Source organism: Emydura macquarii, unplaced genomic scaffold (genome assembly GCF_026122565.2).
Source record: "Emydura macquarii macquarii isolate MOO-44397 ecotype Brisbane River unplaced genomic scaffold, CSIRO-AGI_Emac_v2 contig_2422, whole genome shotgun sequence".
Taxonomy (NCBI): Eukaryota; Metazoa; Chordata; order Testudines; family Chelidae; genus Emydura; species Emydura macquarii.
In genome coordinates this window covers 25,120,259-25,264,437 of record NW_027132559.1, presented here as the reverse complement: position 1 = coordinate 25,264,437, position 144,179 = coordinate 25,120,259, and the positions used below count along the sequence as shown (strand labels likewise).

At 40.5% G+C, this 144,179-nt stretch overlaps 1 protein-coding gene and 1 long non-coding RNA gene across 4 annotated transcripts; one reads left to right on the top strand and one right to left on the bottom strand.

Moving 5' to 3' along the window:
* Positions 1-57,588: 57,588 nt before the first annotated feature.
* ETV1 (ETS variant transcription factor 1) lies at positions 57,589-131,823 on the bottom strand. 3 transcript variants are annotated; one of them, XM_067562121.1, is made up of 13 exons: positions 131,754-131,823; positions 131,180-131,313; positions 130,319-130,406; positions 128,485-128,532; positions 118,626-118,679; positions 94,136-94,265; positions 92,286-92,474; positions 87,340-87,587; positions 72,671-72,737; positions 71,926-71,996; positions 67,510-67,679; positions 63,419-63,520; positions 57,589-60,349 (listed from the first exon to the last, which is right to left on the bottom strand). In XM_067562121.1, exons 2-13 carry the CDS (start codon positions 131,222-131,224, stop codon positions 60,128-60,130), a joined length of 1,434 nt encoding a protein of 477 aa, XP_067418222.1. In that variant the 5' UTR covers positions 131,225-131,313; positions 131,754-131,823; the 3' UTR covers positions 57,589-60,127. The 3 variants fall into 3 exon arrangements, with proteins under 3 accessions (XP_067418222.1, XP_067418221.1, XP_067418223.1); XM_067562120.1 differs by lacking the exon at positions 131,754-131,823 and adding an exon at positions 131,450-131,519; XM_067562122.1 differs by lacking the exons at positions 128,485-128,532; positions 130,319-130,406; positions 131,180-131,313; positions 131,754-131,823 and adding an exon at positions 120,368-120,506.
* LOC137162371 (uncharacterized) lies at positions 131,578-142,377 on the top strand. The gene is made up of 3 exons (XR_010922358.1): positions 131,578-131,760; positions 141,837-141,963; positions 142,210-142,377. It is a non-coding gene; the product is annotated as an uncharacterized lncRNA (long non-coding RNA).
* The last annotated feature ends 1,802 nt before the right edge of the window (positions 142,378-144,179 follow it).

Genomic DNA, 144,179 nt, shown 5'->3' with positions numbered 1-144,179 from the left:
TAAAGCTTTTCAGCATTTCATTAGCTATCCTCCAGTCATTTGGTAAAGAGACTGGTTTAAGCAATAGGTTACATGCCACTGTTTGTAGTTCTGCAATTTCATATTTGAGTTTCCTCAGGACTCTTGGGTTAATAATGCCATCTGGTTCTGGTGACTTATTACTATTTAATTCATTTATTTGTTCCAAAACCTCATATTGACACCTCAATTTGGGACAGTTTCTCAGATTCGTCACATAAAAAGAATGACTCAGGTGTGGGAATCTCCCTCACATCCTTTCCAGTGAAGACTGATGCAAAAAATTCATGTAGCTTCTCTGCAATGGCCTTGTCTTCCTTGAGTGTTCTTTTAGCACCTCAGTCATCCAGTGGCCCCATGGATTGTTTTCCTGCTTCTGGTGTACTTAAAAAAATTTTTTTTTTGCTGTTACGTTTTGTGTCTTTTGCTAGTTGCTCTTTACATTCTTTTTTGACCTGCCTGATTATGCTTGACTTGCCAGGTTATGCTCTTTCTATTTTCCTCCACAGGATTTGGCTTCCAATTTTTAAGGAATGCCTTTTTTGCTTCTAAATACAACTTTTATTCTGTTGTTTAGCCATGGTGGCATTTTTTTTTGGGTCCTCTTAATGTTTTTTCATTTTATTTGGGATATACATTTATTTTGAGCTTCTATTATGGGTACTTTTAAAGACTTTCCATGCAGCTTTCAGGCATTTCACACTTGTGATTGTTCTTTTTATTTTCTGTTTGACAAGCTCCTTCATTTTTGTGAAGTTCCCTTTTTGGAAGTTAAATGCTTCTGTAGTGGGCTTCTTTGGTATTTTCCCCCTGACCAGGATGTTAAATTTAATCACATTATGCTCACTATTGCTGAACGGTTCAGTTATATTCACTTCTTGGACTAGATCCTGTGCTCCACTTAGGACTAAATCAAGAATTGCCTCTCCCCTTTTCAGTTCCAGGACTAGCTGCTCCAATAAACAGTCATTAATATGTCTAGAAATTTTATCTCTGCATTCTGTCCTGAGGGAACAAGTTCCCAGTCAATATGAAGTAAGGGAAATCTCTCCTCGTTATTGAGTTTTCTGTTTAAGAACATAAGAACGGCCATACTGGGTCAGACGAATGGCCCATCTAGCACAGTATCCAGTCTTCTAATACTGGCCAATGCCAGGTGCTTCAGAGGTAATGAACAGAACAAGTAATCATCAAGTGTTCCATCCTGTCGGCCCATTCCAAGCTTCTGGCAAACAGCAATCCCTACCCATCCTGGCTAATAGCTATTGATGGACCTAAGCTCCATGAACTTATCTAGTTCTTTTTTGAACCCTGTTATAGTCTTGGCCTTCACAACATCCTCTGGCAAGGAGTTCCACAGGTTGACTGTACGTTGTGTGAAGAAATACTTCCTTTTGTTCATTTTAAACCTGAAGCCTCTCTAATCTCCATGAGCATTTCATAGTCACCATCATTATCCTGGTCAGGTGGTCGGAAGTATATTCCTACTACTATACTCTTATTATTCGCGCATGGAATTTTTATCCATAGAAATTCTATGGTACAGTTTGATTATTTAAGATTTTTGTTATATTTGACTCTATGCTTTCTTTCATATATAGCACCACTCCCCCACCAGCATGACCTACTCTGTCATTCCTACATGTTTTATACCCTAGTATTCCCATTGATTATCATTGTTCCATCAAATTTCCTTGATGCTTATTATATCAATATCCTCATTTAATGCCAGGCACTCAAGTTCACCCATCTTAGTATTTAGATTTCTAGCATTTGTATACAAGCACTTATAAAAATTGTCAATATGTAGTTGTCTACCTTGATGTGATGTAATTGAATGGGACTCTTCCATTAGATTGTTTCTCTTCATCTCCTACTTATACTTTATCAACTTCTATCCTCTCCTCTTTACAAGGATATAAAGAATTCCCATTAATAGATCCTCGCTTAAGGGATGTCTTTGTCAAAACTGTGCTCCTCTGCACCTTTCCCCTAGCCCTGAGTTTAAAAATTGCTCTTCAACCTTTTTAATTTTACATGCCAGCAATACGATTTTGTTTTGGTTTAGGCAGAGCCCATCCTTCCTGTAAAGGCTCCTCCTTTCCCAAAAGGCTTCCCAGTTTGTAATAAACCTAAAACCCTCTTCCCTACACCATCATCTCATATACACATTGCGGCCCTGCAGTTCTCCCTGCCTAACAGACCCTGCACATCGAACTGGAAGCATTTCAGAGAATGCTACCAGGAGGTCCTGCGCTTTAATCTCTTACCTAGCAGCCTAAATTTGTCCTCCAAGACTGGTCTCCTACATTTCCCTATGTCACTGGTACCTACGTGTACCATGACCACCAGCTCCTCTGCAGCACTGCACATAATACTGTCTAGAAGTCTCAAGCAATCTATAACCTTTGCACCCAGCTGGCAATTCATCCTGTGGTTCTCCTGGTCATCACAAACCAAGCTATCTGTATTTCCAGTGATTGACTCCCCCATTATTATTACCTGTCTCTCCCTAATAACTGGGGTCCCCTCCCACAGAAGGATGTCCTCAGTGTGAGAGGATACTGTAAGGTTAGCAAAGTGTTGTCTGGTGCAGGCAGGCAAGATTTGAAGTAGTTTGTGGCTTCAGCAGGGACACCTGCAAGGAAGTGTCACTTTTTGTATTCAGTGAGCTATCCTTTTAAATCTGTGTGTAGTTGGCACCTATGCCTCTTGAGAATGGCGTACCACCTTTGTGGTGGGAACAATGCCATCTTAACAGATGGGCATGAGTGTTGGCATGCTGAGAATCGGTATGTGCATCACGTTTGAGTACTATAGGCCAGCCTCTCATCCAAGAATGTGGAAATGAGAGAGGGTGTGTGCTGAGCTTCTGTGCCAATGGTTAAAGGAATATACCATCATTAATCAAGCTCAAAGACAGATTCACATTTTAAAATAAACTATGTTTTCCAAAGCTATCTAGGACCAACGTTACCTCTGGAGAATGATAATTAGTGTTTCACTGGGAGGAGGAGGAGGATGGGAAGAATAACATTTATAGTTCAGCATGGGAGACACCCACATGTATCAGCAAAGATACTTTTTGGGCCCATCCAATTTCCCTGCTGAATGGCTCATCTAGGTACAAAAGCCAGATCCATGGAAGCCAGCATATAATTTCTGCTGAATAGAACCCTACAGTATTTGGCGTGGAATTTGCTATGGAGCCTTCTGAGGGGCTTCCCCAGCTTGGAACCAACAGAGGCTAATTTTGATTCAGTAGCAAAAAAAAAAAGAAAGAAAATTCCATCTCACCGAGTCCACAGAACTGTATTTTTCAAGCATCGAATTAAGCTTTTATTAGCAATTGTATATGGAAGGTGAGCCATGCTAACAGTTACTTTACATGCACTTTGCATGTAAGTGCATGTAAACTTTTACCAAGGATCTCAAAATCCTTCACAAATATTAAGGCAATCTGGGGCATTTAGATACTGTATGATCTCACTACAACCATTTCCTTAATAAAATGTGAAGATTTAAAACTAGTTGATAGAGGGTTTGATTGTCAATGACCACCAATGGTTTCCTGAGCAAAGGACATATGCCAGTTTCCTTCAAAGCAGACAGCATCCTGCCATCCTGTAATAAGATGTTGAAAATAACCAACAATAATAGGCCCCGTAGACCTTCCCCACCCAACAACTCTGTTGCCTCAGTAAGTATTCAGGCTGAAGCTCAAGAACAAAATATGTTGTTTTACATCACAATTCATCACTCTGTTATCACAAAAACAGATAGTTTGTCCCAAATCTGAACAGTTAATCCTGCTGTTATCAACTTGAAATAGATCTGCTAACTAGGATTTTGTGTATGCTACAGTGGAAGCAAAGAAGCTCTTCTTTGCCCCCCTGTGTAGTCAGAGCATTAGATTTTTAAACCATCTTTATGATAATCATTATTCAGCTGGAGACCTCTGACACTGGCACTCTAGCTGTTTTCATGAAGCCCTGTGAGACTCTGACCCTATAGCAGGGTAGGCAAGATGCTAAAACTTTGATCCCATAATAGTGTAGCCGACTGGCCTTCAATGTAAGAAACCTAGGTTCAAGTCTCTACTGTGCCAAATATTGAATTACCTGCAATGACAAATTCTCTGCTCTGAATCTGAGCAAGAACTTGAAGCTGGGTCTCTCACATGTGAGACCAGTATTTTCCCCACCTGATGAGAGACAGACACACACGTCTCCTGATCCGACTGCATTTAAAAGGTTTTGTTTTCATTCCAATGTGGAACAAAAATAAATTTCTAAAGCTTGAAAGTTTCCATGACACAGAATTGTCATCTCCCCAGTCAGCTCAATTCTTTTACCCTCATTTCATTTGTCCTAGACAATCTGAGAGAAGGAAGTCATGGAGGAGGACACCTAAAGGCCATCCTGTTGATAACAGAAAACAATGAAGTTGTTCAGAGTTATTTAGTGGCAAATGTAATATAAGAGGAAAATTCAGTCTTTGGTGGCCCTTGCACTTCCACTTCTACAGTATGATGGTTTAGTTAAAGAAGAGTAATTTTAAGTAGGTGGTTGTTGGGGTGAAATTCCAAGTCCATAGTGCATGTATCCTAAAGGCCAATCTTAGGTAAAGTGAAACCTCGCTAATTCACACTAATGACTGCAAAGCTCGTTAGAGAGACAAGCTGGGTGAGATAATGTCTTTTATTGAACCAACTTCTGTTGGCAAGAGTGACAAGCTTTCAAACCACACAGAGCTTTTCTTCAGGTTTGGGAAAGGAACTTTCAGCGTCACAACAAAATGCAAGGTGGAACAGATTGTTTAGCATAAGCGGTTAGCACATGTTGTAAGGGACCATTCAATATCCCATTAGCCCATTAACATCTCCACCATTGTAAGAGAAAAAGAGGGGGTTAGTGAGTTACTGATTGTTGTAATAAGCCATAAATCCCTTGTCTCTGTTCAGTCCATGAATTTTGGTGTCTAACAGAGTAATGAAATTACTTGAAAGTGTTGTGCAGATTTCCTGGCCCTTTGAATTTTAGAGAGAGCTAACTATGTGATCTTTTTGTCTTCATTATTTAAAATAAGTTACCTTGAACATCTTTCCTCCTGGAAGGGAAAATAGTGGTGGCTGCCACTGATTTGCTGTGAGATTTTGGACAAGTCACTTAATCTCAATGAGTGAGATTCACAAAATTGTCTAAGTGAGTTTGATACTTAACTTCCTTTTAAAAAAAAAAAAAACCTTTTGAAAATCCCACCAAATATCCCTTAGTTTTCCTGTCTGTAAAATGGAAATAATAATGCCTACCTACTAGAAATGTTGTGAGGTATAATTCATTAGGGGCAAGATTTTCACTACTTCTACCAGGCCTGCACAGGGGATGAAGGGAGAGTAGGAAACACACTCTCCTGCATGGCCTCCCTATATCCCAGGTTTAGGCATATTAGAGAGCAAAAGAAGACTTTCTGCTACATCCCCCTGCAAGCTAGTGGGCAGAGAAGGGCTGGGGAATGGGAGGATCCTTGACTGACTCCACCCCTCCAATGCACAGAAGCCAGAACTGTAAGAGAAAGTAATTTGCACCTGGTAAGAGACAGTAGCAGATTGCTTCCTCTTGGAGTGATTAGGGAAAAGGGAAGGAATTATGACTTTTTTGTGTCACAGTTCCATTCTGCGTAGCTTGTTGGGCAGCATGGCTGGGCGCTATCCCTTATATACGCCATATATGTGCCTATGACATAAACTAGCCTAGAATATTTGTAAAGCGCTTTCAAGATGCTTGGAAGGACAAGCCCAGAGCGAGAAGGTTTAAAAGGATAGAACTCTCTTCTTCCTCGGTCAGGGAAAAGCCAAGAGCTCCTGCTTGTGAGTGAGGAAGAGCCATCTGGAAAAGTGACCAGGGAGGTTATGTGTTAGACAGAAATATGAGTACAGCTCTGGGTGGGGGCTTGAGCCATAGTTTCAATTCTTTTAAAAAGGACCTTTAGACAGGTTGAACATAGCCCTTGTGACTGCTATTGCCTAGCAGAAGGGTTACAGAAGAGAGGCTCTTTTTTAAGTGCAAAGTACTAATGCTGGGAGTTTTATAAGAGCTTTCTCTTTCTTTTCAATGAGGTCTTTTGTTGTTATTGCAAGCATTCGAGTTGAACGCCTGATCCTTACTGTGATGGGGCCTTGGTTCCACACTGGCCAGTAAGGGGTTAATAGAGTGCGCAAAAAGCAGCCTATAAGAAAGGGGCTGTGAGGAGTGGCCAATCAGGGCCAAGCAGGCCTATATAAGGATAGCCACAGGGCAGAGCAGAGTCAATCACTGCATGGAACTCAAGGAGTGAAGACTGTGTCTCTAGCAGGCTGAGAGACCTGGGGCACCTTGGACAGAGCAAGTTGGCAAGTGGAGCTCCTGGCTGGCTGCTGAGACTGAGTACCTGCAGGTCCTGAGAAAAGGCAAAAAAAGGTATTGGAGATACAGCAGCAGTGAGAGGAATTTCAGATGCAGCAGGTTCCCTAGGTGGGATTCAGAGAAGTTGGAAGGCCTGAGTTGCCACCCCCCGCCCCCACTTGCCACTGAGGAAGTGGCTGGACTAAGAGATAATCTCCCCTGGAAGGGGGGAACACAAACAGTGACATGGTCAGAGGGTCAAGCACGAAGATGATGCTGGAGTTGGCTCCTGCGGCTGCGAGAGGGACAGTGCAAGTGGACTGCAGAGGGGTCGTGATGGTGTGCAAACTGTGGATAGCGGGTGCTGGCTTTGAGCTAATCACCAAGATGACCAGCAAGAGGCACCAATCCAGCAGTGACTAATGTGCATCATGACACCTACTTATATAGCTAGCAGATAAATAAGGTCCTTCGTTGTCAGTATATGCCAATTTTCCCTGAAAAATTCCTGGGGTTTTAAAAAAGCCAGTATTTGGGTTTTACTGACTTTCATCTGAATTTTGGCTGTTTCAGGACCCAGGAATCTTTTGAGTGTAGCAGATGAAGTCAGAAGAGGTCTCTGCCCAACAGGAGGCTAGTACTCATGGGTTTCAGCCATCTGCTCCCCTCTTGACCCCAACCCTTCAGCATGGCCCTGTTTGCTTTCTCTGTGCAGTGGGGGGGCAAGACTGGCAGAAACCAAGATCTTCCAACCACTGCAGAGAGCGAAAGACTTCCTCAACTGCCACAGGGTGAGTACCACCTCCCTTCCCCCGCATCCTCTGTGAGTACTGGGCACATCTTCCACTGCGCCGCCCCCCTACAACCCTAGTCCCCATGAGTACCAAACACACACACTCTCCAGCTGCCCTTCATTTTCAACTTATGCCCATGTTCTCCCATTTTTGACTAAAACCCAATAAATTCCAAGGAAATTTAAAAATAAAAACTGAAAACGAAGGGCCTTGCATATAAATAAGGTACCATGTCATGCAGCAATTTGGTCATAGCCAGTTTTTCAGTGTTAGCCAAATTATTCTTTTCATGTCATAGTTACTCTGTATTCCATTTTTCATCAGTGCTGAACATTTCTTTCAGACCATGCAGTCTTCTAAAATGTATTTTTTACAGTTACAGAACCAGTTGAATACTTACCTATGTGAAAAATAGGATTAGCTTCATAGGATTAGCATCAAGATAAACTATCCATATGTTAATTTATAGATTTGTGTTAATTGCTGGTTTTTATTTCTTTCCAGAAAGGTGTAAAGTGTGGTATCATCTGACCTTCAGTGAGCACATGGTCCTGGTGATGCTTTCTTTTTCATACTGTTGTACAACTGCTAAAATTAATTGCCCCCCAGGGCTATCTTACTATGCATGAATAGTCACCCAAATGAATGACAGTGTTTGGGAGAGAAGGAAAGAATAGGATTTTAGATGTGTTCCTGATTGCTGCCGGTTACATGATAACTGACATGGTACCCAATTACAAGATTTCTAATTAAGATTATCAAAGAATCAGCATGTTTTGCCGATCAAGCTTTTTACTTCTGCTTCTGAAAGTTCCCGAAGTAGTCAGAAAGCTGTGCTTTCTAAGTGGAGTTTTCCAGTGTTATTGGGTTGGTGTCCTAAGATAATTCCCAGTAGGGTTCCAGAAACTATTATGCACTCAGAATAATCACCCATGATTTACCCTTTTCTATTTTTTAGAACTGAAATTTCAAGGCTGTAGCTGACTTGGCAAAGGAAATGGTTATACTACTAAAGTGGTAAAACCAAATGCAGTTCAAGTCCATGAAAGTGGTGTTGTGGGGTTCCCTTTTCATTGTGAACCGATAGGATATGGAAATCATGTGCCACATTGAGAAGTAATTTTATTTTCTGATTCCTAGACCTGCAAAATGAAATCTGAGCTCTGAGGGCCCATTCAGGACTGCCAGGGACCTATGTTAACTCTGGCACATGAAGACTTCCCTAACTTGTACTCTTACCAACCCTCCTGTGCCCAAGGCCTTTAATAGGAAGGCATTCCTGGGTGGCAACACTCCAGCCTCTTATTAGCCATGTGCACAGAGGGGCCACGGTTCAGAGATGAATTTCCCTCTGACGATCAAGGTGTGCTCATGCCTTCTCAATCATATTGACCAGTAATAAAGTTTCTGCAGGCCCTATTAGGCTTTCAGTGACACTTTGTGACCTCACTGATGGCAAAGGGATTGCACAAAGATCAACTGATTGGCACTTAGTTTTTAAAACTGACTTCTAATTTTTGGTGTTGCAAATGTTGGGTGTTTAACTGTTTAGATGAGCAAATATAGTAATAGGGACCTAGCTCTAAGCACCCATGTTTAAAAATAGTGGTGTCTTCCTCTTCTACAACTACATCCTGTTAGATTCACTGGCAGGAGGACTACATAATACCAGATATGAATACAGTATATAGTATCAGAATAATATATTACACTTATATGCATGTTAGTTACATTAGGGACAGCATCCTTCTATATGTTTGTACAGACCCTAGCACAATGCATCTCTGCTCTTGAATAGGACCTTTTTTGTGTCACAGTGGTGCAGATAATTAATAGTGCCTTTCAGATCAACTAATTTAGCACTACTTTTTACAACTGAATCACTTCTCCAACTGCAGAATGCAGCCACTTCTTGGGTGGAATGCAGCCACTGTGTAGAACTCAGACAGAATACACAACACTTTGAGAAAGGCAGTGGAGAATACTGTATTGTGTTGAAACAGCAAGGGAATTTACATAGGCAGTGTCATTACCAGAGCTGAAATTTGTTCAGTACACTGGGGTTAAATCCCTACTGCTGTGACAGGACCATGGAGTCTTTAATTGCACAAGTGATCAGGTCTTCAATTTTACAGCTCTTCTAAAAGAAGAGCTCTCCATTTCAGCATCCCAGGATTTTAACTATATTCTGACTTATAATAGAGGATTGTCATACTAAGGTTATTTAACTTAAAAGGTGATGCTAGTAAGCTGCACTAGCTGTTCCCAAACTTCTGATTTTGGTGATCCACCAACTGCATTTTCTTTTTTAGCAACTCACTCAGGATCCAAATTCAGGGAGATGGGGTGGGAATCATAGGCCAGCATCATTGTCGTCCTCCTCCTCACCCTGCCGAGGGGGACCAACCACCCACAGAAGTACCCCGACCCAGCATTCCAACCCTAATACCAGACTGGTGCAGAGGGCAGGCTCCAGGGGAAAGGGGGGCTGGAGAGTGAGCCTGCCCGGCACTCACCCCACAGTGAGGTAGGGCAGGGCCTGGCTCCCCACTCTGTACATTGCAACCTGGTGCACAGAGTTGCAGCACTGCTCAAGTTTGGCCCTGCGTGGCACTGCCACCCCTTGCACCAGGTCACAATGCCCAGAGAAGGGAGTTAGACCTGCCTGAAGGACAGGAGCTATTGCTGCCGAGTGAGTGTGGGACAGGCTTACTCTCCAACACCCCCACACCAGGGCATCCCCTCTACACTAGGCACACAACCCATCTAGAACCTTCCTGCCACCCACTGGTGGGTCAGCTCCACTCAGTATTTTCCCCAGAAAATTGAAATTAGAGGGGATGTTCAAAATTACGGGTGGGGTGAGGGCTGATGGATGAGACCACGAGGGCTAAAGTGGGATGTATGACAGTGTAGTAAAAACTGAAAAATATTTCAAACATTTTATTAGATTTAACTCGTGTTTTAAAATCATCACACAAATTAAAATTGGCTACTCAAGCCTTCTATCAAGAACTACATCTCCATCCTTCTTGGTTTCTTATTGTAATTTTGCACAACTCTAATGAACTTCTCGAATGCAGCGCATTCATCTTTGGTGGCTTCTCAGGGATCTGGAACGTCCAGTCCTTCAGCGGATATACTCATTGGTTCATTCACATAATCAGGCAAAAGGCGACTTCTTGGAGAACACAAGTCTAATCAGTGATTAAAAAGAATTTTCAACTATAGCTGTGACTGAGTAGTAAGAGATGAAGTCCCCCCAGTGCTATACATTCTGGGTATGATTCTGATCTCGCTTTCATCAGTGTAAATCAGAAATAACTCCACTGAGATCAATGAAGTGACACTGCTGTAATACAGGTGTAAGGCTTCTAACAGCATCACATTAGGTTGCTTACAAACTAAATTATAATTTTGATTCTCTATCTTTGTCATATAAATGCTAAATGTAAGGGGTCTATTAGCCCCTTAATGAGACTTAGTGGGTCTTTTTGGTTGGCATCTCTTGGGTAAGCGGGACCCTGAAGCAGACACAGCCCCCAGGGCCAGTGGGGAGAGGACAACTCAAGTCAGCCTGATTGACAGGGCAGGCAGGCCAATGAGGGAGCCAGGAGGGTGGGGGAGCCCCGCCTTCTGTGTGAGCTGGAGATGCCTGCCTGGGCAGAGTGGGCCCAGCTAAGGACAAAGCAGACAGCAGCTGGGAGACCAGAAGAGGAGCACAGAAAGCTGAGCTGATCCACAGCAGCAGAACCAGAGGGGCATCCCAGAGAGCCGAGCGCAGCTGCACTGAGCAGAGTGAAGCAGAAGCTGGGGCTGGAGCTATCTGGAGCTGGGTGCAGAGACCAGAGAAGGAGCCCAGGGAGCTGAGCTGAGCTGGCCCACAGCAGCAGAGCCAGAGAGACATCCCAGAGAGCCGAGCTAAGCAGAGCCAAGCACAGCTGCACGGAGCAGAGCAGGAACTGGAGCCGTCTGGAGCCGGGTGTGATGAGCAGCTGGGGAGAGTGAGGGGGACCCTGGGAGTGTGTGACTACTGCCAGAGCAAGTGTCTGACTTTCTGCATCCCTTCAGCGTAGCCAGGGCCTGGACAGCGGGCCTGTGACATCTGACACGGACTGTGAACCTCCCTTACATCCCAGAAACACTGTTTGTGGTGCCCCTGTGCCAGGGGGCAGTGTTAGGTTAAAGGAAAATACCCTTCTCCTCTTATTTTTTTTATTTAATTTTTTGATTGCTGTTTGTTTAATAAATTGTATTGCTTTGCATTGTATGCAACGATTAGTGGGTCAAGGAAGCGCCCAGTACAGAGTTAGTACCCTGGAGTGGGGACACTGTAGCCCCTGCCTTAAGGGACCCACGGCAAGATTGGGCATTGAGCCCCAAGAATCCTGGGCCCAGCCTTGTCGGGGTTACAGGGACCCCACCACACAGGGGAGTGGAAGGGGAGCTCTCAAGGTCAGGTGGGCCTCTGGGTAAAGAGAGTGGGAGCAGGGACTCAGATCCTTTTGCTAGCCAACTCCACCGGGGTAGTGTATAAGCAAGGAAAGTCCCCCACAATAGCGGGCCTATTCCCCCGCTTACATATATACTAAGGGCAGGTCAACAGTTTTTTAAATCTGACTGGCATGTGAAGAGAGTAATGTACTTTCAATTGTCAGGGTAATAATGCTTTAGTATTTCTTGAGCTCCCAGATAAATATAAAAGTTCCCTCTATCTTAAAGTTCCCTTCCCATATCCTTTGGAAATAGTCACATATTTAGTCTGGTCCAAGATGATTACTAAAGCAATGTTAAGGTGGAGATCAGAATTAAGAGCTAGCTCCTGCTACCTTACTCAGATTAATACCTTAGTCCCAGATTGTGATACCCTTATGTTGAATACACCTTATTCCATGCATGCAGTGGAGCTGTCACTCATCCTGAGTTAGGGTGGCAGGATCAGGCCCTTAATATAGAAAATTTCAGTGTAATGAAATCATTACACCTGAGGCCTGTAATTAGCCAGAAAGTTTTATTTCTCTAAAATATGAGGAAAAGGGAATAATTAAAGTCAGGAAAGCTGCCATTTTGGCACATCTGATGGTGTAGTGCAAGACTGAAAGAGTTGGCTTCCCTATTTGAAAGCATTAGAAACTGGCTACAGCAAGCCAGATTCTTATCCTGTAAGCAGTTCAATGTAGAGGCTCTTATGCCACTCCAATCCTTGTTGCCAGCATAGTAGGGGGGAGAAAAGAGAGCATGACTGAAGGAATAGGGATATGGTTTGTATGCCCCTATGCCTCACTGATTTTTGGCTGCATTGTGGATGCCATGAGCATTTATCCCAGAATAAGAGAGCGCAGCCTTTACCAGTTCTAACTGCAGAAATAATGGCCATGCACAGAACAGCACCAGGTTAGGATGGTGCAAAGGTGATCTTTACAGCTACCTTTGGAGAGCACTCAGTGTGGTATGGCTGTAGCTGAAGATCTTGTGATTGGCCCTCAGTTTGTACTGCCCTGGCTTAACTGCCTGAAAATAGGAGTGTCACAGTATCAGGGTTAACTGTACCTTTGCCCCTACCCCTCTTCTGGCCTTCTTGAGGGAACCCACTTAAACTTTCAGGCATGTTAATCATCACCTTTCTCAGGCAGAGACCTGTGTCTCTCTCCCTCCAGACTGGGGGTTTAGGCTTACAGTCCCTTCCCACCTCACGGGGATTTCCTCAGCAGATCACACTGGGGTCATGCACTTGTGGTTCGCTCTTTCTCCAAGAGCTACGTCAGTGTACACCAGTTATCAACCTGCCTTCACCAAGCAAAGTCCTTGCTTATTCTAAGGGCAAAAGCATCACAGAGAACATATAAAAGTCAATAAACGGTCCTACACACATACTAAAATCAAACTCCTACTTCAACCTAGGACTCTGGTAGGTGTCCATCTTTCAAACCACTCAGGTTTGCTGTCCTGGCTACAAGTTCATGTCAGGTTTTAAATCAAGAACAGGAACCTTCTTAGGATAGTTCAGCTGTTTCTTTATATGGTTTGGACCTTTGATCTCTGGTCTCCTCTAACAGGTAACTCCAGTCCATGGCCCTCTGCACAGAGGCCAAAATTTCAAAGGCTGGGTTTTTAAATAGCGGGTGTTGGGGAATTTACATTAACCCTCCCCCGCCTTCTCTGCCCCAGGGATTCCCCAGAAAACTAATTCAGCAAACCAGGACTCCAAAAACACATTTGACACTTATTATCACAAAAGTCCATGTCTGTCTAGCACATTTCAATATAATAGTCCTTTTAAGACTGCACGCTTCCAAGGTCTCTCATATGTCATAAGACGTTTGTAATACAACAATAGCATGACCTTACCTGATTTCTAACAAGATGTGGGACCCTTCTAATAGTTAGACATGGTCAAGAAATTTTCAACTAAATGGCTTTTTGCCAAAAATGCTGATTCATCCAAACAAAAGCTGTTTGCTAAACAGTGTTGGATTTACCAAAAGCTCCAACTCAAAACATAGAATCATAGACTATTAGAGTTGGAAGGGACCTCAGGAGGTCATCTAGTCCAACCCCCTGCTCAAAGCAGGACTAACCTCAGCTATATCATCCCAGCCAGGGCTTTGTCAAGCCTCAGCTTAAAAACCTCTAAAGGTGGAGATTCCACCACCTCCCTAGGTAACCCATTCCAGTGCTTCACCACCCTCCTAGTGAAAAACGTTTTGCTAATGTCCCACCTAGACCTCCCCAACTGCAACTTGAGACCGTTGCTCCTTGTTCTGTCATCTGCCACCACCGAGAACAGCCTGGCCCCATCCTCCCTGGAACCCCCTTTCAGGTAGTTAAAGGCTGCTATCAAATCCCCCCTCGTTCTTCTCTTTTGCAGACTAAACAAGCCCAGTTTCCTTAGCCTCTCCTCATAAGTCCTGTGCTCCAGCCCCCTAATCATTTTTGTTGCCCTCCGCTGCACTCTCTCCAACTTGTCTACATCCTTTTTGTAGTGGGGGGCCCAAAACTGGACACAATACTCTAAATTTAGCCTTACCAATGCCAAATAGAGGGGAATAATCACTTCCCGTGACCTGCTGGCAATGCTCCTCCTAATGCAGCCCAATATGCTATTAGCCTTCTTGACAACCAGGGCACATTGCTGACTCATATCCAGCTTTTTATCCACTGTTACCCCAGTTTCTTTTCTGCAGAACTGCTGCCTAGCTCATTGGTCCTCAGTCTATAGCTGTGCATGGGATTCTTCCTTCCTAAGTGGAGGACTCTGCACTTTTCTTTGTTGAACCTCATTAGATTTCTTTTGGCCCAATCCTCCAGTTTGTTTAAGTCCTTCTGTATCCTATCCCTACCTTCCAGGGTATCCACCACTCCCACCAGCTTAGTGTCATCCGCAAACTTGCTGAGGGTGCAATCTACCCCATCTTCCAGATCATTAATGAAGATGTTGAACAAAACCGGCCCCAGGACCGACTCCGCTACATGTTTTGGTGTAGTTAAAAAGAAAGTTTTTGAGATCACCATACTGGAAAGTTTTGGGTTTTCTGAGCTGAAACAACTTTGTGTTTCAAAATTTCAAAGATTTTAAAAATGGAGAAAGGTTGACATCAATACAAAACATTTCAAAATTATCTAAATGAACCATTTTGATTGACCTGAAGTGATTTCTCCCCCCTCCCTCCCTTTATTTTCATTTTGCAAAAATTTTCAAGAAGAATTTTTCATCCCAATTCAGGATGGGAAAAACTTTTGAAATGTTGAGAAATCTCACAGGATGGGAAAATTGCTTCCCCCAAAACCCTCATAGTAATATTCCGTATAATAACTGTTAAACTTGCCTCTTGCAATAGCTTCTGTAAAGGAAAATGTGCAAAATTACTACGGGAAATGGCAGTAACCTAGTGGCAATTAACTTAATCATTATTATTATACTTATTTCCAATCTTGACCATCCATTTTATTTAAAAAAAATTACTTTTGCCCTTCAAACCCTCTAGCTGTTGTGACAGTTCTTTCAGGTGTGTTGGGACCTTGTAGTTCGGAGTGTCCTCTGAGACAAAAACATGTTGGATAATTATTTTCTGATACATTGGTTAAAATAGACTAAACTAACTGGTGCGGGAGAGGAAGCGGAACTCTACAATAGTTTGTGTATAACGTTTATTGGTTTGCAAATATAAGTGATATTAGGGATAAAGAAGGATGGAAATTCCTAATAAATCCCACATTCATCTTTTTATTTATCATATTGTTTAGTGCTCAGGACTCCTAGGCCAATCTAACAATATCTCTCACCAACAGAAGTTGGTCCAATAAAATATATTATCTCACCCACCTTGTCTCTCTAACATTTCATCATGTCCTACTACACTCATTCACTTTGTGTGATGCCACATCAAAGGTCAGAGTAAAAATAAATTTCTACCCAAGAACAGTAGATTCTAAAATCAAATATCTGCTCAAAAGAAAAGCAGATAATGAGTGGGTAGGGTAGGCAGAAGTTTTTTATCTAGAGAATTCACTCTTCACAGAGCCCTAATTAAACCAGAAGAAATTGCATGATACGCCTGTGCTGCTAGTGGGCTGATACAAAGTGCTGTAGGGTAGTGGCAGGGAAGGGGGCTTTTTTGTTTGTTTTTCATCCTCTTGCTAATCACCATTGCTAATTTCTGTTTAGGGATGGTTGATCTGGTATGGAGCCTTTCCTTGAAATGTGAACCAGACTCAGACCTCAGCTAGATCCTTTCACTTCTGTTCTGTGGCTCTTTAAATGTATTTTGTGATGGGTCAGAATGACTTTGGACTAGATTGTGCCTTGGACTATGTGACTGTACAAGACAGTAAGGACTCCCCTTTCACCTCTGCATGGCCTGCCTGGACCTTGAGGGGTAAAGCAGGCATTTTATGTATATTTATAGTTCTTTATTTGAATCAATGGTGCCTAAGAGCCCCAGTCATGGACCAGGACCCCATTGTGTTGACAAAAAGATGCGCCCTGCTCCCAGTCTAAGGAGTAGACCTTGCATACCTGCTTACTTCCGCTGCTGGAGACAGTAGGGATGTGGTACTCTGTCTCCATTCCTCCTACTTGCTGTCCAGCATAGTTGAACTGGCATGGGAGTTTATTGTGTTTTGTTGTGGTTCTAGGCCAACAGCAAATTGCTAAACTCCACCCCTGAAAACAACTCTGGAGCAAGTAGGAAGGACTTGTGCCACCAAGGGGTGACTGTGAATCAGAGTGCTTACCATAGCTACGCCTGGGGTGGTGCATCTTATCTGCCACCTTTCCTTAGGACTGTGCCAAACGTCACAATCCAACCCATTATAAACAGATTTAAAAAGGACTCTGTTGAACTGCACGTTTGGGCTTTTATTCCATTTGTTATGTTCGGGCTCTATTACATCGAGGTTTCCTATCTCTTCCTGTTCTCTAAAGGTTATGAAGTTAATTTGTCAAAGTGGTTTTGAACCAGGCAGTGATAATGAATATTTACACGTTATGGCTCTCTCTGAGACAAAACACACGGATTTATTGAGCAATTTTCCAATTAAAGGTGAACTGCAAAGAAAAAAAACCAAAACATTGTTGAACAAATTGAGACATTTACCCACTGTGTAGAGGGCCTGCACAGCTACCCTGCCTATGATAATCCGGGACTATGGGCCTCAGGAAGGCACATCCTTCCTGAGTGGTCCCCCACATTCAGGTATGGCACAGGCTGCCCTGTCCTTGGGGTACTACAGCCAGTGCGCCGTTCCCTCACCGGGCCAGTTCAGAGGGAAGGGAAGCTATGTTGTACCATTGCCTTGACCCCGTCCCGTTTGAGGACCTTCCTCTCTTAAGGACTTAACAAAAGAGCAATCAATCCCTGCACTTCTGCAAAAGCTGGGACTGCAATTGTGCCAGACCCTGGAGAGAAGGTTCTTAGGATAGTCCCCACAAATCCATGCACTCACGTGAACGTAATCCGGGCCTGTGGTTTTTTTTACATTAGAAACTCAGACTTTATCAACCCTATCTTTCCTAAAAGGCCCTGTAGACAATTGGAGAATTAATAGGATCATAACATTACATTATCAAGGAAGTGAATCCTGACTCACAGAATAAGTCAGCCTACTAAAAACTATTTGGTTTCTCTTTGTTACCTATTTGACTATGCTAAGAGCTGATGTGGTTTATTGGCCCTACAAAATCAAGGAATTATGCGATGTATTCTTGAGCACCATCTACTGGCACCTTATTTATTAACTATTAGCATATACACAGAGAGAGAACACTCCTGAATCACCTTTCCTCCTATCATGGACTCTGAGTAATGTCAACTAATTATACATTTTTTCAGGCCCACCGATGGGGGTGGGTGGGGAACGGGATGGCAAAGGTGGCAATTGCCCAGGGGTCTAGCAATTTCAAGGGGGCTCCAGCAATGGGCAGTGGGATGAAAGCTTCCACTCGGGGAGGCTAGCTCCCCATCCTGCTTCTTCTACCCATGGTCCACAATCTGCCCCCGTCCCACTCGCTGAAACATCCCTCCCCACCAGCCCACCTCTCCGCTTGGCTCCCGTTCTCTCTTCCACTCCCCCCTTTCCCTGCTTAGCTCCCCTGCCATCGTTCACTGCATGCATGCATGCATGCATCCCCCCGCTAGCCCTCCACTGCTACTTGCCACGTCCCTCTCCTCCACCTACCCCACTCAGCCCCTCCAGCTGTCACTCACAGCCTGGAGGAAGGGAAAGTGTGGAAGAGAGGAGGGGAACTGAGAAATGGTGGGGGGAAGGATGCGGCAGCAAGTGGGGGGTGGGGGCGGGGCCAGGGTAGACTGTGGGTAGAAGGGGCGGGGTCTCAGGTGAAAGGGGCGGGGCAGGATCATTCTGCCCTGGGGCCCAGAATTCCTGTTGGCAGGCCTGCACTTTTTCATATGAGTAGGCGACATCATGCTACTTCTAGTTTGTTTGGTTCCACTCTGAGTCTCTTCCTTCTGCTCTTTATCCTCAGGAGATTTCTTTGTCACTAGATTTTCTGTCTGAACTATTTATGTATACACAGATATAAAGCATTCCTGCAACACTCTACAAACAATTAAAAGAAAATATACTTTTTTGTTAAATATCCAGCATGCTCCTTGTTGAGTGAGGGCTGAAAACACTCTCATTCCACCTCTGTGGGCCCTCAGTGCAAGCCACTGCTAAAAACAGAGGAAACTTGAAATTCCTGATTTTTCTTTATACTTCATAAAGAAGCAAATAAAAGTGTAAAATCTTGTTTATTCTCCTTTGTAGGTCAATTTTAAGCAACAAACCCTTAAATATGATTTATTTATTTTTATTATCAAGTCTCTGACAATTGATCACGACATGAGCTAAAGTAGAAGTAAAGATCAATTTTCTCACAAAGGCAATCCCAGTGAAGAGAGCCATGCAATTAAAATTCTTTTAAAAACAGGTTTCACCTTTTCCCCTTCCCCCCATTTTCAGTCAGTAAAGACAAAATCCTGATGTCAAATCCACATGTGCTTGTTAGAATAAACCAGTTGTAGGCCCTGGGTAGAAGAACTACATCTAGACCAAACGGGCTTTCTTTCTGTCAGTTGTTAATGAAACCCTTAACTGATGCTATTCAAGATTCATGTACAATCTAAAATGTGCTTAAATCTAGATCCACCTGTCTTCTGAAGCATAGGTGATGGAGCACAGAACAAGGTCATGATTTTAAAAGGCTCATTTTCAGAACAATGAACAATTTGTGCAACTTTTACCACCTGAAAAAAAAAAATGGCTTAACTGAGGTCCATTTCAGTTGCTCAATTTAATCCACTCCTAAAGAGAAGTATATAACTTATTCTCCCCTGTCATTGTCAGCAGGGAGACAATTGCCAACCTGTGTTTTTACTAATATATTTGCTAATGTAAAGATCTGAGCACAAATGTATGCACTCTGAAACCTCACATGGTGTTGGGATGAGCCCTGAAGGAGTTTGAGTCTATGGAGACGAATGTTAAATTGTGACACAGACAACCTAACCTCATGTCTCAGGCTGATCCCATTTACCTCAGGCCAGCACAGTATGAAATCTCACTGTGGAGTTATATTCCAATACATAGTAACAGAAGTTGCTAACATGCTGTGTCAAGCAGAAATCTGAAAAGGCTTGGAAGGATTAGATTTTTATTGGTAATGTCAGTAAACGCTGATTTCACCATACGCACACAAACCGACAAAAAGTATTTCCATGAATAATAATCTAAATGTACAGCTAGGGAGATTAAGGAAAATGCTGCTTGAGTACTTATACAGTTTGATTTGATATTTACTTTTATTTTTTGACATATGATGTTGACTATATGTGTTTTAACTGTTATCCAGCTTTACCTTTTTGAATCTTAATGTGTACTGTCATTAAATAATTGTCTGATCCCCCTCTGCCAGATTCACCCCCCCCCATAATTTCTCGCAACTGTGAAAATTTAAATACATAAAAATTTAAAAATGATTAAAAATAAACATTGATGATATCCCTCAAAATTATAAAAAAATAGAATTCTGCCAGACCTCAATATGAGAGAGAGAGACAAGATGAGTGAGGTAATTACCTTTCATTGAACCAACTTCTGTTGGTGAAAGAGACAAGCTTTTGAGTTCCACAGAGCTCTTTCTAGAAGTTGGTCCAGTAAAAGATATTTCCTCACCTACCTTGTCTCTCTCATTTCCTCAAACCAACAACACTGCAAACCTATATACAAAACGTTACATGCCTGCTTTTCAGCTGTGGACACTTTCAGACTACATCTTCTCACTGCTAGTTTATAGTCCACAATGGAGAAGCAGAAGAATGATGTTTCTTGTACTGGGATGACCCTTGTGCCTCAAAATGCTGCACAACTTCTTCCTTAATAATTCACCTTTTATATAAAAATATTATTAGAAATATTAATACTAAATGAATGGAAATAATGTCACTGTTTAGGGACAGTTAGCAACTTGAGGATGAGTGCAGCACAGGTGTTCCATGATATTTGACATTCTTATGACATATAACATTTGGAAACTATCAGAGATGCTATCATTATCATATAGATTCTTCATTGGAACCCTCTTCTTTCAGCAGTATGCATTAGGTTTTATGCATTAGGTTATAAATATTATAAATATTTATAAATATGCATTAGGTTATATTATTCCAAATAAGGAAGAGTATTGTCGTTATAATTACAGGTAATGAGGTGTGTAAAAGGGGCCAAATTCAGCTGCTGAAATTTACAGCCAACTCCTTAATTCAAGTCAATGGGTCAGCATTAAGTTGGGCTGGGAACCCCTGTGGTCCTGAATGGGCTAGAAAGGATGGTCTAGTAGATGATAGGGAACTGGCATGTGCCTCAAGAGATCAGGGTCCAGTTTCTAACTCTGCCACAAACGTCCTTTTTGACCTTGAGCAAATCACTTAATCTACCCTGTGCTTCATTTGTAAAATGGGAAGCGTACTTCCTTGCTTCACAGAGATATTGTTGAATGAATAAAATATTAATGATTGGAGGTGGAGAAGCACTGTCCCCATGTTCTTACTCACTCCTGTCCACAGCATGTCTCCTCTCTACTGCATTCTCAGCTTTCAACATCCCAGCCCAACTATAGGTGTCCACTCTGCGTTCCCTCAGTTCTAATTGAATGAGGGAAAGATTGGGCCCAAAATAAAATTGCAATCCTGCGGCCATTGAATACAATGGAAATGTTGCCATTGATCTGGGTGAGGACAGCTCGGGCCATAATACATTTAGTCATATATTTCATGAGAAAACCAGGAAGAGAAAACACTTGATCCTTATGATGCATTGATACAGTTTTTTTTTTTTTTCATTTAATTTCCTAAGGTTAATGAGAAGAAAGAAAGGAAGCATCTTTGCTGCTCAGTCATCATAGAACTGAAGCTCCAATTCTGCAGAACTTCTGAGCTTAACATATCTACAGTGTGTTTACAGCTCAGAGGATCAGAAGTCTTTACATTTAAGTGCTTTAAGGTATATCAGACTAGATAAAGGGCTTTACCTGAGACTTAGGATTGTGTCTGAGCCACTTAAAGTCTCAGAGTACAAGTTAAAAAGTGGAAGGCAGGCCAAGCCTGATTGCCACCTTCTACTCTAATTTGTTTCCAAAGGGCATACCCATATAGGTCCATGTGTTTCTGCAGTCTTATCCCATTTGCACACCTGTAGATCTAATCTTTTTAAAATTATTGCTCCTTACTTTGGAAAGTCAAAACCAGTTTTGTTTCAAACATAGCAAAGAACAACATACGTGTGTTTGTGTCAGCTTTCAAATGTCAGCTGCTTTCCCCCCCCACTTCCCCACAGCCGTGTTCAATAGTGTGGTGGGTATTCTGTTTAATCAGGAAAATTGTGTTTTGCACTTAATGTAATATCTTTCATTTGAGGATCTCAGAGCACTTTACAAACATCCATTCTCTTTGCCTCATAACATCCCTGCAACATTTATATGTATTATCATCTCTATTTTACAGATGGGTAAACTGAGGCACAAAGTAACTATCTCAAGATCATTCAACAAGTCGGTGGTTGAGCTAAGAATAGAACCACCTAGTCATACGATATATCTACTAGTAGCATGTAGTCCTCAATGTTATAACCATTCAAGACAGGACAAAAATAAGACACTGGATACCTGTATAAAGTGTGAATCTGTCAGTCTTTTCTTTCCTGATTTCCTCATTTTTGGCAGAAGTTCTTTTTCAGCCTTTTTCATTGTATTGCTTGGAAGAAAGTGTGTTGGAAAGTGAAAATGCAGGAGGATCTATGAAGCTTTTTAAATGGCTTCTAAAAATGTCATAAACCTTTCTTCTAGTTTCTTCTGTAATAGGCACAATATTTAGTAAAGTAGTCAAAGCAACTTCAGGCTTCTGTAAATCTGACTTAAGCTGTTCTAGAATTAATTAAGGGTGGAACGTGAAAGCATTAGAGGCATATGTCTTTACAACTTGGGTTTCTATCATTTGAATTATTCCTTTAAACCGATGAGCATATTCCAAAGCAGGTTTTTTTGTTTGTTTTGGGGGTGTTCTTTCTGGTTTGTTTTTTATTGTTGTTGTTGTTGGGTTTTTTGTTTTTGTTTTGTTTTGATTAAATTGCAGCTAAGACAACATATAGATAAAATACCTGGAACCTGTGGTTCATAATCTGTATTTAATAATTTAGCATAGGGATTTCTATTTGCAAGGCAGAAATAGAAACATTTTCTAACAGAACGTTAGTGCACATTTTAAAAAAAGAGTTATCAGAGGTCGGCAGCTAGGGATTCACTGATCTCTCAATTTATGTCTACTGCATTACCTGTGCTTCTCTGTGCTAGTACCCAGGTTTGCCAGCTGCTCCAGCTATCTTTGGGTAGCTGCATGCACAGCTGCTATTAAATACAGTCAAATTAAAACTATTTTCCAGCCTAAATCGCATGGTCTCCATAACATATCACTCGAATAATACAGAATTCATTAACATATTTTACAGTGCAGTCATGTTAATGAATATTAAATACATTTTAATAAAGTCTTTAAAAATAACATGTTAGATTTAATAGGTAACCGTTGGGAAACCAAAAAGATTTTTCAGTGCTTGAAAACAAGTCATCTGCCTCCTTGTCACTGTGTGAATATGAATATTCTGATGAAACTAGTATAGCTGTTGCTTTCTGTTGATCTCGGTTACTCAGTGTTTTCCAAGCCTGGGAACAGATGGTACACCACCTGACTCTGAACAGTCTAATGTAAGATTCATTGTGCTTCACAGGAAATCAAAGATCAAGCAACATTGCAGAAGGTGAAGCAGCACCTCAGCAACCAGCAACACAGTATGATACAGTCAAGTGGTGGAGCGAGAAAGAGAGGGAGAGAGAGAGCGCAACTAAAAGGAAGAAAGAAGTCAGCAAGGCTTAGCTTTTCTTTTCTTTACAAGGAGCTATTTTTTTTTAGTGAAAGAATCTTGAGGTTCTGAAGGACAAACCTTAACCCTTAGAACATTGGACAGGCTAGCTAGAAATTCCAAACCCAAATGTTTAGGAAGGGAGAGAGGCTTTCGTTCTTGTTTCAATTTAATAAATCCCTTTTTGGAGCTCTAAATGCTTTACAAGTATTAAAAATATATACAAAATTTATAAATAGCCATAAAATATTAACCACAGTTAATATTCACCCCCCCTTCCATTCACTTACTAGCCACAAATTAGGGCCAAAAATTCCCCACCCACACAGTTCACTCCTATCCTAACCAACCTGCTCCTTCAAGGACAGCCTAGGGGATTAGATAAACCTTAAAACTAGGCCAACAAATCCAGGCTCCGTGAAACCAAGGGGGGAAATAAATTCTGTAGCTGAGGGCCCTTCACTTAAAACTCTCCATCGCTAGCTCCTTCTGTTTAAAAGTTGGTGCTTTTATCTTGGAATTTCAGCTGACCTCAATTGTCAAGGTATCAGATGAGGACATACACTGTCACTGAGGTACTGTAACAGGGTGGCTCGTCCTTTAAGGGCTGGAGGGCCTGAGGCTAGCCTGATTACTAAGGAAGCACAACTGGGCCTGGATCAGGTGATTCCTTTATCACAGTGTCAGGAAGCTGCATGGACTGAGAGAAGCTTCTGCAGGGGGAAAAGCCTGACACTGGGAAGATTTGGAGGCCAGGTCCCTGGAAGCAGGAGCCTTCTGTGGGGAAACCTAGACAGGGTTTGAGTTGAGAAATGTGGAGCCTAGAGGCCGAAGTCAGAAGGCTGAGCTAGAGCTGGGAGGATGGGCTGTCAGAAGAAGATCTCTCAGAAGATGATCTCTTAGAAGATCTCTAGTTGTGACAGAAGACACCAGAGCTACATATAGATTTTTTTTTAAAATGTGGGAATGGTCTTTATTTTGGGAAACTGAGGAATGCTAAGAAATATTAAGCTGGCCCCAGGCAAGGGTGGTGCTATCCATGTGAGAAAACCTGTGTACAGCTCTTAAGAGGGGGAAACAGAAGCAGGGTGCTGCAGAGTGACTTCTGGCCTAAAGGGAGGTGGCTCAGTGAGTGAGCACTTTGCCACAAGTAGCTAGAAGGCAAACCATTTAAAGGTTTTATGGTTCAAAACCAAAACCTTAGACATCCGTCAAAAATTTGATGCCAATTCTGATTACAAAGCAAGGGTGCCATGTTCCTGAAATGCCATTTAACAGCCATGCCGTCACGTTTCTACCCCAACTGAAATTTTCAAATGCCCTTAAACTGTAGTATGATGTAAAACGTATTGCACCCAGTCTGGAAGTTACAGGACATGGATAACTGTGACAAGGTCAGCCTCTGAAAGTATCATCCCTATGCTTGCATCACATGAAAGAGGGCAAAGTCGTGCATAGTGTTATGCAGAAAGATAAGTTTTTAATATACACACTCATCCCCTTGTGTAAAAAAGACACCTAGAAGTCTGTAGGCCTGAACTAAAGTGCAGTGAAGTCAATCCATAGCCTCCCTGTGTGTAGTAAGGAGTCCACCAAGGCAGTCCCTGCCATAAAAGTTCCTATGGTTGTTGGTTTGACATGTGTATAAGTTGTGGTAGCACCACATGTCTGGACCCAATAACCACAGTAAAAAGGGACAGGGACCACAAGGCAGGGTGAAAGAATGAGCTATAAACCTAAGAAGGTGAATATCCAGTCAGTGACTTTATCACAGACCATCAAGTAATATACAGAAAAGGTATGAACGATCACAGAGAGATGAACCAAAGATCCAGGATGAGCAGACATGGGTGCACTTATGAAGTTACATAGCTACAGACTTGGGAAATTGTTTAAAGGGGAGAACACAGCTACTTCCAGTTCACGTAGCCACACATTATGTGCAAGGCTCATGCAAGTGGAAATTGCATTAGCCTACTCAGTGGTCACATTAGCACACCACAGAAATCAAAGAGCACAAACCAGAACATGAGAGCACCTAGGCAGAGGAAGTGGAGACGAAAATATAGACAACTGGAACATCAAGAAACACTCTTGGCCAGAGCAGCAAGTCCAAGGCACAGAAACAACTGCTCCTGTGTATCAGATCACTCCTGCACTGAGGAAATGACCACCCTGACCACAGCCCACACATCACAATACAGACACAGGAAACGGATTGTAAAATCCATGGTGCTTAGAAATTACAGTGATGAGAGCAGCATAGAAGAGAATGGAAGCCAGCACAAGCAGTCACAAGAAGAACAGGTGTTGACAGTGAGAAACCTTAGTCCAGCTGTGCCAAATCCCTCTGTCAGACATGCTGTTCATTCCTACCTATATATTTTGCAGATGTTTGTGTCTGCTTTAGTATACACTCTTCTGGCATCTTTATAATACCCACATTTGTGGGAAGAGCACATAGTACCTCTCTGTCACTTAGTGTTGTGCAAAGATTAAGTGCTGTTAATGTGTTTTGTTGTCCTCACTTCACTGCACAGGGGTTAGATTTCGGATACAGCACAATAGTGTAACTGGCCATCTATTTCTGCCAAGTGATGTAACATACGCCAAGGTACTATGTAAATCCAACATTATTTGCAGATGAATCACTTCTGTATGTCACAAGAGTAGCAGAAACAATATTTCTGCTACAAAGAGCAGCAGACTTGAAACTCAGCCTTCAAAATCAATTTGATGTTACCAGTGCACATTATCAAATACTCTGTATGTTTTTCACTCCAGGCATATGCAATCATAGTCTGGGATTTTCAAATAGCACTTAGCAAATCACAACATATATGGGCCCTGTCCTCTGAAATTTTACAGGGTTGAGATAATGGTGTTTGTGTATTCTTATAGCAACTGAAGAATAAAAACTTGAAATTTATCAGAATAGGAGATCAGAGAGACATGAATTTATTCTGACAAAATCCAAAACTTCTGGAACTACAGGTTTCACCTGAACCAAGTTTTGGATCTTCCTTATTTTGGATCATTTCAGATAAAACATTTATTACTTACTTCTGGTGTCTTGGCAATGACTTAGTTTGACTCTAGTAACTGAAGATGGTGTCTCATGAGAGAGGTCATTCTGGGCCCCAGGTTGAGCATTCCAGTTGTTGCATCATTTAGGAAGAAAGGTGGGTGAGGCACAGAGAAAGTTTTACAAAATCTTTTAAGGTTAAAAAAATCAGAAGACAAACTAACCAAGGAAGGTTGTGGGCCAGGAGCCCAGAGGACTGGAAAGAACTCATTAAGAGCATGATTGTCATCTTCACTCATGTTCTTTCTACCATACTCTGCAAAAAACAATAAAAGGGACTACTCATACAGTATGATACTGCTCTATATGCTTAAAAACAGGCCTAACTTAGCCAACATAGGACTACTCATGTGCTTTTAAGGTTAGGCATCCATTTAAGCATCGCTCTGAATCAGCACCAATATGGGCAAAAAGGTGCAGAATCAGGCCTTAAATGAAGAAGCACCCCAGGCCCTGTATAGTCCCCAAAGACATAATTGTGGGGGAATTCTATAAAGAAGACTTTGCAGAAATTACCTCCCTACCAATCAGGCCCTGCTTTACCACTATCCTATCTCTATGAATTCTGATTACTCCAAAGGTGTTGGTTCCAGTTGATGTTGATGGTTTGCCTCTATTGTTTGCCACCATACTGAGTGGTGGCAAAAGGAATTGGGTCTTGATTTTCACATGTCAAAATGAGGATAATATTTCTGTTATCTTCCAGTTAAGTGTTTCTAGTCTCAGCCATCTTTCCCTATTATGTAGCATTCAGTGTTCATACTAATGGATGTATTCTGATGCCAAAGCTACCAGTTCCCACTGAGTTCTTGTCACGTAACCGTGGACCTCTGGTATATTGGGCTGGAGAATGGAAAATAGAGGAAACACCTTGACAAACTCAAATTTCAAAATGATGTGGGGTGGGGAGGTGTTTCAGCATATATTGGTCATGGAGCTTTGTTCAGTTCTGGCCATATATCTGTTCAGAGCTCTGGGAAGGACTTATGAATCAGTATGTACTCTTTTACCAACCTATATTTAAAACCTAGGATATTAAAGGACACTGATAGTTTACAGATTGATTCACAGCTCCTGAACTGTGTTCCTGGAAACAACAGATTTTACAAAACTACCACATAAGCCTGGATTGCTCAATCACTAACCTCAACTTTCAAGTGGAAATTCATTTACTTTCTCCACTTCTGACCAGAAATATATTTATTACCACTGCAAAGCAATTTGCACATATCAGCTTTAAAGTGAGTACAGAGAGGACTGGACTTGCCAGAAAGCAGTTGAGCAATTGTCACAGGCAGGGATAGTTATTCAGTCCAAAGGTGGGTTTTTTTTTATCCCTATTGTAGTCTATAAAGATGAAGTTTAAGTGGTGAGAGAACCCTGATTTCCTTTAAACTAAGCTGTGTGCTAAAGATAAGTTGATTATAAAGCAATAAGCTATCATGTTGCCTACTTGACACAGGTATATAGCAGGTGCATCCTCTAACTGTGGTGCCAGGGGATTGACTTTGTGTTAGTTAACACAACTATTTCTGAAGGGACTGCTGTGTAGTGTGGCTAAAGTGGGAGCCTGTTAGGCTGATGTTGGATTGACGGTGAGAGTTCTTGAAGAATGGAGTTGAAACCAAAGAATACTTGATTCTGGAGCTGTCTCTGTGTCTTTCCTCTTGAAGTGTATTACAGTGTGTGTTATATGCTAAGTCCTTCAGGTAGTGTCGGGATGCCATATTTTCTGTGCATTCTTGATGAAGTTCTTGGTTTCCTGGGATGCTTCCTGCTGGGACATAAGCAAAGCATCCCAGGACAAGACAGTCACAGGCTGCAGCTGCACAAAGTATTAGTAAGTTTATAACCTCTCTTCTGTACCTAGTTTCAATTCCTAATAAAGGATTTATCTCGATACCATTCTGTTAGTCAATTAGATGCTAGGGGTGTGTAAAGTGTTGTATGCCAAAAACCAGTGCAATGAACCTGAAGAATGAAGAGAGCAAATAAGGGTGCAAAACATGGACACTACATATTCCACAGCGTTTGCAAGCAACTGTAGTCACTTTTGGCATTGGGGGAACAGTGCAGCGATCTATCCTACATTGTTTTGCACCAGGAAAGGAGCACTATGGAAGAGACTTCCATCTCTTTTCTCAGATTATTAGCAGGCACTGGGTTTACCTGACCACCCACCAGCCCTAATGCCACTCCCCTCCTCTCTCCCTATCTCACCTATGCCTTAGGTCTCCCTTTGGCTCTAGCACTAATTTCCATCTTCCCTTCCCAATGATAGCTTCCCCTGGGCAGTCTGGCTCCCCTACTCTATCCCCTCTAGGCCCCCACATTTTCTGACTCCTCCGTGCCTTAGCCCTGACCCCCCTCCTGGTTTGGACATAGCTGGGTCCCGGCATCTGTTTTATGCCGCTACACTCCCAAACCTTGTAAGAGTCACTGTCATCTCCTTTCAGGTATTCGCACTTATCTGTGCCATTCCATGCCCATCCCCACAGCCCAAGCCAGGCCATATCTGAGGGATGATCTAAATACATATTAGCTGGTATCAGCCCCAAAGGGTAGTTACATCAGCTGGGCATTTCCAGAGGAAAGAGTCACTCCAGTTGCATCCCTGATATGTCCTCTACAATGAGGGCTATGTCAGCTCTGTGTCAAACAAGAAGTTCCTCATGTGGATGGACTGTTCAGCTACCTACTTAGGGCAGTTTTATGGCCTCTTCTGCACTATTGGAGCAGTGCAAAGGCAGGATCTCGCTTAATTTATTTTGCTCATTTTACTACTGATGTAACAGCTATGGTTTTAAAGCCAAACTAAAGCCTCCTTTTCTGTATATGCTAGTCTTGGGAAAGAGATGTTAACTGAGGTGCAACCGTAATGCCAAATTCTAGGCTCACTGACATCCACGTGGTTCATAGTCCACAGGTTTTCTAGGTCTAGAGCCCTGAGAAAGGCAGTCTAAGGGGAGGCATGAAGTTTTGGGAGAATGGCTGTGCATTTTTGGTTTCAAGTCGTGTTGACCTTCCTGCCCTGTTTCTCATGCAGATTACTTTTCCCCTGTCAGGAAGAAACTGCACTAATTGAAGATGGAGGACTCGAGCCAGCAACAAACAGGCCAGTACAAAGGAAGCCATTGGAGTGAAGATAATGTAGCCACTCTTGCGTGGATCCAGAACTCAAAAGCTTCACTTAGGGAGTGTGCAGTTGGGAGGTTGGGAACGTGGCAGGTGAATTTTATCTGTAGAGAATTCCTTCCTGGGTATGTAATGACAGCAGTCAATCAGATGTCTAGAGCATGGCTTCACACAATGCTCTACAAGCTAAGGGTAAAAATATCCTTATCCTTTTTAGGAATAAGGGCTGTTCAGAATCTAAAGCCAGAAGCTAAGATTTATGTTCCACTTTTTTCTCCTTTTGTTATATCAATGCTCTTTGCAAGGTTGCGGTATTCAAGAATAAAATTGTTCAAGGAGAAGCGTCTGCTTCCATGAACTCCAAGATATGACACTACTGTGAGCAGGCCTTGTATTCAGACTTCAGTCAGTTCATTTGAGCTACTGAGAACGGCTACTGTAACCAAAGTTTATCAGTTATGACAGCTTTTTCTTGGGGATTTTTTTCCCCCACTTGCTTTCATGCCTTCCTTACAAAGATTTGAAACGAAAATACCTACCAACAAGACAGCTCTTACTCTGAAAGCCGCTGTGCTCTTGAGATCACCGTTTCTATCTTGACTTTGCTAGTTATATTGTCAGTGTATTCTCAGAACTGAGTGGAGACTTGCCAATTTTGTTTCTTGGGGAAAAATGAAGGAAAGCAGCTGAACATCAAAAACAGAGCTCATGATGAGATGGTCATTTGAGTTTATCAGCATGGGCCCTGAACTTGGTAATCATTACCACTGTCAAATCTGCGGCATGTGTTTCAGAAGGCTGTTGGGAATATAGCTCTAAAAAGGCATAATAAAATTATTTTGTTTTGTTTTTTTAAAATGGTCAATCTGTTTCTTTGTTAAATTATCTTGGCCTACTAAAAGTGCTATGTACAGCTATGCTGGATTCCAACCTTTGGGAGTAAACTATAGACTCTCACAACCAAATACAGCTTTTTGAGCATACTACAAGTTAAGAAACTTATTGAGAACACCTGGCCCTTTAACCATACCAGAAGTTTTCAAGTTACATTCGTGGGATCAGGCTGCGTGACTGCCAGCAATGTTAATGAGAGTTGGTCTCGCCTCTGAAAATATAAGCCTAACTTTGTATTAAAGTGATTCCCTTCAACATTGGTTTGAATGCTTCATGCACATTTCTGTCCCCAGTTAAACATGTCAATGGCTATTTGCCTTTGGATCTGTTTTTTTTTTTTTTAATGAACCCATGTCTGCAGACAAACAAAGTTCAAAGACAAACCACAAGAACTGGGACTAGTATCTTGGTCTTTCTGCTCCTAACACACGTCTCTACCACTAAAAATCTCTATATTCTCTGAGTGAACCACTAGAGGAGGACATCACACACATGCAGCATGCTAGGGCTCTGAGAAATAATTGTGCTGAAAAAACAGAAGTGGCAAGTATGGGAACGGTCTGTGTTCCAGCGCTCTTCAATGTGGATGAGCATTGCTCAGTTCAAAACCCAAGAAGGGAGCAAAGGTAGAATCTTTGCTCTCTGCTGATCCTTGGGAGTGCTGAGAGCAGTTCCAGCCACTATGGTAAAGTATAGCAGTCTGAGGCCCAGTCTACCCATCAGCCATCTGCAATGGCCCCAAGGGGCTGTTCCACCTGCCTACGATAAACTCAGTTTGGGATGTTAATCACTGAGATACAATGGTCATGAGAGTCAAAAAAAAAAAAAAAAAGAAAGGAAAATTATTTTATACAGGGTAAGGGTTAGTTGATGTTAAAGTTGAGCGAAATTCAAAATTTCCATCCCATGAGAAATTCTGATGTTTCCACTTGTTTTCATTTAACTTCAGGATGAAAGTTTGAAACACTTTTTCACAGCTCAAAATATTCTGAAAATTTTAATTCAGAAATGTCAAAATGGAACATATTTCACTTCAGTTTGTTGAGCTGATGCAAAATAGTCAGTTTCAAGTCAGTTCAGTATTAAACTGTATTTTCATATGGTTCTGAATTGTATCATAGGAAATGTAGTTCAGGAGCCGTTTGCCACATTCTCCATTATGGGCCAGGATCCCTGGCTGGATTACACCTCCCATGATGCACCACACAGCTTAATCAGGGAAAGTCTGCATTCCAAAAAAAGAGATGTAGTCGTCTGGGATGTCTGAACTACAATTCCCATGAGGCAATGCATTAGAATGACTTGAAATGGAACCTTTTGGGTCAGTTAAGCAAAATGAAATATTCTGATCTGGGACAAACTGACCAGAAATGAAATATTTAATTTTGGTTTTCCTGCAGAAAATGTTGACTCTCCCAAAACTGCATTTTCCTTTGGAAAATTATTCCAGTGGAAAATTCCCAACCAGCTGTAGCTGATGTGCAGTAAGGGCTTGAGCATACATGATGCTGAATTGGCTCCAATCCAGCAAGCATTTGAGCCTATGTTTAACTTTAAGCATATGAGTAGTCCCATTGACTTCAAATGAGTTGATCCATTGGGGATTTAAAAAAAAAAGTGCCAGGTTTTGAGTTTGGCAAATATCTGCAAAATAGCTTGAATTTTGAGGAAAATGTCATTGGTATGTGTTTATTTTTTATTAGAGGAAGTCGTCAGGAAGATGCTCTTGGCAATAGTGTTGTGAATGGATATTGTTGGAAAAAGATTTTAAGTGTGGTTTGTTATTTTGTATTGATAAGAGACTTATACAGGATTTTAGGCTGGACAGTTTTTAAAAGAGTTTATTTTGCAGAAGGTTAATTTTTAAGCCCACAAGTGGACAGTGGAAAAAGACTTCGAACAAAGGATTATAGACAGTTTTATATTTTATTGTTACTTAAATATTTATGATAAGACTATACATATCTTCCTTACAAGGGCACAAACTTATTTTTTTTATAATTATTGGTTTATATTATTATTTATAAGATACTTTTATAGATGTTTTGCAGCTAACTACAACTTTTCTATTAAGGTTGCAGAGCTTGCTGAATTTAGCCGAGGCTTATTTTCTTTTGCATTTTTAAGAATTTTTTATGTTTTGTGCACATATAGAGGTGGGGTGGGGTTTCAAGATGGTATTTTCAAAGGCCAGAAAGAAGGAGGTTTCAGTAGCTAAAACCAGTATCATGATGTGGGCCTGGGAAAGAGTTATAGTGTATAAAAGGAGAAGAATGGCTATATCTTAGCGATGTTGCGATGTTATACAGGAAGACTCAGCAATATTTAGCCATGGCCTGGCTATGTGGGTCTAGAGAGAGAGGGCAGTTAAAGATGATACCCAGGGCCTGAGTGACAGGATATATATTTATTTGTATTTTATCATCTAGAAGCTCTGGTCATGGACCAGGAACCTGTTGAACTACGCTCTGTAAAAACATAGACCCAAAAGACTGTTCCTGCTGCATGGAATTTACAATCTAATAAGGGAATGAAAGGAGGATGCTACCATGTGATGTTGCTCAGCAACATTTTTAGGTGGGAGAACAATGATATCAAACTTGTCAAATGGGGAATCTGCATTCTGCCACATTCTAAGCTGAAATGTGAAAATACAAGTTGAACAGGGTGTGAGCCAAATATAATGTCCAAAGGAGGATGGTGCCTTGTACCTACTGATGAAAGATGAGATCTTTGGTCTCTGGTCTTTTTAAAGTATGTTATTTATGATTTTCTTTCATGTCAGTCCTCTTATCTCATCAGGTTTCACATGAATTATTCACAGAAGCTCTGGCTATATGATCTGATTGCTTTTCTGGAAGGTATGTTGAATATAGTTGCTCTGCACTTTTCTTAGTAAAGACTTTATTACTGAAACTCTCTGGTGAGAGGGATACAGCCCTCTTCCCCTTTTTTACACAATGCCAGCACAGCAGTGCCAGAAGGACCATTCACTCTGTAGTGAAACTGCCTTTTTAACTGGACTTTTGCATCCCTGACTGATATTATTTCTTGAAATATGCTTCATTAAAGGGTATTCCTTGCAGGATGCCAGCTGCTTTCCTGGTATTAGGGATGGATGTTAAGGCTAAATTATGCTCTAACATTATTGCTAGCATCCTTATAATTCCATCCTTATAACCCTGACCTCCAGGCTGAATTGAAAAGCATGTTGTAGATTATTCTGGTTCTGGCCTTTTTTAATACACGCTTCTTTATTGCTGTTGATTGTATTGTGTTAGATAACTGATCTGATTGCTGTTACTCAGAAATTGCACAACTTTGCATGCAGTGGCTTGCTGTCTTCATTTCAAACCAACTACATCATGAGATGTTATATATCCAAGAATTGAAAAATGAATATGATTTTAAGATGTCCTTTCTAAAGGTGAAACACTAAGACCGTGTGGAAGGGCCTCTTCTACTGGCTGACCAATGAGCATCTTACATTGCCAAAGTAACATCTTAGGCTATGTCTACACTGACTGCGTCAAAGTCGCCGCTGTCAGATCGGCTTATCTGGACCGACTGAGCGGTCAGTGAAGACCCACTCAGTCGATCCAGAAGTCAATGTTCTAAAACTACCTCAAGTGGCGTAGCGCTGTGTCGATGGGAACACAGTTCCCATCGGCGCAGTGCAGTGAAGACGGCGCGCAGAAGAGAAGCACAGAAGTCGACGGGAGTTAAGCAAGTTCTTTGCGTACTTTGCGTAACTCCCGTCGACTGCTGCCAAATCGCCAAGGTAAGTGTAGACCAAACCTCAGAAAGAGAAGGTGGGTGAATAATATCTTTTATTGGACCAACTTCTGTTGGTGAGCGAGACAAACTTTCAAGCTACACACAGCTCTTCCTCAGGTCTGGGAAAGGTACTCAGAATGTCCCAGCTGAATACAAGATTAAACAGATAGTTCAGCATAAGTAGCTAGCACATATTCCAAATGACCATTCAAGGTGAAGTGGCCCATTAATACCCATGCACCCAGAGGACAAAAAGGGGGGTTAGTGGGTTACAGATTTTTGTAATTGGCCATAAATCCAGTGTCTTTATTAACACCATGATTTTTAGTGTCAAGCAAAGTTATGAATTTAAGCTCTCAGGCTCATCTTTTGAAATTGTTGTACAGATTTCTTTGAGGATGAGGGCTGGTAGGTCAGACATAGAGTGATCACTTTGTGAAAAGTGTTCACCCACAGATGATGTGGTATTTTTGTCTTTTATCATTTTTTCTGTGTGAGTGCATTCGAGAGCGTAGTGACTTGCTGTCTGGTTTCACCCACATAGTTTTTATTGGGGCATTTCTTTCCTGAACCCCCTTTTCTGGCCTTCAAACGATCTCCAACATGTCCAGGCTCATCATCAGAAGCAATCTCCTCACAGATCAGGACACACCTGTTCAAAGCAGCACCAGACCCTGCCAAAACAACGGATGCAAAACCTGCAGTATCTCCACTGCAAAATTGATCAACACTCTCACAACACACCTCTCAAGATCCATATGTCCAACAAATTCCTATCACATGTGGTGTACCTCATCCAGTGCACTAAATGCCCCATTAAAAGCTAAGGGTGAAACCAGACAACACTATGCTCTCAAATGAACTCACATAGGAAAATGATAAAAGACAAAAATACCACATCACCTGTGGCATCTTCACTAAGCGCTACAGTGGCACAGCTGCATCGGGTACAGCTGCACCACTGCAGCACTGTTTGTGGAGACAAGCCCATTTGACAGCAGCAATACGACACACAGTCTTAGGCCAGGAAGTAGAGATGAATGACCTAGTCAATCGAAATTGCAGAAAGAATTCAGGTAGGCAGAACATAATCCACCATTGGAATTTGAACAGCTAACCAAACGATTAAATCATCAACATAGTACTGTCTACCGGGGGTTAGGTTGTATAACTGCATCTTCAGGAGGTATGGATTTTCCACACCACTGAGTGACGTAGCCATATCAACATAAATCTGTAGTGTAGACCATGCCGAAGAGTGAGTACACCCTCAGACACTTAACAGCATTTGGGGGGGAGGTTGTGTGTGTTGCGGTTTTTTCTTAAATAAAAGAAAAATTATTACATACTGAAAGAACATTTTGCTCTTTGAGAAAAGGTAACAATTTACTATGAAAGCCACAAGTAACATATCACTTGTAATTAATTACACAAGCCTTTAACTTTAGGAGTAGTGCTTAGAATACCATATGTTGCAAGACCTCCAGACATCAGTACCTATATGGAGCATAATTAAAATGAATTATTACTGATTATAACAAAACTGTTTAGCATAGTGATACTTTGGGTCATACTGAATGGTCACCCTGCCAAAGTATAGCATTATGAAGAAACAGATAATGCCCATCAAAAATGCCACCTGCAACTTTCTTTAGTTTAAATTATTTAATACAACTTTTCTTTTGTTTATAATTCCAGTTAGAAATCATGAACGTCTACAACCCCGAGCATCAATGTTCTTCGATATCTAATTTCACAGTTTTCTTAACACATATCTCATGTTATTTATTATAGTCAGTGTCATCCCAACACCTTTGTCTATTCCTGCTACATTTTAAATGGTTTAGCTGGGAAACCATCAATCATAAATCATGAAACATATTTTAACTTCAAGTAAGATCAGTTTAGAAAGAAAACAAGTCCTGTATGGTCTAATTGGATACATTACTCACATCTATAAGTGATAAATGCCTGTTCTGGGAAAGAAAAACCTTTTTTTTTTTTTCAGAATCTTAGTGTATAATATGGACAGAATTAAAATCTCCAGTTCCTTTGTAATCTGCAGCTACCAAGATATTGATAAATCCAATGCCATTAATGGGAGAAAGGGTCTTCAGAACTGAGTTTCAAAGTTCAGACGTATATTCAGTATTTCACAAATAAAATAAAAATATTTTTGTCCCACTACATTTCAGTCACTAAGTGAACTGAGAAAGAACTTTTGCACATTTTGCCAGAAATCTGTAATATTAGTGAATATGTAATATAATTATTACAGTGGATTAATATAATTTTCCTGCCTCTTGGTGTGAAAGGTCAAGAATGTATTGTGTATGTGTTGGGTTTTTTTTTTTAAGGCTTATTTTTGTAAGGCATATGTTAAATCTTCTCCAGAAAGTTTTCACATCCAGAATATTTCTTCTTTATTTAGATCTGGTCTAAATTTATTTCTGATACTTGACAAATTCTATTTAATACTGTTATTTAAATATGAACCCATATATGCATTGATCTGCATGTCATTAAATAACAACAACATTACATTAATAATAAAGTCACAGCAGAAACTTGTTTAAAAAAAAGCAACCAATTAAATCATACACAAAAGAAGTAACAGAAAGACTGCATTTAGCAGAGATGTAAATCATTTCTTTAATGTCATTTTAATTCAAAAGAAAATAGATAATTTCACATATTCCGTGAGGTCAATTGCACTAACCACATTAACCAGGTGATGTTCATTTCACTTTACAGGTAATTTATTGTAGCTGCAACACTGACTCTGAGATGGTTCACACAAATAATTTACCTTAAGTAAACACCATTTGCCACTAATGATAGGGCAAAACAAACGTAAGGAACATTTATGAAGAGTAACGTCTCTCTCTTTCAGTACCCATTTGCAAACCGATCTCTGTTGTTTGCAAATGAATTAACTATGGCTTGAAAAATCATTAAAGCCATCTGCTTTGATGAGAAAAAGAACTGCTGTGATCATTTTATTGTACTCACAGAGGCTAGAGACCATTTTACAATATTTTTAGCATCATTTACCCTAAATTTGACATGCTGTATAAAAAATGAGCAGTATTATCAGTTCTCATTGTGCCTATTTAGAAATACATTTACAGAGAAACCAGCTTATACAGGTAACTTGAGGTAATTGTTCTGTTGGTCTCTAACAGATGGATGGCCCTGTTTTTCAACCATTAATATCTGTAGTTACAACAAACTAAATGTTTATGGTTTTCAAGGAAAACTTAATCTTGCACTGAAATACGATTTAATAAACATAAAAATATCATCAGTGTTTCGCTTTCAAATTAGTTTCTATGGTCCACTTAAGTAAAAACTCAGTCTTTTTTCAGAAAGTGTGACAGTAAATAAAATGTAATAACCCATTTGGCTAATATTACTATTTCTTACTTTGAAGAGGCTACATACTGTACTCCTTTGACCAAAGAAGTCTCACTTAAGAAGCTGCAAGTCTTAAACTTCAGGATCGTACATGTTCCCCTTGGCCCATGGTTTTCTCTTGCTTTTAAATTTCATTTCATCTTTGTTGTTTTCTGTATTTTTTACTCAAATATACAATTGAGCCTTTTACCAATATTTCAGGTATGGGACCTCATCTTGAATGGCTCAAATGCACAATTGTGCCATAGATATGATGCAGCATTTCTCCTATAAATAATATAGCATTATATCAAGTACTGAGCTTCATCTCAAAACTCCACCACATACTGTACATAAAAGCAGCTACAGGATCTAGTCCGTGCTTCTGTAAAGTGGGACAGAGATCTAAAATACACCTTCTGTGTTGCTGATAATACACAAAAATTGATCAGAAGCATTGCCTAGAAATTATCATTCGATTAATGTGTACCAGAGGCAAGTATTATGGGCTACTTTTTTGGCACCAATGGATTATAAAGCTGTTCTAACTGGGCTCTTGAGGAATCCTCTTGTCATAGGGGAATCCCCCATTGTTTGCTGTATATGTGTAGGGCACATGTCATGGATAAATCAGAGGCAGGAAGGGAATTAGCCAGAGTTCACTGTGCTCCAGCAAACTGCAATAGCCTGTAGGGGACTGTGACCACTGGTGCAAATTAGAACAGGCTTAGCCACTGTAACTTGTGTAGAGGGCATCGTCCCAAGAATAGGGGGAGCGTGAAGGTGGCATACAACCAACATTTCCACCCCCTTGGGTCCTACATGGAGTGTGGCTCAGCTAGACTCAGAGATTGGGGATTGTTTATTATCATGAGTTTATCATGGCAGGAGACACCTATTGGTAACGGTGTCACAAGGGCTAGTCTTGACATTGAATAGAGTCATTATTAAAGCATCTCAGTCGTGTACTGTTTTAGTTGGAAGCTTTGAAATAGCTGTTTAATCACAAAGTGTTTCTTTGGGAAATTAAATTAGAAAACTTTAGAAGACTGTACCGAAGTTACAAAGAAACCAGATAATCCTTTGATTGGTTTAGCAACTAGCTTGTCGTTTCTATTTCAAAGTATGGGGAAAGGAAACTAAATATTCAACAAAAAAGTTGATCTGTAATCAGAGTACATTATTTAATTTAAAAAAATCCCACCGCTTCCCCCATTAAAAAACGGAGGCCCATTGACTCTGGCCAGTTGTCATTAGAGACTGAGATTGAGCAATCCCATATTTTACACTACTCTGAGGTTTAATCACTACAAATTGCAGATAACCACTCTCAACACAGACACTGTAGAAAGTGTCCATTTACTATATTCTGCTGCACTCCTAGTGTTTTCTTTTAATTTCTTCTAAAGGTGTGTCTTATACCATGCTGTTTCCTGTTCAGAAAGAGTGTGTGTGTGTATGTGTGTGTGTGTGTGACAATATTAAAAAATTAGTGCTTAAAGTGAGACTCCAGAAATAATACAGACAGTGGGAGCTATTGGATGCTCAGCACTGTTGAAAATCAAGATACTTAAGTGCCCAGATCTGGATTTATGGCGACATTTTTTAAAATCTTAGCCTTTGTCTGTACATAGTTGAATAATTCATTTCTATAGTTAATGGCAATGTTTAGTTCAGAATCTCTAAGCAGTTCACAGAAGAATCTGTCCCTCATTTTCTTGGTGGGGAAACTGATTAGCCCCCTCCCTCCAAGTCGTAAAATGGTAAATGAAATCCAGAGTCCTGACTTTCAGCCTGTGTCTTATTCACTGGGCCATGCTGTTGTTTCTCCAAAATCTCTTAAATTCATATGGGAAATATTGTATAGTACTTTTAAAACTTATTTTCACCTAATAAACATAAAACAAAAGTTATCCATGCACATCAAAAACATGCAGATGAAAACATGTCTTTCAGAGCTCAACCCCAGTCTTTGGTCTAAAAACACATACTGCATCTTCTAGAGCATCACACAACCATGGGAGTTAAATTGACAAGGAACACAGTAAATCAACCATATCTACTTATGTTGCTGCAATAAGAACTGATCCCTCAATCTCATTCGTTCTAATCCTTTGTCAGATGTTTGACCTATAATTGGCATCATTTGGTCTTCCTATCGGGGAAAAACGTCTGCTGACACACTCACACACAGTGTTTCTTGCAAGGTTTTATAACCACAGTTTTAGCCCTATCTTTAAGTTTACATGGGATAACAAAGAGACCACTAGGGATTTCTTTGATTCTATAACTGATTGCATGAAATGCTTGATGACTACATAACAGAACATTTGACATTTATCCAAAAATGCTTATAATAGCTGTTGAATTCTAGGCAGCACCAACTGTAAAACACAAAGATTTCTCCACAGTATTTACAACATACTCTGTACTACTCCTAAGCACTAGATACCATTCTCTGTACACTAATATTCTCACTTGATCACTCAACACAATAAAAAAAAAGGCCAGGTGTTAAAGGATTACTTTCTAAATTGTTGTATTTTTTGCACTGATCTCTTCTTCCATGCAAATAATTTTATGCTTGTCTAACATAGACATCTTGGCTAAAATAGTCTTCTTTGAATATCCTTTGACTGAGGAATAGTCTCACAAGAGAAATGGTGGAAACACCATTCTTGGAACACTTAGACCAATACTTTACAAAGCAGTAGAAATTGTACTGTAAGGAACACTCATGCAATGGGAGATGGCTGAATAACCATCACTGGTTTTCCATCTCTGATTATGTGTTTCTATGACCATGCTTCCATCCAAGCTGGCTACATAAAAATGTGCTTGTCCCCCCAAAGAAATTAACCTAGCTGTTAAAGCTCTAACATTATTGTCACACTGGTTGGATTTGGGGGGAGGGGGGGGGGCATTTATGATATTGTTTAACATCAGTATGTCAAAATCATAATAATTCATATGAGATATGCTGTGTCAGGTACTGTTAGAAAGGCTATAATGTGCTAAGTAAGATGATGATGTTTATGTTCATGTGTTATATGTGTAATAGAAGTTATGGATATGTTTGATATATCTGTATTTCAAATTGTGCTGTGTCTGGGCGACACCCGAGACAGGATAGCTGCAGCACTAGCCTGCTTAATGGCCCATTAAGAAATTAACAGGTACAAGGGACCTAGGGGGAGAAGCCAGGGATATACCGGATGAGTCACCAGGACTTACTCATGGGACTCTGGACTCCATTTTATTCCTGTAAATTTCCACAAGCAACATGGCAAATGGCAAAGACCAAAGGACATAAAAGGCAGCTGCCTGAGATCCATTTTGTCTTTAGTCTGTCTTAGTCTCCAGCCTACCTCTGGATCAACTCTTCTACAACTGAACTGAACTGAACTGAAGCTGTGAAACAAAGGACTGAGACCCATCCAGGTACTGGATGTACACCAGAGGGACTTTACAAGCCTGCAAACTCCACAGATCTACTAGAAACCTGATATATATGGACTTCAAATCATTTGTGTATCTGATTGCTTTAATCCTTTAACACTTCCCTTATAGTTTGTTTCTTCCTTTTTATAATAAACCTTTAGTTTTAGTTACTAAAGGATTGACTGGTAGCGTGGTATTTTGGGTAAGATCCAAACTTATATTGATCTGGTATGGTGGCTGACCCTTTGGGGTCAGGAGAAACCTTTTTGATAAAGAGCATAGAGTTTTAAATAACTTCTTTCTTTACTGGACCTAGTCACTGATTGGGAGCCAGAGACTGAAATGCAGTAAAGGGGGCTGTGTAGATTTTTATTTTGGCTTCTTTATAGCCAGTGTGGGGAATCAGAATCACTGTTAGTGGCTGGTTGGGAAGTCTGACTTCAGTGTCACCCACCAGTGCTGGGAGAATCCGCTCTCCTTTTACAGCTTGCCCTGACCTTGACATTTTCAGGTGGCTACCCTAGGCATGGACGGGTCACAATTATAATAATTAGGTGAACTACTTTGGACCTAATTGCTCCTATCTCATAGTAAGAACTGAGAAAAAGAAGCAAGAAAATTCAGCAAGACAAACCTCTCAGCCTTTCTGAACTATTGTCCCATAGAAAAGGTGGTCCCTGCAAAATCTTTGCAGAAATCAGAAGACCTACAAAAAAACAGGGCTCTGTGTATATACATCCTGTACGTCTGCACTACTTCTAGGGTCCCCTACCCTGAGAGGTTGTTCCAGGGGCAGTGGCTTGTGGGTCCATGCAAAAGTTAATCTGTTTCTCTTAATATTTACTGTTCTGCAGAACCCCTTAGGACTTTGTAAGGGGAAAATGTGCATACCACCCACAGATCCCTCCTTCCCTAGGAAGACCTGTTTCTGAGAATGGGGAAACTATGCTGCAGATGCAGCAAACCCATCTTCTTGAGTCCCAGGTGAGGATCCATAGGGTTTTACCCCATCACTCCAGAAAGTGTTTGTCCTTTATTATGATTTAATATTTCTTCATTAACTAAGCAGTTTATATGGCTTCATCCATCTAGCATAATATGCAAATTCGCTCTCCAGGTTTATGTTCAAAGCCAACTTTTCTGGCCAGTAAAGAGTTTAAAAAGCACTTCCAATACTTGCTGATTCACAAAGTGGTTTTAGTCTCTGGCTCTCATTTTTGTCCTTTCTGTTTCCCTTAACATTCTGTCCAGAAGCAATGGCCTTTCGCTAGCCTTGCATGCTTGATCTGAGAAAATATTGCTGATGCTTTTCATAGTGACTGGAGGTTGATTTATCTTGAAATATTTATTGAATCTGTGTTTCAGTTACAATAATTGTATTCTGTTTACTTCCTTTTCTCCATCCTGATTCCTTCCTAGGTACCCTTCAGCAACATGCAACCAAATGAATGCACGTTGGGCTCACTTTTGGGTAGGATGTGTCTTAAATTTCCAAGAAGTGATGTCACTTTTTCCATCTCTACTTAGTGACTGAAGTCATTGTTTTTCTGAGAGGGATTTATGGCTATTGTGAATAGAGAAAAAATGTTTATGCTACTGCTGTCATGGGCTTAGGAATCCAGGAACATTTAGTGGGGCTAGCATAAAAGAGAGCAATATAACTTTTATGAGTGCATGCAATTGTGAGAGAAATGACAATCAGTAGATCTCTGTGAACAGTGGGGAAAAAAACTGCCCATAAATATTTAATCCTAGTGGAAAGTGAGTTCTGTGAACAGCAGGGAAATACTGTCCACAAATATTCATTCCTATTAGAAAGTGAATTTTCATTCAGTTGTATTTGTGACCCTTTCCTATACACTTGCCATGACCATTTAAGCAATCAAGCTTTTTTGTGGCACATTTCAAAGCCTGAACATTCATTCATCACCAAAAGCTCATTTTGAAGTGTAGATTCAATTTTAAAATTGGCAATTTGCAATTCATGCAGTGATGGTGTTAATTTTATTACAGTAGCGCCAACAAGATTAGGGCTAAGTGCCGTATAGATGCATGGTTACAGGCAGTCCCTGCTTCAGAAGGTTTATAGTTTGAACAGAAAAGGACAGTTCCAGTGCCCACGAAAGTCAATGGAAAGATTCCCATTGACTTCCAGGGGGGGTTGGATTGGGTACTATACACTGGAAGTACAATGACCACTGCTGAACTGCAGCCACATCTAAAGTAAAATGAGAATTCAGTTAGCAACACTAAGACAACAAGACAGATATTGAACAATATGTATCCAGCTGAATTCCCAGTGGGAATTTAGGTGGGAAGAATGAAATTTCCTGTGCTGGAATCTGGCAGTGGTAAGGGAGTTTACACTTCTACTCTTATGAACTGTTGTGGAGTAGTTAGTTAATGGTTACAAGTGGTCAGAACCTTATTTTCGTGGTGTCATCTGAAATATGGGGCCTGCAGCATTACAGCAGCCTCCTGCACTTTGGTGCTGACTCTGAGAGAAGAACATCCCCTATTGAATCACCAAACACCACTTTAATGCAGCACCGGCAGTGTGTCAGATGACCTGAGCGCTTGAGTCCTATTGAGCCACATTCTCTACTAAGACCGATAGATTCTACAGTGATTACTGTCTTCATGATGATCAATGAGTCTTGGATTAGGAACAAAGGACTACTCCATTCTTGACCCTTATGGAAAAGAACTTCGTAGAGGTTTTAGAACTATCCTATGGAATTCAATACAGAAATATATTCCTATTACAGAATTGTAAAAAAAAACCTATAGTCAGACTTTCTTTCTTTATTACATTCCAACATTTGTATATTATATTAAGATCTATAGACGCCTAACTGTTTAATCCTCGTTAAATTCTATAAAGCTTTTCCATAAAGAGAAATGTTATCAAATTTGTCTTTGAGAAACCTTTAAGATTAGTACAGTAGTTTGTGTGTGACCACATAAATAATGCCTGAAAATGCAGAATATGGTTAGTGCTAGTTCTGCCTAAATTTCAAAAGGTAACTCCAGTCATTCCTCTTCCCTGACTTCTCTTCCCCCCACACACCCCGATCCAGCTAAATGGTAGAGGTGTGAAATTTCTGAACTAAAAATTATAACAAATTCTAGTCAAGTAATTAAAATCATTTAATTACAATTTAAAAAATGCATAATTTCAAGTTTTCAAATGACATGAATTTATGGTTTAAACATTTTGTGTATCTTGATGTGAACTAAATGTTACACTTAAATGCGCCTCTGCAGTTGAACTGATTTAATCAGCAGGTGGATTCAATGAGGTTGCATGACTGTAAATGAGAGCAGAATTTGGCCTTGCAACTTACAGAAACCACCTTCTGGGTAACTGTATTGGAGATGTTTGTATATAGGATGAATGGATGTTTATTGAAGACTGAGGGCCTGATCATTAAAAAATCTAGTATCAGACACGTCTTGCTGGTGGGGCTTTGCAACATGACAGCAAGTACAAAGATTATTAAAATCCCTTTGTAACACACACACAATCAATCCTCCTGGATGAGGAGGTGCCCTCGAGAACAATCAATATACGCTCATACAGCAGCATGTATGATGTGTGTGAGCTACTTTAAACCCTGCTTGTTTTGTAAAATTCACAAAGTGCTGTTGCCTTTCACTTTTGCTGGATTGTGCCAAATGAAGATGTATTTTTGACCAAGTAGCCATCAGTTACCCCTGTGCAAACTCTTTACATTCAGTGATGTTTGTAGGAGAGATTTTGCCTCACATAGTACTGCACGTTGTGACAGAAGGTGGATTTTGTTTAGTGCATTGAGACTTTTATGGCGCATTGTAGTTTTATTATAGATCTCTGGATAGGCTTGTGTTGTATTTCGATTCTAGTACTGAGTACTGAGAGAGCCCGTTATACTGCAGTTCTCAGCACAATGAATTCTAGTAGGATCTTTCATCTGTCTCTGTATTATTAATCACCAGCATTAACTCTAGTTACCCACTTATTGGTAAATGCAAACTTCTCCAAAGATCAGGGATGTTTGGATCAGGCTCACGTTTTATCTTTAAGTTTTCTATAGCACCCATCACCATACTTTCCATACACATGTATTGTGCAAGAAGTTCTGGGTCTGCAATAACTTTCTATTGGTTCATCAATAAATCAGTAATTGCCCCCCAGTTCACTGACACTCTAGGAATTTGAGAAGTGGACCAGTCCAGCTCCCAGTTGCATCCAGATACTCTTCATCTGCTTTATTAAAGTTCTCTCTTCCGTTTAGTATCCCTTGAAAATAGTCTACATGCAGTCTACCTGGATACAAAGCACTGTATTAACCTAAGTGGGTATCTGTGGGAGTCACTAGTAATAAGAAACAGAGACTAAGCAAAATGTTCTACTAGACCAAAAGGGCATAATATACCTGCACATACAAAAAGACATTTGATAGGGTGTTTTAGACAGTATTCTTTCATTCTCATGCTATCTTTCTTTATGCAACAGACACCAAACACTGTGACTGAAACAAAATCCAACAAATTCTTGTGCAAACAAGCCCAGTCAAATCAAAATCCCTTTCATGGAAATCAACCTTCTGTAAGGAGAATAAAAAAAACCAACCAAATAGGCAGCTGCATTACACTGTAAGTTAGTGTATTAGCCTTTCAGCCTTAGGAGTGGAGGTTTAATTCCTGGCATTACATACAAAGGCAAACAAATGTTGAGGTCTCCTCCAGGTCCGTATTTGTGCGCACACACAAAACACACATACATCTGATCATTAATGCTTAAGGGAGGGTCAGGTCAGGGACAGCAGGCTCGATGGAAGTCAGGACTGAACTGCGTTGACCGAGCTCTGGGCAGCATTTTGCACAGCACGGACAGCCAGGCCTGGCTCACATCAATGTTCTTTAGTCCCTGAATTTGGTGAGCACTAAATTCATTCACTCGCTGATTTAAAATAAGTTAAAAATCGAAGGACTAGACCGAGTCTGCCTCCTTCATAAGTGAAGAGCATAGACAGCCAGCAGATCCTGGTCTGGGAGTCATAGAAGGTGGAGAAACCACCTCCTGTAGTATCATTCTGCCCTGCCTTTGGTGCTACAGAAGATCTACATGGGACTTTAGAAGGGGGTTGTGATCCACTGGTGGAGAAGGAGTGGAGCAGAAGTGACATGCAGGCAGTATTGTCTGCCACATGAAATCTACAGAACTAAATAAATTGATGTTGATCCTATCAACATTAATATGCCCACTCTCCTCTTTGAAGCTGTGGGACCACAATTTAAGAATACATTCTGAGGACAGTGGCCAAGAGGGGACCACCTGTCAATACAACCCTTTCAGCAGGAACCATGCTGGCAGATCACCACAGAGAAGTTAGGATCCAGGGAGAGGTCCTAGCTCTCTGCATGGATGATTGTGCTTCAACAGATCCCTGATACACACATGGGTCTTGCCTGAAGAATGCACTGGAGACTCGTTGAGGAGAAGGTAGGCAGGATGGCCTACTGAACTCTACACTAACCTGGGACTCAGGAGACCTGGATTGGTCACTTGGCTCAACCACAGGCTTTCTGTGTGATTGTGATAAAGTTATTTAATCTTCCCAGTGCCTTAGTTTCCTCTGTATAAACCAGGGAACATTATTTCCAACCCCATGGGTATTGTGAAGACAAAATTGTAAGATGCACAGCTACTATGGTGATGAGAGGCATGTATTCCGAGATAGGTAGTGAACCTCACAGAGTTTCTTGGCTTTTGAATGCGAGTGGCTTTCATAGTACCTTTGCATTTACCATTGCAATTCTAAAATCCCTGCTACTGTTCACAGCTATTATAGTCAACTTATACTTTACTAAGTCCTGCTTTCCCATAACTCTGAGGAAAATATCATTTTCTTTGCTTGTAAAGACACACATAGTTGAAAAGCTGCCCACCAACTCTGCAAAATCTTGGAGCAAATAAGTGGATTGTCTCACTGCAGTAACAGGAAACCTTTACATGATCATAGAATCATAGAATCATAGAATATTAGAGTTGGAAGGGACCTCAGGAGGTCATCTAGTCCAACCCCCTGCTCAAAGCAGGACTAACCCCTGCTATATCATCCCAACCAGGGCTTTGTCAAGCCGCAGCTTAAAAACCTCTAAGGATGGAGATTCCACCACCTCCCTAGGTAACCCATTCCAGTGCTTCACCACCCTCCTAGTAAAAAACTTTTTCCTAATGTCCAACCTAGACCTCCCTCCCTGCAACTTGAGACCGTTGCTCCTTGTTCTGTCATCTGCCACCACCGAGAACAGCCTAGCCCCATCCTCCCTAGAACCCCCTTTCAGGTAGTTAAAGGCCGCTATCAAATCCCCCTCACTCTTCTCTTTTGCAGACTAAACAAGCCCAGTTCCCTCAGCCTCTCCTCATAAGTCCTGTGCTCCAGCCCCCTAATCATTTTGGTTGCCCTCCGCTGGACTCTCTCCAACTTGTCCACATCCTTTTTGTATTGGGGGGCCCAAAACTGGACACAATATTCTAAATGCGGCCTCACCAATGCCGAATAGAGGGGAATAATCACTTCCCGTGACCTGCTAGCAATGCCCCTCCTAATGCAGCCCAATATGCCATTGGCCTTCTTGACAACCAGGGCACACTGCTGACTCATATCCAGCTTTTTATCCACTGTTACCCCCAGGTCCTTTTCTGCAGAGCTGCTGCCCAGCTCGTCGGTCCCCAGTCTATAGCTGTGCATGGGATTCTTTCTTCCTAAGTGGAGGACTCTGCACTTTTCTTTGTTGAACCTCATTAGATTTCTTTTGGCCCAATCCTCCAGTTTGTTTAGGTCACTCTGTATCCTATCCCTACCTTGCAGGGTATCTACCACTCCCCCCAGCTTAGTGTCATCCGCAAACTTGCTGAGGGTGCAATCTACCCCATCCTCCAGATCATTAATAAAGATGTTGAACAAAACCGGCCCCAGGACCGACCCCTGGGGAACTCCGCTTGTGACCGGTTGCCAGCTAGACATGGAGCCATTGATCACTACTCGTTGAGCCCTATGCTCTAGCCAGTTCTCTATCCATTTTATAGTCCATTCATCCAACCCATACTTCTTTAACTTGCTGATAAGAATACTGTGAGAAACCGTATCAAAAGCTTTGCTAAAGTCAAGGTATATCACATCCACCGCCTTCCCCACATCCACAGAGCCAGTCACCTCATCATAGAAAGCAATCAGGTTGGTCAGGCATGACTTTCCCTTGGTGAATCCGTGTTGACTGTTCCTGATCACCTTCCTCTCTTCCAAGTGCCTTAAAATGGATTCCTTAAGGACCTGCTCCATGATCTTTCCAGGGATTGAGGTGAGGCTGACCGGTCTGTAGTTCCCCGGATCCTCTTTCCTCCCTTTTTTGAAGATGGGCACTATATTTGCTTTTTTCCAGTCCTCAGGGACCTCCCCCTGTTGCCACGAGCTTTCAAAGATAATAGCCAATGGCTCTGAAATCACCTCAGCCAACTCCCTCAGCACCCTCGGGTGCATTGCATCCGGCCCCATGGACTTGTGAATGTCCAATCCTTCTAAATAGTCTTGAACCTGTTCCTTCAGCACTGCGGGATGTTCGCCTCCTTCACTTTAGATGCGGTTTTTCTGTTCTTGTCTAATTTCCACTCCGATTTTTTTACCATTGGACAAAGGGTGAAGGAAAAGGTTGGCTATTAGTGTGAATACAGTATATCTTTTACTTGTATAATAGTTGATCTCATCTATTCCTGGAAATTTGATTTTTATTAGCTTATTTTAAGTTTACTTTGATCCAGTTCCAGATCTTATATACCTACCTCACCACCAGATTAGCGTCTAATACCCTTTTTGACACTGAGATTTTATGCCTCCTTTAACTGATCCTGAAATATGAATTATTAACAGGATTGATTTCATTTTTGTCTTTTTGTCTATTTCTGTCAGACGTCAATAAATGTCTCATTTTGAACAGATTAAAGTTGTACCATACCACCCTGTGAAATTACATGACTGAAATGATCAGTTACATATATTAATAGAAGCATTTAATGTATGTGTGTGAATTTATAATATATAATACACTTGTTTACATAAATTTGTTATAGTATGTGTGAGTGTATGTATCACACAGCTCTGTGATTTATCACATGGACATCACCCCCTCATACGTAGAGAGAGAGCAAGAGAGAGAGAGAGAGAGAGAGAGTGTGTATGTTTACATACACAATATACATAGGGAGGTGATAAATCACAGAGCTATGTGATTAAAAACATTTATCACATATCTTTGACCTCTTCTTTCCCACTCCACTGGGACATCTCACAATCCAAAACCATAGACAGTTTTGCACATCACTAATTAAAAATCAACCTTTCAAAGAAATATTGCCTTCTTCTCTACTTAATCATACAGTTTCCCCCCAAAATTACCCCACTTCAAGACCCAGGACACGCAAGATTCAGGCCTAATCAGTGACAGCTTTTCTAGCTCTAAAAAAGTCATATATGCTAGTGTGAGATTGTGTGATATAAAAGTTCAATTGATTGAGAAGAGCGGTATAATTCAGTCACGGCTTTGCAAACAAGCAACATGGAAAGATCAGTGAATATATGTCCAAGCTTACTATGTCAAATGTTAGCATGCCAGACTTCACATGTGGCCCTTCTCCATAATTATGGCATCCAAACATCAGATGAACGCGAGAGTCACAGTCCTGCCCAAAGTCCTACGAGAGCCCATTTGGTGGCTGGCCATAGAGAATGTATGAAAGGGGGTTCCTGTCTCTGTCCCCATGCTGATGGTGACGCATCATAGATGACTTAGGAACAGATGCCTTAGGAACACCAATGCAGGTGACCTGGTTCAAGGACCATTTGTAATTGCATGTAAGAGAATGTCTATGCTACAAAGAAAATTCTGCAGCACCAGCACTCAGAGCCAGGGTTAATTGTGGTTGCTTGTAGGCCCCAGCACGGTGATGTAGGCATAAACCAGAGCAGGCCCAGATCATAGATACGTATTTGAAGCTTAAACGTTAATCTTCACACTAAAAAAGAACAAAGCTAGCCATTATAAATAGGGACTTTCCAGATACATTAATTGTTCATGCCACCCCAGGCTCCACTATGATAATTGACTGCTTGAACATATGAGTGGGAACATCCTGCCTAAACATTTTATAATTTAACATTTATGACACATTGGGGCCTTGTCTGTAAAAATCTACATATGAATGTTTAGGAACATCCTGAAAGCTAATTGTGATAATTTACAAGTAAAGTAAAATGCCCAGTGCGTATCAGGAATATGGTTGATGTGTAAATCATGGGGCAATGAGAGGGTAAATAAGATTTTTTTTATTTCCTTTTAGTAAAATTAGTATTAATAAACCTGGTGTAGGTATAAGGATTTTATGATGTTAGTAAGTATAAAATAATGTACCAATATAATAAAATAAAAATGTAATAATTTTTAGTAAGTATAAATGAGGAGTGAATGCAGTTTAAGTCTGCTGAGATAAGACGGCGCGGAAGTAATTGTTCTCAGCCTCCAAGGGAAGGAGGGAGAGAAGATGCTTTTGTTTAAAAAAACTTTTATAACCCAGATGGCCGAAGATCAAGATAACCCCAGAAAACAGAGGAGTTAATACCCAAGGACAGGAACAAACCAAAGTGTAAAACAAAAATAAAAAAAAAGCTGTCACACTTGCAATATCAAACTTAATTGACGATTACATCAAACAAAAAGACTCTCTGACATAACAAAATCCATAGACCCAAATAAAAATAAATAAGTATAAAATAAAATGGAAAAAAAAAAAAAAAAAACCTAGACTTTGGGCTTGTTCTGCAAACCCCAAAGAGTATCATTTCGCGACCAACAGAGCCTGGCTCCATCCTCGTGTCTGAGTCACCTGGCCAGTGATTCAGCTCAAGCAACACAGAGGCTGGTAATTATATCCCTCCTGCATAACTCTGTGTGTGTGTGTAAGTGTGTTTTAGGCAATTGCTTTTTCAAATATTTTCTGTATTCATAATAAATGCGGCATACTGCCTTGTCCCCTGAATAAGATCCTGCTGTTTATTTCATAAGTGTAACATGCTGAGCTAAAAATATCAATGTAGACATGCCCGCTGGAGCCTGACCTCCAAGCCCCTCCCTCTTTGCCAGGGTTCAGAGTTTTCTCTCCAACCTGAGCCCAAATGTCTACACTACTTTTAGCCCCACAGCCCAAGCCCTGAAAGCCTGTCAATTGACTTGAGCTCTGATTCTCAGGGCTGCAGGTTTTTCTTTGCAGTGTAGCCATGCCATAACATTCCTACCTGTTCTTTGAAGCTCCCGAGTGCAGTTACTGATGGTCAATACAGCCACAATGCATTATATAAACAAACAAAGACAAACATGGTCATCCCCTCTCTGCCAGAAAGGCATCAGGTTGTGGATTTGACTGGCTCTGAAACTTTCAAAAGTGAGTAGCAACCTGGCATACTTTTTAAGCAGCCAGGCAGTAACCAACCACAAGCAGTCACTGCTGAAATCCATCACGGAACCAATATTTGACGGCACTAACTGCTCGAGCTACTGCTCCCGAGGAGCATGCACTGTCTCTTCACTTGTTTCAGTGGCCTCCAGGATTTCTATATGCCTCTCCCCTTATTCTTAGAGTAATATCCAACATCCGATGGACTGGGGCAAACTGATCCTGATTGATAGTACCCTCTTGGTTGAAATAGTTCTGGCTGCCTGACTTCTTACACATGGCCAGTTGGCCTCCCATCCACCACCCAATCGCCCCAGACATGCCATCTGAGAATGACAGCGAGGTACTGCACCCAGAGCTGCAGCTGCTGAGCACTGCTAACAGACACTGGTCTCAACAGGTTCAAGAAATTCCCATACAGAGCAGGAAGCCATCTACTAGGAAGACCTACATCTCCAAAAGGAAACAGGGCTCTTTATGGGCAGTCCCCAGCAGAGGCCTCAATACCAATGATCCTTCTGCAACTTGCTAGACTAACAGCTAGTTCAGACAAAGTCCGCCTTACAGAAATATTGGTGTGTCACAGCCCCCATTACAGTCAGAGCTGGTCTTCTTATATCTGATAAAGTCGAGATTCCTCAAGCATCACTGACATACTTACCCACCTCTGAGAGACCCAACTCCTACATGGGCGCTCAGTATCATTTTCCTACAGCTCACGGCTCTGCCAGTTGAACCACTGATCATTGTATATATCAAGACAGTCCTTCTGGTGGCTATCACTTCAGCTCAGGAAGTCAGCAAGCTCCAAACCCTTATGGTTGGACCGCTATACACATCATTTCATAAGGACAAATTAGTATGAGACCACACCTTAAGGTGGTTTCTGACTTTCACCTAAATCAGGACATTAACCTGCCCGTCTTCCTTCTGAAACCCTGCACCACCGGGCAAAAGCTACATAGGCTGACTCTGTCATGAGCCTTGCTCTATTAGCTTAAAAGGCGTGGGCCTCTTATGGTATCGCCCTGCCTCTTTGTGGGCATTTTATCACAGAGAAGCTCTAAATGGATCATGTAATGTAATCTATTGCCATCTGCTATTGATGGCAAGTGTCTTTTAGCACGGCATGCTTCACCCAGGCTCAGGCAACATTTTTCAGCCTATTTTAGAAATGTGCCAGTATGTGACGGCTGCATGGCAGCAATGTGGACCAACACATTGAGCTATGTGAAATACTGTGACCTTGACATGGCAGCTAGGTTCAGGAGCTCAATGCCTCAATTATTATTTGACCAACAGATACAGGTGAAATGCCTCAGTCTCACCATCCTGAGGGGTACTGCTGGTCAGTCATCTACTGGAATCCATGGTTACTCTGTGGTTCTTTGAGATGCTGCTCTGCCTGCCTTCAGAGTTCTCAGCAAACACAGGCTTTGAACAGCAAAAGAACTGACGGAGGGGTGTGGCATTTATGCCCTCATATGAGAGGGAGCATGGCAAGGCTCAGGGTACATGTGCACCACCAAAGGGTGCTGCTATTCGAAAGGCTCTGCTCTCCTGTGCATGAAGCTCAACTGCGATCCGCCCTGACGGTCACATCTTGAAGACCCACAGTTAAGTAACTGTTCTGTCTTAAGCGTCACTATCTAGTGTTGCCTGTCAAGGTGTATGGCAAGGTTGCTTTCAGTGACTGGTCTGCAAAAGGATTAGCAATCCATCCGGTTGCTAAAACATTAAGGGCCTCACCTAGGGACCTGACGACTGAAGTGTTCAAACCCTACTGCTGAGCTAAGCGGGGTGCGGGAGGGAGTGGAGTGATACTGTGATTTATGGTGAGATATAAAGTCTCTCATTTCTTCTCAGCCAAGCTATAATCAGAGGGTCAGGAGAAGATCATATGGTCCACGAAATTGTTTTCCCCATCATTTATGTTAACAGACTGACAGAAAGAAATAAGGGGCTAAAGCCTGAAGTGGGGGTTTTGTTGCTGACTTTGTCACTTACTGAAGGCTGAATGATAATCTTAAGGCTTGTCTACACATGCACTTAGTGTGGGGCAAGCCTACCACCAACTCTCTGTGTGGGCCCTGCTGCTGCGCGCTACAAGTTTCATGAGGAGAACGGATCTACCCCACTTCGAAATGGGAGTAGGGTAAAGCGCACTAGGGAATTTTTAGCGTGTGGCAGCAGGGACCCCCATGGACACCTAGTGCGCCACAAACTAAGGGGGGTTGTTACACTCAAGCTTACATGCCAGCTTGCTGCGCACTAAATGTTTGTGTAGCCAAGCCCTTGGAACCCACCCTCTTAAACAGCTTGTGTAGCTAAGCAACCCCTTCTGCTGCTGCTCTTGCTTGGAGGATGGTGGTACAGTTCCCCTAGCCTGGAACAGCTTACTCCCGCCTGTGCCTACAGGCAGCTACTCTGGCCTGTGAGTGCAAGGTGTGTGTGTGTGAGGCAGGGCTCCTCCCACTCTCTAACCCCTTGCTACTGACCAGCACACACTGGGCAGGCTTGGGTGAGCAGCCCTGCGCTCTCCCTGCAGCCAGCGTGGGGATCTGAGCTGGAGATGGTGGGGTTAGCCCCTGTGCCACTAACTGGCTATTCTGGCCTGTGCATGGTGGAAGAAGGGTGCTAATCTAGCCCCGCGTAAGTAAGTTTGTCTGAGTAAGCGCTGTACAAAAATAGAGTAAACAGGGCGTGTAAGGCTATGGTTAGCAAACAAGAGCCTTGTCTCTGCGTTTTGCTGTAGTGCAGATGAATGCAGCATCTGGTCCCGTGGCTTCATTTTGGCTCTTCGTGTTGTTCTGCACTATCTCTGGCGTTCGTACCCAAATGCTGACTGCTCTACTCAGCTATATGTAAACCTCCTGCTGACTGCAATGAGCGGTTCGCATGAGCAAGGACTTCACGCCTGAGCCCGTGAAGTCTGTTATTGTTACTGGTAATTTATTCTATACCCCAGCCCCCTCAGGCGAGAGCCTGATCTTTTTCTCCTTTTGTCAGCTTAAAAAGTTTGGACTAGATCCTTAAGGCCCTGTGCAGGGAGAGAAATGAATGCTGGGCCCACAGTTCAGGCGCTAGACTGGGATGTGTGTGCAGGTTCAATTGCCTGTTCTAACAAACTTCCTGAATGATCTTGGGCCAGTCAACAAGGGCTAGCTCTCCAAAGGGACTTGGGTGCCTGACACTTTGGGTGCAACTGACATCCTCATAACCACCACTCAGCTGTGACCGAACCCTATAGGCACCTAAGTTCTCACAGGTTGATATGTGCAAAGCTGCCTAAGTCCCACATCCTAAATCAGAGCCCTAACCACTGGGCCATTGGCTGGAGGTCTCTCTAGCCACGCTTACACAGCAAAAAATGAACAAACCTGCACCAATGAGCCTTAAAGCCTGGGTGAACCGACTGGAGCTTGGGCTGCAGGACTGAACACAGCAGTGTAGATGTTCAGGCACAGGTTTCGACACCCAGACTGAATACACTGACCAGAACTGCATATCATAGGCCGAAAACAGGGCCAGAAATTCTTCAGCCAGTGGCGCTATTGACTTCATAGTGCTAAGCTGAGTTACACCAGCTGAGCATCTGGCCCATTTGCTTTGCAGATTTTTTTTTTATACAGTGTGACAAGAATTTCTTTGCATTTACATCCCGTTAAGTCTATGCCTAGTGCAAGCTCTTCTTTGCTCTTTTAACAGCTACCAAACACTGTGTAGGTAGGTAACTAAATTATCACCAGTCATTTCAAAGTCAGTTCTGAGTTTCCTGTCCTCAGGGCTAAAGTGGCTGGGCCAGACTCATCCCTGGTGTAACTCCATTCATCACAACAAATTTGGCCCACTGACCACCCAGCGTACTGCTTTCAATTACCTACTCCCTCCACCTCTTAGCTTGGTTTACTGCTTCACTACTTATCTGAGTCCTCTACTTCCATATCGAAAAAACCATGGTCTTCCAAGTCCCCTAATGCGTTCCATGGTTTTACTGTTGCTGAGCTCATCTACTGTCAGTGTCCCTTTCTGTATTTTGCTGTCTTTTGTGATTCTCTCTCTCATTCCCAAAGCCCTCTCCATGGCCACTAGTGCCAGAAGTCCATCACAGCTTCCAGGGGTCCACTGCTTGCCAGCACTCCGTCCACCGCTTCTATCCTTGTCCCTTATCTCTCTCAAAGGATTCTCTCCTCAGCTACCATATTGCCCCACAGTCCCGCACTAATCAGTCACACCAGGAAAGCACATATACAACTCCATTCTCTATATTTTCCAGCTCCTCCTCCTCTGAATTTCTAACTGGTAAGGGCCAGATTAGAGCTGACCTCCCCACTAGATGAGCAAGGCAGAGAAACAACATATATCTTCCCTTTTTGTTCCCCCCCCCCCCAGTGCAAGGCTGAGCTCAGGCCCTGTGTTCTTCTATGTGCAGTACTAGCTCTCCTGGGTCACAATTCATCCCCAAGGGAGTCGGTGCAAGTTATGCCCCCCACCCCACCCACCAGCCTTTGGTCTTGATTGGCCATACAGTGGAGCAAGTGTTGCAATCTCTGAAGTGGGTGTGCTCCTCCTTGCATAGTGGGGAGCTTCGGAAGAGCAGTGACTTCTGGTGGTCCTGCTGGGGCGGTACGGCAATTTAGCCACGCGCCACTTCCAGTGCCAGGCTTTGGCTGAAAGCCACCGCACAGCTCTTTGCAGGCTGTTCAACATGCGCTGAAGTGCCAACTGCTTGAAGTTCCATCAGTGCCACAGCCCTGACAACAGAACATGCTACTGAGAAATTGTGGGTGAATGAATTAACAAGACTTGAACAGATATTGAGCAGCACCAGTCAGAAAAAGAGAAATTGATGACGGAAACCCCCTTCCACTCCCTGCTCCTAGCACTCTTCCCCAAGTAACATCTCCAGTAGCAGAGCACCTCCTGCAGGTTGCATAGTAATGGCATTCATTAGCTCCAGAGAGGAGGACTTTGAAATAGCTGTGGCCACAGGTGTTGTGCTGCTCTGCCACCTTCTCCTCCATGTAAGGAAAGTCTGACTGTGGTCTCACCTGACAAAGGGCATGGCCTTGCTTTGCCAGGTGAGACTGCAGTCAGACTTGGAAAGGCAATGAAGTAGCAACTGAGAATCACCAAGAAAAGCAAGTGCAAGCCCAGATGCTCTCAAGCACCATCACTGTACCTCTCCAGTAGCCTTCCTCCTAGCACTATGGCAGGCTCTGTTCCCCTGCTATCAGCGGTGTTGACTGCATTTTTCTGATTCCCTCCAGCAGGGCTGAGTAACAGCATTAAGAGAAGGTGGGTTCCCACAGTGTGATGAGCTAGTGTTTTTTTGAGGGTAGACATACAGCATCGGTCTGAGATGGACACCTTCTCCTTGGAGCCTATGTATGCCTTCTTTGGCAAATCCACTGTGATCACCTGAGCAATGGCTCAATGGAAAAGTGCCTTTGAGGCTTAGTACAGGAATTTTCAGTCCCATTTTCTAACATGTTGTTACAAAATTCTTCCTTCCACAGCAAGGAATGGGACATCTTATTTACTAGGAAAGTGAAATATCCCTGGCTCACGCAGTAAGACAAAAGAACAATTATTTTTAGCTACCCAACTGAGAGGCACTGGTCAGAGCTGGTGGAGATGTACAGCACTTGGAAGATAAAAATAATAAATGATATTCAGCACAAGTAATGACTTACTTTTTTAAGGTGCTGCAGTACTTAATCGTCATAATCCCCTTTCAGATCAGTAAGTTTAGAAAAGTGCACAGTACGCCCCGTAAGTGTTAAGTGGGACAAGTGAGCAGTAGTTGCCCTTACATGAAGGACCTGACCTAACATCCTTCATGAGAAGAGAGACGGTCCACACGCAGAGCCATTAACTAGCCAAAGACTTGCCTGTGTCTTCCCTATAGTAGTTCATCTTTCAACATACCACTGAGATGGTTTCTGCTACCAAAAAAAAACAAATAAGCAAAAATGATGCATTTTACTAGCTGCAACATTTCTTTAAGGATGGACTTGACCCCAGTGCAGTCAGGCATTTTCCCACCCCTCTGCCAAATATCCTTGCATTGGCATCATATATATTGGTTAACTGTGATGATATAATCACATGCACATGGCCTGCTCACTTTTTTCGCTTTAACATTTTGTAAGAAGCAATGCTAACCACTGAAAGTGCCTTTCTTCCAGAAGGAGAACCTTATATTACATTGGAACAATCTCCTCTCCAATTAAAATGATTAGGAATCCCATACACAAGAACCTTGCAGAAATCAGCTGCCAGATTTATTAAACTACCTGAAAACAAAACAAAACAAAACAAAAAAAAAGTGAAATAAAACCAGAATTTTAAATAAGCCTTTTAGGTACATTTTCAAAAGGGTTAATCAGTTCAATGAAAGCCTTTCTTCTTTTGCTGGGAGATCATGTAATGTTGGGCTGATTGCTTGTTTTGTTCAGTGAGTCACTACCGTACACAGTATATATATATATATATATTTCTCTTTAAATATTACACATTTGATGCAATGTTCTTTTTTTTTACCCATCCCCTCCCACCAATACTCTGCTCCAGACAGGAAGTGCTCCACAATGAATTCAAGGAATCAAAACTGATCAAAGGACTTTTTATCAACTTATGTTTCACTTGGATCTTATTTCAATGGAAGCCACAATTTTCAAAGTTCTGACTTTTCCCCTTCTTGGTGAAACTGCAGCAGCTTTAGTGTTACTGTTTTGATTATGAGTTGATCATTGAAATTTTAAGTGCCACTGAGACCTATAAATTATTGACAGAACAAGATGGCATTTTAAGGCATATATACACCCATAAATATGTTGCCCTGTGGATTTAGGTGAATTAGATGCATGCCCAGTGTTCTTCTGCACCTTTGGTCTCTAGTGGTCACTGCTTTTTAGTTTTAAATGAATTCCATGAGAAATCATTTATAGTTTACGGTTTCTTGATTGACATTGAGTGGAAAATTAAGCCACCACCAAGAAGTGTCTTTGAAATCACATCCATTATGATTAAAATTATTGTTTTTTTATGGTTATGGGTTCATCTTTCCTATCTCCATTAGATTTGTTAAAGAATTGGAAAATGAGGCACTCCTGTGAAGTAATTGCTTTTTAAATCTCACTGGGCTGTTCAAATCCCACCTTTTACCCCCTTCAAACTAGGAAATGTTACATTTCAGAAAAGGTGCTCATAAATATTTAAAACTTTTTTTCTTTCTTTTTCCCTTGTAGAATAATGTGTCTTGCTTTTTCAAGATTACCCCTTTCAAAAATAAAATGATTTAAAACAAAACAAACCTCGAAACTTTAAATTTTCTTCCAAACAAAGCTGATCACATTTACATTTAGTGTCCAAAACAAGTTGGTTGATAACATCAGTGCCAGCACTACAACCTCATACAGCGACTTCATTGTGTTCTTTGACAGTTCGCATAAGTCTCCATTCCACCGAAAGTTACAAAAGGTTCCGCAGAGCTTCCCTTAGCAAGCTGAAGCTTACTATTCATTTGTCGATGCGCATAAAAGCTGCTTATAGCACAGCTATGGTGTAAGCTATTTTCTAAGCAATAAATGGTTCAAGTCATCTATTTTGTCCTGAAATGCTATCTGTAGTTACAGCATTGCTTATAAATGGTCATAGTAAATTCAGCATCAAAGAGAATATTACAGAAAAAGACAGCAGCAGAAGCATTAGCATTATCTAGTATTTATATATGTTATCAACATAACACAGCAGTAAAAGGTTTAAATGCATATTAATGGGTACCGTGTCTAAAAATTACTAAAGTACCTATTTAGTGTATTGGATATTTTTCTCAAGGAGTGCTTGCTGTGTCTAAACAGCATAATTAGATATGTCACTTAGTACAGTTAATTCCTATTGATTAAATAACTTATTTATGTTACAAAGGAAATGGAAGGAAACAAAATGTTTTTTTCCCCGATCATGATCCTGCATTTAATGCTGACATGATAATGAGAAAAGCCCACCTATATATAATTACTACTCTCAACTGGACTTTGAACGATTGAAAACATAGGATGGGCTCTATTTGCATAGCAAGGTGGCACCAGATCAACATGCTATGCTACAAGTCTGTAACTTTCAGTTTGAAGTCAGGAATTGTGCTCCTTGGACACCGTAACAGTGCATGTTCTGCCTAACGTCCCTGTAAATGGGCATTTTCTGTAAGGCAGAAAAACCAAAAATGTAACATGCAAACAGAGGGGAACAGAATGACAAAAAGATGTTCAAACATGTAAAGGAAAGGTGCAGAGTCTGTCATTCCTAGCGTCTACCTCAAATCCTGCAATCTCTGCTTTGATCCTCTTTATAATTGCAGAAAGACAATTAGGAATGACCAGTGACAAATGCCCAAGGCATGTTACTCTGATAATAATATCCAAACAGTTAATTTACATAATAAGAATTAACTGTACTATGGATACCCAGAGAAAATGTACAATATCTTATGCCGATATGAAACAAAACAGACAAGATAGCTTCATTGTACTTAAAACCTGTATGGTCCCTTCCCAAACTTAAGTAAAAAGTAAACCCACCCTTTTCCTCCTGTTGCACAGAATAAACGTTTAGATTCCAACCCTCCCCTTTCAAATAAAGTGCGCTGTCCATGGCAGACCATCGGAGTAATGCAACAGGAAAAGCCCCTTTTAGTGTACTATTTAAAAAACAAACTGAAGTGGATTCTGCTTTCCTCTGGATCTTGTGACAGAGGAGAAGCCCAGGGGAGATGCCCCCTTTTCTGTCATTGTTATTAATACACATAGCCTTCGTTATAGGGGTGGGTGTTACAGCAGCTGCCCTCCTGCATGTAGACCATGCTCTCGTCAAAGTGGGACAGAGGCACAGTATCCTCCTCGTTGATGCGCCGCTCTATGTCTGTCTTCAGCAAGGGGCGCTGGTTGTCTGGAAAGGCCATGGAAAAGAGCGCTTCGGGATCACAAACAAACTTGTAGACATATCTCTCTCCAGCGACCTGAACACCAGGGTAAAAAAGAGGAAAGAAAAGGAATAGTGTGAGTTTTAGCACTTTGGAGAACATGGAGTTACAGAGTTCTGAGGAATCTGTTTTCACTAGACAATGAAATAACGTGCCCTGGGAGTTCTCGGGCACCAACATTAGGAGTGAAATCCTGCTCCCACTGCAGTCAGTGGGAGTTGTGCAAAAGCAGACTACATAAAACACTTTGTGTTTCAGGGCAGAGCACAACCCTGGTTTCCTGTGGGGGAGGAAGAGGACGAATTCGAAGATTCTATTTCGATCACTTTCTGGACTTAAACAATGGCCAACAATGTTGTTCTTAAAGTAAACAGCTTTTTACCACAGTTGTAAGATAAAACTGGAAAGTTATGCACCGTTTTGTATCAACTAAAACATAGATACTGCATGATAGGACATAACTGAATTTGGCTTGATACAAGTCAATTCATATTCAAGTTACTTCAAATATACATAATTGGTAGTGTCTTGAGTTACAGCATACAAACAAGGATGCCTTCTTGTGCTAAGCAGCAGCTCCTGCAGAGGCTAGGACATTTGGATTTGTTGTGAACAACTGTTGGACAGTGAACAACAGTGAAGGACTGTTGGCCTAAGACACTTTACTCTTCCAAAAGGAGTTGGGGGTCTCTGACTTCAATCTGCACAGCAATCAAATATGGGCAAAACTGCGCTAGATTTAACATTTTACTTGAAAAGTATGCTTATCTCAATCCCTATCAAATTTACAATGCACTATTAAAACAATTCCTTTAGAACTTAAAATATATATTTCCCTTTAAAAATGTAATGCTGCTTTCTCTTCCCCTCTGCCTTCAACTGGCATGTCATTATAGTAGGCACTACAGTTAAAGTTGCAAAAATGTTCTAATTTTAACTCCCAGTTTTCAAACACACCTAACTTTCTGAAACATTTACTTTTTAGGCTGAAATCAATTTCTTCAGCCATATTGATGTGTGAATTCAATTTCTTCAGCCATATTGAGTTCAGCAAGAGAGTGTGTGCTGCAGGATGAAGCTGAAGTTTGCATTTTGAAAGTGGACAGGCATGTAGTCCTCATTAAGGACTACAGTCTTTGCTTGGTTTGGAACAAATGGTTTTAATTTAACAGAGATGCATACTGAGCATGCAAAACAGAACACTGCCTTAAGTCTGCAAGTACCCACTATAACTTAAGGCTTATCTTCACTGGCTTTTTACCACAAGTTAGTTGATTAGCTGGAGTGATCCCTAGCGTAAATTACAAAGATTTTTACCCTGGAACAAACAAGCATCCAGACTAGCTTTTACAAACTTGTTAAGTGCTGTGCTAAAAGCATATAGGTATACCCTGAAAAGTATATAGGTATACCCTGAAAAGTACAATGCACATGTGTGCAGTCAAGTAAGTGGCTAGCTAGCTGGTTGCCAGAAGGGCTTGTAAACTGTGCTAAGTGGACCAATAGTAGCCAAGGAAGAAACTAAACATGCTCTACTGGCCGGGCCATTAAGGTGCACAGTGTAATCTAGGACTATAAAAGTTCTGCTGGGAAAGCAAGCTTGTAAATTGCTTGAGCCAACTGCTTTTTCTCTTCTTCCCCTGAAACATAAAATGGAAAAACCTAGAAAAGTAAATGCTAAAAGCTAGCACAAATTAATGGCTAATAGCTCAAAGGGTCAGGAGTCTGGAAATTCCAAAAGGGACGTTTGTTCAATTATGTTATCTTATGCGCAACATGGCTAAGTAAAGTGTCCTATTCATCTTTGCTTGTAAAATATGAGAGTTAACATGTTAGTCGTGGTTATTAATGGATTCTGTAAAACATACAGGATGTGCAATGCAAATGGGTTATACACTGTTGCTGGAGCTTATGGGCCCACTCTTGGGAAACAGGTGCTGAGCACCTCCTGTGAGATGCTGAATTGAATTAATTGGAAATTTGACACTTCACAAGAGGCACTTATGGCCAAATAGTTGAAGGTATTTAGGCACCTAAATATACAGAGAGGCACCTAGCAGGATTTTTAAAGATGCCTATGCACAATCCTCAGTAATTTAGGCACCAAACTTCCATTGGAATCAATGGGAGTTAGGTGCTAAACACATTTGAGGATCTAGGCCCAAGGCCCTACCCTTACATTTAGGCACCTAAACGCTTTTAAAAATCTGTCCCTTAGTACTTCGCAGAATCAGCTTCTCTGCCTTTGAAACTTCCCAACTTTGGAGAGCTTGATCTCCCAAGCTTAATACTGCAGTAACACAAGTGTTGTACTGGATAGTTATAAAAGCACACTCAGATCACTGGATTGCACTGTGCCAATTCCAGGTTCAAACTTGTTAGCCATGTGGATACACAAAGGTAATGTGAATAATAGATAAGGAAGCAAGTAATGCAAGGAGATAATTAGGATCTTCGGTAACATCAAGGAACAAAAGAGGTAACTCCTATTGGCTTCTGAGTTGAATGCACACAACAAAAAAATCAAGTCCACAGGAACAAAATGGGAGTGGTTTGTCATTAGGACCATATTACTGCATACAAGTTATTTTAAATATTAAGTGTTTGCCAGTATGGTTTTTATACTATGTTCCAGAATCCATTAAAAATCACTATCACTGTGATACCGAATCAATAATATTGTAACTATCGAGAGCTCTTCTATTTTGCAGTTACCAAAGTATCTATTTTGCTGGACAGGTAATTTAGATATGCAAAGCAGTGTCCACAGTGGATTCTGTAGTTTGACTCTCTCAGGTCCCACAAGGCATCTCTTCAACTATTTTTGCATGCTAATCTTTGACCTTTTATTATGATCAGCTCAGTGTGAATGATCAAAAACCATATATATACACCCAGTGATACACTAACATGGAGTAATAATTATATGTATACACACACACTAGATACAGATCTGTAGTATGTAAAATACATAACCTCAACATACGTCTAAATGAGTGAAAAACCTGCTTAAGCAATGCAATTACCAGTGTTCCTTCTTCTAGCATGACTTATGGATTAACGTGCAACATTCCAGTGAAATTTAATGCTGCATTAGCTGCTCACCTTTTGCATGATTCCCTTCTCATAATAATAGCGAAGTGAACGGCTAAGTTTATCATAGTTCATAGCTGGTCTATTTTTCTGAATCCCCCAGCGACGTGCCACCTGCCACAGAAATGGATTAGCAGTGAACTGTTAAAGGCATTTAACAAGCAGACCTTAGCATCAGATATTTTTTTAATAAAGAAAACACCATTGCAGGTGGGAGGCATAAAATAAAGGAGAAAAGGTTGGTCGATCTGAATTTCCTGTGTCCGAGCATGATATTTAGACCATGCATGCAGTCTTTCTACTTGTAATGTGACAACAGGCCTCTTTATTTGTCAATATGGTGATTTAATTAAAAAAATAAAAATGAAAAGAATTAAAGATAAGCACATTTAAAGAATGGGTAGACTGAGCACCCCAAAAGCAAGGCGAAAACTCTTCTTTCATGCTACTTTGTAGATGAGCTTTCTGCTTTGGTTTTTCTGTATCATTTTTTTGTGCTAGAGCACTGTATAGCCTACAGAATCTTCCCACTTCAGTTCAGGAAGTCATACAGATTGCAGTTGTAACAGCTGCAGCGCTGAGGCTATTAGAAGATGCAAGATAAAATAAAACCATCCTTCCCCTAATATATGCTACTATAGGTGAAGAAGGCACAGAAACTAAAAATCCCTATTCTGCTACTAGAGCTGGCTGGATAACCAGCTTGGCGAAAAAGAGAGACTAGGACTGGATATCAAACATAGGACAGCACAGAACACACTCTAGAAACTTGCCTGTTTATTTTCCTTTTTAAAATGAATTACAGACAACTCACGGAAAACTATGAAAGCTATTTTATGGAGTGATATGCCTGCTGCTATCATCTTTATTTTCGGGCTGTCCTTATGTGTCTTATTTTATTACCAGATGTACTTTTTGTTACTCATTCTTCACCTGATGTCATAATTCACTGATTGTGACATCACAATTAATATGCTGGAATGTTACTCCATGTGACGCATAAGCAGCAGGAGCTGGTGAATATTAAAGGAAGGCTAATTCCTGTTTCAAATAGCAGTATGTCAAAGCACACTATGGAACTTTTAGTGTGCAGTAACACGGTCCAGGAGGCCATTTAGTGCATGGCAGGCTAGTGTGCTGTAGAGTCACACCTGGTTTGCCACACAGCAAGATGCAATGTAGACCTGCCCTACATTAGCAGTCGCTCCTGCACCCTCACTGTGTACGTTAAACCAGTTTAAGTTTAAACTCTCAATTTCCATCATGTAATTTAGACCCCCTGCCCACTTACACATCACCTGTAAATTTGGCACACCAAATCTGAAGGTAGAGAAATTCAAGTCTAAATTTGTTTAACTCACATGTAAAAAAATCAAAGTAGAGTAGTGTAGTGAGAAAAGCAATTAACAGAACATTTAATGTAGTCTATACCAGAGGTTCCCAATCTGTGGCCCATGGGCCAGAAGTGCCCTGGGGGGGTCTTTCAAAGTGGCCCGCCGCTCCCCTCCTGCTGACTGCAGAAGGGAGCTGCTGCCTAAGGACCCAGGCGGAGTGCGTTGCGCGGAGCTACAAGACCGGTGCAGGCTCCTTGCTGCAGCCAAAGGGACGAGAGATCAGCGCTCCCCTCCCCCTGGCTGTCACAGGGAGCACAGCAAAGTGTTTCACCTGGATCCATAGGCACTGGGGTCCCTGCTGGAGCCAGAGGGAGGGGAGCACTGATCTCCCATCCCCTGGGCTGCAGAAGGGAGCCACTACCTAGAGTCCCAGGTGGAGCGCAAAGAGCTACAGGACGCGTGTGGTTTTCCTGCTGCAGCCAGGGGGATGGGAGATCCTCCTCTCTGAACTCCTTCCGTCTGGCTGCAGTGGGGGAAGGGGGCAGGGGAGGGATGCTGGCGGAGACTGGTGGGCCTTCAGGGTTTTAAAAATGGTATCTGTGGCCCTCGAGCCAAAAAGGTCGGGAACACTGGTCTATGCCTTCTTTAACATACACATTTTACGGCTTCTTGACATGCAAGTTAAAACAACCTGTACTCCTTCACACTCGCTCAAACCAATGGCTGTGTCATTCTCAGGTGGGCTGAGTTAGTGTAAGGGATCTGTAACTGGGTAACAGACCCTGGAACCCTTCAAATGGAGGCAGGGCTCCCTAGCTGAATCATCCTAATCTCTGGTGTTTGAACACTGTAGGAAAGTGCAATATAATTTCTGCTTAGTAAGACTAGGAGGTGGAGCTAATTATCTGCAGCCAGGACAAAAGAGGGAATTACAGTCTGGGACAGAGAGGACCTATGGAGAAAACACTGGAAACGGCCTAGCTAATGTGAAATAATTAGCATGAGCTTGGTTTGCTGGTCGTCATTTGAGTTACTAGTAAAGCCAAAGCCATGGAATGGAATTTGTGTATATGCTGTTCATGGAAGCATGAAAACTACACCTGTGTACACGGTCTTCCAGTACTGCCCACCTCTGAACTTGGGTCATTACCCTGTGTATAGCTATAGGCCAGCAACATTAACATTAAACAGCTCGAGAGGATATATGCAAGGGATTATGGGCCTCCTGGATGGATGGCAGGGGAAAGCCCAACTGGAAGTGAAATATATATGGAGTCTGAACTCTTCTATAAATCCCCGACTGCCTAAATGGCGAAGCCCTAGGATCTGCAATAGCTGGTGGGTTTGTGGAAAGATACGGGAAGGAGGCAGATGGAGCAACACAGAAGCCTTAACAGCAACCTGTGAGTAGTCAATATCCTGGTTTTGTAGCCAAGGATGTCTGCAAAGCTTTTATAGGCCAGCTTGTATTTTTACAGAGACGTTTTTCAAGGAGACTCCCTGGTCTTGAAAGGTTTTGGCCACACCCTGTAAACCAACTAACAAACTCAGATGAAAATACATTTCATGGGCCTGTTACGACATCCACTGAAATCAAAGGGAGTCTTTCCATTGACTTCAGTGGGTTTTGGATCAGGCCTCATAAGCATGCAATTGATGTTTATCTAATTTTCTTAGCACCAATGCAGACACATAGTGTGCTATAGGGCTTGAAAACTGGCCTGCAAAATTTCAGTATCAAATCAACTGAAACAGGGGGAAAAAAAAGGGGGGGGGGGGAGGAAATGCAAAAACAACTTGTGTGCTTCTTAGCTGCAGCTGGGCGTGAGTCCTAAAACAGAAAGTTCATTCTAATCCCAGCCTCCACATACCTCATCCCCATCTGCAGTATTCAACCAATCACATCACTTTTTGATTGCACTGACCAACATACCAGCATAAGTATTTTACTGACCTCGCACAACCAGGGCGGGGAAGATGAAGGATGGTTCATACTCCAGCTAGTGAAAAGGAAGTTTCCTTATAAAACAGCCTATTTATTATTCCTGTTGCTTTTGTTCCACAAGTGATTTAAGCCTCCATTCAGCAAACATTTGTGCATGTGAGTAACGTTATGTCCCTGACAATTCCTGGTTTCAATGGAACTATGCATATGCAGAAGCACTTGCAGGATTGAAGCCTGAGCTGGTGCACATGGGTGGGGATTTTCAAAGGAGACTAAAGGAGCTAGGTATCTGACTCCTATTGAAATTCAGTGTAAGTTTGGTACTTTAAGTTTAAGCTTCTTTAAACATTCTAGACGTAGACTTTGGATCTCTCATTCTAAGGCCCAAACTCTTTCAAAATTACCATAGCATTCTTCAGTTTGAAGATAGAGGGTTAATAACCTTGCATTTTATACATACTTGGGGGGGCACATTTTCAAAAGAGCTCAGCACCCAGTAACTCCCATTATTTTCCATGTAACTCATCCGAAAATCTGGTCTTCAATTCTGAGTGCAGAGTATTTTGAAATATGACACTTAAGCTTCCATTTGTTTTAGTGATGGTCTGTGCATGATTAATGATTGAATCAAGATGCTTAAAATAATGTGTATCTATTCTAAACCGACTGGCATGTACAGTCTATATTCCCTTTAAAACACTACTTATGTAAAGTTTTAAAAGGAAAGGAATGCATCCCTCCAGAAAAGGAATACAATTAATTTGTAAGATGCATAATCTATTTCGAAACACGTTGTCCTTCAAACAGTGAACTTCCACACCCACCTCTTCTGGCTCAATCAGTTTGAATTCCATGCCTCGGCCAGTCCAAGCAATGAAGTGAGAGTTTGATGGGTCATCAAGAAGAGCTACCAAAAACTGCCAGAGCTGAAGTGAGCCCCGCCGCTGATATGTGGGTCCCTCACGGTACATCCCTGGCTCCTGTTTGATGTCACCTACATACACACACACACACACACAAAATAATGCCAAATATTCATCAGTGATCAGTTTGTTAGATGAAATGCCAAACCAACCAGTCCAATTCATAAAACTTTATGAAAAAAATCCTTATCACCTTACAAGCCTGCAAATACTGCCTTCCCTTCCTCTTGCTGATTATATATAATATACTCATACAGGTAATTTACTAGCAAATTAAGACAAAAATGTAGAGTACCTAAATTCAGTCACGCTTCATGTCAGTTGTTCATGTCTCTGTTGTTTTTCATCTAACTTTGATATATGCAAATCTTCCTTGCAAATAACATTTTGCAATACCCTATATCTGAAAGAGCATGAACTGTTTTTGTAAACAATTCTGATGTCTGAAGAATTTCATTTGTATACAATACTCTGCACAACCCCCATTTTGAAAATGTAATGTATGCTTCATATAGCTGCAAAACCCCATTGACTAAAACGTCTTTTGCATGCAAATATTTCTAAGGGAAATTTGACAGCGTATTTGACTTGGACTTAAACAGCATGGGCTTTATGTATAGGTATGCAAATCCTGCAGATATGTGAGTTCCTCTGTGGCATATTGGACCTGCATACAAGATGGTTCATCTTTAGCACACTTTATATTAACTCATACCTACATAATATGTTAGCATTTCCCCTTGAAGAACAGTAAGTTATTTTTGCTTAAATTTCAGATCCAGAGAAAGCTATCAAATAAATGCTAACTGGTCTGCATAAATTGCTAATGAGAAACTGTTATATATATACTGTGTGTTTGCTTGTTTTTAAATCGTATTCCTATTGAACAGCTCAGGAAAACAAAACTAGCTCAAAAGTCTGGAGATAGAACTGGGGTTTCTTTTCTGTTAATGATGACAGCAATCCTATGGTAAAACTCTATTCCGCACTTCACCACCAGAGCAGTCAACAAGCAGCCTGACCAGGCTAGTGCTGTATGCAGTGTTGTTGTAGCCATGTCGGTCCCAGAATATTAGAAGACAAGATGGGGAAGTAATATCTTTTATTGAATCAACTTCTATTGGTGAGAGAGACAAGCTTTCTCATCATAGAAGGCAATCAGGATTCTATGATTCTAAGCTTTCAAGCTACACACAGCTCTTCTTCAGATCTGGAAAAGTTACTATGAGTGTCACAGCTAAATACAAGATTGAACAGATAGTTTAGCATAAGTAGTTAGCCCATATTCTAAGGGATCATTCAAGACCCTGGATTTATGGTTTATTACAATTTGTAACCCTCTAATCCCTCTTTTTGTTCTATGACTACAGGGGATTAATGGGCCACTGCACCTTGAATAGTCCCTTAGAACAGTAGTTCTCAACTAGGGGTATGCACACCCCTGTGGGTATGCAGAGCTCTTCCAGGGGGTACATCAACTCATCTAGATATTTGCCTCGTTTTACAACAGGCTACGTAGAAAGCACTAGCAAAGTCAGTACAAACTAAAATTTCATAAAGACAATGACTCATTTATATTGCTTACTGAAATGTAAGTACAATATTTGTGTTCCAATTGATTTATTTTATAATTATGCGATAAATATGAGAAAAAGTAAGCAATTTTTTAAATAATAGTGTGCTGTGACACTTCTGCATTTTGATTTCTGATTTTGTAAGCAAGTAGTTTTTAAGTGAGGTGAAACATGGGGGTTTACAAGACAAATCAGACTCTTAAAAGTTGGGTACAATAGTCTGAAAAGATTGAGAGCCACTGCCTTAGCATATGGGCTAACTACTTCTGCCAAACTATCTGTTTGATCTTGTATTTAGTTGTTACACTCTTAATAATTTCCCCAGATCTGAAGAAGAGTTCTATGTAACACAGAAGCTCGTTTCTCTCACCAACAGAAGTTGGTCCAATAAAAGATATTGCCTCATAACCTTATCTGGCTAGTGATGGAAGTCAGGATTTTACATGAACCAAAAGCATAGGGATAGCTTCACTGCCATTATAGAAGGGCTCAATGTAGTAAAAAAATAACAGTATTATAAATAGAAGACAACCTTTTATAATCAGGAAAGAAAACTAAGCTATAGCTGTCAAAAACAAATCAACCTATGACTCTTTGATTTATGTAAGATTTAAGTCCCAGTTCTGCAACCAATTATTTTTCAAGGACAAGATTTTTCTTCTAAGTATAGCTGAGTAATGTGTAAACAGCAAGTGCCGTATTACTGAGGAACAGAGTCTTGGCTAACGTAAGCTGGCAGAGACTGACTGATTTCAACAGAAAGAGCAGAGAATCTAGCCCCAAAACTTTAGGTACACTGCTGGATGCATCCCACTTTTACCCTCCTTGCCACATGCAATGAAAAATCTATACCTTTTCTAGAAAGATGGATGTTTGTGCTCCTTTCTCTGCACCCACCACATTAAAAGTATATACAAACACATACAGACTCTTATTACACGAGACTGGTCTATTGAAGAGCACTGTACTATCTTGCTAACCACTTGCAGCAGCTTTAAGTCAGATGTTTCCCTTGTAAGTTAATACATATTTCCAAAGATTTAGTTTTCGAATTAATTTGGTCCACCTTTCTATTCTTATTTTTTAAAAATAAAATTCAAAGCTGTTCAGGAATGAAATGGATGGGTATTGCTCCTATAGATAATTTTAACTTTCTGAAGTAGAATCATAGATTATTGGGGTTGGAAGGGACCTCAGGAGGTCATCTAGTGAAACCCCTGCTCAAAGCAGGACCAACCCCAATTAAATCATCCCAGCCAAGGCTTTGTCAAGCCGGGCCTTAAAAACCTCTAAGGATTCCAGCACCTCCCTAGGTAACCCATTCCAGTGCATCACCACGCTCCTAGTGAAAATGTTCTTCCTAATATCCAACCTAGACCTAGACCTACTGCAACCTGAGTAAAGAAACACAGGGCCCAATCCTGCACCCAGTGATGTAAATAGGAATTTGTCACAAGTGCCAATGAAAATAGGACCTGGCACATAATGTTTTTTGTTTCTAAATAAAGATCTGAGCTGATGTGCTAAATAAAAAACACAATTAGCATACATTCTATCACCCATAGTAAAAGGTTGACTTTCAGGGAAACCATTCCTTCTGCAAAAGTGTCAACCCCATGACAATATAGTGTTGGATTTACCAATCATCAGAGCTTAGGTCTAATAACATTCAGAATCCTCCATTTGTTTCTTGCTATTCCACATCAACTCTGATATGCAAGTGACACCTCAGTTTCAAGAGTATGTAACTCTCCAGGTTGATTTTAATTTAAGCCCTCCCATTCATGAACAGATGCAACCGGCGTGTTAGACATGCAAAGGTCTGATAACATGCACAAATGGGTCCTAGGGAAAAATCTGAGCTCTCCAAACTCCATTATGTGATGTTCAGAGAACTTTTCTCTGTCAACTTATCAGAAGGACATCCACTTACTCCTGTTAAAAAAGCAAGCTGTTCAGTCTGCAAATCACTTACCCAAATTTGCAGACTATCACAATCACTGTGGCATAGCGTACTGGGCCTAATTATGCCTTTGGTTACAATGGTATAGAACTGTAGTAAATCTGAGTTGCACCAGGAAATCCACATACTGAGACGACTTTGGACTATTTTGTCTGATATAACCCCATTACTCATCTCTGGACAATGTTTGTTATAATGGCCACTGATATGAAAAGGTCATTCTTTTGGTATGAACCCCTTTCAATAATTACCAAGTAGTACAATGTTTAATACAGACATCTCTCTAGACAAAAAAAGAAAAAAAAAAACAACACATCAAACCCCGAATTGCTCTGTTGCACTTGTGTTCAATAATTCAACTCTTCATGGACAATGAGACACAACAGGCTGCATTAGTCATCAGCAAATTCAGAGGAGCTGCTTTCTGTTCTGCTTTGTTAATTACAGGATCAGCTTTCAATAAATCTCTAATAACAAGCTGTATGTGATCATCAGTGCAATGGAAATCCTCCTCTTACTTCTCAGCACAGACAGAACTGTGCTCCTCTAACGCTATCGCTGGATACAGAAACTCTCACTAGCAAAAATAGACTGACATCCTATTGAAAAAAGAGACTTTGGTTTCAAGAGGCAAAGGTCAGCTTTGGTTGGGTGCACTGCAAATTGTGTGTTAAGGAATCTTAAATTGGAATGTTACTGACCTTTTTGATCAACATCTCCCTTTCCAACTCCCCACACCAGAAAAAAGAAAAGAAAAGAAAAGAAATATGGAATACACACCATCGAACTTCTCCGGAACAACACAAGTGTCATCATAAAACTGTCTAGGTCCCTTTTCATACATACAACCTGTAAGTGAAAGAGAAAAGTTTATTTGCTAGATTTATGAGTAAAGAAGGGAGAAAACTCTTGCATACTGTCTTAACATACGTGATAAAGCAGAAGATTGGGAAGGAAAATATCTGTTTCTTACTGATAATTTTCCTCTAGTCCTGGAGTATTTTTATTAAACATATAAAATGCCTTTACTGTGTATTAACAAACTTCATTATGACAAAGGTCCCAATGCTGCACCTACAGAAGTCAGAGATCTGCCACTTTTAAATGGGTGTAGGATCAGGCCAAAAGAGAACCCGAAATAATTTTTAAAACACCACTCCAAACTTTAACATGTCAGCTAACTTTCTTAACAGGTAATGGAGCTTGTCAAATAGACTGGGAAAGAAGCATTTTACCCGGATAGGATCGGGGAGAAAATTGATGAGACATGCCTCTTCAATAGCTATTGGCACTGGAAGCATATGGAGCAAGTCCACATTTGAGCTGCTTGTACCCTTTCTAACCTGTGGTACTAGTAGAGGTTGCAATGGTTTTGCACATCAAAAACACATGGGTAGAGCAGAGGGAGTAGAGGATGGAGTTTTCCAAGCAGCATAATAATTCATCATGTATCTCCAGATTTACCCAGTAAAGAATCCCAAAAGTTTCTCTTGTACAAAAGGGACATAAAATGGAAAACTTAACTTCTGTTCTGTTTGGGTGAGCCAGGAAGCCTTCTTGCCTCATGTAAATGGAATGGCAGCTAGGCACTTCTGAAAGGAGAAGAAGACAACGCTAGTCAAAAGACTGCCTGGAATTGAAAGTGTGCAGGTTATCAATGAGACAGGCTGCAGACAGAAGGGTAACAAAAGGGGACATAAGTCACAGCGAGAGGGAACCTGTCAACACATTGTTAGCATTTCAGAGCAGCATGCACAAGACATGGCAAAAAAGAAAGTCATAATGTGTGGAACATTGATCTGTCTAACACAGGCACTTGAACTCAAATTTTTATCATAATTAACCTTGTTAAAGGTCAGCTCTCATGACAATCACACTTCAGTGTGATTACAGACAAAAATACACACGTCAGAATTAATTTTTTAAACCCCGCACTTATGCCGCAAGGTCTTTTGGTAACCAAACTGACATAACAATGATTTTAAAATCAATAGCTTGCCAATCAGAGCAGAGACTAATAAACCACAAAATATGGCATAATTACCACAGGGAATGCCAGGCTGTCTTGAGCAGGGTACTGCTTTTTAGCCTGGGTTCAAAGATCTGAAAGTTTAAAGGCATTTTCTCTAACTGTTAAGACACTTTAAAACACATTTAAGGAATTCAGTTGTATTGACTATCATTTTTCAGAGCATTGTGCACTTTCAAGGCAATACAAATGCATACAGAGTTTATCAGTTCTACTGTCTATGTTGCCAGTGTTTCATTAAGCATGGAAGAAGAATGAGAAAATCAAACAGTACTAATTAAAATGGCATGCTCTATGGGGACATCCATCTTTGTATTTTCCCTACACCTAGCTCTATCCCTAAATAATTACACCCCATGCAAACAAATCCAGACCACAACTGGTTGTTCTTCTAGACATGCCTATTGAATACCAAAAGTCTTGCTTAAGAGAGTCTACTTGATCTTGTGATAAACTCCTACCCTAGTCCATGCAATCTGTTACCACCAACACATGACTGTGGAAGAGATGCAAACAGAGGTCAGGAGAGATGCACACTATTCTGCTAATATTGTCTACAATATATTTTTGGAATGCAATTTTAAATTTCACTGTTCACTGAATGGTGATGGGTATCAAGAGCTTTGCAAGATAAGAAAATGAGATTTTACACTGAATTTCCAAAGCATGTGCAGCACAGGATAGTAATAAGAGTTTCCTAACTGTCTGAAAACCCCTTTCCCACTTTATTACTTATTTTCCCTATCAAGCAGTCAGTACTTGTTTCCTTGGGCTCTAGTATTTGAAGCATCTTCAACTATTCAGAGTAACTGCAGGAATCAGTGATTCAGTGTTCAGACTGGTCAAGTGTAATTTTGTACACCAGAAGTCAAACCTGTAAGCAGTAGTTCACAAGCAAAGAATCACTCGGGTTATCAAACAGATTATTATTATATAAGAGAGTGGAAAAAGAATCTGTGTGAAAGAACGAACCTTGAGAATTGAAACAGATGTTATTTTCTATTTTAGGTAAAAATTCACTAATATTGGCGGCAAAACCTATTTGCAACTCATGATGGTGCTCGCTCTTGCAAAACAATATAACGGACGGCACAAAGGAGCAATGTATGTACCTGTCAACATAGCTGTGTTTTTAAGCCAACCTTGGTAATATCTATTGTGTGCCAAAGTCAATTATAATTAACATCTGGAGACTTTTTAAAACAAGTCTTGTTTGTACCAACATTGTTTAAATGCAACCTAACCATAAGACTAAATACTTCATAGAGGACTTTAAAATATAGCAGAGAAGAGTCTATTCCTCATAAAGTAACTGAAGTCTTGTTATTCTAAAGTGCTATCAGTTAATTTATGACTATCAGAGTGGGTCAGACTCTAATTAAATTGTAGAAACATTTCCAAAGTGATTATTCAATCAAATGACTAACATGGTTAATTAGGAGCCATAAACATTGCTCTGAAGTTCATCAAAGTAATGACTTGCCCAGAAAAATTACTGCTAATTAAATTGCCTGCTGCTTTCATTTCTAGCTTATCTAATAAAAGTCCAACCAATGAAATTTAACATTACAGTTTTAAATTGTAGTAAATGCTTGACTAAGACCCAGAAGTATTTTAACTAGCTAAGCGGAGTTACTTCAAAAGCAAACATTTTAGAGCAGAAATTGCAGAGCAATTGTGTATTTTCTTCTTCTTAAACTATGGTCTCAAGAAGATAAAGGCAACAGAGCTAAGGCATGGAGCTAATTTCAGGGCACAATGCAAGTAGTTAAGGTGAACTGGTTGTCTCACCTTCAGATCTTTTAGCAGCTTATGGTATTTAAATAAATATGCCTGGGTTTTGGATATGCAGCACATATATTTTGCATTCTTAGCTCATATTATAAAGTTATATCACCTTAAGAAGGGCAAAGTCCAGTAAAAAAGTAAGGATGCATAAGTACTGCTATTAATCTGGAACATTCTAAGGTCATGCTGGTCTCGCCTTACCCTAAGATATATAGAGTAGTCATCTTAAAATTGTGAAACTGGCCTTATTTAATATTGTTCTGACACCATTCCTCCCCTTTTCCCCCCCACTAAAGCGTTAATTTAAAATATATAATCCAGAGACTGCAGCAATGCCTGCTCTTCTGGGAATGCCAAATTAGAACTGGTGTAGATATGCTGCTGTACCTTCATCAAGAAGTACAAAGTAACAGCCCAATCTTCCTCCCACTGAAATCAGGGAAATCAGCTACTAACTTCTGGGGGAACAAGGCCAAGCCCTAACTGAGCAGCTCATGTTGGATTCTGGATTCTACCCTGAAACAGGGCATAAAATAGAGCCTCCTTGTTTAGCACAACTCTCATATTAATACACTGCAACCTGAGGGACTGTCTCAACACAATGGAAGTAAGGGATTGAGCTCTCTTGAAGGCCACTTCTCAGACTGTGACTCTGAGTGCGATGAGGCGAGCAAGGGCTACTTGCCCAATACACCCTGTTGTGAAGAAGCAGGCAGAGTGGGAAGAATCCTAGCTGCACCCTCTCCCACAGAGTAGTTGGCCTGGGACACAGAGGAAAGTAAGGTTCACTATGAGAAGGGATGAAGTAACTTCTTCCTCCCCCAGAGCAAGGGGGATACAGAGGAGGAACTGGGAGCTTGACTCACAATTCATTCTCTGGTCCCCTCCTGGCACAGTGCAGCTCCACAGCATCCCTTACTCAGGGCAGGCTGCAAAACTGCAATCTAGTCCTGAATGACGTTAGTCCCTTATGACGGAATAAATGGATTTCCGGAACAAAGCGATGGTTTTATTAGAAACCTGAGGTTCTAGCTTTCCTGGAAGAAACACTCTGCCACGGTACTCCACTGCTCTAAAAGAGGCAGCTCTACTGGTTCAGACCAGTTTACAACCTGAACAGATAAGGGCCTGGTGATAAGGACAACACAGAAGGGAGCAAATCCTATAAAAACACAAAGCAAGGAAGCACAGATGTGATTCTGTCCCCACTGGACATTGAGCCTGCAAACAAGTCACGCGTTTTGATCAATATACCCCATCCACAGACAAAACATGTTTTCTTCCTTAAAGGCAGAAAATAAAGTGATACTATTGGCACTGGGATCATGCTCTTGCCTTCCTGTTTGCTTTCCTAATTCTTCTCTCACTTACCCTCTGGGACTGGGAGGACACTATTATAAGAATGGGAGCTAATCGCTAGAATTTCAAGGGGTTTGGCTAGAGAAACATTCAATCATTTAACTTGATCTGACAGCATCTCCTTCTGAAATATCCTTTTGGTCCTCAAAATAAATATAAATCCCTCAGCCCCTCAAAACAAGGGCTACGATGTAGGTTAAATCACAGGCTTCTATGACAGTGATTCAAGACACAAAATCTGTAGCTGTGTTTGTTTTCATAAGCAGGCACACACATTCTGTCCCTCTGCTCTGCCTGCCATTCTTATAAGTGGGGAGGACAGAAAACATTCATGATAATCCTGTTCACCTAAATTCTGATATATGGAAAGACAACTGGCTTTTCTTTTCTAGGCTCGAGAGACAATTTAAGTCTTTTAAGAAACTGTTATAGTTAAGACAGGTTACATTTTAGAATCCCCTACCTCAATGGTGTTAAAATAGTAATTTATATGTATATATTGCATTTATCATCTATAATGAACCAAGAGCACTTAAAATTTAAATTAATATACCGCTTATGCATGAGGATCATTTAATCCACCACTGAAATGCAGCCAGCTCCAGGATGGAAAGTAACATCTGTTTAATACAGCAACTCAACCCAACAGTTTAGAGTGTGAAGCAAAGAAGAATACAGTAATCAGCTGAAACCACAAGAGGAATTTTTAGGTAGGCAGAATGCAATTGCTCCAACTGCAATACAGCTAGATCACCTCTTACTTTCTGGGATCTTCACATACCACAAGAGTTTAGGGCTTTGGTGTTACATCTCATCAGACGGCCAGCACTTGCAGAGTGCTGTTTAAGGAGCAAATTCTGCAAACAGAGATACACATGTGTACCCCAACCCTGCTGCCCAGCAGTAAAGGTCCTTGCACATAAATCTGTTTGCGGGATCAGTCTCTAACATCATACTGTGGGATTTGGTAAAGCCTTGACTTGGGGGAAATACCATTTTCTGAAGCAGTGAGATGTTCTTTGGAGGTCTCATATCCAAGTACCTAAAAGCCCAACCCTGTTGGCCACAAGATCACAGTCTGATTTGGTGATAGCTCTTTCGAGAGAAGGAATAAATTCTCAGTAATGAGGATTCTTGTATGTTTCAATATCTATAGCACTCACTAGGTCTGTGCATTCATTTTTTGTAGGAAACATCAACCTAACACTTCTCCGTACTCAAGTAAAGAGTTTCTCATAAGAATCTTTTAAATGCCATTTACGGGACTGAATTAATGCAAGAACTGGTCTTCTTACTGTCAGTTCATCCAGTTCCATGATGGCTGGAAACACCATGAGACCGTATCTGCTCTAGTTCTAGTCATTGGGCTAGATGTAGGAATCAGTGGGTGAAATCGATGTCCTGAGATATACAGGGGGGATCATAATAGATTATCATACTGGTCCTTTCTAGCCTTGAAACCTATCAAATATAAGATCTTGTGTTAAATCACATGAAACCAGTTTATGCGAAAATGCATGTGAATATAAAGATCAATAAATATAGATACAAATATTAGAATCCATATACAATCCTACTAGTCACAAAACCAAGTTGGTGAACCAAACTTTAGCCCAGTTGTCCTTAAGAAAATTCATGTCCCCTTTAAGGCTGGTATTATCAATACAGAATTCTACAAAAAGGGTAAAATACTGTCGCCATCAAAGTAAATATGTGTTTTGCCATTCATTTAAATGGGGCCAGGATTCAGCTCAAAATGCAGACATGTTGAAATGCCTGATGTTCTCTCTCAAATGGGCATTTAAAACTACGTACATGGCTTTAATCTGACAATTCTAATACAGCATTTCAATCCAATATTGTTTGGCTTGGGCAAAAATATTGCACAAAAGAACAAAGTAATTTTGTTAAATGAGAGCCTCTGCATCTCTAGTAGCATTGTTATATATCAAATAAATAATGTATTTGCACCACCAAAAGAAAAATCTAATTTCACAATGTATGGTGACTCGCCATTAAAATATTATTTATAATGCAACTTATTTTTTTGGAAAATGAAAACACACCAAGTGGAAAACATGAATTTTCCATTCTTCATTAGAAGGGGGGTAATGGCAGAATAAGTTCTCTGGGGCAGGCACTGTATTTTTGTTCTGTGTTTGAACAGTGCCTAGCACAATGGGATCCTGGTCCATGACTAGGTCTCTTAAACTGCTACAATAATGCAAATAATTAATAATTATCCTTTTGAAAAAATTCCAAAGTGGGGAAACAAAGAGGCCACAAGGATAATGTTTGATTTGATGCTCATAAATAAATTCTTCATCACCCCACCCCTATGCCAGGTCTGCACATTGTCTGTCCAGGATCTCACTTATATCCTGATCCTGCAAATGCTTACACACAACCCCATAACATTCAATGGGACTAGTCTCATGCATAAAGCTAAGGACACAGGCAAATGCTTGCAGGTTTGCCACCATAGTGCTATGAATGAGAGGAGGGGTAGCAAGATGTAAATCTGCATGTGAAGCTCATAGGATCCTGTCTGAGAAAGTCTAAAAGAAAGGCTCATTTCACCTTCATTTTCCAAGGCTCTAATTTTGAGTTATTTATTATTTCAACCTGCATCCAGTATTACAGAAACACTATTATGACACACACACACAAATCTTCCTAAAGTAACTATGGCAAGATAAATTCCTACCTATCACACCTGACAAAAACCTACCAGCTAGAATCAGATTTGGTCCAAGCAGTTTACACCTAAGCAAAAACAGTTAAAAAAAAAAAACCCAACAACCTTTAAGCAAACAACTCCTTTCCCTTCTGAAATGCATGGACTTTGGTTTCTATAGTGAAATGGGACTTCACTATGACAACATCATGACATCTGGTCTCTGAAAATACATTCTAAGACAACAGTCTGCCTGGGCATTGTGTAACCTTTTATACACCAGAACAAAAAACGAAAGCTCCCATATTAAAATCGGAATTTAAATTCCACACAAATGTGGTCCTTTGAGGCTACTTTAAAATCAGATATTCATTTTCATCACTTTCAATAACTTTAAAATTTGTTGTGAATTTAAGCATAACTTTCCCTTTAAATTCAACAAAAAAAAAAGCTAAAAGGATTTTCTCTCTTCTTCCTTTTCTTTGGTGAGCTTACTGCAAAAAATGTCTGTGTTGCTTTTTCTCCCCCGCCTCATTCCCTGCCTGTAAAATCTAAGTTGGACAAACACTGCATGGCTGAAGTGACATATTTGAATGGAATTCAGACCAACCAGTTCCTGTTTATGTTTCTGATTTGAGAATGTAGCCTTCTCATTCACTATACATTAGAAACACACTGAGGCCATAAATGGTGTCAAGTTACATGCAAGCAGGGCCAATGAGCATTAATCATTACTGCAAGTCAACTGGCAAAAACAGCAGCTGATGGAACACTACACCCTTTAGTTCTGTATAAATGGACATTACAGGGTTTTTTTTTTTTCCCCCCTTCAGCATCCATTTTATGAATGAAACTTCAGGCTGTACAGAGTCCATTCATATAAAAGCTGCACTCACAGGGTTCAGCCCCTAGGGATCAATCGGTCTTGGGTAAAGCTGATGTGATTGGTTTAAGACAGGCTTCGTCTTCCATTACTGATTTAAAATGCAGCCTGTGTCCATCTGACCTGCATTAATGCACAAAGAGCAAATCCAGACTGTACTCTCAATTCTCAAATCAAATCATTAGCCAGTGCCACTTACTGTAACTGTAGATTTAGAGGATATTTATCCATTTCTTTGAAAAACAACAGCCACAGAATAACTTTTTAGATTTTGTTGTCTGCTTTGAAATGAAAAATATACATTTGATATTTGGCTGTACACACAGGAGAGAAGTATGTTGCTGAGGTTTTCCTTATTTTATAAAGAAAGAGTAGAATAACTTAGTAAGATTAGCTCCTAGCTTTTTTCAGACAGAAACAGCAAATATTTAGAGGAAAACAGCTGCCCAGAAAGCATGAGAGATGTTAAATTTGTTGCTCTACCAATGATCTTCCAAAAGTCCAAATATTTCCTGAACCTCACTTAGGTCATCACATTGTTTTCCACTGTTGTCCACATCTGACTGAGGATATGTGCACTCGTTGTTTTAGCATCAAGTTCTACACAGAGCATTTAAGCAGGAGAATGAAATCCATGCTCATTTACTGAAGCAACAGCAAAGACAAGCTCCTTAAGCAAGTACGTCAGATATTTTAACCATGCTCATCTATTCCAGGAAGATACTGGGAAAAAGCAGCAATGCTGAAAAATATGTAGGGTGAAATACTGGCTGGCAAAACTCCACCGGAACAAACATCTCACCCGTAGCCATGATAGTGAACTGAAAATTATGTATTTTGTTGCACAACAGTATGGTGATAAAAATAACATAATTTTGAGCTGCACATTCAGAATCATTACAACATAGATTAGGAAAGTGTTAGTTCCACTTTACGGAACACTGATGAGAATATGCAGAAAATATTTCACACAGTTGCAAGCAGCGTAATAACAGGAGGGAAATCACAACAAATTTGAGGAAAAGCAAGATTAAGAGCTAAAGGATTTATAAAGCAAGATTTCAACAACTCGACACAGACAGAATAGGAGAATACATGCAAACTACCTACAAAGATTTAGAAGTGGTACATTAAGACCAAGGAATTGTTTAGGATGATTCAAGGAAGTGTAATTAGAAGCAATGGAATGAAATTGATCAAAGGAAAATTTAAGTGCATTATCAAGAAATAATTATTAACTGAAGTCTCTTAAACTATGGAATAATCTCCTATGGGAATAACAACATTAGTAGTAATAATGCTTAACATTTATATAGTTAGGCTTGGCAGAATTCAATTTTTATTTTTTTTAATAATTTTGACAGGTAATATAGATGTTTATTTTTAAGCATTTTTTCTGATTTTTATCAATTTAAATTTTCACGGTAGTGGGAAAATATGAAAAGGGTGGTCTGACAATGGAGAAGGGGGTGACAAAATAAATTATTTAATTTTGAGATTAAAAAAGTTAAAGCTTTAAAATTGTTAAAACACAAATTGCCAACATCACATGTCAAAATATGCAAAGTAATTATCCTCAAACCAAATCCTAATAAGTGCTCAGGTATCACTGTTTTTACTTCACCTATCTGTAAATTTAGTTTATTATTGATAGAAATTGACAATTACTGACCTTTATTTATAAAAATCTAATTGTTCCAAGCCTATATACAGAGTGCTTTACATTTTCAAAGCACTGTACAAATATTAGCCAATATCGTTCAGGGAAGTAGTATAAATCCCATCAGTTGTGGGACTTAAAAGTTAGAGTGCACAAAGCAATGGAGAATATCCTATAGGGAACAATCCTGCACTGGTTTAGATTGACAATTGGATCTCTCTCCTTTGCCGCCGTCTTCATCTCCAAAGTGTTCACAGACCAAAATTTAACCCAATTTAAAAAACAACCATAAGGTAGAAACAGATAAAATTATTATTTCTACCCCTGAATAAGTAAAAACCCCCAACAAATAAAATAAATCCCCAACAAATAAATTTTAAAATAGTTTTGCTTGAAAATGTAATTCAAAATCTCTGCCAGTATGTCTCAGATTTCAACAATTTCAGCAGCCCCCCACAAATGCTGGGCAGAACATGGGAGGGAATATCTCTTTAGTTTAACTGAAGTCTTTTAAAAATGACAATGACACAAACACTATTTGGGGGGACTCTAAAAAGTTTTATTTTGCTCCCATTCTATCTTTAAAAACACATCCACGACACTGTAGTATGGCACAAAAAACTACGTTTAAAGAACATTAAGGTTGTAAAGCCAAGCATTCAAAGTGAGGACATGTCAGAAATAAGGATGCTCCTTCTGCCCTGTCATCTCCACCCTGTTCCTATCCCACTCTTACCTCTAACCGACCACTGCCCCTTTGTCTCAATCCCATTCTCCTCACCTAGCAAGTCCCAGGCTGCAATCCTCAAACTTCTCATCCCAGTCCATCTCACTTCCCCGAACCCTCATCCAATCTGTCTCTCTCCCCTAGAATGGCCTCCCACCGCCCACAACCTCCATCCTTACTTCCTGGCCCCATTAGCTCCTAGTCCGAAACTCCCTCTCCAAGTTATACATCCAATCTTTGTCCCTCTATGGCTCCTTGTTCCATTTCCTTGCCCAGCCAGTCCCAGCTCTATAGCATCATGAGATATGTCTCCTCTACCCCTCTCACCTCAGCCTACTGTTCTCAGTCTCCATCTCCTTGCTAAGTTAGTCCCAATATCCTTCTGGTTTCCAGACCCAGTCACTGCCCCTGACTTCTACATCTATTCCCAGTCCCCATGCCCACCCAGTCCATCCCCACTCCAAATCCCAGTCCCCGTCTCTCCTTGCTTCTCTGTCCCAATCACCTTCCCCAACCTATTTCCTCCACCCCAACACACACACAAATTGCAGGTCCAGCGCTTATCCCTTCTGTGTATGAATCAGACAGCTTCCTCCTTCACATATCCTGACCCCAAAAGAACCACTGACAGCACGACAGACGAGTTCCCTGCCTTCAATCCCAGTACCTGGAGCCAACAGCAGCCCAAAGCTGAAAGTGCAGGGAAAGCTCTGCTCAACCCCAGGCTGCAGCATGCCCAGTCCCAACAGACTCTTTGGGGAATTTAGCTGCTAAAATCTCAGGCGTCTCTATTGAGATACAAACTGCACTTTTGCAAAAGCTTACAATGTGTCCAGTTTGGGGCATATTTTCAAAGGGATGGCAAAGGCACCTCCCTGACACAAAGGCCACCCCTGTCACATTGAAACTCCCTGCATGGAAACTTTTCAAACACAAGGGTGCCAGATTTTTTTTAACATGGCCAAGACAATGTACTTTTCACTAGCTTTCTCTCTCAGAAATGGTGGAACTGTTTTAAACGGAATTTTCCAAAAACATTCAGACTGAGGAAGAAGACACCCAGTATAGAAAAATGCAACCCAAGCAGTTAAAGTTTGGCAAAGTCATGGAGAAGTAAAAACACTGTCTTACAAGGGGAAGTGCTGGGCAACCTTAATAATAATGCATATTGTATGGCATCAATGTAGCAGGCAGCATGATAGAAGAACTGTGCTCATACTTATTTGTTTTCTTTGCATAATTCACTGGGAGTAGGTGAAAGTTATATTATTCTGGAAATCTGAAAGAAGTCGTTTTAAAAGCAGATATTTAATATTGCACAAATACATGGCCACAATTGCAGTCATGTTCAGTATACCTCCTGGTATACCACTTAGGCTCACACTGTTGTCATATTTCATAAGCTAAGAATTGAGTCAGATCCTGACCAAAACCACGTAGGCCAAGACTACCTACCTAATTAGACCAACATTTTTCAAAAATGGGCATCTGCTGTTAGAGTCCTCCATCTATATTTGAGTACTTATATACATGCTTTATTTTAAAAAGTGACAAGCACATAGCAGAACCCATTGAGATGCCTATATACATACAGCTTGCAAAGCACATTGGGGCAGAGCTGCAGTTAATGTTAACTGTCATAGCAAAATTGTCATAGCTTCTATGTTTTCAATGGAGCAGAGACAACTTATGCCAGCTAAGGATCTTACCCTTTGGGTTTAAAGGTGCTGTATAAAATGTACAATGTTATATACATCTGTTAACTGACAGCCAGAAGATTTAGAATTAATTTTCTGCTGTAATTCAACATATGATAAACTGTGTTTTCCAGGAGGTGGAGGGAAAAGAAAAAGAGCTTTTGCTCTGTTGACATTTTTCTTTTTTTCTCTTTCCATTATCTCAAACATTCTGCAATAGAAATTGCATACCTGCAATTATAATTACAACTAATTGATCTGCCATTTCCCATGTCATAATTAATGTCATGTTTTAATAGAGTTATAATCATTCCATAATAATGCTTTTCATTCACCATATTTCCACAACGTATAAAAGTATAGTGCACAAAAGCAATGAACTTTTATGAGGCTCCTTTAAAAACATACCAAAAGGAACATCTCAGTGAATTGCAATGAACTTTTAAAATATGTTTCTGTATTCTTATTTGAGCTGCGATGAAATATCATGCAAAAAAGACTTTCCACTATGGCATTTGCCCCACTCAACATCCATAGGTAAAAAATGAAATCAATGATTCAGTGACAAATACATTATGTTTCCTAAGGGGTTATTTAATGTACTCTTAGCAAAGATGGAGAAATGATGGTTTCTAGAGAACAGATGGCAGCAAGACAAAATATCAACAGACCACAGTTGTTGACTGCAATTTATGGAGTGTACAGATGTGTCAACTTAAATGCAGTGATTCTAAGGCCAATAAAAATACTTTTTGATACCAAGAGATTAATTTTTCATGACCACTGGTTACACAGCTATTACATTTTTAAAAACTCTAATTATTCACCTACAAACGAAACAACAACTTTGCTTGAATGTCATTACTCTAAAATGGAACATTTCTGTCACCGGTGGAAAAAAAAAAGACACTTAAAAGATTGCACATCTCTCTTGCAGATTAAATTTTGCTTTTCAGCTCTAAAAAGAAAATTCGGAACAGATATGAAAATTAATACCGCCTCAGATTTAAAGTAACAATTTGCAATAAGGAGATCCCTTTCCCTTGCCAAATATGAAGATGCATACAAAAGAGCCTTTTTTTTTCACCCTTTAATTTAGTAGGATGAATAATAGTGCTTTTGAAGGTTGTAAGGGACTTGTAGTCTGAAACAGAAGTCCTCTATTATCCATGGCCATGTTAACTGTGCAGACAGTCTCTTGCATGCTGCTCTGTTAAGAGAAGAGCAGGGGTCGGCAACCTTCAGCAAGGGCCATGCCAAATCTTCCCCCCACCCCCGCTCTCCCAGTGCTGCAACAGTGGTGGTGGGGGAGGGGTCTGCAGGCCGGTTCCTGGCAGCGGTGGCAGCAGCTGGGGGGGGGGGGGGGTGTCTGTGGCCCTGATCTCAGCAACAGTGGTAGCGGGGGCCTGCGGGCCCGTTCCTGCAGGGACCGTGCCACTCCCAGCCAGGGGCACCACTCGGCCCATGTGGAGAAGGGGCGGGGCCGTGTTGGTGGGGGGGCGCGGCACTGCTTGGGGTGGGGAGCAGCTGTGGCATGGCTCCAGTCAGGGTGCTGTGTGCCGCTCAAAGTTGGCACACGTGCCACCTCTGAAACGCGTGCCACAGGTTGCCGACCCCTGGAGTGGAGGTACATCAAAACCAAAACCAGGGATCTCAGCATACCCCCAACTATGGAACAATTCAGCTCTGGAACTGATCTTTTGCCATTTGAGCCCATTTGTATGTTGTACCTCAACTTCAACAGAAACCCCCAACAAACCCTCAGAAATTTATTTCAGCTTCTCTTTCCTATGCCGGTCACACAAAAAAGGAGAAGACAGCCCTACATTCTAAATTCTTGTGTTCTAACATCGGCTAATTAAAGACAAGTACACCATAATGATTAGGCTATGAAAACATGTTCACAAAGGTCAATCAGCTGAGTGGATCCATAGAGAAGACAATAAAAACAAGATCTCACTTGTACTAGAAATACGAGATAATTTATTATGGACTGAACTTTCAGCTCAGCCTTCATGTGGCCTTTGGGACAGAACCTGCAAGGAGAAGCTGGCCAGAGACTGAAGCTGCCAGAAGAAGCTGCAGAAGCTGCTTAAGCAAGTACAGCTGCACTGGGAGAGGAAGAAAGTAAAATGGGGCCCACCAGGGCTACCCTTCCCACCGTCTTCCAAAGTGCCCAATGAAGACCTGTGCAGGAGACACCCCATTCAAGAGGCACTAGGACTCACAGGGTATCCCTCCTCACAGCTATGTGGTCTTTAGGGAAAAAAATGCAAGGAGGAACCAGTCGGAGACCAGAGCCAGCAGAGCAGCTTCAGAAGCAGCTTAAATGGGATGGCTGGACACTGAGAATATTTTCTGGATTTGAATGATTTTCTGTTGTCCTGTGCTGGTTGGCTGTTTGCTCTAACCCCCTCCTGCCCCACCTCACAGTTTCTCTACACCTGTCCCTCACACCTTCCCCCTTCCTCCTCTTTGCACCTGCTCTGTCCTCTTCATCCATCCCTTCTCTTGTCTTTCAGTTCAGCTAATCCCTTCCTAAATAAAGGGACCCACCCCTCAAAACACCAGATTAATCCTGGCACTAACGTGATGTCTGTACGTTGTTCATTTTGAACATCGAGAGGTCTGTGGCCCCTTAAAAACTAACACATTTATTTGGGCATAAGCTTTCATGGGCAGAAACCCACTTCGTCGGATGTAATAAACACGATTAATAACAATTTATAGTTTACATCATCAAATTGGCATCTGCAGGTTATTTGCTCCCCTAAAACAAAACAGTTTACACGCAAATTACAGCACTGATTTGCCTAATTCGTCTCCCTCCCTGGTTCTACAGCAGTGTAAACCCCATTGGATATCAGTGGAATTACTCCTGATATAAAGGAGCTTAAGCAACAGGAGAATCAGGCCCCTATTTTTGGCAGACATAACTGAATGTGGACATAAAATTGTGAGCACACATTTGGGAGGCCATTTTTGAAAGTGTGATTACCTATATCATATTATAAACAAAACCCCTCAGAGGTAGCCCACCGAAGTTTAACAGATCAGTTTCTTTCTCTGTGTCTTTCATATTTAATTTCTAGATAGCTCTATAAACTGAAGTCCCTACAAACCCAACATGACAAGGCAACTGCAGTGCAAGGTTCCCCCACAGTGCCATGCCTTACCAGCGTTATTATCTAAAGAGGCTACTTTGCCAAGCCTAAATGAATTAAAGGGGTTTAAAAGTCCCATACAATAACTCCAAGAAGCAAATCTGAATGCAGATACATCTAAACATCACTGAGAAAAAAGATTAGTTGGGCAAATCCAGGTGAGGCTTTACTATTTTATCCCACAGAACTAAAGAAAAAAGTCTTACCTACCTGAATCATATGCAAAATCTCTAGGTTCCTGTTTAATCATCAAAGGAGGAGGGAAATTTTGATTGGCTGCATTGCCAACCATGGCGTTGTGTTCATAAACTGGATCATGGAACTCCTGCTTAAAACCTTGAGGCGGGAAAGGGATGTTTGGCTCAGACATCTGGCGTTGGTATATTGGACGTCCTTCCCTTGGCATCGCAGGCAAAGACGGGAAAGAACTGCAAGGTTCGGAGAGCTGGCGGCGAAATCTATGACACAAGTGAGAAAAGTCACTCAAAAGTGCAATCAATAGAGTGAATGATAACTCCAGAGCAAGGATGGTAAAAAAAAACAACAAAGAACAAAAAACAGGTATAATTTTTAAACTGCTCTTTTTTTATCCTTAATCACCAAATAGGGAATTAAGGAAAAAAAATAAATAAAAAGCAGCTCAAACTTTCTGGGCCCAATTCTCAGTTATTCTGTTTCCAAAATTGGAGCAGGAATTCAGGAAGAGAAAGGTGGTTTTACACTGCCTTTACATTTCCCATATGCTGGAGCTGTTTATGGTCCCGTCTAATCCCAGCATAAATTTGAGCAGCCCCGGGGATGCTCTCAGCTACATTCTGCTTCCCAAGACCCCCCCTCCCCTCCCATGGGACATGGGAAGCAGGAAATAGCCTTATTATTTTATTAGTAGTAAATACTTATATTGTGGTACTTCTCAAACGGCCCAGTCAGTATCCGAGCTCCATTGTGCTGGGCTACGGACAATCCATGCCCCAGAGGGTTTACAGTCTAAAAAGACACATGTTTCCTTGGCTGGTCCAACAGGGGGAGTGAACAGAATTGTGCCTTACACTAACTCTCCACCTGCTGGGAGAGCTGCGTGGGGGGAGGAGGGGCGGGAAGAGGTTTGCACAAATGACATTCTCCGGGGGTGGCCCCTTTATGTTGCAAGAGTGGCATAAAGGAGCCTTAGCAAATCAAGTCTGTGTGTTTATGTATCTTTTTGCTACAGATGCCATCTCCAAACAAATAAAGATGTCAGTGGTAAGATCTGGGCACCATTCCACCAAGTTAAAAGGCCCCAACTGTCTCCTCATCATGTAAAAAACCGTGGGAGCTTCACCTTGCAGAGTTGGTGTCACATTCCTGTCTCAGTGTGCAGGAGTTTTCACCCCTCTGGATAAAGGAGGGGTGTACCTTGCAAACTTCACAGACCCAACAGATCTATTGGGGGGAAGGAGGGGAAACAAAACACAGCCCAAAGGATGGCCTTCCTACTCATATTGCTGTCTGGGCACCTCCTCATGCAAGCCAAGGTCTCATTAAGAGTTCACTGCTCCCCCAGTCATTTGTACATGGCCTTCCTCTCCAAGGGAAGTGGAAGCTGTGGAGTGGAGCCAGTGCTTCATGGATTTCTGCTCCATGTAATGCACCAGAATGGAAAGAAGCATGTGCCATGCTCCTCCCAAGCTCTGGCATGTTCCCCCCCGCAACACCTCCGAGCCCCAACTAGGAGGGCTGAGTCTGAGTAGTTGGACTCCTGCAGGTTCAGAGGTATGAGGAAAGAGTGGGTCAATGGCATGCTTCCCTGGTGAATCACACATTTCCACGCAGCTCTGCCACCCTCCCATAGAGGGAAGAGATGAGCCAGCCCCAGGGTGGCTTGGTTTTGAACAACTGTGGTGGAGAAGGGACCTACTGCATCTGTGTGATCCACAGAACAGCAACTGGGATCTCCTTGAAGTAAACTATTTGTTTGACCTGCCATCCCCCAACCAAGGGTATGTCTACACTTGGAAATGGGGGTGTGCTTTCCAGCTCCAGGAGACATATTCAGCCCAGCTCTGACTGAGCTAGAGCACTAAAAATGGAAGGTAGCCATGGCAGCAGAAGATGGGGAGGGCCTAGCCACCCCAAGTCCCTGCCTATCAAACCCACCAGATATGTATTCCATTAGGCTAACCCTTCTTGCTGCTTGTGCTGCTGTGGCCACTCTATTCTTAGCACACTAGTTTCATCATACCAAGCATATAATTGTCTTCTCGAGCTAAGAATCACACCCCCAGATCCAAGTGTAGACATATCCTAAAAGAGTAGGACAAGATGTTACTTGAACACAGCCTTCTTCAAGAGAGAGATAGACATTTCCCTCTGTCAAAATATTTACTGCCAAGAACCAATGATTTTTTCAGTTTCTTGTACTTTGGGACTGAACTAACTTGGGTTTATGAAAGTAAAATCAGATGCTTTCTTTGAGAAAATTGGCTAGAGAAGGAGGAGAACAGAATTTGATCGGTAAGTCAATAAATACATAAATATAAATCTTATGCAGCATGCATTTCAAACACAAATTTTAAATCTATTAAACTTTCATCAAAATACTGCTATGAATCTGGCTGAACTTAAATATTTACTGTCATACATAGAAACAACTGAAGAGTAAGGTAACAATGGAGACTGAAAGTTAATTGGTTTAACGTTAAGAATACTCTATTCTATTCTGCAGAGATACACTGCAACATTAGGCTTTGCAATTCCACCTACACCTGCACAAAATAAACTTAGAAACTCAAACGTATTATGAAATAGTTAGGCTGACTGGCACTGCATTCATTTCCCCTCTCTTCCTTTTTTCATTAGCCAAAAAAAGAAGCAGAAATTATCATTAAGAACTGTCAAGGAGTGAATCAGAAAATTGCAACTTGAAGTTAAAATAAGAAACAGGCTCACTTGCAAAGCCTCAAAGGAAGTTAATAATACTTGTTGTACTGGAAGCTTTGTATGGAATCAAGCCATTTGTTTATACAAGTGGATTTGATTCCTTTTGGTACTTGTTAGGACCATTTGTCCCCCATACACTTATGCCTCATATGAAGCTGCATGTTCTTGAGGCTGCTGTTATCCTAAGCCACAGAATGTATGGTCCGAAGAAATGTGCACCCATTTTATATAAATACATACAATTATATTCAACCATAGAATTGATTTGTTTAAAATGACAGTATTTTCTGAATACACTAATAAAAGACGCCTGTCTCTCTCCAATCAGACCTGTGCAGTATGCAATAGATCATACGGTAATCCAGACCCTTCCATATGCTTCTCACAAAAATATTTACAAGATCTGCATACACTGAATTTAGAAGGGGAAGTGAGGAATGGCGGGAATGAGGGAGGAGAACATAAAACAAATTCAGGATTAAAAACAGAAAGGAAAAAATACCTTCCACAACAAAATGTATCATTCTTTAGAAATAAAGAAGAGTGAAATTTTTAGCCACGTAATGTAAACCTTATTCTGTGAGTGCATTACTTTGGGCTTTACTAAAAGGTTGTTCAGTGGTTATTCTTTCACTGAAGGGAAGCATAATGCAAAATGTCCTTAGGACGGCATGCATCATATCATACAGTAATACAATGAAGACATCATGTGAAAACCCTATTATAAAGCTGAGTGTCATGCAAAACTATACACAGTGGAAAAAGGGTATATGTGAGCCTCTTCATTAGCCACATTAAAGCTGAAATTCAACTTCTGCTATTACCTTGCTTTTCAGTTGCTTCTAAACAAAAACCCTTTAACCTGAAATAGATCATCTTGCTCTCTGTATAGAAAGTAATTTAATGTTTAGAGAATTTCAGCCAAACCTACTCAGCCCTCTGAGTTTGGTGTACTTACAGAAAAACACTTGTCCGATATCCTGCAATCAAAACCACAATCTGCCCTCTGTTGAGGACCTGCACGGTTCCACCACAGCCCAAGAAGGATGGGGCAGGCCATGGCTAAGGCAGTTGAATGTGCTGATTCAGTGCCTCTTTACTCCAGCTCCTGCCAGTGGGGCTCTTATAGTCACAGGCAGAACTTAAAGTTGCCCCAGCAGAACCCAAAATAGGCAGCAGGAATGGAAAAACCAACAGCCCTTCCTGGAAATGAGGGGGAGGGACCCTTGCATACAGCAATGCTTGCTGGTGCAGGAGCATACAAACTGCATCTCCTTGCATTAGCAGGGGTGAATCTGACCTATATGCTCCCTGGTGTAAGATCTTAACTTTATTTGAACATGGGTTCTCTTTATATATTTTTGAAGCACTGGTGTGTCACTCTGAACAGGTGTATATTTATGGGTATACACACTATTTGACAAACAAAAACACGTTCAGATAATAAGGTTAAAAGTCATATCTATACTCACACCCAAGCAGATAAATTGTCAGTTACAAAAATAAACTCCATCATGAGCATATCTGCTGCAAAATTTAGACATAGGGGAGTGAACTAAGAAAGACATCCACTGTTGGGAGACCTCTAAGATAGCAAAACAGAACAGGTTGACTTAAGGGCACAGTTTCAGCTTCCATTCTGGACTTTTTAGCTTTTGTGAGTTTTATTCAGTCTAATGTTGTTCGAACATGGTTTATGTTGGCAGCTTAATTTCCTTTTTATGAGCTGTTCTATTTCAAAAAGCTTTCAAAAAATAATACTCACCCTTTCAGGGAAGAGTATGCAAACTGACACTACATTGTGTAATAGCAACCCCAGAAGATACCCATACATCTATTCAGCTAAGTATTAGACAGTCTTATATGCTTGTTAGCATGGAATCAGATTCTGTGTTCATGCCAGGTAGTACCTCACTCCTTAGGTAGTCCTACCAGAATTACTTGAGGAGTATGGTAAGCAAAGATGGCAGAAACAGGCCTTTTTACACTGTAGTTGCCAATCTGAGCTTCCACTGAAGTCCTTGAAACAGGGTGCCAGTTCACACAAATGCAAATATTAAGGCTGCTTCTGCCACTCTCAGCCATGCTGACTAGTATCTTGGTCCCATTGATTTCAATGGGAATAACTAGAGAGGCAAGTACTATTCAACCTGAAGAAGTGAAGTAGAATCAGCCCATAACTATAAATGCCAAAGGACCAACCCATGTTGTGGTCATTAGGATATTGGTTTTCTTACCTGTGATCCATAGGAAAGCTGTTGTCTTGAATGGACTGGGATGGAGGGAGATGAGTAGGGAAAGCCCGGTCGGGTTTCGGAGTCTGAGCTGAGTTTGGGGATGCATGGTGCAGCGGTGACACTGGGGTGCTGGATGGCGTTGGTGGGTTGGAGGGCCTCATTCCCACTTGTGGCTTCTGATCATAGGCACTACCAGCAGCATGGGGGGGAAAAAAGTAAGAAGTTAATTTCTCTGCAAATAAAATATAGTCTTACAGAAACATTATCCTATTCATCTTCCTTCTATTCTGAGGGCACCTTGGTAACCAATTTCAAGGGGGGGGGGAAGAATTCTGTTCCCTGTACATGGAAAAGCACAGAGAAGTTAGTTAGCAGTTACACATGGTGGTCATGTTCTTTGCATTTGTGAGGCAGAGATGTCCTTCTAAAAGGATTCGGTTTTACAGTGTGACACTAACAGGAGACAAGCACAAAGAAAGTTTCAAAGCAGAGGCAGCTGGACCAGAGTTGAAAGAGCAAGCAGTGCCTGCCCTGCTTTCCAGTAGTCTGCACAGACCTCAAAGTAGGACAGAAAAGAATGCAACAGAAGAAAAGGAATCTGAGCCAGAAAAATACAGCTCTATTAGTTTATCTGCCCATACACAGATGTCAGCAGCCTCCACTGACTGACTTTTTCTTCTCTCAAAATTGAAGCTCTGATTCTGCAAACTTATGTGTGTGCTTATCTTTATTCACATGTTCCCTGATTCTGGAAAACACTAATGCACATACATAAGTCCACTCCTACTCAGGAAAGGACTAAAGCAGGTGATTAACATTAAGCAGGTTCTTTAACATTAAGCACGTGTTTAAGTGTTTTCTGAAGAAAGTCCATGGGTAGTCCTATTGAAGTAGTGGAATTACTTGCATGCTCAAAGTTTCAGCAGTCAAGTAAGCATCTGTAGGGGATAAAACAATAAGGGGTTTAAAAGGGTATCTAATAGGTGACTAGGGTCACCTTGGTAAGTAAAGCAGAAATACCAAGATCATTCCTCTGTGACTGGGTTTCATCATGTTTGCAACAGGGGGTGCCCTGTTTGTCACATGAAGGGGCAGATCTTGGTGGCTTTGTTGATACCTCTAATGGTAGTGTACTTATGTAAACAAATATTCTGTGCTGACTGGGTAGAAGATTCCCAAATAGACTAAAACATCAATAAGAAACTGCTAACATTTGAGAAGAAAAGGAAGACATAAATGTGAACCAAAATAAGATCCATAAAGAATGCAATGATATCAAACTACGTTTTTTAATCTGTTAAAATAATTAAAACATTTACTATTTATCCTGATTATCAGAGGGAGACCACTTCCTTCTAAGAAGATAACAGTACCTGCAAAGCCTAATAAAATACTATTTTTATATTGTAATCGTCCACGAATGCGCACACATATCATCTGCAAAACTCGTGAAATACCTAATGTGTTGCTCTGACCTGCCAATCTCTCTCCTGGTACTAGGAGCTCTCTCTCAGCCTAATGTGCATAATGCATTTTAAAAGTACTTTCAGCACAGCTCACAGTAAATAAGACCTCGCCCTCCTTTTTTTAAACTCCGGCTATATCCAGTGAAGGAGGAGTGCAGCCAGGAGTATTTCAATGAAAATGATTGCTTTAAAATGATTAAGTGTTTGATAGGACTGTAAACAGTTCCATCAGTGCTTAGATAACTGCATTATCTCATGAGTCTGTTACCTGCTCAAGAGGTAACTTTTATAAGATCTCTATTTTGGTTTTATTTCTCTTTAATCAGTCCTCATTTAAATCTGCAGTCCTCACTAAAACTACCATAAAAGTACTGGCTGCTTTACCTGACATTGTACAGGCACTTTTCCCCATAACTGAATTTGAATGGCTGTTCTTGACTGCAAGCAGAGCCAAGTTCCGAACATGGACTATGGGGTTCTTTCTTGATTTTCACTGGGAGACCATGAAAAGCCACTGGAAAGGAGAAAAAACAACAACAAAAACATAGAGTTAGAAACCAAGCATGGTATTAAACAGTGTGTGTTATCAAGCAAGTTAGATACTGCTAATGAAACACAATTAATTAAACCACTGTAATAATAGATACATTCGAAGAAATGAAGGTTTCAGGCATTTCTTTGGGTGTCAATTGAGAAATAGACACAGGAGATCCTTTGCATTGGCTATTAGCACTTTTATTGTTTAATAGATTGATGGCCAGGCTCCCATCTCACTAGCAGGAAAGTAACAGCCCACTTATATTTGGCTTAGCTACTGTAAATGTTGTCAGAGGCAAAATACTTCCCAGGCACAAAATGCTTCTGAGTAATATTAACGTGGTAGCTTTTAGCTGTAAATGCACAGTAGTTCACTTTAAAGAGAACCACACTTATTACTGCAAAATTAATTTCTCATACATGAGCTTCAAATACAGGACCACTAATTTTTTTAGTCTCGTTAAATACACAAACACTTGTAATAAAATTCATGAAATTAGAGGATTACAGACTTAGCAGGTATTGTTATAACAACAAAAAGTAATGTCAGAAAAGTAAACAAGAGCCTTACATAGCCCACAAAAATACTTGTTAGGTGAAATCCTGGCCTAGCTGAAAATGGGAATTTTGCCATTAACGTGAATGGGGCCAGGATTTTCCCCAGTTTATTAGAAGGCAGCAAGAGGAAGGGATGGAGTAGAAATGGGATATGAATGAGAAGCACGGGTTTATCTAGACTGGGCAAAGAGGCCAAAGTCAGGTGAGGGCTAGTTAGCTAATCTCCACCTTTTCTGTAGTTCAAGGTCCACCTCAGCCAAAACTGAGATTAGAGATGCTAATCCGCATCTACATTAGGGAACGAACAGCTCGGGATTACCTCAACCCTTTTTGCTAATCTAGGCAAACCTACTAAGGGACAAAAATGTTAGAGAAGAGCAGTCCTGAAAGACAATATTTGTTTTTTTAAATATTTTTAAAATGCAGTCCGATACACAGTGAGACTATAATTCCGCCTCTGGATTCCGATAGCCTGCCTAAAACCTTTAAACTGAACTCTTGTGGTCGATGATATCATCAGAACATCCTGTTGAAATTTCAGCTTTGGACACCTGTGTCACACTGAGATAGTCTTACACCCCTGTTCCTCCGGGGAGTTTCAATGACTTCGGCGGGGCTCCCCCCACACACGCAGAGCTTCGTGTTAGTGAATCTCAGCATCATCAGGTACCATTAGACTTTACAGCTTTACTTGCTTTACTTTATTAGACTTTACTTGCATGCAATCTTAGAAGTGACAGCTGACATGTGCCAGCTTCAAAAAATGTATGTGTGGGGAGAGGGAAGGGTTGAGCTCGCGGACGAGTAATATATGTTGCAACAGATCATGCAGTCTTCTTAAAAGTGAGTATTCACTAAAGGAAAACCAAAGGAAAGACTGAGTGGATCTTTTAAATTAAGGGTGCCAAAATTTCAATCAGAGGTCAAAATGTGGTCCATGGTCAGGCTTTCCCTGTCATTGCAGGGTAGAACAATGCTGATATGCTATAGGATTTTATTGCTGGTGTACTTTAACCACAATTTCTATGATAGAAGTACAATAGCTGTGAACATTTACTTTTCATCAAAGGATTTTGGGCCAAATCTTGCCCTCATTAATCAGGCGAGGAGTTGTTGGAGGAAATGGGACTCTATGCGTGATTACGATAAGCAAGATCTAGTCCTTTATGTAAATTTACATGCAAATTAGTTATGGCTCTCGAGTTCCTGATTAGTTGCTAGTTCTGGTTTGTCTATCACAGATTTTGGGCAAATCTGTCTTAAATGAAAAAAATAATAAAAAAACACCCAATATTTCTTTAAAAACAGCTTTTTGCCCTCTCTTAAGGCATTTGCCCTCTCTTAAGAATTTGGTATAATTCCATTGGCTTCAACAGAGTTACATCGGAATTCACATCTATGCCAGGTCTTCAGCTGGAAAGACATCTGTGTGCCAATTACTACACCCACCAACCACACAACAGGAGTCAGTGTGTAGGTCCAGATTCCACATTTGGATACGTCTCCATCACAAAAAAAGGTATTCTCAACTTACGTTAGCTAACCCATGTCAGCTAACTCGGGTTAAAATAGCAGTGAAGACACAGCAATTTGCCTTTTAACTCAGGTTAGTAGCTTGAGTTCTACCTCAGGCTCCCCTATAGCATAGTTTCTCAACATGTGGTATGCGTACCCCTGGGGGTACGCGAGACAGGCAGGGGGTACTTGGGAAAAAAAGAGAGGGGAGGCGGGCAGCAGCTGCCGACTTCTGGGGAAGCCTGGCGTCAGCAGCCCACTTCCCACCCAGTCCCAGCTCCTAGCTGGGAGATATGCAGCAGCCCCTGGCTTCTGGGGAAGGGAGGCGGCAGACCCCCCGCTTCCTACCCAGTCACAGCTCCCAGCTGGGAGGCGGGCGGCAGGCACCACATTCCCGGGAAGCTGGACTTTAGCTGCCCACTTCCTGCCCTGTCACAGCTCCCAGCGGGGAGGCGGGCAGCAGCCCCCAGCTTCTGGGGGAGGCAGGCAGCAGCCGCCCGCGTCCCGCTGGGTCCCAGCTGGGAGGCAGGCAGCAGCTGCTATAGTCCCAGGAAGCTGGGCTGCAGCTGCCTGCTTCCCGCCCAGTCACAGCTGAGAGGCAGGCGACAGCCGCCAGCTTTTTGGGAAGGCGGGCGGCAGCCCCCCGCTTCCCGCCAGGTCACAGCTCCCAGCTCCGAGGCAGGCGGCAGCCGTCCGCTTCCCACCAGCTCCCAGCTCCGAGGCAGGCGGCAGCCATCCGCTTCCCACCAGCTCCCAGCTCCGAGGCAGGCGGCAGCCCCCAGCTTCTGGGGGAGGCGGGTAGCAGCCCCCCGCTTCCTTCCAGGTCACAGCTCCCAGGTGTGTGGCAGCCCCCAGCTTCTGGGGAAGCCGAGTGGCAGCAGCCCACTTCCCGCGCAGTCACAGCTCCCAGCTGGGGGGCAGGCAGCAGCCGCCGGCTTTTGGGGGAGGCGGGTGGCAGCCTCCTGCTTCCTGCCAGGTCCCAGCTCTGAGCTGGGAGGTGGGTGGCAGCCCTCCACTTCCTGCCTGGTTACAGCTCCCAGCTAGGAGGCGGGCAGCAGACCCCCCCGCTTCCTGATGGGTCCCAGCTCCCAGGTGGGAGCCCGGTGGCAACTTCCTGCGTCTTGTCAGCTGGGCTCGCAGCTGGGTGGCAGCCACTCGCACCCCGGCTCCAAGCCAAGAGACAGCCTCCAGCACCCCGGCTTGAAGATGGGCAGCAGCCGCCTGCCCACATCCCTGGGTCCCAGCCGGCACAGAAGCCTCCTTTCCCCAGCTCGGATTGGGTGGCAGTCACCCACCTCCCAGGCTGGCAGACAGGCAGCAGCCGCCTGCAACTTGCCCAGGTGGCAAACCCCCTTCCCTGGCTTAAAGCCCGGTGCCCAGAAATCTTGTCAATTTCACTGCTCTATGACAGCCCCAGATTTTACCAGTTGCCTCTTTTCCTGTCTCTTTGTCTCTCTCGCCCTCCCTCCCTGTCTCTCTCTCACCCCTTCCTCCTCTCAAATCTATGGCAAAAAATTTGGCATGGCACTTTATATTCCCCAGCATTGGCATGCCGCTCAAAGCCTCCTAGCTTTGGCCAACATCACCTCTAGCCCAGGTACATACTTGAGTTGTGCATTCCAGGTGTAAAGGTGGTAACCCTACCCACACTAGATCTGACATCTGTCATATCACGGCCTTATATACTCAGCCCTTCTTCCAACATATGGCTCACATTAGTCTATAAATATAAAATCCCCTGGAATATTGAGTGTTGGGGTACTTATTAAAATTTTCAGAAGTTAGGGGATCCTTGCTTCTTAAAAGGTTGAGAAACACTGCCCTATAGCCTATATTTAACTCTAGCGGCTAACCCAAGTTAAAAGCTGAGTTGCTGTGTCTTCACCACTGTTCTAACCCATGTTAGCTAACCCAAGTTAAGGACAGAGCTGCCTTATTTTATTTTTTTTCTTGTTGTTGCAGCTCGACACCCATGGCTGGCCTGCAGCCAGGTGACTTGAGCTCATGAGGCTTGGGCTGCGGGGCTGTTGAACTGAGGTGTAGATATTTGGGTGTGGGCTGGAGCCCAGAGTCTAGAACTCTGTGAGGTGGGAGGGTCCCACGGGTCAGCCACGGGAGTCTAACTGCAATGTAGACACACCCTATGTGTCCTGGTCACAGACACTGTGTTGCACCTCTGTGGCATGCCTAGTATCTCCTGTTTCTCACCTTAAGTCTGTGAACTGCTCTGATTTAAATCTATTGAGAGTTAACCTATGAATACTGCTGGTTTTTTTATTTTAAAAGCCAACTATTGCAAAGGCCACACGCTGCTCTATTTTCTCTTTTTTGACTTTACTGCTTCCTCAGAGTTAATCTGTTATGAAAAATGACTTCCCTTATTTATTTTTAAATAACGGGAGTACAGAGACTCCCACACCGCAGCCCTGCATGCAGAACTGGTTGGGTATTTCATCATGGTGCTGAGAGCCTGAACGTCTGCTAACAGGCAGTTTTCCAGCTCACTGGCACAGGCACAAGTGAAAGCAGCACATTCATTTTGTGCAATTTGCTTTACCTTCCCACATGGAGTTGGTGCATGTAAAAGGCTGCTAAGTACTAAATTATTCCTTATCAAATCACCATCATCTGGAGTCATGATCAACACTAATTAAATTACTTTCACTGAACACGGCTCCAGCCTGCTGCCTCAGCTGCGAGGTACATTTTATTTTGCTTACTGTACAGTCCTAGCTAGGTCCAGGGCATAGAGCTAGAAGGCATCTGTGCCGTAGTTTTAATTAAAGTTTACCCACCTTCTTCCAAGTTTTATGAGCTAGGATGAAGTGTATCAAATCAAACAGGTTAACTCCTTCATTTCACTTAGGCAAAGCAGTTCAGTACAAAGTGATTTTATATTAGATTCTTATCTTAACTATGGCCAGGAGAGATAACAGCTATAAAATTTGAAGTCCTCCTCAGGCATACCACAGATAGAGTTTTCCATGAAAGTGTATCTGCCTTTCCTTAAACATGCACTTTTAGGGGACAAGAGAGCCTGAGAATATACTCATTACATTTTTTTCTTTGATGACTACTTGACCTTTCAAACCATACCTTGAGGCTGGCTGACGAGGACTGAGTACCCCAAAAGTAAAATTTTAAGCCTCCTGCCCCCCCCCAATACACCTTGTTTAAACCAGGTGAAACCCTGACCCTACTGAAATCACTGGAAATGTTGCCAGTGACTTCAATAGGGCCAAGATTCCATCCTAAATACTTAATTACTCGTCGATGGCCACCTCCAAACTAAAAAAAAAAAATACATTGGGCCTTTTAAAAAATAAGGGACCACTCCTACAAATCGTACTTGGATGAGTTGGCTCATAATTCTTTGGGATTACTGGCGAGCAACTGGTCTACCCGTGAGAGTCAAGTTTGTCAGGCTTAATCCTGCTCAATGCAGTGCCCATGTCAGCAGTCCCTTTGAGGTTAACATGACTGCTCACATGAGACAAGCATGATCTGGCTCATTGCATTTAGTAGTAAACTGATCGCTGTGTAAGTCTGATGTGCCTTCACATGACTTATAAAGGACATGTAATGTGCTCATTTGTATTCTCTTTTATATTTGCATTCTATCATGTATCACCAGGGGTGGGGTGAGTTTAAAAGTGCTTTTTTGGTGGAAAAGGTAATAAAGCAAACAACTCCACTGTGCTGGAAACTCATACACAGCACGCATATGTAAAGACACACACACACACATACACTAAAGGCCACGGCCAGTAGGTCTGAAGTGCTGCCTTCCTTTGACTAATGTTACCAATCAATACCTTCATCCTGACTACCTTACTCATGCAGACTCCCATTCAGGTCAATGGGGCTTGTCCTGAGTGAAGTCTTCATGTTAGGACCCACTGGAGAGCAATTTTATTAAGACTTCTATAAGTGATTAGAAAAAAATCACCTGGCCTTGGCTAAGACTGAGATTTTGGTATCTTTTGGGCCCTGCTGCCAGAGATGAACAGGGCAGTTAGCTTCTGCACACATAGCAAAACTGTAACTCATTTGGGTCAACTTGGTACAATAGGTTATCTTTCCTTGGGAAAGCTGTAGGAAGGAGCTATGTCAGATAGCAAGGGCTGGTTATACAGACAGTGCGCAATAAGATGGGATGTACATATACAGCGCACTAACCTGCCACACACTAACCGGCCATGTGGACTCTGCTTCCATGCACTGAAGGTTCTGTAGTGTGCAGTATCCGGGTCCATGTGGCCAGTTAATGCGTGGCAGGCTAGAGCGCGGTAGATTTACACCCCAGCTTGTGGTTCACTAACTCTCCATATAGAAAAGCCCTTAATAACTCCTTTACTACACGAAACCATTGATTCAAGTCAATCATGAGTTGAATACTTGAGATGAAGAAGAATTGGGAAAATGCCTCATGAAACTGGCTGCAAGTCTTTCACCTTTGAATGCAAAGGTCATTTTTAGTTTGCAGAGCTGAGACTCCTGCTCTAATCAAAAGGACAAAATAAGTATGCTTTACAGAAACGTTGTGTGTTGAAAAAAACCCACATAAAAGCAGGTATTTTAGAGGTCTTCACTAATGGTATATGAGCGCTTGGCTAGTCAAAAACACAATCACTTAACTTCAGCTTTAGTTTCTAAGTGTTCACTTTCACTCCACAGACCAAAGGGTATCTCTCTATTATCAGCATACGTATGGAGACATGCATGGACTAGCTGGTGTAAAATGGTGTCAGTATCAAATCACTGACACCTGCAAACTCGCATGCCTTAGGGAACTTCCAATCATTTAGTAATACTAGACCCGTATGTATGGGTTGGAGGATTTTGTGCACCACAAGAAAGAGAGAGTAATGGAGAAGTCAAAATGAGTCATGTTCTGGACATACCTGCTGAACTCATTTTTTGCGTTGCTTCTCATCTTTATGTCATGCAATCATCTCTAAGCGTATGTCTACACCTGGAGCTGGAAGGTGTTCTTTCCAGCTCCAGGAAATAGATTCACACATCTTCTGACTGAGCTAGTGCACTAAACACAGAAGCGTAGCCGCAGCAGCGCAAGCAGCAGGAGAAGCTAACCGTCTCCAGTATAGTCCCGTCTGAGGCTTCAGGTGTGTTCTTGGGGCACTCAGCCTGTCCTGCTGCTGGCATTACTGCAGCTACACTTCCACTTTTTGCTCGCTAGCTCTATCAGCGCTAGTACGGGCATGTCTCTTTGAGCTGGAAATCATGCTTCCCAACTCCAGTGTAAATATCCTTTAAATCAGATTTTGTATGTGATCTCATTCTCTTTTAGTACCAATGAAATACATGTATAAATACATGACATGTGGTTTTCACACCGTGAAAAGATGAAAAGCCATTTACTTTAAGTTAAGGTCACTTCAATTCCAGGTGATAAACTGATTGAGATGACCTCAATTAGTAGTCAGTTAAATTCCAGAAGCAAAGGGGAAGGCCTGTGTACTGATAAAGCCAACAGTGTCACAGAGTCTTTAAATTCATCTTCCCAAACACACACAGAAAAGCAGCAAGCACTTCAGATATATCAGAGCCTCTCAAAGATTCTTTTCCAGTACATTTACCTCTGCCAATCCCTCCCTCTCCCCCAACACACAAAAAATCCATTACTAAAGGGTCTAATCTCAGCTATCAGCACAGAGTGCCTTTTATGAAGCCATTAAACCATTTCTCTTGTTTACAGTGCCTGAAGAAAGATGTGAATTATGTCTGTGACAAAACAGGCGATAACATTTCTAAACTGCTATCAAAATGCAAACTGAAATACATTTAAGGACAGGGATCCTACTTTGTGTTTTTTGCGATTTCCCTCACCTCCTCTATCAGGGCAAGCATTCTTCTGATGATTCTACAAAGGGACTTATGCTGTCACACAACAGGTAGACTTTTTTGAGCCAAAGAAATTTAAGTATACTAGTTAAAAAATGGTGCACTCAGGAGGAGGCAAATGTTGGTTACTTCTCAGATGTTAAGATGTTCTACAACGACTCTTACAGGAAGACAATACGAAAAAACAAACACTGGGTTCACATGAGGACCGCAACACCATGATGATCCAACAGCTACATACTGTTTAAATGCACAGCCGGAAAATTCAGTATTCATAGTCCCGCATCTAGTACAACAGAACACAAAATTGAAAGCTCATTGGGCAGCATTCTAGGTAGAAATGTCTTTATAAACGTTCCTATAGTATGTCTCAAGTTGTGAGCTTCACCCTCAGAACAATAAGTTCCAACATTCTAGATTGGTGAGGGTCTTATGGCAAGTCAGAGACAGAGATCTTTTGGATAATTTTGATCTAGGCCACCTAGATCATTGTGGATAGTGACCCAGTAGCTGATGGGGATACAGTGCGGACAGCAAATCCTAGTTATGGTATGCTCTTATTCCACTCTGCATTAGCTGAAAGGGTTTACAGTTAGTCTCCGGTACAGTCCACTGCAACAATCTAATCTAAAAGATGTACATGACTGAGGCAAGATCTTCATCTCAGAGGACTGGGTGTAATCTCTTGGAAAGACAGAATTGAAAAAAGGTGTTTCTGACCACTGATACAACTGGGGAGACCAGAGGAAGGGACAGAGATGAGCCAGGCCCCAAGATCACAGACTACTTTGAAAATAGTTAAGCAGATATCCTCAACATAAATTTCACCAGGTTCTCAAAGTTCCTGCCCATCAGAATCATCTCTATCTGATCTCCTCGGAGCTCCAATCAACTGGATTTCATTTAGGTCCCAATCTCTACCAGATAACAGGAGAACGTAGTCACAGACTGGATATCTAACATACTGATAAGTTTAGCAGCAGAATAATCTCATGAGCTATCATGAGCCTCATATAAAAATTGAACAGAAGAGACAACAGGACTGAGTTGTGTGAAATTGCACAGCTTAGGAAAGGAGTTTTCCAAAGCTACTTTGTTGATGGTTCTTAAATAAATATATAGAACTCTGTAAGGTAACTCTGTGCAACTTTGTATCTGCAAAGCCTCATGAACAACAGCATCAAAACCCACTAAAAAAGTAAAGCAATAGTACTGAGGACATATGGCCTCTGTCCATTCCCCTAGGATGGTTACTGGCCCCCATGATTAGCTCTATTTCTATGCAGTGAGTGACCCAATTTTAAGACTTACTGGAAAGGAACTGGAAGATATCCAATGTCATTGGAGTTGACCTACCACCCTGTTCTCAATGACCTGTCCCAGAAATGGGAGCTTCAAGACTGGCAATTACTTGGCATGCATATTAGATATGATCCCATCTGATTCAGTTTTGCTTTGGCTTCAAATCCAATCCCTCCAGCCCTCACCAGTCCAATGGATAGAAACAGCAACACAAATGCACTTTAGTAACATTTAAAAATTCAGTCTATGTGACAAAGAACATGACTATTCTCTCTCCTGGTCTATAACACACAGTATAATGCGCATTGATTCAGAGTTCAGTGGCATATGCAAAAACGTTTTAAAACACTGCATTGCATAAATGCTACACAACACAGCATGAAGTAGACTGAAGCAATCATTCAAGTCGTCTTTGGACACACACACAAAAAAAGGTCAGAATACATCGGCGTCTTGCTTCCATTTCTATCCTAATTGCTCTCACCGTAGCAAGGTATGCCAGGAGAAAAAACATTGACTATAAATCTGACCTAGATTTATAACAGAGTAGCAGATCAAGATAAAATTTCATTGTAAGTGAAAGTTTATACCTATTCCACTGAAAGACGGGATTCAAAATAGAAAGGTAATTTCCTAGATTCAAAATAGAAAGGTAATGCTTATGGCCCTCACTAAAATCTGTAGTAGTGGAGGAGCTTACATTAGCAAACATTGCCACATTAGAATGATTTTCTCTAGCTGCAAGGGTGACATTTAAAAAAAGAATTGTGAAGAAACAGAAGATTAATGACTAAGAAAGGTATCAGTAAGCACTTATTTAAATTAGTTAATTAATTACATTGACCTTTCACCTCTAGGACATTATAGTTCTAAATTTCCACAGCAATTATTCCAAATGTTTCAGCATGATCTGTCATGAACAAATAGCCTTTGAGTAACACAGGTCCAAGATTAAAAAGAGGTTTGATGTGCTATGGCTAAAGAACAGTGGAGTTGTGCTGGAGCCCTTGTTGAACATTATGGCTCATCATCACCTATGTCACATTACTTTCCATATATCTGGTGTATACTATGGCTTGTCTAGATGGGGAAAATGACCAGCACAGCTATAGCGGCTGTATAATTATACTGTGATAGCAATGCTGGTGTAACTCCCTATGTGAACACTATATTCCAGAATAGAACTGACTTTATTCCAGTACAACTAAAGCAGATCAATTATACAGACCAATCAACTGTGGATGCAGTTATATCAGTTCTTGGTGTACGCTATACTGGTATAAAGCACAGTTATACCAGGATACTTTTGTCTACACTAGATCTTACACTGGTATAGCTTAATAGATTTTTTTAAAAAACCACAGCCCTAGTAGACTAGTTATAATCTTTCTAGTGTAGACAAGCCCCTGTTTGCATAACCATATAGTCACTATAGTACAAAATGATACATTCAGATTTAGTGGAGTACAACTGCAGCGTTCTGATGATGTAATTCTCCTGAAGGCATGACTGAGATCAATCCCGATATTACTAGCCACATGGCTTCTTGTTCAAAAACACCCATCAGTAGACAATCAAACTTGCAAATACGTTCTGAATATCAAAACTAGGTAAGCTTGCCCAAAGGGAAAGCCACCAGGCTGGAGGAAGGGTGAGCTTTCAGTAAATGCCAATAAAAGCTAACCTGCTTCTAAAATAACAAAGACAAAGCAATTAGAAAGCAAACTTTTCAACAGCCTGCCAGTAAATACCTTGTTAGGACACTACTATTCATTGGCCTAAATAGTTTTAGCTGCTAATAGGCTAAAAATCCACACTATTTAGGGAAGATTCTGTCAACACTTAAAAAAAAAAAAAAGCAAATTATTAATTTGGCACATGGTTTCAGTTAGTTCACACATCCCTATCCTCCCATCCCCATAAGGTTTCAACATCCAGTCCAGAAATGCACTGAGATATTTTAATTCAGTATGCATTACAGCTGTTGACACAGTTTGCTAGTCTCTGAAAGCAGCAATCTTGCAGAAATGCTGTCACAGGCAGTATTTTACTCTGATTTATGTTCCCCCTTCATGTTGTACTATCATTTCATTCTAGACATTTACCTGTCTGAGTTTATGAGACTCGCAATTACAGGCAATGGAAGGAAGTGCATTGGTACTAGCGGCAGATGCCCTGAATTCAGTACAATAATTGCTCAAAAGCGACGTCTTTGGGGCAAGCTAACTTGTTGATAAATGTCAGAGTTGCTAAATAACTATGAGGCTAAGACAGCAAATTTTTCAGACTGTTGATGGGAAGGTAGGGATAGGCTATGAAGCAAGTAGGGCCAAATTCAGGCCTTTGGATGAATAGGAGCTGCACTGATGGATACCTTTATTGAAAAGCGCAGCTTAAATGGGTTGAAACCAACTGGGTTCTACATAAATTACTCTAAAAAACCATGGAATTTAATAGATAATGGAATTATTCTCTAGAATAATTAATTCCTCTGTACCAGGATGGCAGCCTCCAAGACTATATAGAAATGCAAAATTTTTCTTTTGCATCACACTAGACCCAGGTACTAAAATCATGCATTAACATTTATTATAATTACCCCTGACAGTCATGCTAGTATATGGGTTAAATGAGTCCAGCCAGCATGTAAAGGGATGGGAGTGTCTCTTTGGGACCTAGGAAACTAAAAGAGAATGTCCTGGAGGTAAACTTTCGAAACAGTCAAGCTTGAGCAGGAAATTTTAAGCTCTTATGTTCCTGTTTGTGAGCTATCAATAAAGCCAAACCGCAAGGAGGAGAGAAGTTTGGGCACTAAATCAGGGTCTGTGCACTCTGCTGAGGACAGGATAGGAAGTCACACCAAGCTACAGAATTTAATAGGCACTCGATACTATGATGATGGGATCAGTAAGTACATCTATACAATAAGAGTCCAGAACTGTGACCCAGAAGCCTAGAACGAGAGCTCTCTGTCCTGGCCCCACTCCACAAAGGTACTTGGGACAGGGCTCTCCCCCCTCTCAGGAGAGGGCTCTTACTACTTTGATGTGGGGCTCCCTCAATCTCTTCTGCCAAAGAGGGATAAATAATGAAAGAGTCATTGCCCAAGAAAGAGAGGGAATGACTCTGTAGCCTAGTGGTTAGGGCACCGACCTGGGAGGAGGACGATCCAGCATCCAGTCCCCCTACTCCAATAACTCTTTCATTATTAATACACAGTGGAACAGTTTACACAGGATAAATTGAGGGAGGCCCTCTTCAATTCCTCTCTTGCCATCAAGCAGAGGGGGAATTAAACAGGGGGCTCCCAGGAGAGGGCTCCAACCACTGGGCTAAAAGTTTTAAGGCAGGCTTGGCACCGGCACCACAACCACCTCCACCTCCTGCCATATTTGTGTGGAGCGAAGCAAGCATCTAACTCATTCCCACAAGAAATACCTTCGGCACCTAAGCCGCCTGACTCCAACAGAGGGGTTTCCGTTTGCAGATTGGGACTTAGGTGCCTCTATGGGAGAAAGGCTTAGCATATTTTCCCTGGCTAGCTCCTCACCTTGTGTGATGGCTTTGTGGATCATATTCTAAGGTGCCTATTTCTCCCCATTTACCTTATAGGGAACTTAGGCTTTGTGGATCACAGTGTTGTTGTTCTAATTTTATAGGCACCTAAAAGTTAGCGATGCTCACCACTGCAATACCTAGGTCATTGCAGACCTGGGGCTTTTTGTTTAGAATATCACCGGGTTCAATCATCACCAGGATTTCTGGTCTGTTTCCGTTCTCGGCAATTTTTACACTTTACGAATTACACCCAAACAATAGCATGGGCTTTCATATAGTAGATAGATAATATCCCTGCTGCAATTTTCAATAAGTAGGTTTATCGATCTATATTTAGTGCTATAGAATTCTTCCAAAAGAGATTTAGGGGCAAACTTGGCAACTTGTTATTTTTTTCTAGGGACAAGTGATGTCTGAAGGAAATGTCAAGATATTTGGTTGAGACATTCACCTGCACTCCTGAACGAACCAGAACTTTGCCTTTATTTCTTTTTTTAACACATCCTTTAATGAATAGATTACTTAAATGCAAAACCAAACAAATTATTATTTTGTCAATTTTCCTTCCTCCCCCAAAAAAGATCAAACAGTAGTTAACAGGACCTACTCATGCCTGCCAATTTCAGGGAGTTTCCAATCACATTTTTCTAGTTTTTTTACATGTTTTCTGATTTTGAGTTAAAGGCAATTGTCTGGGAGTCAGGGAAATTAGATTCAGTTCCTGGCTCTTGTGTGAACCTGAGCAAGTCACTTGGGCCTACATTTTCAAAAGGTGGCCTCTGATTTCGAGTACCTCAGTTTTGGGAGAACAACTTGAGACATCTTAATCATTATGTGTTAGTTTCCCCACCTGTAAAATCGAAATAATATCACATTCTTGTCTGTCAGGTGCTCAAATACTATGAAGAAAAATGCTTAACAGAGAAGCCAAAAAACAGTAACACAGACTACACAAAGTGCTGTCCGATGCACAAGGTAAAGAAATTGAAAGCATCTTATTTTATTTTAGCATCTTTTGGTTGTAGAGAAGTGTTAAAAATAACAAGAGTAAGTACATTTTCAGAGCATGATTTTAAAATCGACTCTGTCTTTTAAATAGCAAGAGAAAATAAAGTATGCATCAACAAAACATGCTGTAGCCTAACTATAAATTCTACAAACAGCACACAATGCTCATCAAGTTTTATAAGCAAACATAAAAGTAATTAATCAGATTCTAATCCTGTTAACCTTGCTCAATCATATACTGTAGTTCCAAGAATGAGAACAAGAATCCCTCAACTTGGTGTGCATTTTTTCCAAAATTTGCCAACCCACGAGGCCTGAATGCAATGTGGTGGTGTAAATTTAGTCTGCTGTCTTCCAGTGTTTAAATACTACTCTCTAGGGATCAGATACACCCAGGTAAAGCGCTAGCAGAAAGTGGCCGCTCTCTTGTACTCCAACAGCACATGGTGCCCCTCCCCTTTATACTGGCCAGCAGAGCTGACCAGATATGCAGAGGCGGTATGATAGAGTCCACAAAGGGGTGTAAAGCAGCAGGTGTGCTGCCTCTGCCTGCCTAGGAACTCAGGATATGTCTTCCCTGCACAGTTCACCAAGGCAACTCTGGAACCAGGGTTAGCATAGCCATATGTAATGCCATATCCACATAACTGTGTCTCCACTCGCCCATGGGTATCTGGGGCATATCCCTTGGTTCTTTGTTCTGAGTCAATGTCATTTTTATCAATTGCAGAACATGTCTGCCTTGCAGGGGGAATTGTGGGAAGGGCATTGGAGAACTATTTGGACAAGTGATTTTGCCTACATCTTCACTGCAATGTGAGTGAGTTCCAGGCCTAGTTAAAGCTGAGGTCAGGCTCTAAATCCCCTCCCCCCCAACCCCCAACCAGGTAAACTAACCTGGGCTTAAAGCACCTCCAAAACCAAGATAGAGGTTTTTCTATTTGAATGGATGACACGGTTGAGCTAACTATGCAATGAAACCATTCTCAGAGTGACTAACCTCCTGTGAGATGTGCATGCAAGACAGTGTCAGGCTTTTGGTGGTTAGACTAGCCGGCAGGAGCACCATTTTATTGACATCCTGGAGGGTTGCTGATCACACTTACAAAAATGTGGGGGCACTAGTGGGAAGTTTGTATACAATACTAGGATTGACTATATGACACTATACTTATTCCAAAAAAGTACAGGACTATAGTACAGAATCCTAACTCATGTAACAAGTCATCATTAATCCTTGAACTGCTCCATAATTGTATTGTTGCACATCTGAAGCCTGTGCACTCTTCCAGGAGACTAGGAAATTGTAAAGTGAATTTTCCCCTGAAATCAGTCTCAGCCTTAAATCAATGGGAGATCTGTTTACAGACTTGACTTGGGAAAATGTGCAAGCATTGTAGATCCATTATATTGCCACATTAGCAAAAATACTCACCATTTAGGCAATAACTTAGTTTAAACAACATCAGATACTAAAGAGGAAGACTGAAGCTCAAATCTGAATCTGTAAATCTATTCTATATTCAAGTCTGTTCTGTCGGACTGTAAAAGGCTAACCATTGCAAAAACAGTCTATTTGGTCTTCACTGGACAAGATGTAGGTCATTGCAGTGACTCAACAGAATTTATGGCTAGCTGATTTTTTACTATAATTGCATAAGCAGTTAAACAAAGAAGCCATTATGATAATTTTCAGAGATGCCTAAAATTAGAAATTTAAATAAATGTACTGATATTCAGAGGTGCTGAACAATGAGATCCCACTGAAATCAATGGGCTTGTGGCTACCTACAATACAGGGCTAATTCGCATTTAACTAAGGTCACTTTAAGGCCCCTTTACACAGCCGATGTAGTGTAAAATCACCTTAGTGTAAATTAGAATCAGGCCCCAGCTATGAATTTATACTTATATTTCAATATGTGCCTCATTGCAGTAGGTCTGTGAGCTGCATGCCTAACAGTTGCATGCAAACTCACAATGTGCACAAACACAGCCGGGTCTGTGTGTGTATTTCTGTTTGGGATGCACAAAACTGCATATATCTAATTTTGAAAATCTAGTCATAAATAGTTTCGCTGTGAAGCTGGCACTTACTGAAGTAGTTAACACTTTAGCTGCTGCTAGTGATTTGGCTGGATAAAATTTTCTTCAAGGCTGGATTAATAAGAAAACAGCACATCAAGTTCCATTGTGAAATATTTTCTTTTTAAGCCAAAAGTTATTCTGTAGAAAAGCAGCAACATTTGCATAAAGACCCTGAAATTTGCAAAACTGTCAAGTTTCATGCACATGCAAATTTCCAGCATCCTTGATCATGACCCATAATGCTTAAAGTTAAAAATCAAAGAAGACAACCCAGCCAGTAAGCAACCTGCCTGTTCAGTAATTCCATGGCTTGGCAGTAAATGCTGTTACTCTCAAAATATTTCACCACATTAACTTATTGGCAACTACATTTCCTGAATAAGTTCACAAAAAGCAAAACAGCAAAAAGGAGGAAGATGACCAGAAATAAAGTTGCTAAGGTTCACTCATTTCTAACATGTATACCCCTAAGCATAGAGATCAGGTGGATACACATGAATGAAGATGTTCTACATTGCTCTAATTTACTCCTGTCTTCACCTTCACCTTCTCAGGCAAAATTTCCATTCACCAAATATAAACTATGAGTTTGGAGCCCATACCTTTAAATAGACTCCAGTGTTCTGTCCACAAGTTTTAAGACAACTTTATTTCTACAGCTCTAAACTGTTAGTAAACAAGTATTCAGCACTGATTAAATTGACCACCACTTAATTAAACTTTCTTTCCAATGTAAAGTATTAGGTAAGTCTAGTCTAATGAATATCAGAACATATGTTCATCTGTTATATCAGTCCAGTAAGACTACTTGCCTATAATGTGAGACAGAGAGACTCTAAACGAAGGAACATGGAACCTTGAAATGAGGGACATTATGTGTATTTCATGGGCTGTCTTCAGAGGATGTGAATGCACTATACGTCTCAGCCTCTCCACGCTGTCAATACTTAATGTATCTGGGACAGTCATTCTTTCCTTCTCCCTTTCCCTCTTCCACTTCCTTTTGAAAAACTCAGTTGACTCTTGGGGACTGTGACATTTGTCTTACATTGCTGATGCAGCAAACAGAAGGAAGAACAAAGTAAAATAAATTTTAAAATGTATATCTATTTTATCCATGGAAAGAAACACAGTAGTAGAGGTGGGCCCAAGTTCCAAAATTGGATCTGGGTTTCAAACACCCCAATGGCTAATGATGTTCACATTTAGCAGTTTAGTTTGGGCCCCTTCTCCAATACAAAATGTGTTCTCTAATAAGACCATAAGGGAGGTAGCTAACTTTAAGGAGCATAAATGTTTGTATCAAAATAGGTTGGCAGAGTCCCTTTAATTTGCCTTTTTGCTTTGTTTGTTAAAAGGACAGGAAAACAAATCAGCCACCTTTCTTCTTATATTCATTAACATAAACGAGATCATAACAGACACTTCATGAACATTCCGTGTGTTTGATCCTATACACAAACACCGGTCCTTTTAGACATCAAAATAAGTGAAACTGTCAGAAGGATTCTTGCATGTGCCTCGAAGTTGCATTGTGTGGATGGCTTGTATATTTCCCTGACTGGAAGATTCACAGAATTCTCGACGGAACTTCCTCAAAGAGAGAGGAAATGAGAGGTTTTTGCAAAATTGAAAATCCCAGATTTTGAATAAAATATGTTTAAACTTTTTTGGTTTTATGTAAACAGCCATCAGGAAGTTATTTGACAGCCTTAAGAAATTACCATTTGAAAGTAAAAAAGGTTACATGCTTCATCTTTGACCTAGGAGACAGCTTTATCACAGGACGGGATGACTGAAGTTTATTCATTAGCTGATAACCTCTTGTGCAACCCAAGCCATTAATCTGCACTAAAACCATGAATGAGAATGGGGCTTTGAGGAAGGAAAATTGGGTTGGACTGGCCTGGAAGGGACAAGTATGTGGAGGGCTCTAGAGTATAGCGGGAGTCAAGACAACATAGCAATGCTATACATTTACTTGGATTGTGCTACAGTCCAGTGAGCTAGAGTCTATCAGGTCACTTCACATCCGGGCCTCGCTGCCAAAGTACTACACAATCAAACCACATCAACATAATAGAACTGCAGTCTCCACTGGGATGGTGAAAGGCAACCTTACTCAGCAGTAAACGTTCACTTCACAGCACGAAGGCCATTTCAAAAGCCACAGCTCAAACTTAAGGGATTTGACTGCAGCAAAGTCCATATCTGGATAGGATCTAGCTACTTGTTTCACAGGACTGTTGCCCCTATTGTATTTAGATAATTTATTATCAATATCACTGCAAGAAAACATAACAAGGTTCTGTTATCCTTCAGACATAGAAATTTGGTATAAAAATACGAGGAGAGAAAACCAAACCTGCTTATTAAAATCCAAACAAACCAAAAGCTTTTGAGACTTTCTAGGATCACAGATGAAAAGCCCAGAAAGGCCTCATGGTAAAACTTTTCCAAGAATTAAATTTAGCAAAAGTGAGAACAGGCTGTGCACGGGTAGGCTTAAATAATCCCAAAAATCCCTGAGAGGAATGAGAACTGTTCAGCACAGGTTAATGCCCAGGGCTGACCCACAAATGAGCCCACAGAGTTCTCTAGAAAGGCAACAATCACAAATAAATTTGTTTTAAACGATAATTAAAAAAACCACATATATCCAACAGCTAAAATGTAATATTAGTGAGTTCTGGAAGAAAGTTATTCTGAGGGAGAAACAAAGAGGTGAGGACATTTGGGGAGGCGCAAGGTGAAATAAGTGTTAACCTGACTCTAACAGTAATGCAATAAACAAACAATAATAATAGGAACAAATGCTTTGTACTACGTAAAACCTTTTATGCAGGGATCTCAAATTATTTTACAAAAGATGATTAAGGGAGCCATCCCACATCACTGTGAGGGATGCATGCATTTTTGTAGCCCCTTCAAACTGAGGTAACAAAGCTGTTAAATGACTTGCCTGAGGTCACAGAGAGTCAGAGGCAGGAATACAATTCTCCATGGAGTCCTGATTCTCTGACCCTTGTTCTAACCACTAAAAAATATTCCTCACTGTTAGGCTCAAGCTAAACAAATGAAGTCCATCAGTGTTTGACAAAAAAGTCTGACATAACAGAGGAAATAGTTGAAAGCAAAGCACCAAAAAACAAAGCAAAACTGCTGCACAAAGCACTATAAGTAAGAGTTATCTGAGAAACTTGGACTAAGGCTGAAAAAATCTTAAAGCCCCGCTATCTAGGGTATTTGTCAAAGGGTTCCAATACTGCATCTGCAGAAGTACCTAAAAGAAAAGGTATTTCTAACAAGATGGATTTGTAACAGGAAAATTGTGCACTGGTGTTAGCCATCTAGTCACAGCACCTTGAAAAACCAAAACACTAGAAACTGCACTTTCTAGGACATCTTGTTCTACTAATACGTGATTACCAGCTGCCTATGCACTGAATCACCACTTAAAATCAGGCAACATAATGTTGAACTTAAAAAATTGGATCTTTTTTTCAGGCCCCCAATGACTTTCTAGAGGATGCAAAATTACACACCAATAAACTACAAAGCATCAGAAATACAGACAAAAAAATGAACACAGTATATAGTTGTTCCTTACAAATCTCTTATTGACTTTGATGGGAGCCAGATCAGGCCTAACATTGGAACTTGCATTACACTGATTTTTCTAATTCTGATTTAAAAATATCTTTTGCATCAAATAGCCCAGAGTTAAATGAAAATTAAACATCTAAGAACTGTTCTCACAAGATATTGTAGGGTAGATAGGAAAGTCTTACAGTTCTGTAAATTGTAATTTGCGTAATTTGCTTTTAATATTTAATTTACCAAAAGAACAAGAAGAAAAAATAGTTCTCATTTCATGGTGCAGAAAAATCCAAACCAGGATTTTGTGTGTTACAAATACGGATGCAAATATTTTAATATTTCTCCTACTTATACTGGAGAAAGAATAAACTGAGCCATTACTTAAAATGAGAGAAGAACACAGCTACCTGAAGCCTATGTAAAAGATCTCTCTTTAACAGGCTTTTAAAGATTGCAAGCCGGAGAATCTAAAAAGCACATCCCCTGAATAATTTAAGGATCCTGGCATCTGCAATGAAAGAACTTCTTTGCTAAACCTGGAGAAAAAAAGGTCTTGAAAGATCACATGCAAAATCATTACTAAAGAGTATTTTTCTTATCTTAAAGTTTAATCGGACACTGAGTAGAGAGAATTTTATAGCCAGCCTTACCGATTTACTGTCAACAGCCGAGGTCTAATATTAACATTTACCCCTTGGCAGTATTAAGTGAAAGCACTGAACGGCCAGGGAAAAAATACATAATCAAAAACAAAATAAAGAGACAGCCTGGTCCACCTGGTAAAGCACAGCACAAATTCTCACTAGAAGAAAATTAAATAATAGACAAAAGCAAAAGTTCATTATGAATCTACATTTTAAGGGAGGGAGAAACACCAAAAAGCAACAATGTAAATATAAATTCTGAAACAAAACACCAAACACTTGATTATGCCATTAAGGAACCACACTTCCTAGTTTGGTGCAGGGGTAATCCTTATTTATAATCAAATGTACCAAGGTTACTTTGTAAATCAGTATGCTGCTGACAGTATGAGTTTTCACTGCCAGTGACATCCTTTAGCCATCAGACAATTTTATCAAAGCCCGTCTACCTACTTCCTCTTGTGTCTTTCATAGATACCATCAAACATGGGAGGAGGCAGGGTTAAGTTTTAAAATCTCCAACCAAACTACACAAGCTTTCAACCAAACTCATCATTTAATACAATTTCAGCTCCTGTGATGGCAAGTCTGGGGCCCAGCTTAGCGTCTCTGAGATCTTTAACATTGATTACAAGGATCTGGCCCCTCTCATCAGTATGTGCCAATGGATTTTAAACAATAAGAAACCCAGAGAGATAGCATAGGCCACTTTTTGCTGTCATGTAATTACACGTTGGAGGTCGACACCAAAATAGGTTTATTGAACTTTGAGGAGAGGACTAGTCAAAAATATAGATGACGCTGGGTGGAATTTTTCTAATTTTTGGTGCATTGTTTACACTTTTGATATATGCTACTTCTCATACACTTACCTTAAATCAAGCCACTGTTCCTCAAATACAGAATTAGCAGAACAGCTCTGCAAAATAGCAACTAGGAATTTTTTTCTGCTGCTGTACGAAACAACAAAGCAGGATACTCAAGCTTAGCTCTAGACAGTTACAAAGCAAATATTGTTCACCTACAATTTTTTTTATGACATTTGCCTTTTTCGCCCTATTTTCTGTGAACAGATAGTAACATTCTAATATGCTTTGCCATGTCGTGTGCACAAGCCCGTATTCAGGTAAGGTGGGTGGTTTATCTACACTAGGATATTTCTGATAAAGTTTCCCACTGTCACAAATATCAGTGCAATTTCAGTAGCAGTATTACTAATGTACAGAGAGGGATGCAGGCACCCAGTGTATTTTAAGTGCCACGTCATCTAACCCTGCTCAGAACTGGTCTAAAGACATGGTCCTTAAAAGCACCAGCTACTGTCAACATCTCTTCTACATTAGTGCTTCCATCATTGCCAACACTGATGTTTTAAGCACTAGAAAAGTTTTGCTAAAATTTCCCATCATTGCTACAATCTTGGACTGTGGCTGGGAATAGTTTTCCCCATCTTGCCTACTGCTGCTATTTGGTTAGCAAGAGTTTCCTTCATGACGGAGTAAAATACCACAAATTTATGTCATTTCTCAGGGCTATCTTTGAATGGAAGAAGCTAGAAAGAAATTTGAACTACTTCTTGCACCTAAACTGTTCTGTTTTCTACTGTTTGTAGATTGTAATTCTGCAAAGCAAAACCTTGGTCTTTTTTTTTTTTTTTACATGTTTTGTAAGCATCTTGGATGGAATTTGTCTCTCTCTCTCTCACACACCCTTCTATACAAAACCTAAGTAAAGAGGCTTTGTTTGGGGAACTTAACTCAGGTTGGGGGCTATGAAATGCAGCAGTGCATGGGGCAGCTGCCTTTGGGATGGCATAGTGGCCATGACCTCCATTTCACTGGCCACATCTCTGTCCTTCACCTCTACTCTTAGCTCAACTATATACCTGGAACAGTACCTACAGCTGACTCTACCTCTCCTACACAGTGAAACTTGTGTGTTCCTGCCATGCTGGAGGTCTTTCACTGAGGTCTCATTATAGATCTATAAACAACAGAGAATCATAGAAGATTAGGGATGGAAGGGACCTCAGGAGATCATCTAGTCCAACCCCTGCTCAAAGCAGGGCTAACCACAACGAAGTCATCGCAGCCAGAGTTTTGTCAAGCCAAGCTGTAAAAACCTCTAAGGAAGGATAAATTATAATATATTTTAAAGGCAAGTTCTGAACCGAGAGGAAGCAGTCAAAATTGTGGGGGAAGTGGTGTTTCACAACTCTAACTTCCTTCTGACTTTGCTTATGCTGTTCCCCATATCTGTTCTGAAGAGCTCATAGCTATGTACATTATATCCAAGTCTATGTTTGCAACTCTGTAACCTTTGCTAGAGTAACTCTCCAGGAAGCGCGCCTGACCTTTACTTAAGATAAAGAAAACAACTGAAATGAGGAAATAAATGCTCCTTTGATAATACAGTGTAAGCTGTGGCTATGGAAATCTGAAATACAACAGCATTAATAAAATAGTCATGTTAGGAGAATTTTTTTATCACCAGAAGCAATGACAAACTTTGATGGGGTTTTTCATTCACAGTTCACAAATTATTCTCCAAGAATCACTGACTTATTTTGGAACAATAATTGTAAGTTAATAGAAGCCCTAGCGGAACTTTGCACTCTTATACAAGAGATTTGTGCGTATGCACATTTTATTTGGACACAACAGCCTAGGTAGGATGAAATCTTAAATTTCAATTTATAGATAAATTTTGTACTGGTTTTATAGTATACAAACTCACTATACAAAGAGAGGGGGAAACTTCATATAAAAAGTGATTTTAAAATGACTATTATCCATTTGCATCTGTGTATCTTTACGAGTTAGTGTGAGGAATTATTTGCTGCAACTTATTAAAAAAAAATAAAAGCAATTTCAGTGTTGGAATAACACTGTTATTTCGTACAACTGGAATCAGTCCATGAAAAGAATTCTTGTTTTGCAAAATATGTATCTGTTATGCACACTCAATGGAAATGATTATAAGGAAATGTATCGAACTTGAATAATCTCAAGATGTGCAGGAAAATTAAGCAACTTTGAAACTACGTTAACATAGTTTTCCTTTTTTTAAAAATTCTTCTAATACACTTTGTTTGAGATATCTCTATTATAACATTGTGTTCCTGCCTTAATTTATTACTATTTTTATGATACATGAATGCTAGCTTTAACTGGTATTCACTTTAGCTGATTGCAGCAATGTGCTCTGGTAGGATCAATAATTGAAGTTATTTAGCTCAATGGAAAAGCAGCCATGAACTCTGCTGCCATAAGCAGACAGTGCAAAGAAGTGACCTCTGATGGAGACCAGACTTGCCACAGGGGACTGACATGTGCATGGTGGGGGTAGAGAGAGGAGGTCAGACAGTATTGGCCTCACCAGGCAATGGCTGTCATGCCATTCCCTTCATGTATCCTCTGCCACTCAAACCTCAGAGCAGCACTAGTGGAAGGGACTTCAAAAAGGAAAGTAGAAAAGTAGGACACTGACAACAGCAACAAGGGGAGAGTTGGGGTGCATGTTCAAAAAACAAATAAAAAGTTTCTGACATGAATAAGATACGTGTCAAACCAGACAGAATGTCCAGCTTATTCACACACACAAAGGCTCACAAAAAAACAGGGGTATTAACACAACAGAGGGCTAATTCCTGTTGTTCTAACTCAGGTAAAACTCCTACTAACTCCAATGGAAATTTCGCTTGAGATAGGAATGCAACACATGGCTCATGAAGCCATGTTGTATATATTAATATAACTTAATGTACTATGTTGACAGAGACTGGCTGAATTTGGCAAATACAAAATAAGAGAGCTGTTTAGAAAACTCACAGAGAATCATGTGACGAACTAGTTGCTTTTGTTTTACACTACTTGGTTCCCTGCAGCGCTTACCGTCCTTCTTCCTCTATTCAAGAGAAACAGAAAGCGCCGCTATCCTACTGAGCTCAACGAGAGAGAATCTCTCTGCTTCAGTGACAAAGGGAAAAATGGGACCACCTGCTAAAGGTTACACCTTCAGCTAAAACAACCTTTGCTGGCTGCAGTTCAGCACCCTACTTGCTTCATCTGTTCTTTGTGCTGATGTCATTGACAGGCAAACACACGACTGCAGGCTACACCACGAATACTAGAAATTGAGACAAAATATATATATATATTTTTTTTTTTTAAGAAAGCGACGAATCATACTATACTTACAACTTTCAGCCTGATAGTCTGGCACAAACTGCTCGTCATTGTCAGGTACCTGAGCTGAAGAAAGAGGAAAAAAAAAAGGAGGGGGAAAAATTAAGAGAAGCCACTAAAGCATAGTGAAGATTGTTGTGCTAATCTTGAAGCACAGCCAAGATCAAAACTAGGATTTTGTTGGCTCAACCATTATTTGGACTGAAATCAGGCATGAGAAAGACCTTCCCCGTTATTAAAACCCGTGAGCATGAATTTTCAAAGTGGTATTTGGGAATTCTGCACAAAAATAAATCCCAGTGTTTAAATCTTTATACATTTAACCCTCTCATGCTCCTTGGCCAAAAAACTGAACCCATTTATGGGTAACATTTGCAGCCAAAATAGTAGAAAACATATTTTATTCTGTTTTTCAAATGGTCAAAAGAATCTTTGGCTGGACCACAGAATTTTCATTGCAATCTTATCATGTTTTTAGATGGGCCCGAAATACATACCTAATGTGAGAACCATAACCAGCGTCTTTCTGCCTTCAGTATTATCTTTACTTTTAGGAAACTTTATCACACACCTACACTATAAATCCAACTGCATCTGAAACATCATGGCTGTCCCCTGGTGATAACACAGTGCCATTCTGTTGCATAGTCAAGACATTAACAGTCTCCCCAAATTGTCTTAATGCCTTGTAAACATACAGAGCTTTAGCACAGTTTAGAGATATAGTTGAAACACTGTTTAATTTCATTGTAGAAGGTGGAAACTACCAGAAACCAGGTCATAGGAAAGCCATGGTGTAATCTGTTCTAGATACCTCCATAGTTAGCAAAAACTCAGTTTACCATAATTTAAAAATTTTGTTCTCGTTTGTCAAACTGCCCTCTCCAGAACTTCCATGGCCAAATCACATGAAATTAACTGTTTGAAGTAGTTAGACAACCCTTATCCAAAGAGAAGTAAATCAACAGTAATCTGCAGCTGAAATTAACATCTTCCATAACCTGGTAACCCAACATGCTTCATGAAAAAGCAAGCAATGGTTATACACCCATTTATTATATACCCACTGAATACCAAAGTATTAAAAGTACTAAAGAAAAATATGATGTTTAACCACTGCAGAAGGCTTTGCAGGTTAGGAAATATTACAGGCATGGTTCACTTTTATATATCTACCTAACACCCATTAACATTAATAGGAATTACGCATATGAGTCAAGAGAGAAGAATCTCTCTTTAGATTTAGCCACGCTTGACCCTGTAGTGCAGAGGTACAAGATATTCTGCAGATCTGATCCTACACTCCTTAATTCAGGAAAAATTTCCTCTGACTTCACTGGAAATTTTTCTTGAGTAAGTATTTCAGGATCAGGCTCATAATGCAGTAAAATGGTAATCTCATGATTCCAAAGCATATGTTTATAATCCTACCTAATGTATTACACCAAATACACCATAAAAAGAAAATAATTTTGGGAAAATGATAAACAATGGTGTAGCTCAAATGTTAAGACAAATATGTGAAAGGTAATTAATGTTAATCTGAGGAAAACAGATGTTGAAGCTTTTTCTAGCATTTATATTACACCAAAACTATCCCTTTAAGAAGAAAACTATATCTGATGACATGTTAATTAAATAATAAACAAGAATTAAAGTTCTGCAGAATGCACATTTTACCAAATCAAATAGTCCTAGTAGGTTTTTAATGCACCGAACTTCTCTTCCCTACAAAGAAACAGCAGAATTCTTACCAGTGATAAACTCAAGAGCAACGCCAAGCCCAAGAGAGGTAAAGTCAACCAAAAATGAATGCTCTGTACATTTCCGTTGATTCATTCAGATCAGTGCATGTTTAGGAGCTTACATTTTTCCCTTCAATATACCAAATATTTGACTGCTACAGGAAAATCCAATCTTGACGTCAAGCTCTCCCAGTTAACAATCTGTACTTTAGAGATCTTTTGCATTCCTTTTTTTTTTTTTTTTTTTTATTTTGGGGCACATATAAACTTGTTGCATTTGTATTCATTAACTTTATTATTTATTAATAGGATATACAAAACATCTTGTCCTTGAAATATATATAATGTTTTATGTCATTTTTAAAATGCAGCTAGTAGAGGGTTAAATATCAGTCTAGTTGTGAAAATAAATGGGCTCAATATTGTAATCTTTGCATATGAATATCTCCATTTAAGACTGATTTGTGGTGGTTGCAGAACAGGATCCACCATATTTTACATTCTTCCCAGCACATTACCAGCTCCAGCCTCGGGGTCTGATTCACCCCTGCTTTATGCCAGTTTGACTGATTTCAGTGGAGTTACACCAGCATAAAACTGGAGTAATACAGTGATGAATCCGGCCCTTTGTTTTCCTATCCAGAGGATAAGAAGTGTAGAGCCAAAATCCTCTTTAAAGTCTCCCCTTTAAACCAACATAATTCCACTGACTTCAACAGTTTTACTCCCAATTGCACTGGGGTGAATAAGAGAAGGATTGGGTCGTACTACTAAAAGTTAAAGAAGAATCTAGTTAAAAAAAGCAAACACACCACTTTATAAAAGAACAGTAAAAATAGAAGATGACTAATGTAGTCAAAACTATAATAGTTTTAAGTATCTTTGCTGGTATGCGCTTCTCTAAAAGCAACTAAAGGGGAGGGGGGAGAACATAGCAAAGCTGACAATTCCTTTTTATATTAAAAAAAATGCAGAAAATGTCAGACCCACAGTTGCATACATTTTCTCTTCGGATGTTTAAAAAAACCCACACAAAATAAAACAAATGCTGTAGGAAATAAATCTGCGAGCCTACCCCAAAAACTATGCAAATAAGAGCCACCGATCCGCTTGCCATAAGATATGTGGCAATCAGAACTGTCAATTTGTTCCCCTTTTACAACAGTTTTTTAAAAAAACTGAACAGAATTGAAATTCATGCATGGACATGATACAGAAATGTCAAGCAGCTGACCACCCAATACAGAGCTTTTTAACAACAGTTGCTAGCTATGAGGAGACAAATGGATTGGAGTCACCATCACATTATTCAAACAGAAGAGGACTTTTTTACCGAGTTTTGATCATTAAAGCGAGTTTTACTAACAAGTTAAACCAGCAAGTACACAGTTAACTTCAGCTTAACTTGAATCTCTGAAAGGAAAATGTGACTTGGAGTGTTGCAACTTCATGCACATTTATATATGGATATATCATTCGTTTCCTCTTTTCTTTTAGTCATAGACACTGCAATTCAGCAAGGCTCTCAAAACAACTACAGTGGTCTTCTATTACCATATTCAGGATAAGACACAATGTATAAAAGTCAGCAAAACTTTTTCCCTCTCCATTTAGCAGACTATTAGAAAACAGGTCAGAAATGACCACCCAGAGAATGAAACTATTTCCCCACGCTACTTAATTAAGGGATCTAGGGGAAAGAAGGAGGATAAAAGACCAATAAAGCGGCTTTCAAGGAGATTAAACAGGTAGGTTTTATTGGTAATAGCAGAAGCAGCTCTATCAGTTCATTCCACACTAACAGTCAAGTTGCCATCAAGTCTCAGATTCTCATACTTGAAATGGGCAACATCTGTACTATCAGCCAGTCACCTTACTTAGATTATTACCAAAAGTTGTTTTTTTTCTTTCTGACTACAGCACCATGTCCCAGAGGTGTGTGGGAAATGCACAAAAATGTTAACTATAATCCTAGTTTTGCAGGGAATGTATCAGTTTGGATTTTATAGTCTCATCACCTACTCAATTAAAATCAACTTGGCAAAAGCAGCTGTTCAAAGCACACAAATGCTTAATACCAGTTTTTAATTTTCAGAGACAATATTAATACATCACTTTTCAAAGCTAAACGTAGAATATATCTTGCAAATGGAAAGCAATTTGGAAAAGGAATTTAACCTGACACTGGGGGCCAATTGACTTTCTTTCACTGCAAACCAAAATCACCATCAACAAATATCCAGTACAAAAGGAGTTAATATTTAATTAAAACCAGCTCTAGCCACTGTTACAATGACCTGAAGCCAAACAAGGAAGAAGATGTATGAGTCATTCTTTCTGCCAGTGAATGAGACAGCTGATCTCCTAAGCAATTCCTCAAGACAAGCAGTCAGAACTGGAGTTCTGCCTCCATTCACAAAAACACAGTCCAGCATGAACCATGTGGCCTCAACCACAATCTTTTCATGTCACACCCTTCCAGAACTCAACAGCAAAGTAAACTTGAACTTTCTGCATAAACACACCGATTTCATTGCTTTGTCTCAAAAGTAGCACAGACCTGCTAAGGAACACAGTTAATAAACGAAAAGTTAAGCAAACCAAAAGGCAATAAAGTTTAACCCTTCCTTTCCCAACCACAAAGATCTGCCAAAAATGTAGCCCTACATGCATGCAAGATTGCAGGAAAAGCAGAGAGCTTGCCATGTCTTCTTGCTTCACTTAAGCACTTTATTTTGGATATCCTAACATTTCTTATATTACTCCCTTCTCGGAACTTGCGGCTCACTTTTTGACCTAGACACAACTTGTTTCAAAACATCAAAGATTTACTCAGTGTGGCAACAGAATCTGAAATTGACTGGAAAAAATTTGAGCAGTACTATTTCAGCTGATCCTAAAATAAAACTTTAGGCCACAAAACAAAGTACTGAGGTTGCTACGCTTTGTTCCATTCAATACCTGTTTTGAGCATTTAAAAGGTTATATAAAGTACAGGCATTAATACATAAAACATTTTTTTTTTAATAAAAAAGACCAAAAAAGGAGCAACTGTTGCTAATATAAAAGTACTCATAAGGCATGACAATGACCATTTTTTTAATACAAAAAGAAAAATATCGTAACCAAGTGAACACTGGCTATGCTGCCAAACAAACTTTTTGTTTTTTAAGTGACCCGCTCTGACGTGTAAACTTACATATACTTTAAAAACTAGACGCCAGATCCTTCAAACCATTCTTCATATGAATAATCTGTACTAAGAAGAAGAGGCATTTGCTGGATCTGGCCCTTGTTTTTTATTTGAATTTTAATACAAAATAATATAGAAATTGGTTTAAAATGCACACTCAGGTTTTACATCTGCTATGTTCCTCGTAGTCAATACATGATTATGCAGTGAGACAAAATTACTAATCCGTTTTTTTCAGCAAACAAGAAAACCCCCAGATTAGTACTGCATACACTTTCAGGACCAACAATTTTATAAAAGGTTAGCACCATTTTGCCAAATCCAATTTTTCCTCCATTTTTTGTGCAGAGATCTTTGAAATCAGGCATTCATTTCAAGTATTTGGAAGTCAAATCCACTAACTGCCAAGCACTCCAAAAAAGGGAAGCGATTCACTGTGCTACAAGTCTCATCTTTAGCATGTTTTGACTCCCTTTTAGAACATGCCCTACCAGACAAACTTCAATCAAGATGTGAAGCGGTCTTGGCTTGACCATGTTTGTTCACTAAGCACATATATATTCAGACATAGTGCTTAACAGCTGTGTACCCCACATTCAGATTAGTGTTCTTACCAAAGAGGGGGTTCACTACAGGGCAGCAGAAAGATACATTACAGGTATTAAAGGTTCATTATAGGGCAGCAGAAGCCAGATCTACAAGTCGGCATAGCTCCACTGAAGTCAATGGAGCTACAATGATTCATACCAACTGAGGGTCGAGTCCTGAAGTTTTACCTTCTGTTAGAAATGGGAATTCGAGCATTACTGAACAACGCAAAGTAAGTGATCACTTTCACATATACACATTTAGGAATAAACAATTGGGTAACGCCGAATTATGTGTATAGAAACTTGACAATGGTAGCAAAGATCACGGAAACTATTTCTTAGAGTTCACCCCAAACTTAACCCTTAATTGGCAACAGAAATATAAATGTTTTACATAAATCAGTATTTGGTACCTTCTTCAGTTTGGAAAACTTGGGATAGCCATCACCTGTGCCTGGCTAGCTAGAAACTGTGGTGGGAGAACTAACCCCGTTACCTGTATCTTTTATTGTAAAGTGATTACCTTGCACTACAACAGAGCAAAAAATACATTAAATATTAATGAATTTTGTGATAAATTCTCATTGTTACTACCAAAGAAAGAACTCCATCATCTAGACCTGTTATTTTAAAAAGTTAATCTATTGAATAGCTTAGTCACCTATATTTATTTTGGAAGTCTTTTACCTGTCTTTATCAAGTTACGGTGAGGAATTAGTGACAGAATTAACAGAAGACTCATTTTTAATAAATAATCTACTTTTCTATTGTCTATTATTCTCCCAACCCCATATGCTTCCATAATGCATAGTAGGCTTTCCATGGCAGAGAGTTTATTTTGTCTCCTCTGTTTGTTTCAGAATACGTAGAAGCAACCATGATGAGATAACATTAGATTAATATTTGAACCAATTATTTCAAGTCACTGAATAATTGCTATCTGCCAACTGCAATCTAATCCCAAATATACAGAATCAATAAAGGCATTTTACAATATTATCATGACAAAATGTAGCTACCACGGTATTTAAATATAAAACAAAAACATTATCTGAATAATATTTGTCTTGGTTGGCAATAAGCAATGTTAACTCTTCGTTTCCAAGTTTGATAGTGGAGACAATTATTAAAATCCTTCCACTTTCAAATTACGGCATCAGGAAATAGTTCAAATTTATTTTCCATCCCCCATCTACTGATTTTGGGAAACTACATTCAGTTTAAATTTTTTGGGAGTAAATTAAATAATTTGAGAGTTCTTCCTGATACTTTAATAGAACAGGACGAAAAAGCTAAACTTATTTCATAGAATTCAAGTATTGCAGAAGCAAGTATAACACATCAGAACTTTTCTACAAGTGGCATTCAGTTTCTGGGGAAAGAGGGTGGTAATAAATATATTAGATAAACTAATTAATACAATAATTTTTATATTTTGCACTTTAAATTATGTTCTTCCTTTAAGACACATGTGTAAATCCTATTATTTACAATGAAAGTTGGGTATAAATACTGAGAAGAGAATAAATCCCTTTGTGTTTAGTTATTTATTACCAAGATTCTTCACAGAAAACAACAAATGACCCTGTTCGGTAAAAACATGCAAGCTAAAACGTCCCAAGTACGAAAGGCGTCTTCGTAATTTTTTGTAAGCATTCTTCATGTGTGATACATTGTAACTTGTTTAATAAGCAGATTTTCTGACCTGGTTACTCCCCAGTGGGGTTCTGAACTGGTGGGAAAAACCTGGTCAGTTGTCATTCCTCTTCTTAAAAAGGGTCAAGATGCTTTAAAATGTGATGGTCACTTTCCTGGCTACAGAGCATCATGAAAAGAAACATGTAAACACTACGAATGCTGCCAAATTGGCAGATTTCTAGTTTACGAAGGTCCAGGAGGACATAAATGGACAAATCTAGCAATGGGTAAACAAGCTAATTTTGAAATCTGTTTCTTGGCTAAAGTCATCCATGCAGTCATTGCAGTAGAGCTAAAATATAGCATCCCTAACACCAATATATTGTAAATACTAGTGCAAGCTGACAAACTTTTATTTACAAAGAATTTTTAAAAATATAATAATTAAAGAGGTGTCAGAGATAATAAATAAGATCAAAACCAGGATTTTCTTTAGTTCTATTAACAGTTTCTCTGCATTGCCTGTAAAAGCTGGGGAGGGGGGGAGCGGGGGAGTGAGGTTGTTTGTTTTAAATGAAAACTAAAATAGCAGTGGTCTGGAATTTATAGTTTTGCTAAAATATTTCCAGAACATTAGGATGTCTATAATATTTAGGTTTAATACTCTTCAGAAATATATAATTAAATATAAATGTAAAACTCAGTAGTTTGAGTATCTCTTTCCAGGTACAGAGTAACTTTTTATACTTACCATACGATATTAACCATATTTACAAGGTTTCCTCAATCTAATTTACAAAGAGTCAGACACCTAGCTTTGATCTTTCAAAGTAGTCTCAGTTTAAAAACATAAGGAAAAACTTAAAGCACTGAACAAAATTAAGAAACAACAGTAATTCAAAAGTAAAAATTGCAACTACAATCCTTTGTATACCTATAGAAATGACATAAGCCAATTTTGACTTCCATATTTTTTTTAATTTACTAAGCTGCTCTGCACATACATTACCATCCTTTTTTATTTAGAATACATTTTTTTTAAATCATTTCCAGGAACAAAAGAAGATTCATGCCACTAAAAATAAAACTAAAAGTTGTTTTATCATAAAAACTCATACCTTTTAATGAGTGTTTTGACAACCTTCTAGTTTGTTAAAATGAATGAGATTAGACTCAATAACAAATCCTTGCTAAAACTACCATAAGGTAGACAGTGACTGTTTTATCTGATGATTATAGTATAAGATTATCCTGTTGCAATACACCCTATTTTCAGTTATTTTAAAAAATATATTAATATGTAAATTCCAACCCTTTTCCATAACTTTATAAAAGACTCTTTGATTATATCTTGACAAAGACACATACTGAAGGCAAACATTCATGCTAAGAGAATTAAAATATCAGCAATACAAACAAACTTACATACAGGCTAACAACAGCTTGACCAGCTACATGCATGGTTATAAAAAAAATCAGCCTGAAGCCAAGTAGCCAACAACAATATTTCCTTCTTTCTATGGTAAGCAGTTGCATGCAATTCTTCCCACTCCCAGAGAAACAAAACATCTATTCAGTAAACAACAATAGTGTATAATCCAGTATAATATGCTAAAAATAAAACACATGAATACCCAGTGTATAAATCAGGGTAAATTCACAGAAATCATATCAATTTAAATCACAATCATGTTCAATTTGGCTATAAAACTTTTCCATTTAAAGTTCAACCACAAAAATTCTTTACTCTTATGTAATATGAGACAGACAATGCATAAGAATCTTCATGCTTGAAATAAAATAGTATTAAATAATAAACATAAAATATTACTGAAGCGAACAAATACACCTCAAGCAGCAGAAAGCTCCTCTAATTTTTGTTGAAGTTCTCTTGTAGCAATATCTCCTCCTTTTTATTACCCATATCTCGATAGCTAATCTAAATTCAGATTTCGACATTATTGTTTTTAAAACCTGCAACCTCAATAGTCTGAGCCTTGAAAGATTACTTGAAATATTTAAAAATGCTAGCCACTGTAAAATTGAAAAAGTCAAATTTCCAATTAGTACCCAATATACAGTCCTATAAAAAGTAAGACATGAAAAAAAAATGTATACACAATATCAAAAGGCTTATGAAAAAAGAAATCTCCTTCCTACTTAAGTATTTGATACACACCTAATGCTCTGTGTTGTGAACAAGATGGAAAGAAGACACTTGCACTTAAATCTTGAAGCATCCCGTCCTGATGAACCCAGAGAAACTAATTTCTGCCATCAGAAAAGTACTCCACCAGAACGCCAAATAATTATAGGTGCTGCTCTAAAGGAAACAGCGAGCCCAGTTCTGGCTGTATGCAGTCTCTCGAGGTACAATAATATAAACCTGATCAATTGCAATTAAAATCTGAACAGAGGCTTAGAACTTGAAGTCTCGGTGCATTAGTTCTTGCCAAAAGCAGATGTGATTGTGAGCTGGAAGCAATTTCTCCTGGTAATTTGTGATGACACTGGGTAGAGCAGCCCCAGAGTCCCCAAAGACAAACTCATCAGAGGCTCTAATGTATGCATGACACATGAGGTGGCTCTTTTAGAGCTCAATTAATTGGGCTGAACATTAAGACAGCAAGTTCAGGACTTTCTCCCCCCCCCTCCAGAGTTGTTTTTCCTCTTTTTACGAGCAGTTCATCCTCCCCTCCCCTTACCTTCTGCAAGCCATGTCTCCTGTAACTGGCTCAGATCTTGAAAGAGTTCTGAAAAAACATAAAGACACAGATAATAGACACCCACCTTTAATCTTCCCATAAAATGAAAAGATGCTAGAAAAAACAGTTTCCTGAAGAACAATGCATGTGAATTCTACTTTGGCAACCTACATATAGACAGAAAATAACAGATAGACCCCAGTTGCAATTAATGATTATTCTACTCTTTTTCCATAGGAGGTATACACACTACAGTAATACTTAATTGACTCCTGAAATAATCTTTTAAGTTTGCTTATATAGGAAAACATTCCTATTCAGTAACTGAAAGAGAAGTTAAGATGATAACCTCTCATTCAAATGATCTATTTCTCCTTACACAATACAGGCCTCCTGCAATCTTTGCTCTGGCAAAACTCTAATTGACTTCTATGGGGATTTGCCTAAGTAGACCTTTGATTTTTTAAAAACCCTATATCCAACGTAAGTAAAGAGCAGAACTTGGCAATGAAAATGTAAAAGGAAAGACACTCAGCATCTCTATTAGACACAGAAGTTACCCTTAGGTGTTACTCTTTTATGTTTTAGTGACGATTCTGCGGTACTCCACATTGATTCCACTATACTAGCATCATACATAGTTTTGAAGTTAAAGTGGCACCACCATCTCCATGGACCAAATTTTACACTGGCTTACATCCTGTGCAACCCCACTGCCATCCATGGAGGTCACTCTGGGTGTAAGTCAGGGCAGAATTTGACCCCATTTGTGGTCCCTATTTTCTGAGATTTATTAATTCAGTATGAACATTTGCTCTGAGCTAAAACTTAGCATGATGTCTGAACAGATTAATTATTTTTTAAGGTTATTAATGTTTGGAAAGATGCTTCCTTCTTCTATGATAGTGGCAGATATAGGATACGTTCTTAAATGTTACAGGCTATCAGTCCATACGAGGGGATGATGCCCTGTGTTTATTTTCGCACATCACCTAAGTAACAACAGAAGTGGTTTTGCTTTAGATGTGTGCTGTGAACGGGCATTTTTGCAGGGATTCTAAGCACACAGATTCAGGGGTATCTGCTCATCTGACTGTTAGAAGAGTTACATGGGCGTACGCACCATTTGGCGAGTATTTGTAGAAGCTACATGGACCCTTGTAAAGTAAGAGTACATCCTGCTCACCTTACTTATGTAAGATCGCCACTGACTTTAATGTGGTTATTTATATGGGGAAGGTCCCCCAGGCCTGGTCCAAAGTACACTTTAGCCTAAATTTCCCATGGTTGGAACCAGCAGCACAACTCCATGGGTGGTAGCAACAGGGCTCATGGTTCTAATTGTCTTGCCTTGCCCCCTCTCCCCCTCCAGCTCTAACACAGTGCTTAGAACACCAGCAGCTAGTCTACACTAGCACTGTCACTCCTGCTACCACTGGTGGAGTTGCACAGTGGTAGCAATAGTGGAAAATGTTAAAAGGAAAGACATCTTGTGTAGCCAAGGCCTGAAACTGAAGATACTGGGTACAGTGTATCCTTAACTTCTGGCACTGTGTCAGATACTGCAAAATTCTCACCTCAGTGCGTGACATTTATGAGCCATATGTGCAGCAATATCTAAAACACTTCAGGGCGAGGCAGGAAAGAAAAGCAACTTTAACAGTTAATTGCCTTTACCAGTTTGTGTCACAAACTTAAATGCAATTTTCTTCTCTTATTTATATGAATCATTCTAGACAAAGTCTAAGAAAGATTGTTTGTTGTTTCTTAAAAATAGACCTCTTCTCTGCATTATTAAATAAAACAAGGGGTGGGGGTGGAAGTAAGCCCTCACCTTCTGAATCATGAGCCAGGTCTCTGTTAATGAATTTTCTTTTCCTGACATATGTTGGTCTCTCGTTGCAGTTTCTCCCACGTGGATTCTATAAACAGGAAAGATCAGTTACTTTAAAAACACACATATATACAACCCTCAGATTTCCACATTTCAACAAAGCCTATATAGATTGCTCACACAGTCCACAGACAAAATTACTGTACATACAGTATACAGCAGAGGATTATGCTGAGTACCCAACATCCTTCATACTTGTGCCTAGTTGCAACACAGTTCTATTTATCCATGTATACATCTATCTGAATAGGTACATATGCAATATGCTCCAGCAGCATCACCACAGTACTAAGATATACATACATATATATGTAGCAATCTGGAATACACAGATGTACACAACAGCATAAAAATCCCCTTTGCTCAAACTACTCAGGAGAATTCAGATAAGGAAATGATAACAGGCTGCTTTGTTTCCAAGTGTTATTTGTAAAATCGCTTGCAAAAATCCTGAAAACAAGAAGTGCTATCGTTTGCCTCAACTTCATTCTTCTCCGTGTTGCAAGGAAAGGCAGCCAGAAACTTTGAATGCAGCTGCTGCGGCTGCCCTCTTCTTCCACTAATCGTGTGCATGGGTTTACTTTTCTGGGGGGGGAAAAAAACCGATCCAAAAATTGTCCTTGAAAGAAAATTATGCTTTATTCAAACAACTAGGAGATAAGCCCATCTTTCAGGCAAGACTCCCAGATGAAGAGTCGCCCCTGGAGCGGTAACAAAGCAGATACTATGGACGCCAAACTCCCCCAGAGAAATAAGTCGGAATCAAGTTAATAAACACCAACTTTTGAACTGATCACTCACGTTGGTGACCATGTAAGGCACTTGCTGGTCATAAAATCCATCCATGCTGCAGCTCTTCCGCAAGGCTTAGCTCAGTGTTTTATTTTCTGGGCATTTGATCTGGCGATTTCCTCAGGATCTGGTCTGCAATCAGCCTAGAGGGGAATACAAGATGGCTTTTAGATTTAAAAAAAAAAAAAAAAATCATGAATGAACTGCTTGAATTTGCATAGCTAATTAACCTCAAAGAGTCCCATTCATAAAAAACAACCCTCCCTCCCCTGCCTTCACCTGGGTTAGCAGCCCGTGCCAGGTTAAAACCCGGAGCAAAAGCACTTTGCAGAGGCGCGGAGAGCCAAACAAGAGGGCGAGGTATTTATTTACACTCCGGCTGTATCCCTAGAGCGATCTGTGTCACTGGCAGCTCTGATTCGCAAACGTGTGCAGAAGTAGTAATGGCGAACAACATGACTCGCTTTGCACCTAACGGGAGTAGCGAGCGAGCGAGCCGGACCTAGCTCGTTTGAAAGGCTCGGGTGTTTTTGCAACCCACAACCCTGCAATCATCGCGTAAAAAGTTGCTGGAAAGACCCACCTGAAAGGTAACGCAAGGCGATCGGCTGCAAAAAATTCCCTCCAAATTTAATAAAAACATTAATTATTTCCCAGCACTTCCCCCTTGGAAGCAGCAAGCGCCACTGACAAGAGCTCACTTCGGTGGTTTTTCCTCTGGTTCTCCTCCAGGGGCCTCCAGTCCAAACTGATGGATCTCTGCCTCCCATTGGCTCACTGTGTCTTTCACAGGATCAGATTTCTGCCTGTCAGTCAGGCTGCCTCTCTTCCTCAGGGAAAAAGGTAAAAGCTGGATCCTGCCGGATTATGCTCGATCCAGCCGATTTTGGGCCCTAGCCCCCTTAATGCTACGGCCTTAGCAAAGAACATGTGCACTGTGTCGCTGCTTGTTTTACACCCAAAAAGAATCCCGACCCTGAAGCATCTCAGTGCAACAGTGCCACAAATACACATAACTAGCACCTGATTCCAGACAGGTGTTTTTTGGCCCCCCAACCTGCAAATGCAAACCCAAACTGCTTCAATAGAGAACCAGTTTTCCTGCTCCTATTCCAGCAACAACAAAACACCCTGGATGCAAATATATCCCTGCACAGCAGTGCTACAAAAAAACAATAACCAGCATCTGAATCCTGCCAAATCCTGCCAAGATTTGGCCTCAGATCCCTGAAGTCTACTGCCTAAATACAGAATATGTTTATCCATTTTATAACATACTAACACCAATGCATTCCGGTACAACAACAGCACAAAAAACATCAGACCCGGCATCAGAATCCTGTCAAATTTTGGCCACAAACCCAGAAACATTGCCATCAGATTCAATACATAGAGATCTGGAGAATTTTAATGTCTTAGGAGAAACTGCATGTGTACTAAATTTATACTATAACCAGGGTATGCAGCCAAAAATTATCTGGATACAGCAAGATACCAGTGCCAAATTAGAGTTTTTGCATCTTTCCTGTACCAGGATTTGTCCAGGTCCAGTTTTTTCAGTTGATTAGTAGAAGCAACACTTGCTTTTTATTTTGATGACATTATTTCTGGGATTTGTAGCCAAAATTTAGCAGGATCCAAGTGCCAGAACTGGGTTTTTGTGGTGCTGTTGTGCTGGGATTTCTGAGGGGTTGTAATGGAGATTAAGCTTGTTCTCTCTTTAAGCAATGGAATTTGGAGGGTGGGAGTCAAAACCTGGCCAGATCTGTGTTTTTGCAGACCTGCGGTACCAAGATGTGTTGGCATTCTGATTATATTGGTGCTATAGGAGTGAGAACACTTGTTCTCTATTGAGACAATGGAATTTGCAGAGTAGAGGGCCAACGTTTTCTGAATATGGCAGGAACCAGGTTCTGGATCCAGGTATCTGTGGCACTGCTGTGGTGGGATGAATCAGGGTTAATATTTTTAAGGTTCAGTCGGAGTGGCTAAAGGTATTTTTCTATTTAATTAATGGAGCCAAAATCTTCAGTTTTTGCCCTGACTCCTTTCTCAGATTATTGCAGTCAGAGATGCTCTGGTCTTCCTTTAATTGGTGTAAATACAACCTGTGAAAATGGGTTTGTACAAATAGTCTGCGGTTATTAATAATCTGTATGGTACTGCTACCATTTTAGTATATTTTGTTTTGAAAGTTACTGTATCTTTATTACACTCTACTCTGGGATGAAGAAAATGTGTCTCACTTTTCTCCAAAACTCTTTTCCTCTTTCTTTCTTTTGGCTTTTCTTTGGGATTCCTTTTGGCTTTTTCTCACTCCCTCTCTCCTCACTTGACGCTTCCTCTCCTTAGTCAATTGGGAGGAAGGCATCAAATTCCCACTTATCTTGTCACTCTTCTACTTGCTTCTGAGAGAAAAATATCTTATCACAAGCAGAATATACCTTCCAGACTTTTGCTCCTTTGGAGTTTTTGTTTGTTTGTTTTTTGTTACTTTTAAACAGGCCTGTGTTATAGGAAAGTACTTTATTGTAAATAGTTAATTAGTATATTATAAACAGATATCATTGTGCAAGTGCTCAATTTGCTGCTGCCAATTTAAACCACTCCAGCGATGTAGTTGTGGAACTGGTCACTGGAGAATGCTCGGGTGTCATTTGGATTCCCTGAAGAGTGTAAAAGCAGTATAATGGTTCCACAATCCTCCCTCCCTCCCCGAAACAACAGGCACTAGATTATGGGATCATGCTGAAGGTGTGACCAGGCAGGAGGTGTGGCTAAAATGCTTCAGGTGTTGTCCTTTGTCTGAAGAAGAGCCCCTTGGAGGCAATTTCAGATGAGCATAAATTAGAGCAGCTCCAGGCAGGGCCTCACAGGATTGAAAAGATAGGAAATGCAAATTTGACTTAAAGCCACCTTTGCCCCCCCCCCCCCCCCAACCCATTTCTTCACTGACTGCAGTTCAGTGGAGTTTACTGATCTCTTAAGAGACAAGTATATGCAGGCAAGAAACCAACCTTCCTTTTGTTACATACACAAACACCTATGTATGGAAATGCAACGTCATTAACAATAACCAATCATCTATTACACTTAATTCTGTATTGCACTTAAAACTGGTGGGAAAATACTAATTATTTTATAAGAATTTTTAATTCCTTATTTTCTTTTTCGTTTATTGTGTAATTTTTAAAGTTTTTTTTGACAACTACATGAAACCAAAAAGATTTTGATTTTCAAATACCATTTTTGATAAATACGTGGTTTATGGATTTTGCAAACTGATAATTTTTCAATAATGTTTTGGTTTCCAGGTTTTTGTTGAAAACTCTGAAAAATTTAACCGAATAGAAAATTTTTCACAAAAAAATTTCAAATTAGTTGAAAAGCCATTTTTGTTTTAAAAAAAGTGTAAAAGTTTCTACAAAAAGTTAAACCTAGCTCTAATTACTAGCTTTAAAGTGAAGACATTCAATTTTCTTTTGGAAACATGTGCTCCCTCATATTCAAATCAGCTTCATTAAGTATTGCAAATTATATATTATTTCCAATATGTAATGAAGCTACTCACTTCACATGTGTGTGAAAGGATGCACGGGAGTGTGTGCTACTTGCCTATTATAACACACGATGAAAGCACAAATCAGTGCTCTAACATTAAAAAAAAAATACAGTTAGAGCAAAGAGTTCAATAAACACCAATTTCTTCTGGCGAATTTGGAAAGAATTTAAACACATTATTAAAAGAAGAAACAAACCCCAACAATCCTGAATGATAAAATCTGTATAGAACATGGCAAAAGAATCCAAATTGCACTTGAGGACACGATTAAAATTACTAACTCTCCTGGACAATCTTATTACAATCCTGGAACTAAAGGAAATCATTTAGAAACAAACACAGAAAATGATGGCTTAGTTACATATCAAACAAGATTTTGAAACAACACTGAATACAGTACATCTAGTTGCCCTTCTAAAGTTATTTAACCTAACCCTCCAATCCAAACCCGATATATGGGCAGAAGGACTAATTAACCCAGTACACAAAAGCACAAATACCCTGAATCCGAACAATGATAGAGCTATCTGTGTTAGCAGCAATATCAGAAAACTATTCTGTTGCAGCCTTAATAAAATAGTATTACAATGTCTAACCAACTGTAGTATAATCCATGAAAACCAAATTAGATTTCTCCCTGAGAAATGAACTGCTGACCACATTTTTAACCTACCTGTGCTGTCTTCTTGTGTGTTGACAGTGGTTAGCATATTGTGATGCTACCAGAACACAACAAAATAATAAATAGTAATATAGAGATATAGATAAATATAGATTAAAAAGAAAAACACAGGGGAAGATATTTGCCTGCTTTGTACATTTTTATAAAGCCTCTGATTCAACATGGCTCCAGGATTGAACCTTAAATTGCTACAAAATAGTGTTGATAAGAAAATGTAAGACAATTATATCCATATACTAAATATCAAATGTAGGTTTAAAAATAAACAACATGCAAACAGGGATCTTCAAGTAAATAAGAAGAGAAAACAGGGATATAGTCGAACCATCTTTAACATATACATCAATGACTCAGTAACCCCACTGAAACAATCTCCAGACATGGGACTCCCACTAAATGATTCTCACTAAATGACTGCTATGTACTGATTACCTGGTCACACTAACCCCCATGCAACATAGTCTTCAAGGAAATTCAGATGTAGAGGAGACATATAGTAATATATAAGCAATGCATACTAACCAGGAAAAACAAAAATCAAAATATTTCAGAAAGAGTCCAGGAAACAATCAGCGAAACCTAAAATTTTACTACAGAGAGGCAGAAATTGAACACACTTGAAATTATATAGATAAAGTCCTCATATTAAAGATGTTTGAAAACCTAGAATGACTCTAAAATCATAAAAAGAAGAAAAGTGTGGCAGCCCTGGAATGGTGTGGTCTACTGGGAAAAGCACTGGACTGGGACTCAGGAGACATAGGTTTCCTGGGTCTGCCACTGGCCTGCTGGGTGACCTTGGGCAAGTCATGTCACTTCTCTGTGCCTCAGTTTCCCCACCTGTAAAATAATGTAAAGCACTTTGAGAGCTATCAATGGAAAGTACTATATAAGGGAGCTAGGTATGATTATTACAGACCCTGGACCACAGCCACTCTTCAGATAGCACAGAAAAGACAGGAGCCTGATCTTTGGGACTTCTGGCAAGCCCCAGTTTCCTTCCTGTCTATCTCCCTACTTATTTATATGGCCCTCATTCTCCTGGTATCTGAGCTTGTGTCTGTGTGTGCATGTGGCTAGAATGGGTTGTTTGTTTGTTTTTCTCCTATGGAAAATTTAGTCAATAACAAACAAAAATATCATGTTTGTCAAAAATTTTCACAGAAAATGGAAAGCCAAAATATGAAATATATTGATTCTGAAATGAGGTTACAATACCCACTCTGTGTAGCTCAAAAGCCTGTCTCTCTCACCAACAGAAGTTGGTCCAATAAAAATATGACCTCACTCACATTGTCTCTCTAATGTCCTAGGACCAGCATCGCTACAACAACACTGCCTGCAACAACGGTTAAATGCCACAGCTTGGCCCATATTGTTTAATCAACACTAGGAGGTTTATAGAGGAAAGTGCACAAGCATTTAGATGGAAACTTCTTTGGTGAGATTGTCACTCCTGCTACACTTTACAGAGGATGTAAAAGCCCCATAGCCACCTGGGAGAGAGTTCTTCTGACAGAAAAAGCCAAGTCTTCTGACATAGGCACTGCATGAGACAGCCACAAGATGCACTGTGCAGCCCCTACACAAGGCTTGGTTTAGAAAATGTGGTGCAGGGTAAGGGGGTGTGCCTGTAGCACTAGGTGCCACTGGGATTATGGGCCGCACTGCTACTCATAGGCATCCCAACACACGCTGCATAAATGACACCCTCTGAGCAGCCTGTAATCCAATCCAGAGAGCATAAAGATGATTCACAGCTTTCCCTCAGAGATGCAATACAGAATCTCATGCCTTGTTCACACGAGACACACTCAGAGGTTTAATACAGCTATTAACATAAATCGCCCACACTAATCACATGCTAACTATCCTTATATTCTTCCCCCCCCCCCCCCCATTTATCCTCCCCTAATCACTCACCCCTCCACACATGATCCTAGCCACTTGTCCTCCCAAACACAACCATCCATCCCTTCTCCCACCACCCTTTAAATGGCATACTGGAACACAGGGTCCTGCTATTCCAAGAAAAATATAATGCTGTTGCTCAGAATAGGACACAGAAGTCCAAGGCAAGTCCTGAGGACGTAAAATATCAATACATGGACAAGTAATTATGATTTTGTTTAAAAAAAAACCCAGTATCACTTAATACCTTTCCAAATAGTAAATTTGTGTTACTGTGGTAGGACCGAAAACCAGTTTAGCCATTAAATTAGTTTTAAACGTGTTTGCTGTAAATGCCATGGCCGATGAAAAAAATGTACTGTGGAAGAATGTATGGAGAAGTTGCTCTTGTGGCCGGTGTGGAGATGAACAGAGAGGAAGGGGTGGCTGGATATAATTAGATGGAGAGTTCTTTCTATGTCTGCATATGGCAGAGATGGTGACGGCTGTCCGGGTTGCTAATGTGGGGGAGGGCACAGTTGAGTCTTTTTGTAGGGGAGGTGAGAGCTCACAAATTGTATTCCCAGTTCTGCCACACATTATGTAGTCTTAATGCATTGCATTTAATATTATAACTTATTTGTATTCCAGTAGTGCCTAGGAACCCCAGTGGTGGATCAGGGTCCTCTTGTGCTAGACACTGTGCAGGCTTGGAGCAAAGAAGACAGTCTGTGCTCCAGAGAGCTTACAGTCTGTTTGTCAGACTGGATGCAACACGTCAACAAAACAGAAAACAGACAGACAGTTGTGGTGGGAGGATGAACTAACAAAACAGAAATCTCAGTTTGCCACTTGTATAACCAATTCCAGACAGAAAGAATTTGTAGGCATCACAACAGAGATGGGCTTTAAGGAGGTGTTTTCGAAGAGGACAATGAATCCACTTTCTGCATATTTACAGGGTGTGGGTTCCCATACATAAGAGGCAGCATGAAAGCAAGTGCAATGGTGATTGAGTAAGAAGCAGACTAATGGGCAATCAAGGCTGCCATCATTGGTAGTATAATGGTGGGGTTTACAATCAGATAAACTAGAAGATCTAACAGATTGGGATGAACTAAATCATGAATCATAAATCATGAAGGAGCTTGCAACTGATGTGGTGGAGGTGGGGAGCCAGTGGAGGGATGCAAAGAGAGAGGTGACCTGGTTGGAATGATGAGCCAGGAAGATGATCCTACCAGCAGTATTTGGAATTGACTTTTTTATAGGGTGGGGTTATGGTGTCAAACTTAGAGGGAAGGAGGAGATTTCACAGATTGATTTGTGAGATGAGGCTTGGCAGTCTGGACAGACAGAAAAGGATATGTTATGTAGGTAGAAGTGGCAAAACTTGGATAAAGGTCTAGAAAAAGGGCTATGTTGGAAATGACACAAAGATTATGAGCCTGAGTGACTGTCCATAGTGACAAAGAAATGGGGGATGCAGAGAGGATTAACAGCTGTCTTGGTCACATTAAGCTTAAATCGCTTACTGCACATCTACGAGGAGATATGAAAGAAAGGCATAAATATCGGTTTAGTTGGAGGGAGAAAGTTTTTTTTAACAGCAGTAGATTTGTGAGTCAACTACATCAAGATGGTGTTTGAAGCCCTACTTATAGTTAAGAGCACATATAGACAGGATGTAAGGAAAGAGAAGCAGGAGGCCAAAGACTGAGCCTTGGGGGACTCCCAATGGAAGACAAAGAGGAGGACCCACCAACCAAGAATCAGAGAAGTAATAGGAGAACTGTGAGAACCATAAGACAATGACTATAGGATGTTAAAAGCAAGGAGTGATCTTTTTCATCCAAGGATCTTAAGCTGTTTAATAAATATTAATTATGCGTCACAAAATTCCATTGCAAAGTATGTAAGCATTATTATCCCCATTTTACAGAAGGGAAAAATGAGGCTGTTGCCTAAGGCCTAAGACAAATCAAGCTGATGCATAGGTGCTTGAACTAAGGGTGCTGGGGGGTGCTGCTGCACCCCCTGACTTGAAGTAGTTCCCATTATATACAGCTTTTACAGTTTGGTTCAACGGTGCTCAGCACCCCCACTATAAAAATGGTTCCAGCACCTGTGAGCTGATATGGGTTTTAAAACTGATTTTAAAATTGCAACTTTTTTATTGAAATAAAATAGCGAACATCGACTGAAGGTACACCCAGCCCAGAGTCGTTAGCAAATTTTATAGTGCTGAGAGGACTGCAGTCATGTTCCACTACTTCCCTGACTCTATTGTGATTGGATCACCAGACTCAGCTGTAAGTCTGGACGAGCCTTTCCATGGAAGGGGCAGAAGGCAGGCAGGCTTGGCAAGCCAAGTTAAGGTTGGACTCCACCTCCCCCATTGTTCTCAATGCACCTGGATATCTCTAAGATGCCTCTGTGTTTCTTATTTTCTGTATTATTGCATCTGAAGAAGAGAGCTGAAATCTCTTGAAAGCTTATGTCTACAAATATTAAATTAGTTAGTCTTTAAAGTGCCACAGAACTCTCGTTGTTTTTGCTGTTTACAGACTAACACGGCTACCCCTCTGGAACAAGTTAAGGTTGTTTGGAACACTGCCTTTCATTATGTTCCTGTGTTCCAGGAAGAAGGAAGAGCTGGGAAAGTGTAGCCTTACCTTTCAATTTCAGATGTGGTTTTCTATGACAATGTTTTATTGAGGTTTTCTTTCCTTTACATTTTTTATACATAATTCCATTTTAATGGGCCCAAATTCCATCCTAATGATATTTAGATTTTTGTATTGGAATAATCACATTTTAAAATCTCCTGCATTCCAATTGTCAGTATTCTTTACCCCATCCCTGTGTTAAAAGGCAACAACTAGTAGACACCTGTATTTGGAGGAAACTGGGGTGGGAGGGACAGATATATTTTAGGTCTGCACAGCTACAGAATTGGTTAATAGGGGATTCACCTTTCCAAATGACTTGCTTTATTTGTCTTCGTTTAAAAAAAAAATTACAGCCACGTGTAAAAGAATGCAGATTCTTCCAAAATGTTGCTGCTTTTCACAAGTATATGCCATAGCCATAAAGATTGATTGGGATTCCCCAACCCAGTACATCACCGCATTGCCCCTATTCAAATCCCTGTAACAAACTTCAGACTGGAGAGAATGCACTCTACAGTTAACATCAAATGCTTCTTTTACATAAGGAATTTCCCATAAGCAATTCTGCTCCAACACTTTGTGTATGCATATTATTCTAGCTATTCATTTTATCATAAACAAGTGAAAATGGTGATCTCATACATTAGTAAAAGTAGAGAGTATGAAGCCAAAGTCTGTACAGTCTCTTCTTTTTGTTTCAAAAGAAAAGGGGGTGGGGGAGGTTTAAAATTTTAACAAACTTGCCACTGATCTTATTAACTCTGTTGATTGTAGTTTTTTCCTTTCTCTCTTTCGCGGCTTGGCATGGAAATAAATTGGCTGGTACCTGCTTTTCATGCATGTTTGGCACCATAGAGAACCAAGACTAACAAGTGGTTCCAAGGTTGTTTATGTGGGGTTTTCATAGTATTCATAGGAAAAAATGTGCCATAGTGAAAAAGATCCATAGAGGCAGCTGCTCTTAAAATTTTCATGCATAAGAATAGCAAGAGTTGCACAAAGTGTCCACTACTTTTGAAAATGAGTGTTAAAGAAAAAAAATCAGTTCAGTAAATGCCAGTCAGTCTGAATGGAAATTTTCAGTTTGGCAGAATTTCAGATGTGGAATGGCAGAACATAGGCAGAAAGGATTTGACATTTATTTGCTTGTGTTTCAAAATCACATCTTGGTTGGGAAAGAGGAAGCAAGGAAAGAAATAAACATCTCTAACAAAAATACAATATAAAGGTGCAATTCATATTTGGTGGCACTTAGATTATGTACTTGCATTATGCCATTCCTGTCATGGTCCCTTTCATTTTATTTTTTTAGATATGAATGCAGGTAAGAAGAATCAAATGCGTTTCAAAAGGTTTTCATCATCTCAATGTTTAGGGGTGTTCACATTTTGGTTTGGGTCCGTCTCTAGTTATTTTTAGTTTCAAATGCCTTCTCTTAGTTTATCTTGCTGCATTTATTTTACTTTTTCATTTTAGAGGTTTGCTGTATAAAATGCAAAACTTTTAAAGCAAAACTCCACTCAGTAAGGAATTCTGTTTAAATTGAGTTCCTGAGAAATCTGATTCTAACATGATATGTCTGGCCACTGTGAATAGGACCAACCTGCATTTGGAAACGACATTTAAACTGAGCTGGAATACAGGGTTTCCACTTTAGCAGCAACAGAAGTTCAACATAGAAATACACGGCTTGTCATGGGTTGTAGATTTCTCTAGGGTAAATCATAACCATTATTTCAGCCAACAAGGATTCTAAATGTAGAAATCTTCCAATGACCCTTCTGATATCTTAAAAGGATACTCTCCTCAGGAGGCGCCTGAACCGAAGTCATTGAGAATCTTTTTATTATCTTCAATTAGATTAGGATGAGGCCCTACTGAAGGAAGCTTACTTCGCCTTGCCTCATCTGTCTCCTCTGCTGGGAAGCCTGAATCTTCCAGGGATATTCCCCTCAACCTCCACTGAGATATTCTTTCCACAGAAGAGGTACAAAAGTATTCTTACTTTAAAATATTTTTTTAAAATGTGGACTCTTTGAAGTACTACTTTTTTCCATGTATTTAAGAATAGCTTTCTTGGCAACATGGTTTATGGCAAATGCATTCATGGATTTCACATACTGTTGAAACCTGAGCTTTGGCTCCAAACTATGTAGCAATGACAGTTCCCACTCTCTACAATGGAGTCATAAAATTTTGACTTAAGTTCCAGGCCTCTGTCATTGTCTTCTAGGTGCTCAATTGCCTGGATCCAAGGTCAACTGAGGCTTCAGGATAAAGACCATTATCGACAACTCCACTGCTATGGCATAATGGAACTCTCTATAGTAAGAAGAAAGCTAATTTGTGCAGGAGATAGAACTTTCTTATGGACCAGTCTGAGGCTGTGAAACAAACTCCCCCAGGAATTAAAAAATATCTGGAACCTTCTTCTGTGAGTGCAGGGCACATATCTTTGTCCTTGCCTTCTCTAACATAAAGACGTGGAAACATACGCATGTGCATACATGCATGCACACACACACATATCCTTATCAGGAAAATCAAAACCACTACACATATACAATTATCCTCTTGAGGAGAGGGTAACAGAGAGACAGATGTGAGTCACATTGCTTAATGCACTGCTGGAAGGCACTCAGATGCTACAGTGATGTGAGTGTAAGAACCTATATAGACTAGAAATCAGTGGGAGTTTTGCTATTGACTTCAATGAGGTCATGATTTCACTCACTGAAGCCAAAGTATTTGGAGAAACCATCGAAAATTGTATAGCAGAAAATACTGAAATGTCCTTTTAACACCATCTAAACCACAAAAGAAAAATATCAGCCACCAAGCAAGAACATATACTATTCTTGTAAATATTACAGCCATAATTGTAGAAGCAAAACCAGACAGAATACCAAGAGTTCTGGCAGGCCTTCATCCTGAAACCAAAGGATGTGTCTCTGGCATGGACGTTGGTTTATCTTACACACCTGGAGAGAAATGGTTATAGAGGGAGGACAAAATGTTGGGGTTTTTTTCCTGGAGCGCACATCCTTTACACATTTCCTCATACAGTAACCCATATCAACACATTTTTCAAACATTAAACAGAGTTAAAATTCTCCCATACAATCCTCCTAGAAGCACTAGAATAAGTATTTCCACAATAAAGGTTTTCTGACCTATACTCTATATTCTTACTAGAACAAAAGAAGGAAGGAGTAAGAGCAGTCTAAGAGCCCATCTACATGAACATTTAGTTCACGGCAAGCTGGAGTGTGAGTCTATCCTTTGCTAGCTTGCGGTGGACCAACTGTCTGCTGGTGACGCGCATTAACCATTTGTTAATGCACTTTGATCTACTCCCATTTCAAAGAGGACTAGATCAAAGTGTATTAACAAACTGTTAATGCATGTCAGCAGGGTCCTCACGGACAGTATTGCGCAGTAGGCTAGTGGAGGGTAGATTCACACCCCAGCTTGCTGCCAACCAATTGTTTAAGTAGAAAAGCTCTTAGACAACTAGCAGATGAAGATATGGAACTTTAGAATAGAAGGTGGGATTTTCAACAGTGCTTAACTGAGTTAGTTTGTAGGATATTAGAGAGACAAGGTAGGTGAGGTCCAATAAAATATATTACCTCAACCACCTTATCTCCTGAGGTCCCTTCCAACTCTAATATTCTATGATTCTATGATCTCTCTAAGTGAGCTAGAAAACCATGGGCACATTTGTCAAAGACACAAGTGGAAGTTCAGTGCCTTTGAAAAATTCTTTCACAAGTCCTTTTGATTTGTGCGTCTAAATCACTTAGTTGCCTTTGAAAATAGCTACATATACCAATATATATATTGGTTTATATATCCTGTGCCATCGTTACTGTCTAAGATTTTTGTATGGAAATTAACAATACAAGCACTTTCTTTTTGAATTGTCACTACCCCCAAGGATCTTTACCCAAATATTGTAGTAATCTTCATAAAAGGAAATTCATGTTCATCCCTTTCTCTATAATATTCTGATCAATGCATCCTCTCTTCCTAACTGAGCACTCTGTCTTCTACAAATGCCCTGGATTCATGCTAAATTTCCAGAGCACCTTAAGCTTCCCAAATAATAACCAATCTCAGAGCAGAGATCACTATCAAGGCATCACTTGCAAAAGCAAACTCTTGCACTCATAAAAGAGAAATTTAAGATACAGGAATACA

What these genes read in the sequence shown, in the direction of transcription:
- ETV1 (XM_067562121.1), bottom strand. Translation starts at nt 131,224, where the DNA reads ATGGATGGATTTTATGACCAGCAAGTGCCTTACATGGTCACCAAC. An exon ending in AGCTTTCCTATGGATCACAG is followed by an intron (nt 87,588 to 92,285) that starts GTAAGAAAACCA and finishes CTTGTGTCATAG; the next exon opens with ATTTCGCCGCCAGCTCTCCG. An exon ending in AGAAGGGAATCATGCAAAAG is followed by an intron (nt 60,350 to 63,418) that starts GTGAGCAGCTAA and finishes CCTGGTGTTCAG; the next exon opens with GTCGCTGGAGAGAGATATGT.